The sequence below is a fragment of the Phasianus colchicus genome, chromosome 15, assembly GCF_987193195.1.
Source record: "Phasianus colchicus chromosome 15, bPhaCol1.hap1.1, whole genome shotgun sequence".
NCBI lineage: Eukaryota > Metazoa > Chordata > Aves > Galliformes > Phasianidae > Phasianus > Phasianus colchicus.
The window spans coordinates 12,603,112-12,744,667 of record NC_143450.1 but is presented as its reverse complement, the minus strand read 5'-3'; the positions used below and the strand labels follow the sequence as shown (position 1 = coordinate 12,744,667).

General features: G+C 45.3%; 4 protein-coding genes and 1 long non-coding RNA gene across 14 annotated transcripts in view; 4 read left to right on the top strand and 1 right to left on the bottom strand.

Annotated features, from left to right (window-relative positions):
- The window catches only part of MFAP3 (microfibril associated protein 3), a 10,009-nt gene extending 9,289 nt beyond the window's left edge, over window positions 1–720 (top strand). For all 4 annotated transcript variants that reach the window (XM_031598239.2, XM_031598238.2, XM_090150823.1 and 1 more), the window contains exon 3: window positions 1–720. This exon is cut by the window's left edge and continues 3,327 nt beyond it. The gene's annotated coding sequence lies outside the window, so the exon portion shown is untranslated.
- A 27,009-nt stretch (window positions 721–27,729) lies between these two features.
- Window positions 27,730–109,862, top strand: GALNT10 (polypeptide N-acetylgalactosaminyltransferase 10). Of its 3 annotated transcripts, none has more exons than XM_031598236.2 (12): window positions 27,730–28,049; window positions 68,039–68,141; window positions 68,934–69,072; window positions 72,813–72,979; window positions 88,625–88,810; window positions 90,656–90,839; window positions 91,725–91,842; window positions 98,607–98,714; window positions 100,606–100,827; window positions 101,549–101,665; window positions 103,475–103,624; window positions 104,363–109,862. In XM_031598236.2, exons 1-12 carry the CDS (start codon window positions 27,870–27,872, stop codon window positions 104,528–104,530), a joined length of 1,842 nt encoding a protein of 613 aa, XP_031454096.1. In that variant the 5' UTR covers window positions 27,730–27,869; the 3' UTR covers window positions 104,531–109,862. The 3 variants fall into 3 exon arrangements, with proteins under 3 accessions (XP_031454096.1, XP_090007295.1, XP_090007296.1); XM_090151169.1 differs by having other exon boundaries at window positions 103,472–103,624; XM_090151170.1 differs by lacking the exon at window positions 27,730–28,049 and adding an exon at window positions 28,104–28,313 and having other exon boundaries at window positions 103,472–103,624.
- Window positions 109,863–113,124: 3,262 nt separating this feature from the next.
- Window positions 113,125–123,762, top strand: SAP30L (SAP30 like). Its single transcript, XM_031598235.2, has 4 exons — window positions 113,125–113,339; window positions 114,947–115,069; window positions 116,690–116,788; window positions 118,736–123,762. The coding sequence occupies exons 1-4, from the start codon at window positions 113,154–113,156 to the stop codon at window positions 118,862–118,864; spliced, it is 537 nt and encodes a 178-aa protein (XP_031454095.1). The 5' UTR covers window positions 113,125–113,153; the 3' UTR covers window positions 118,865–123,762.
- A 44-nt stretch (window positions 123,763–123,806) lies between these two features.
- Window positions 123,807–129,662, top strand: LOC149915909 (uncharacterized). 5 transcript variants are annotated; one of them, XR_016471308.1, is made up of 7 exons: window positions 123,807–124,148; window positions 124,342–124,620; window positions 125,642–125,714; window positions 125,867–126,011; window positions 126,099–127,536; window positions 127,721–129,217; window positions 129,339–129,662. It is a non-coding gene; the product is annotated as an uncharacterized LOC149915909 (long non-coding RNA). The 5 variants fall into 5 exon arrangements; XR_016471307.1 differs by lacking the exon at window positions 124,342–124,620 and having other exon boundaries at window positions 123,807–123,886; window positions 124,055–124,148; window positions 125,642–126,011; XR_016471304.1 differs by having other exon boundaries at window positions 123,807–123,886; window positions 124,055–124,148; window positions 124,342–126,011.
- Window positions 129,663–129,743: 81 nt separating this feature from the next.
- On the bottom strand, window positions 129,744–131,285 carry HAND1 (heart and neural crest derivatives expressed 1). Its single transcript, XM_031597924.2, has 2 exons — window positions 130,677–131,285; window positions 129,744–130,192 (listed from the first exon to the last, which is right to left on the bottom strand). The coding sequence occupies exons 1-2, from the start codon at window positions 131,178–131,180 to the stop codon at window positions 130,091–130,093; spliced, it is 606 nt and encodes a 201-aa protein (XP_031453784.1). The 5' UTR covers window positions 131,181–131,285; the 3' UTR covers window positions 129,744–130,090.
- Between the last annotated feature and the right edge of the window lie 10,271 nt (window positions 131,286–141,556).

Genomic DNA, 141,556 nt, shown 5'->3' with positions numbered 1-141,556 from the left:
AAAAGAATCCTACATCCAGGTCCTCAGAAATGCAATTGCCGTGTCAATTGCTGGATAATAAAGCCAAGTATTTTCCTGAATTATTGCAGCATTTTGTTTCCCAAATTAATTCCATCCCTGGGAAGGAAGCTGCATTGCAAGAATTTCAGTAAATCAGTGGCACTTATTAAATGTAGGAACTGATCCTACCTCCACTGAATTCAATTAGAGCAGATTAGGAGCCTTAGTGTATTTTACAAACAATATTATAGGGTTTTTTTTGTGCATCTGAAAGCAAGGAGGATGTTGGTGTTCTGCAGTAAATGTGATTTCCAGAGAAGGAAACCTGACACTGGTTTCAAACAACTTGTGAACTCTTCTTACATTGACTAGCTGTGTGCATGTAGGTCTGTTTGATGTGACTAACTGAAAATTAACATTGAAAGACTGTATAAGTGACAGTGTTTCTAACTTTTCATAGGTCAGGGAGATTCTACAGTGGTTTCCTTGGTTTAAACTGAATTCTTTGACAATCTCAAGGCTATTTTATCTCTTCTTTATAACTGCTTTTTATTTAAAATAACATAAAATCTACTCATTACCCGAGAGTACCTAAAAATAACTTTGTAGTGGTTGTTTGTATTACATGGATTGTAACGTTAAAACGTAATGTTTAATGTAACCGCATAGGATTTCATACTTTCATAAAATGAATTGGTAGGTTTGCAAAATAAATGAAAAACAAAAGCTTCGTTCTCTTTTGGTTTACTTTTCTATCATTGAGGGGAGATGAGCAGCAGGCGATGGGAGGTTGAATGCTGGTGGCCACTCTGATATCAGAGTGCCAGGACACTCAGTCATCTGATAGACAGTTCCTGCTCTGATGCCTTTGGGATTGATGTTTTCTGTGTCTCAGAGTCCCCAGCAGCATCTGTATGGTTGCCAGCTGCACATACAAATGCTTACAGACCCAACATGACTTCAGCAAGACCCGTGCATCCCTCAGTTTCACTTTTTCAGGGTAAAAAGGTGATTGTGAAGAGCAGAGACCCTCAACCACAAACATTTATTTTCTATTCTTACCTCTTCTACATGGTTGTATAGTTCTGTGCTTTTTTAATGTTGTTCAAAAGATGGTATATTTGGAGACAGCTTGTCTCACAAATGGCAACTTGGTGCAAATGTGAAGTATTGGAAGCCTTCAAGTGACTAAATCTGTTTTTGTTTTCCTCCTCATTTGGTGACCAGGCTTGGGTTCCTTTTGCATTGCAACAATTCAGACCATTAAACTGTGCCAGAGGATGATCCCAAGGCCTAAGTGAGGAGCTTTCTACCACTGGTCACACGAGGAAACCCCATTTCCCATGTGAGCACCTGATGTGTGAGAATGAACATCTTCTGTATGGGCTTCTCCTGTAGCTCTGGGTGCCAGCCTGCAGCACAGAGTAAAAGTGCCCTTAATGCAGTTTAAAAACTGCAGTCCAACCTCCTCATCCAAAATACAGCTTCCTCAGAAACCTTCCATAGTAAAACCTTTGGAGCTGTTTGAGTGTGAGAGCAGACTTCGCCCACTTGATTTTTAAAGAGTAGTCTCTAGCTGCCACTCTCTGCACAAGGAAGATAATAGAATTAAAGCTGAATCTTGGAGATTTTCCTATGAGAATCATTTGCTAAAGGAAGAATTATTGTACCCATACTCCTCAGGCTGGGTCAGTGTTGAGTCAGCATCTGCTTTCTATCTCTGTTATGAGATATGCATGAGTGAGAATGGTTCATTTTCTTAAGCTCCCGTAACCTGACTCCTCATGATCCAACCCACAGTGAGAAAGTTCATCTGCCTGAATTTAAAGCACTTTTCCATTTGGATAACAACAGATAATTGAAAAAGGAGCTGCATTAAGAACGATTGTACTTTAATGTTCGCTGTGTCCCCTGAAAAAGATCATTTCTCTTCCCTTGCAGCACTCCTATAAGTGCAGTCTCCTGGAGGAGACGCAGTGGGAGCACCGCCGTGTGGTTCGACTCAGGCAAAGTGATGGCTTTGTTGCCTCCTCTCCGCCAGGTCATTTCACACCAGCTGGGTATCTCTTCTGTTCTCTTTCTAAATTGTATAGCAGCTCATTCAGATGTCTCCAAACACTGCCAGTTTTTCCACATGCGGAAGGGAGAATTGCAGCATCGCTCCAAAACCAGAAAAAAAAAGAATGGTTTTGCTAGACATTGAAATGTGGAAAAAAATCTTGAAAAGGCATGAAGTGGTCTCTCACTAGTAGGACAGGGCCTATTCCTTGGTCACGCTTGGCAGCCGATGATCATAATAATATCAGGCAATTAGGGCTTTCATTTTCATTAGGCTAATTAATTGTTTGCACAGCGCCCTGAATATGGAATCATTTTCCTTTGGAAGGAATAAAAGGATTAGAATGGCTGCATCCCAAGATGCTCAGAACGTATTTTATTTATTTTATGGGAGAAAAATTCTCTCGTGCCCCAAATGCAAACCATCTACTCGAGCAGTAATGCCTGCGCTGGGACATTCACATCAGCGGAGACGCTCACAGATGATACATATGTCCATCCATCTGCCTCCACGCTCCATATGGCATCTGGGCTTCCTGCTGCATGCCGATGAGCCCGCACAGAGGCTGGAGTTGTCTGTGTGCTGCCAGGTTTGTGTGTCGGCTGTGCTGGGAGCGGAGGAGCGATGAGCAATGCCCTGGGATATGGGCTGTCCCAGCGTAGCGATGGGCTCCACATTGGGATCGTGCTGGGAGGCTGTGACACTGTGGTTGTAATCACACCAGAGGCCTTTTCGAGAGGTTTATGCTCTGAGTAAATCAAAGGCAAATGAAACCCAGGCGAGGACGTCATGAAGAAAGGTACCCAGTGGCTGCAGTATTGCAGAGGCAATTGCTAGCTCTGTTTTTCAGTGTTTGTCCTATTCAGTGTCGCTCTGTGCTACCTATTATTAAACATATATTTCATATTAAATTGTTTCAAGTCTAATACAAGCTTGCAGAAAGGCAATTCAGTGGAAAATGAGGGGACATATCCAGCCTTCAGCTTAGGGGAGAGGCTCCCATCCTATCTGTGCTGAGTCTTGCAAATGTCCCTGGTGTCAGTGCTGGCAGGCAAAGTCCCTGCCCATAAATGCAGTATTTTGGGTGCAGCATTGCTTCATACCTGTGTGTGGTGGGGCATGGGGAGCAATCCCCACAACAGACATGAATGTGCAAAGGACGTAACCACGCACTACCATCATTTCAAGAGCTTTTCTGCATTTTACTTACTTTCCCTCATTGGTACCTTCTGTTAAGCTTTCTTCATGGTGAATATTCTGAGGTTTTTGCGTGGTCAATTGGAAAATCCCAAATTTTCATATTGTTTTCCTCCAACTGAAGTCTCCTGAGTACTGACTGAGGAGGAGGACAGCGGCCCAGAACAGACATGAAGGAGTTTGGACAACTGCCCTACATTAGAGGATGGGTTTGCTTTGGAAACCCTACATACATCACACTCTGTTATAGAGAGCTGATTTCAACAGCAAATCTCTTGCAACAGGGTGTCACTTCTCTTCCATACATTACTTGAAATGCTTTATTAATTTGATGACCTCGTGGGCTCAGAGAAAAAGCCATTTATCAGTGTTTTGAGGAAAGAGAGCTCCTTGGAGCTAAAGGGACTGTTTTGTTGCTCAGATTTATTGGTTGGCTGACTTAATTCTCCATTCAAACACGATGATTTTTAGCTGCCGGGCAGTGGCCCTTTCAATGTGGAAGCTAATTAACTGCTAGAACTCTTCGTAGCAAGGCTGTTCTTGTGCTGTGTTTTTTTTTTTTTTAATCCAGAGAAATAAAGCAAACACGATCCTTGAGACGCAGGTTGCATGGATACCGTATCAGCGCAGACACAGAGCCCTGCTGATGACTTTGTCTTACAAAGACAGTAAGGCTGGCACCGTCCGTTGGTGGCATGACAATATACAGAAGTAAGATGAGAAAATAGCATCTGACAATGAAAGGAAGGAGGGAGGGAGGGCAGAGCCACGACGAGATCTGATTAGGGGCAGCATCAAGGGCTGTTCGTTGTGAGCGGTGAGCTCTGCTCCCCAGAATATTTCTGGGAACAGTTTATGAGCCCAGCACTATTGCATGGGGATGGCTGAAGGAGGGACAAGCAGCTCTAGAAGCTCAAGTGTGGACACTTCAGTGCTGGTTGTACTCCATACAGTGTTTGTGAAGCACTGCTGCCCTGCTCTTTGCTCCAAGCCTGTAGGTGAGAATGAAATATAAATCACAGCTGCAAGCAGAAAGCAGGGAATCCCTCGCTGGCTCCATTGAGCTCCCCATCTGTCTTCATTCCTGACAGCTTGATTGCCTTTATCATCATCTTTAAATGCAGAGCCGCAAATACCATCAATGGTCATAAGGAACAGCAGTTCTTCCTGATGTACTTCAACCAGCATCCTCTGCAAGTGGAGCTGGGTGTTTTTCCCCTGAGATTTTGGACTGTAGAGAGCAGAGAGTAAGAGCAGAGGAGCATCCCTGGGTGTGCCGTTGGGGAAATCTGGCATCATCAGGCTTGCTCTGAACCAAGAGGAAGGTGCAGAGAACTGAATATAGGAGAAGGAATCTCTGCATCCTGGGGCTGCTGATGGATCTCACCCAGCCTTGGGCAACCAGGGGGACCTCCAAAAGAGTGGTGAAGTTACCTGGCAGCTTGTTTTCTAGGAGAACAGTGAGGACAGTTCTAGGGGAATTACGGAGAAAGTTTGGCATGGAGCACAATGAATAGGAGGAAATGAAATTTGAGGGTCAGCATTGTCCAAAAGAGCACTTTGGAATATGTGGTACCTATCAGCTGCCTCATCTCTCAGCTTCCAGCCACGGCTCAGCATCTCCTGGTCTCCAAGGAAACCTCAGAGCAGGGCAGGACGTGGTCAAGGTGTGGGGAGACTACAAGGATGCACCACATCAGGAGCCAATGGGACATGCCTATCCCTTTGGTCCCTTTGTGCCCCATTGAAGCCACTCCAGAGTGAAGCACACCCAGAGTGAAGCACACCTCTGGTCCATTAGTTGTGTCACTTTCCTCATCTCTGCTGATCTTCTGGAGTTTAAATAGCTGTGCTCTGCTTCACATCACGCTGTCCTTGCAGGATTGCAGCACACGTCTGTCATTGCTCTCCTCTCTGCAGCCCCAGGCTGGATGAGGACACACGATTTATTCAGCTGAAAGGCAGCCCAGGTCAAGGTCATTACATGCCATGCTGAACCCAAACAGCAGGAGCATGGGGTTGGGAGCAGTGCCTGGAGATTTGGGCTGGAGCAGGAGGATGCTCTGGATGCACTGGGGTGCTGCAGGGACCCACTCATGTGCAGCCCCAGTGAGTTACAATGTGCAGGGGACATCCCAGAGCAGGATGGGGAAGGAGCTTCCAGCATGGAGCTGGCACAAGCCCCGAGGCCATTCCCATAACCACTAGAGGCAGCTCTTGTTTTGAACACGGACAAAGCAGCCTGGCACTCACAGGCATCGAACTGCAGCTGGGCACTGCTCTGCAGGGCCACACCGCTGTCCTCTGAGGCCCTGCAGCCCCTCACCACAGCCTACATGAGGTCCTGCAACCTCCATAGCATCCCACAGCCCATGGAGTTCCATAGCCTATCCAGCTGTGAGTTATCCCGAATACAGCCTGTTAGAGTCTGGGTGGGCAGCAGACCCCCAGCACAGCCCCTGGCAGCCCCAGCCCTGGCAGAAGGGCTGTATGCTGGGCGGGGGACATGGGATGTGTCCCCTGTGGGCACCCCAGCAGCAGGAGGGCAGGAGATAAAAGCCAGCGATGAAGGATTTGGTTTGTCCTTTTTTCTTCATAGATTAACAGATGAAGCTTTGATGGAGGGATTTAGTGATTACAGTGACTTAATTGCATGGGGAAAGCATTTCCTAGTAATTCCTTGTTTGTCCAGCTTGGCTAGCAGGGCACTGCCATCACACTGCAGGCAGCGAGGACATGGGCTGGCACAGGGCATGGTCCCACATGGCACTGCCCTGCGCTTCTGCCAGGACCTCAGGACAAGCACAGACAAACGGCCAGTGCCCATGGCTGTGCCCCTGCCTGCTGCATGCCTTGGGGAGCCTCTGGGGGGCTGGGTCCACTCACCCACCCTACCTTGGCCCCTCAGCACGTGTGGTTTGTAACGGTCGGGATGTCCCCCAGCAGCTGCTTGTCCCAGCAGGGCTCAGCCTGGGTGATTTCCAACACTGCTCTTTTCATTTCAGTGCAGCAGAAGAGGAGGCTTACGCTCGCCTTAAAGGAATAAACGATGCATAAAAATATTTGATCAATTAAGCCGAACGATTTGGCAAGCAAAGCTCCCGCTGTACCCATCCTCCTCACAATTGCCTCATTATCCAGCACTAAATCAAGCTGTCACCGCTTTTTTTTTTTTTTTTTTTTTTTTGGCTTGGGGGTGGGGAGGGAGGGAGCTGCTTTCCAAAGCAGACAGCAGAGCTGGGCACTGAGTCACCCCCAGCATCCCTCCCCACCACCCCCTCACTGCATCCCACTCTGAGCAGGATCTGCCTCTGTGTTGCTCCTCGTTAATTTCATCCCACTGGTGGGAGTCCAGCAACGGGACCGAGCCCAGGAGATGCTCAGGGAGGCCAAGCCATCACTGGAGCTTGCATGTGCAGGGGGTTTGCAGGATTCCTAGGGACACAGCCAGTGCTGGGAATGGTGGAGATTCTCCTGTGTCTTGTAGTGGCTGGTCTCACACTGCTCTCCTTTCTAGGTGAAAGCCTGTGGTAGCTGAGTACTAGGGACACAGCTCTCCTCTGTTCAGTTTGGGTTGCTGCTGGCCCATGGATCCAAAGACACTGAAGGAAGACAGATACCCATGGGCACATCTGTACTATGGTATCAGATCTTCCTTTTTTTTTCATTGGGAAATCATAAGAAGCTGCACCAAGGAGCCTCTCATATGAGCAGACCCCAGAAGAGCTGTGTGCATTTGTGCATGAGACCTGGACACCAGACATGGAGTTTTTTGCCATTCACTGACCAACCAAACCCATCTGCTGTGAACCTCAGTGCTTCACTGACCCGGAGGACCCCCCCCAGGTCCCACTGTTGACACTCTCAGGGCAGCAGAGCACCCCTCGCTCTGCCCACACTGGAAGATTGGGGTCCCTCCAAATGGGTCCCCTCACCACAGCAGTGGCAGGAGCTGCAGGCACTGCATGCAATGTGCACTGGTTGGCTCCAGTGCCCTCTTATTGCTGTCCAAACACAGGGTGCTCCCACTGCTCTTACCGCCTTGCTAATTAGCTGCAAAGAACAGGCTGATGTTCAAATTGCAGCTACTTTTAAACTTCGGATTTGTCCTTTAAATCCAATTTCTACAAGGTTTCCCCTGCCTCAAGGGTGGCTGGGAATGCAGACGAGTGCAGAGCCATGAACCAGAGCAGTAAATCCCCGCTATGCAGCCCCCATTGCTCCAGGGCAGCACCACTCTGGTTGCTGTATAATTCCCCTGATGAAGCTCTCTGATGGAATCTGTGCGGGATAACTCCGTGCACTGCATGTTGAGCGAAGCACCTCAGTGATTCATGGAAATAATTGAGCTCTCTGCCTGTCCTCCACCCACGGCCCATCTCAGTCACCTCTGCAATTTGTTTCTTTGTCTGTTCTCCAGCTCTGCTGAAGCCGGGAGCACTTTGAGCCGCACAGCAGGCTCCGGTTCTCCTTACATCAGGCCTAATAGCAACTCTGGAAAAGCCAGAGCACCTCCAGCTGGGAGGAGTTGGCAAGGTGGGGCTTTTCTGGGCTCTCGCTGTGATGTCCACCAGTGAAGTGGGGAAATCCACCCATGAATGGCTGGGGAGCAGCCCTGGACAGCAGTGATGCAGTGAGGGTGGAGGAGCCGCTTGCAGGAGGGTTTCCTCTCCTGCACAGCCTTTGCTCCACAGCTGTGTGCCAGCGTTATGCTGAGTGCTGAAGGGACCAACCAAGCGTCCTCAGTATGTGCCCATAGGCTCAGCTCCAGTAATTGTCATTACTGGCCCAAATGATTTTTGCTAACACCTGAAATCTGGATCTTGGACTCAGAGATGATCTTTGAGGTCACAAATCCCACTGGAACTCTCTCTTAAAACACCTCCAGGAGCACATGGCCACCAAACCACAGACTCAGGGCTGCTGCTGGGCAAGCCCAGCCTGGTGCCAGCTGCAGAGCAGAAAGGATGATGGCAAAAGCACAGCTCTAGAAGAGAGCTGCAGCTCCGGGTCTCTGCGTTACTCAGTGATTTCAGATCACAGATGGAAATGCCCGTGAAAAGTTCCTTATCAGTAAGCTGTTCTGTGACCCTGGAACTGTCGCTCCCGGGGTTGCCGCAGCCTTGCTGGAGTCACTGTGCTTTGGGTCAGGAGTGGCTCTGTGCCACCAGCTCACAGCATACTGGGGGCTGGGATGGGCTCTTCTCATTGCTCAGGAGCGATGCTAACGACTTTCTGGTTTAATTACATGGAATTATGAGCGTGCAGCAGCATCGGGTCCTTCAGCGCAGCACGGAGCGTGTTGATCACCATGCAGCGTGGTGGCATTTACTGCTTTTGATGATAAAGGCAAAGCCACACTGGGGATATGTGTCTTTTACGGTCCGACATCAGCTGCCTGCAGGTCCAGAGAGCTGTGAGCAGGAGGGGGAGAGGAGGAAGGCAAAATAAACAGATAAATCCCGGGAACATATGGCTCGTGTTCGGGATCTTTACGCATGAGGCACCCCACTTAATAAAAGTTTAGGACAGAAAAGCCAAATAAAATTGATAATCTGCCCAGAGAGGGTGATTCAGATGAAGTAAGCACATTACAAGAGGGTGACTGATTTACAGTTTTCTTCTATTTTCAGTTTTATGACTATTACAGTTATTCTTGTGAATATAATTCATTACCGTGCTATTATTCCCAGAAGTGAAAATCAAAGGTTTATCAGCCGACACCAGAAAGCATGAAATACAGCCCCAGCACGCGGCGCTAAGCCAGAATCAGAGCCTCAGTGCCAGCCCAGGAGGATGCTGAGAGCCCCCAGCCCCACACGTTGCAGTGTGCTGAGCACTATGGGGAGCAGCAATGTCCATGGGAGACATGTGGGCATGAACAGCCAAGTGGAAAAAGGAGGCTGGCTTGGTTATTTGGGAAAAAAAAAAACACAATATTCAGGTGATATTTGCTAGCAGCTTGCTGTGGAAGAAGAGGCACCGAATGGGAGGCAGCCCCATGCATTTTGTGGGCTCCCAGCACATGCATGCCATTGCACAGGGGTTTGGGGTGGGAGCTTGGAACTGTGAACTGAAATGGGGTGAATTCAGGAGAGAGTTTTATTGTGGTGAACAGCTATTGCTGTAAGTCATGGACTAAAACAGGGTTTTATCCAACCTAAAAAGCAATCAGCAGAGGAATGAAGTGTAATTTCAGTTGTTGCTCAGCAGTTATCTGTTCCGACAGCCTGTGTTTAACACAAATGCCATCATTACTGTGGCTGCTGCTGAAGCCAAGGGTGCAGCCGGTGCCCAGCCCTCCCCGCCCTGACCCCGTGGGTTTCAGCCTTAGTCACAGCCCAGGCTGTGAAAAACAACACAAACCCTTCCAGCCTCCTTTTGCTCCTCTTCTCAACAAGTGTCTTCTGAAGTGCCACATTTTGCTGTCCCCCATTCTGCCCTGTGACAGAGCCTCATCCCAAAGCAACGCTCCTGGTACATCCAGCAGCTCAAACATCCACAGATATCTCATAGCTCTTGGCTAAAAAATGTCAAACTGAAGACAACATGAGTCATGCACAGACTGTGCCCTTCACACCAGCATCCTGGTGCTGCTGAAGTGATGGAAAGGGACCGTCAGGACTGCTGATGATTCCCCAGAAAGCTCCCCTTGCTTCCATCCACTCATGGCTCTGAGTTTGCTTTGTTATTTAATGTATTTGGTGGATTATTTTTCTCACTAGAATTTGTCTGATCACTTTCTGAAGCCCTGTAAAATGTCTCCAGTGGTAGCTCTCAGGTTCTGTTTCTCCTCTGGCTCACGTGCTCTCAGAGCACCACTCCATGGCACTGTCGTCTGAACCATGTGTGGGGATGGGAAATATGAACACAGAGCCAAAGAGATTCTCATCACCAGGAAGTGCCACAGTGGGAGTGGAGTTTCTAAAGCCAGAATTGCTTAAAAGGCAACAAAAGGCCCCAGCTGTGTTGTCAGGGTCTGTCCTCAGCCCTCTGCTCCCTCCAAGGCCCAGGAAATGGCACGGGCTGGAGCAGCTGGAGGCACACAGCTGGGATGGGCTCTGATTGCTGTTTAACTGCTGTAGTGCAGCAAAAAAATAGCACTTAAACAAATGTGTCCATCACACTGAGTGAGCTGAGGCTCTGCCCGTGCTCAGAGTGAAGCACACGCCCAATGGACAGCCGCTCTCAGCATTTTGTGCATTAAGATGCTCCAAGTGGACATGTGCAAAATAAATCATATTAGTGCAAACGACACGAGGCAAAGGAGACTCAGCCATTGCAATAATCATGAGCTCCTGCCAGGGGCTGGGGACAGGGTACACTGGGGACCTGGAAGTGCCCAGCAAGGACATGGCTCCAGACTGAGCTAATGGCACATGTGCAGCCAAGAGACTTTAGTAGTGTGGTTAATTGTGATGAGCAATAAAATTCCAGCTGGGGATGCAGGTCCCAGTGCCTGCCAATTAGTCCTGGCATCCTGAAAACAGACCGTAATGGGATTATTGAACCAGTCCTATTATGCTCTAAAAGTGTTCGGGGAACCTCATTGCTGCTGAGCTGCTGAGCACCATGTGGGAGCTGCAGAGGGAGCCAGGGCTGGGAGCCACGCTCAGCACCTCTGCTCACTTCTGGGCAAAGAATTCATCCTGCCAGTAGAGTCCCAGGTTGTACAGCTGGGCAGGAAAATTGATGGAGATTTTGCTGTTTAAAATTAAAACAGGATCGTTTTCTCTCTTAAAAGACAATCCCAAAGAAACCACATCAGCCCCCAGCTGAAAATATTTCAAAGGGAGTGCTGAGGCAGGGAGCTGCTGGCTTGGCCATGGAATGGCAGGTAGCTGTGACTCAGAGCTCTGTCCCTCGCAGCCCTGCTGAGACCCCGTGTTACACCAACACAGCAATTCAGGCTGGGAGCAGCAGCTCAGCCTGATGGCAAAATGACATCAGAAATCACTTGTTAGGAAATAAAAAAAGGCAGTGGAATGTGAGTGAGGTGAGAGCAGATGGGCTCTGGGTTGAGTCTGCAGAAGCATGAGCAGGATGGGGTTTATGGGGATGAGAACTATTTGATTGTTAAAGTAACATTGTGACTGCAAGCCCATAAGGAGCTTTGATTTTCCACCTGAGATCCTGCAAGCCCCAGACTGAGGGAGATGCAGTGGAATGCCCTGACAACACCTGCATCTCGTGCTGTGTCCTGCTGTCCCCATGAGGCCCAGAAGCACTAACAGCCCACAGCCAATCTCTCAACTGGCTCTGAATGCAACATTTCCACTGCATTAATTTCCACTCATTATTGATCACCTTGTAATGCATCGGGAGCGTGCTGTGCTCCAGCAGCCAGCAGCTCTGAGCCCATCAATATTTGGCTGCAGTGCAGGATGTGCCTCGGGACCCCACTGCTCTGTGTGCTGCTGCTGGGACAGTGACAGTGGGATGTGGCCCCAAATGTGGCCACCGAGGCAGCCAGCAGCAGCCCTGGGTGCAGGATTCTGCTATCCCAGATAGAGCCATCCTATTCCCAAAGGCCTCTGACAGCAACCAATTAATTTCCCCCTGCCTCCCAATATTTTTGCCAAGTCACCTGAATAACTCAGAAACAAGCTCAACCTCCTCCTTTTTGGCTCTGTTACTTTAAAGTGCTGTTAACACGAACAAATGGCAACAGCCTTAAAGCTGTGGGCTGCTCTGGGGTGACCATTCCTGAACCCCACTGCTCCTCCAGCACTGTGGGTCTGGAGGCTCTGGGGACAGCCACATCCTCATCCCACAAACCTCGCAGCAGGGATGGAAGTGGGGCTGAAGGCAGGACCTAAAGCATTGGGGGGAATGTAAGCGGCTCACAGGAGGAGCAGCCAAAGCACACTCCCTTTATTGATTTATTTATAGAGCAGGAGATGTTCATGCCAGACCTGTTGTTTGAACTGGTTTCCTCTCGGCATGCAGAGAAACCCCGCTGTGCTGTGTGTGTGTGCACGTGTGTGCAGAGTGCTAATCCCTGCCCAGGTTCCCCCCCCCAGCTCCATCTGCAGTTCCTGATGCTCCCCCCCGACTCCTCAGCATCTTATTCCCTCACCCCGCCTGGAACAGGAAGCGGCTGGCAATTAAAATATTAGCAGGGGGGAAGCATTTCATAATGCACATGAATATTCCTGAGTCCAAGGAATTGTAATGAACTGGAAATGCAGAAGAGAAGTTCTGTGGGTCGGACCCGCAGCCCCATCAGTGAGCCTTGGTGCTCCCCCCGCAGTGCTTGACGCTCTGCTGGCACATGCACAGAGCTGTGCCTTCACATTTTTCTGCACTTTTATTATTATTTTTATGCCCCGAGTTTTGTAATATTCCGCTTTTACAGCGGAGTGTTTTTTGTGATGGGTTTTTCTCTTCTTTTGGGGTTTTGCTCAGCAGCATAATGAGACAATGGGATTTACGGGCAGCTCTGGGTGTTCCGTTACAGCTTTTCTGAGCAAGATCAGCACTTCTGTGCTGCCCTGCTGGCCTCTCCCTCTGCTTTTCGTGGTCCCCAGGAGGCACAGCACACATCAGTCTCCAGCTGTTGTTGGATGGCTCACAAAGAAGCCATTCCAGCTGAATAAAAGCTTCAAGAGCAGCAAGGCTTTAAGAGCCTTCTGAGGTAGTTCTGCTGCCACTCATTAAACCTATCTCAGATGAAGCCCTGCTTACAGGCGACAGTGGTAAAGAGCATCTTCTGTTGGAAAGACAAGGACAAATGCAGAGATCTGGAAAAATTGGATGGGACTGGAAAGCAGCAAAGAGCCGCACAGAGGCTGGAGCCACAGAGCAGCAAAGGGATGATGATGCCAAACTCAGGGGCCTGAGTTTTTATGAGAAGGAAAGAGCAAAGAGGTTCTTCCTTCAGCTGTGGTCATGATGAAACTTCAGAAGAGCTGTAGTGGATTGTCTGGCACACAGCAGGGCTCTGGGAGCACAGCTTTGGCATTTATCATCTGTGGCCTTGGGAGATTCACTGATAACAGCCTGCTCAGCAGGAGTGCGTGATTAAATAGCTGCAAACACCTTCTCCTTGATTGCATGGAGCTGACACTCAGCTCTGGTCAGCTGCAGCCCCACAGCAGGCCCTGTATAGGGCAGCAGGTGCCAGAGCTGCAGATTTCATCCTACAGCACTTTCCAGAAAAGGATGAGGGCTGACAACTCCTTTTTCTCACTCCCTCCTGTCTGACAATTTGTAGATATGGCATTCCAGTGCTTTTGCATGCATTTCATAGGTGATTCCCTGCACGTTGGACCAAACACAACATTTTTTCCTGCAAGAGAGAAAGTTGCAGTGTGGTCCATGCTGGTTCTAAGATGCTGCTTGGTTCTAAGGGCTTTCCAGAGGATTGCATCATCTCAGCACAAAGCCTTTCCCAGTGCAGGAGCACTGCTCTCTGTAGCAGCTGGGTAAGGCAGGGCTGAGCCATTAAGTTTTTCCCTTCGGCAAAATGACACAGAGCTCGTTGGGCAGTGTAAATAATTCAGGGAGGCATCGCACATGCAGGAGTGCCCTGTTCATTCCCACCAGTTCACTGCCATTCCCCAGTTCCTGGGCACAGGCCAAGTTGAGCCCCAAGCTTAAGGGAAGGGAAGGGGAAGGGGAAGATAAGGGAAGGAGAAGGACAAGGGAAAGGGAAGGGAAAAGGGAAGGGAAAGGAGTTGGGTTTGCCTGTGCTTCTATGCCCCTAAAGACTTTCACCAGGCTGCTGTTGTGCTCAGCCTTTGGTCACTGGGGACCCCTGGGATGTTGCAGAGTCCCTGGGAGTGGTCACGCAGTGCCATGTCACAGGATAAGTGATTTCTGTGATCCCTTCCTATGAAAGCTGCCTGTGCTAAAAAATAAAACAACGGTGCTGATCCCAGATTCCCTGGTGACACATAGCCTACATCAACAGGGCATTACTGCTGCATTAGCAAAGCTCCCTCCACAGAACCACCAGGCAGGCCAGCAAGATATTATCCCATTACATTTGGAAACGAGACAAGAAATCTTGTATGGTTTCCCTGCAAGGGACAAGGCAAATGGGCATCATTTCTTTTTCAGCTTTGGCAGAGCCACAGTGAATGTCAGCGGAGTGAGAGCAGAGGGCAGGAGCTGCTGGAGATGGCCAGAATGTGGGCCAGCAAGCACAATGCAATCCAAAAGTTTGTCTCCCAAACGGTGGACTTGGGCTGTCTTGAGCATCACTGCCTTTGATCTCACAGGAGAATGAGAGCAGCTCTGGGTGAGCAGCGCCCGTCCTCAGTGCCTCTGGTCAAAAACAAAAAAAAAAAGGGAGAGAGGAAGAAATCGAAGCTCAGGAGAGTGAGGTGAATTTAAAAGCAGGTAGCAATTTCCCATGAGAACAGTTTGCTGGCTGAAAATGTCACTCTCATAAAAATGAAAATTTTTCCTTTGGGAAAAATTCAAGATGGTTCAAAAATTACAAGTTTCCTCTGGGAGAAGGGATGGGAGAACCAGAGCCGCTCGTCTCATCCCATTTCTGTCTTCAGGGAGAAAACAAAATTAATGGGCACCGGTTGAGCAGTCACGCATTGAGCTGTGACACTCCACTGCAGCTCTCCTAAAGCTGTTTCTCCACCCATTCTCCCATGAAAAAAAAATTCTGGTATTGCATTTTGCCCCAATTCAGGTCAAAAAATTGCTTTGAAATCCCATTCACAAGCATGGGATGGGATTTCATTTTCCAGCTGGCAGCAGGGGACTTGTGTCAGCAACACCATTGCTCTTCCTGGTGTGTCTTGCCCCAGCATCCCCAGTTTAACTCTCTGCCAGCCCTGATGCCTATAGCTCAGCTTGCAAATAGCCCAGTGAGGAGTATGGGGGCAGAAAACCATAGGGGCATTTCTGCTACATGGGGGAGGAAAACAAAAGGGTGAGGTGAGAAAACTGGGCTTTTAGGCTCAGAAAAGGCAGCAGGCTGTAGCAAAGCGACAGCTGGAAAAGTGAGCACAAGGGTGAAAGTGTCTGTTCTTCATCCTCTGCTGGTGAGGACAAGATGCAATGGACTGGAACTGCAGCAAGAAGGTTTGGGCTTGGTACTCTTTTAGGACAGCAGTGGAGCAGGGGTGAACACTGGCACACTGCAGTACAGATGCACAGCTGTGGCACAGCGGAGTCCTGCTCCCTGCCAATGGTTCCCCTCCCAAAATCATCCCATCCACACTGAAAGCACAGAGAGGAGCAGTGGTGTCCCAAGGATGGGGCTTCACCCTGCCCTTGGGATAGAGGAGGGTGGGCACAGAGGGGGGGTGACGCTGCTCCAGAGCTCACCGTGCTTTTATGTTGGCTGATTTTTGTCATCTGCAAAGCTATCAGCTGAAAATGCCAAATTAGTGCTGTTAGTCCACTGCGCGGCTCTTATCGGCGTCTCTCAGGATGGAAGACACTTCAAGATGATTATTGTTCCCCACTGCTCCTGAAATGAAATCGGCCCTCCCGGAGCGCTAAAAGGGAGCCAAGAAATTGTTTGCCTGAATTTGCATGAAAAGCCTTGGAGACGTAATGAGAGCGGGTGACAGGCCCAGTGTCACCTTCTGCCAGTTAAACGGGGGAAGAAAATCTTCTCTCTGCATTTCTGCTTCATTTTAGGGTTCTGTTTCCCATTCCTGCTCCTTTCCCACCTGTCAGCCCCTCAAACTCCCTCTCTAACTTCTGACAGCATGGGCTCAACGTGGTTCCATCAGCCAAAACCTGCAGCCAGGAGCTTAACAACGGGACTTTGCTGATGAAATGCCCCCAGCTTCAGGGCAGAGGGAAGCTGCAGGAGGGCAGGGTCACATCTCACTGGGTTTTGGCTGCAGAAAGGATCCTCACCAGCACTGGCTTTGCAGCTTTTCAACAGCAGTATTCAAAAGGAATGCAAAATCTAAGAGCTGCACACACAAGTGTGTGTGTGTGTGTGTGTGTGTGGTGCAGGCAGCTGCCTCAGGGCTACCCGCATCCTGCCTCCAGCAGTGAGTTTGCTCACAAGTCGCGTTCTGCAAAACTGGCAATTCACACCAGCCTCGTGGGGTTTGCTGAGCTTCTTGAGCGCAGGATATCCCTGCTCTCAGCTTTCCTTGGGAATTGTACAGTCACAGAATGGTTGGGTTGGAAGGGACCTTACAGCCCACCCAGTTCCAACCCCTGCCAGGGGGGAACTCCAGCATTGCAGGGCTTTGTAGTTATGGGGGAATTAAGCAGCCAGAGAATGGATCCAGACTCGCCTCCTGGTGAGCTGGTGCTGGGCACACTGACTGCTCTTTCAGCCCAGCTCTCATCCCTGAGCCGCTCCCTGTGCTTTTCCCAGAGCAGCCCCATCTGCAACCAATTACCTGCAGCTAACAAGCAGAGGCTGCTCCCCTGCTCTGAAGCCTGCCGTAAAGGGCAAGGGGAGGGAGAGTGAGTGGGCTGCTGAGCTGCACAGCCACTGTGTGTTGGAGAGGAAGGCTCACAGCATCCCTAACTCACTGCTTGGAGATTTCCTCCCCTCCTATCAATGGCCCTCAGAGCTAACCAGGCTGAGGCCAGTTAGTCTCACCTGGGGAAAGTGAGCACCCAGTGCTGGAGCTCTGCCTCCCACCCTATGCAGGCACCAGCACATGGAAAAAACATAGCAAGGGTCACACAGGTGACTTAACACTCAGAGAAACCATGCTGTAAATGCTTCTCCTTACCCTGCTTTTCACACCTCCTGCAGCACAGTGGGAGTTTTCTCACCTCCTCCAGCCTGGCAAAGGTGGGATGCTGTGTGCAGTTCTAGTGTGGGTCTGGGGCACTGTTTGGCAGGGCAGAGAGTAAGGGATGGGCGGGCTCCAGGAAGGTGGGGAGCTGTGAGAATCAGATGGGAAAATGTATGGCTGAGGATGAGAGGTGTCTTGCAGACCAAAAAGCCCAATTGTGTGGTCAAAAAGGAAGCAATTAAAGGCTCTGTGATTTGGCAGTGGAAAGAGAGCAGCAATTATAATGGAAAATGTTTATATAGCAAAGGGAAGGTGGGTGGGGATTGGTGCTGCACGGGAGACGTGAAGGGTTAATGCAAAAAGTAAGATAAAAATGCCAGGGAGAATCCATTGCTGGAAGGGCTAAAAGCAGTAAGAAAGGCGTTTTTAAAATTATATTATTACAGACAAATGCTTAACAGAGACAGCAAAATTGCTAATGATGATACATAGCAGGCAGAAACACGCAGCAAATATTTCTGTTTGGTGCTCGGAAATGAGCAGGCGGCTGTATCTGCCTCCCATCTCCCATCAGGCTGCTGGAGTGATTTCTCCTTCGTTAATGATGTGGACACACTAAATAGCATCCACCCACACCCAGCGCTGCCGCGGCACAGGTCGGGTCTCCTGCCCAGGGTGGTGGTGGTGGTGGGTGCTGGGCAGAGCGTGGGCTGGATGTGCTGCTGGGAAGGGATGCCCAGGGAAATCCCCACTGCTCAGCATGGCATTAATCTGCAGCAAAATGAAAGAGAAGCAAATGCGGGATTCAATTAATAAAGAATTAAAGGATAAGAATCTAATTAACATCAATCCACGTGGTTTTATATGGGAAACAATGCTTTGCTCTGCCACGTTTGGCATGCAGACATGGCCTCACGCTGCAGCTGGGCTCCAGCCCCAAACTGGAGGTGTCCTGGTACCAGAAGCATGTGCAGTGCCTGTTAGGATGGTTATCGATGGGAAGGAAAAGGAGAGAAGAGCTGCTCTGTATGAGTGGACAGATGGAAGAGGGCTGTAATGTGGCACTGTCCCTGTCCCTGTGACCTCCATCCACACGGCTGCAGCCCCAGGACTGGGCACATGGAGGCAAATCTGTGCCACACTCTGTGCTTCGAAATTCAGACCCTTCCAGCCTCACTGCGATTCCACAGGCCCACGGTGTCTCTTGGCACTGGATCATTTACAGTGCCCAGGAGGCAAACACAATGACTCATTATTATTAGTTAATGAAGCATCCGAGCACTAAACTTGCAGTCTGCTGAGCAGATGAGGAGCTCGGGCTGAACTTGATTCACCCCACAGCTCCGGTTCATCAGTAGAGCACCTGTCCCATGGCCATTCCCACTGTCACCCCATGCCCCAGTATGGCACCAGTATGGCACCAGTGCCACCACTCCCAAGCCCCAGTGAAGCACCTGGGGAAGGAAGGACCTTGCTCTGCATTGCCACTGCCCCAAGGGGTTGGAGGGGCAGCGGGAGGGAAGGACATGGCACGTCCTTGGCCCCCAGCACTAATAACACAGACTTTCTCAGACTGCATCTCTCTTCCCAGAAGGATAAATATTTGATAACAAATTACTTTGAAGATAATCCACTTAATCCTTTGCCATGTCTCCAGGTTTCACTGTAATTAAAGTGTGATTAATTTTCTAAAGAAAAGCTAAAAACCCATCCCACTCTTCGGCCCATCTGCCTGCGGCTGTGTGAAGCCCAGAGCCATCCTCTGTGCTGTCACGCTTGGATCCAGGGCTCAGGAGCCAGATGTTCCTCCAGCACCGTGAAGGACACACTGCAGAAGGGCACAAAGACCCCAAGAGCTGCATGAGATGCATGCCTGGACTGAGAAGGGGTTTTCAACTCCTACTCACCATACATGAGCTGCCCCTAAAGCCCCCCTCCAGACCCTTTTAACCTGCCCTAACCAGCTGATAGATGCCTGTGCACTCTGAGTGTGGCACAGTCCTGCACCAGACGGTTCAGGCACTCAGCCTCACCACCATCCCACCCTGCAGCTCTCTCAATGCCTTTCCACTCCCCCGGTGCCTAACCCGGGGCTGACTCAATTTATCAAAAATAGAGAGTGAAGGGAGGTGTGAAAGCCAGCTAAAAAAAAAAAAAAAAATTAAAAGAGAAAAAGAAATGAAACCCAAGGAACCCAACTCAGGCAGTCAACAGCCTCCTCTGCCTCCCCCGAAAGCCCCACTCTGAGCTCTGGCATCATCACTCCAATCACAGCACACCAGGAGGGGAGTACAGGAGGGAAGTATTGTTGTGAATTCCAGTGTGACCCAGTGTAGGCTCTGCATCCCATCCTCTGCATGGCAGGGAGCCATGGCATGGCTGAGCATCGTGGCCCCTCGCTCTCACGCAGGGAAATTGCAGCTTCCCACAGCCCCGCCTGCAGCAATATTGGCTGGAGGTGACACTGTGCCCATCCCAACCTGGTCTCTCATTGCAACCCCACCCAGCCCAGCTGTGTCTGCAAGACAGCGCCTTTGATAGATACGAAGCAGCAAATGGAGCACTGGGATGTGCCATGTCCCACCGTGTCATTGGGATTCTGGTCTCAGTTTCATGCCATGAGAAAAGATGAGATGTAAGCTTTTTTTTTTTTTTTTTCAGTTCTTCATTATATTCACCTTATAATTAAGCGTGATGCCAAGTCATGGCTTGAACCCAGATCCATTCTTCCCCAAGGCTTGAGGCTGCTAAGCAAACCTTGCATCTCCCATGCGAAGCGCATAAAAGAAGAGCTGGAAGTGCTGTGGGAATCCCATCTCAGTGATTGCTCCCAGAAGCCATGCTGCATAGTGCTGACAGCTGGAAGCTGGGCACAGGATGAAGCAACCTGACCGTGCCAAAGCCTTTGGGTTTGGTTTAGGTCCATCTGCAGTGAGAAGTCTGCTCCAGCACCTGGATCAGGTGCACAGTGATTGCAGCCCACCACAACCAGCACTCCACCTCCAACAGCTGCCTGGCAGAGCAGAGAGCCCCAAAGCCTTTCCTCTGGAAGGAGCAGCCAGGAGCAGCCCCAGGATGCCCACAAGGCACACGCAGCTCTACCCAACCCAACACCAGCAACTACTTTTTGCATTTATTCCTCTTGAAAACACCTCCTTAATGTGCACTTAACATTACGCTTAAGTGACAATGAATTACACATTTTATTTAAGAGCAGACTCGAGGAACAGTGTAATTCCCTATAGACTAATGGTGCATTTCCCCTCACAGACAGCTAATTAAATATTTAATCAGCACAATAGCCGGTTAAGTATTGTATATGGGCATAAATACAACCCAATACATTTCCACGCTACATTAAGCTGAACCTTGTAGACTCTTGTCTCCCCAGCATCAGACATGACAGCTCAGTCAATGCATCCTTCGAAAGCAGATTCTATTTATTTTCCATCATATTAAGTCGGCATCGTTTCGATTCTGTCCCGATCGAGTGTATTAACTCTTCAGCAGGACCGTATGAATAATCTGCATCAAACTGTGGATTAGGTGGAGATTGCTTCCTTCCTGCTCAGCGGCTCTCTGTGAGCTGACTGCAAATTTCAGTGAATAATTTCGCTTTGGATTGCATCCTGGAGCTCCAGCAGCGACTGGAGGGCCATTGTGCACAACGGTCCTCAGCTGCTTTAGAAGAGACAATCCGTGCCTGGAAGATTTAGCAATTAAAGACACAAGGCAGAGAAAAGGAAAAAGAAGAGAATTCTGACTCTGCTCGTTTAATGGAGAGGGCTGAGGGAAAAAGAGATCAAAAATTAGGTTTTCAGACAGAGTTTGTCCATTCGGTGCAGAGAGACATTTATTGCATTTTTGCACACCTAGGAGATGCATTCATTCTGCGGTTGTCGTATTTCGGGCTCGATTTCTATTCAGCTTTCTTTCCATCTCCACTTCCCAAGCTCTCATCGACTCGGTTATAACTGCAAGAATGAATCCATTTACGGAGCATTGTTGCAAAATGAATCAATAAACCCAGAGCAAACACAAGGCCATATCCCCAGCGGCTGGAAGGGGCAACGTGTGGTGCAGCAGGGGGTACAGGAGCACATCCCATGGTGGGATCAGCGCCGGTCAGGAGCACCGTGGTCACTCCTGGCACCAGGAGCAGAGCAGGATGGGACAACCACCACCTCTATGGGCATCCCGTGCTTTATTGTAATTTTTTTCCCCCTATATCTAATCTAAATTTCCTCTCTTTTAGCTTGAAACCATTGCCCAGATCCTGAGCATCATTTATTTGGGATGGCATGGGGAAAATCCTGCACACTGCTACTGTGAAAATGGAAGTTTTTCCAAGGTTTTGAGCCTTTGGAAAGTCAAACGGAGGAAGTTAGAGAAAGATCAAAACATGGCAGGGATGCAATTAGGGAGGTTTGGGCCACTGATGATGGACTCAGCAAATCTGCATGGGTTCGTGCCTCCCAGTGACCCACAGAGGCTGGGTGAGGCCGTGTGATAGACTCCATGACCTCCAGGTTCTTCCCCCTCCCTGCATTATTTCATCCTTGGCTGGGCTGTGATGTGTCGGTCACATCACCCCAGTGATGTGCAGTGAGGCTTTAAGCTGTGTGAATGCCCTCCGTTACACAGCCACAGCCTTAATGGCAATCTGAATGCCACCAAAGCTAAATCTGATCATAGACAGCAAAGTGAAGTGTCTGGAACCCCACCTCCAGGAACTCCCATCCACCCCATCTGCTTCCCACCCATAAATCTCCCCCGTCACTGAACGACATGCCAGTGCTCAGGGTGATTTCCACATTTCTCTCTCTGCTGTGCTTAGTTCAACCCCTGCAACAGCTGCCAGACATCATAAATCACCCGGCAAAATCCTGGGGCTTGGGATTGCTGTCATGTAAAACAAATGTCTTCCAGATTTCGTAGCGCCTGGTGCTGGTTACAAACATTCAGTTGCTGGTTCTTCCTCCTCTCTTCCATTTATTTCCCAGCCCCGCATCTCTGCTGCTCCTTGTCTGCTATATATCTCCCATTTATTGTTATTTCTTTTCCCCTTTTGTTTTAATAAGTCTTTTACTGTGGATTCTTGTAAAAACAGCTGCTCTAGTTAGTAAAAAAAAAAAAAAAAGAAAGAAAGAAAGAAAAGAAAAGAAAATATCTGGAAACAGATGCCCTGGCATTGCTTCAGCTGTAATCTGCTAGATTTATAATTCCTCTTCAGTTCAATATTGATTCAGAATAAAGCAACTCAAAACACACCGGCAGCTCGCAGCATTTCATAGCCCGTCTTCCCTCCCTGCCATAACATTTCTGTTCTCTTCGACCAGACGAAAAGCACACGGAGGAACAAAACAATGCGAGCTGATGAGAGACCCAAGTGTCCACAGAGCAGAGGGTTTATGTCTGGGAAGGCTCAAAAGAATACTGTCAGCTGCTTTTTTATGGCTTTAATTTCTGTCTTCCTGTCCAGTGATTGCTGACTGCTCTCCACGTCCCAGCTCGGACACTCTCTGACTTGCAGGGGGTTTCCAGCACCAGGGATGGGCTGGGCACTGGAGAGGAGATGCTGTAGTGGCAGTGTCCTCTGTGTGTGTGTGACAAGGGCACGGGCATTGGGCTTCTCAGCCCCCAGACATCCCTGCTGGGGGTACAGTGAGCCACTCGATACAACACTGAAATGATATAATAGCAGTTCTCTTTGGTAAAGCACCTTGAGAGCCCTTAAAAAAAGAGACAGAAGATTAAAAAAAAAAAAAAAAGAGAAAGACGTTAGGAAGTTTCCTTCTGATCTAGAAACAAAACTGCATATGATATCGACGTAACAAACACACAGCTCAGATCCCCACCTGTGAGAGCACAAAATGCAAAGTGTGTGACAGAGAATCACTGGGTCATTGCATGCTCCATTAAACACAGCTCTGAGTGCCCTGACAGCTCCCCAGTGAGATTTGTATTGGGCAGGTTGGGACACAGCAGCTTTTATTTCTTTCAGGGAGGGAAAGGGGGACCTGGGCATGCTGCTAGGGCTGGTGTCATGGTCTACATCCCTGCAGTCCATAGACTGGGAGCAGGAAGGGATGAGCTGCAGATAGCAGGAGGAGGAGAAGGAAGGAAGTTTGGGATCCTGGGGATGAAGGCAGCACCACGCACTGAGCTCAAGTGTGGTGTTTCCTGCCTTTCCCTTTAGAGAGGGAAAATGAAGCACAAAGGACCTGGTTTTCTTATGGCTCTTGAACATGAGAGCCCTCAGAGAGGACCTGCTTGAAGCAGAGAGCAGCCCCTTGCTGGAAAAGTGCTCAGCGGGGCTGGCTCAGCAACATGCTCTTTGGGCAGCAGCCACTTAAGCTGCCACACACTCTGCTGGGGTCCATGGGGGGGGATCTGTGCCCAGGCCACCCACTCAGAGTGGTGACCTGTGCTCAGCCCCAGGCTTGCTCCATGATGTTATCTTCCCATGGAGGACCCCATGTGCCCACCCAGCCTTGCTCCATAGATCAGCTCCTGTGCTGATATTTCGCTACTTGAAAGGCACTTCTTGAATTCTGGACAGAATTCTCCTCTATTTCCATTTCACAGTTCGTGCTCTTTTCCCCGTAGTGGGACTGAGTGCAGTAACTCAAGATGTGATGATCTGTATCATTTAAGTTTTTATGCACTTCACTTAAACTCTCTCATAACCAGCTTTACTTTTTCCATTCTCCTGGCTGTCTTCAGCATTAGAGTTAGTGCTGGGTTAAGCATCTTCATTTCTCTTTCCCTTTGCCATAAGGTTCAGTGCAAGCAGAGTTTCTCCCACTTTGCAAATAAAGAAGAGCCTGAGCATGGAGGTGTTCCATAACTACTGCAGTTCCACCATGAAGAAGACTTGGGATCCACACAGTGCTCCTCTCACCCAGCTTGCACCCAGGGATCTAGTGTGGAGCAAAGCTCTTCACCAGGTCCAGCACAGTTCTGCACAGCTCTTCCTAGGAAACCTCCCAGCTGCAAGGCTCATGGCTGCAAACCTCTCTCAGTGTCAGCTCTGCGTTGCTGTCATGTACACATTTCAGTTCATTCTAGCTAAAGCCACGTTGGCACATTTGGAATGCTGCTACCTGTTCCATGCACGAATAGCTGTGACAGGAAACAAAGTCTAAGAAGCAAAAAGTGAGGCTGAAGGCTGCAATGCTGAGAGCTGCCTTAATTATTAGAGCGTGAGCTTCTACATCCCTTGGGAAGCATGGGAAATATTGGCCTAAAAACACACCGTGTGCTCAGAGCAGCGGAGGCAGGGAGATGTGGGGACATCTCACTGCAGCCAGCCCTGCTGTCTCCACTGGGCTTGGAACGAGTCCGATTCATTGCAGCATACCTGAACTCAGAGCAGAGAGAGCAGACGAGGCTCATTGCCTATGCCAGGCAGAAAACTGCAACAACAATTGCGGTTTTCTTTCTTTTGTAATAAGGTTACGTGAGCAGACAGCAGCAGGAGACCCTCTCCCTCCTCATCCCCATGCCAAGATTTGTTAGCATCCTCCTGTGCTCAGAAAGTGCAGCAAAGCCACACAGCCCCCAGAGCCACACATCTGCCACACATCTGCCACGCACCGTACCTCAGCCTGGGAGTGGGTGAGGGTTTGGGTTGCTCCTGGGAAAAAAACAAACACACACATCCCCTTGCAAAGCTGAATGCTGGTATAATCACACAACTGTTTGCACTGTGTAGGATGAATGAGGCCCACCATCTCTTTGCTTCACGCTCTGCTCTAGCAGCAGGCTGGCCGTGTCCCATGCTGCTGCCTCTGTTCGCCCAAAGCAAATGCAGCAGATTTCTCTGTTGACTGTGGGGATTTGGTTCAACCAGGTGAATCCATGGGGAACACTGGCTAGTTTATTTTATTTCTTTTTCTGCTAGAACCTGTGCATAGGTCCATCCCATGCAGATTAACCTCAAAGTCAGTCTCAACACAGAGAACTCCCATTTTAGTTCCCTAGTTTTTCCCTTACTCCACTGCTTTTGGTGCTCTTTCCCGTTTCCTGCAAGGTCTGGATGCCCACCCACAGGGCTGGGGCTCACAGCTGCTTTTAAAAATCTTGCAGTCACCCTCACCTCCTCAAGCAATTCAAGCACTCCTGTGCTTTTGCAGCATCTCCAGTGCCCATCCCCCAGGTTTGGGGGCACCCCAGCATGTCAGAAGCAGCATCTGCTGGGCTGCAGAGCAGGGCTTGACTCCTGCCCACAGGTGGGTTGGTTGCTGAGCACAGCACATTGCCTTTTCTGGGGGAAAAATACAGGAAAGAGAAACAACAAATCAATTCCATTCACGTGAGATATGAGCTGAACTTCAACCAATAAATGCTGAAGGATAAAGCAATGCCAAAGAAAAAAAAGTCCTGTTGTGACACGGTCATGTTTGAGGTTCATTTATTATTTAGAGATTTTTTTTTTTCCTTTTCTCCTCATGGTTAAAAACTAGATTTGCAGAAAGGAGCATTGCCAGCATACCAACATCCACCCCAGAGCCCAGCCAAAGGGCTTGTGGAGGACCTGCGTCCTGGGTGCCACCTCACAGCAGGCACAGGGGGGACACAGAGCTCATGGACACTTTCCATCACCCACCCCTGCAGGAGCACCAAGGCAGCACCAGCCCTTACCCATTTTTGCTGCATTCTGCCTCTCAGCATCTCAGCACATGAGCTGGAAGCCAGGTGACCCAGCTTGCTAGCAAAGAGAGCTTCCAAATGGGGATTGAGCAGCGATTAATGCGTCCTATATTTGTTTTGAAAAGTGCTTCAGCAAGGTATACCATTTCCCTTTCCAGCTCGAGGCTTAATATCCACAGGCTTTCTTCCGTCTCGGAAACAAATCCACATTTATTTTGCATGCACCCAATTAATCCCCAAAGCATTACATCCAATAGGCCAAAATGAGAGCTGTCTCCACCGAAACACTTCATGAGAAAGAGGAGAGGGAGAAACGTTGGGCTGTTAGTGGAAGAAGTCAGTGAAGCAGTCTTACAGCAATGTGCCAAAGCCGTGTGCTGGTACCACCCATGGCTTTGGCTGAAGCCAGGTTTTCCTGGCTTGCAGGCTCTGCTTGGGGACCTGCTGGGTCCCCCAGTCTCCACTATGACAAATGTTGGAAAGGTCCCAACTGGAGGGCATGGGCATTGCAATGTGCACTCGTAGCTGCAGTGCCCACAACCTGCTCTCTCACCCCATGGAACCCATCCATTTATCAGAGCCCCACTGGTGGATGGAACCCCAATGAGGTTGGAACTGGATGATGCTTAAGGTCCCTTCCAAACCAAGTCATTCTATGATTGTATGTATGGCTGCATGAGCTGTATGTGGTTTTGCAGTCCACAATGACTTGGGAAGGAAAACCTGGGGCATTCATTTCAGGTATGATCACTGCAATCCCTATTTGGCTCTTCACTTGGTTTCATCATTCAGGATGCTTCCAGGCTCAGCACTGATTTACCTGCAGCATCAGACATATTCTGTTCCCTGTTAAATCTTGTGCAACTCTGCTGAAGTCAATCTACGAAGCAAACATTTAATTTAGCAAGCAGGCTCAGAATCCCAAATTTAAACATATGTCAAGCCAGCTAGTAGCTTTGTTTTAATTAACTCTCAAACTTTGTGGCTGTCATTTCTTTATATAAATGAGGATGTTCTGCCAAGGGCAGAATGTAATCCTGTGCACATACCTACAAAACCGTCTGCTGCTTCCCCACCACTCTTCAAAGAGCACGGAGGCAAAGGGATGGGCTGTCGTTATAAGGGTCCAGATGGCAGCACGACATTCTGTGGTCTGCTCTGAGGTCGTGCAGCTCTGCAGCCTGGGTGGGATAGGTTGGGATGGGATGAGGTGGGGTGGGATGGGATGGGATCATTAAGGTTGGGAAAGACCTCTATGGCCATCTAGTCCAACTGTCCAGCTACGATCAGTGTTGCCCACAGGAACGTGGGTAATGTGAGTGCAGCTTTATTCTCGATGCTGTTGGGGGTGCTCAGTGATGAGGAAAGGCGCTCACTTTGCTTTTGGGGCAGGAAAAGGGGAACTTCGGGGCTCTGTTGTCCCTGCTCAAGGAGGAACAATGCAAGCGCTAACAGCTCCAGAAAAGAAATAAGCTGGCAATCAATTCTCTTCTATAGTTAATAGGAAAGAAGGAGTGGGGCTCAGAACTCTTCTCCCAATTCTGTGTTTTCCTCGAAATCGGGGCTCTCAGCGCCTGACTATGCGGGTAGCCGCCACCTAGCGGGCTGAGAACTTCGGTTATACCCCAACGCGCTCTGCCGGGGGGTCGTGACGTTCTCATGCACTTTCTGTTGCTGTTGTTCGAGGAAAAGGAACGTTTCCCTCGGGGCTCTACGTTGGAAGAGGGCCGTGTTTGTGTCCCCGGCAGCCCCGCAGGGTGCTGCGGTCACAGTGCTGCTGTTCGCACGGGGTTCGTTGCTGGTGCTGCTCACCCCCAGGGCTCTTTGCCATTAAGAAATGATCCCTAATTTTGGGAGAGCGGTTTATTTAAGCCGCCGCTTGTTTATTTAAAAGAGAAAAATACATAAATAAATAAACAAGCCATCCCGTGACTATCCATCATCTGGTTTATGGGCCGGAGGAAGGCAGCTTAATTACCACGAAGATCTCCACCAGGGCGCTAATTGCGGGGCCGCTCCGCAGCAATTATCTCGCCGCTCCCCGCACCGCCCCCGCGGGTCGAGGCGGGAGGGGCGGGGCTCGAGGAGGGACCGCCCCTCCTCCTCCAGGCGGGGTGGGCGTGGCCTCGTCGGCTCCGCCCCCCGCGCGGAACGGAGCGGAAGTGCCCGAGTTGCCGCCCGCCGCCGTCGCGCGCGCTGAGCAAGTTGCGCTCCGTCAGGGCGGCTCCGCGCTCCGTCTTCCTCCCCTCCTCGTGGCGGCGGCGGCGGCTCCGATGCGGCGGAAGCAGAAGCGCTTGCTGCAGGCGGTGGGGCTGGCGCTGGCCGCTCTCGTCTTCTTGCCCAACGTGGGGCTCTGGTCCCTGTACCGCGAGCGGCAGCTGGAGGGCGGCGGGGCGAGCGGCGGGGAGGGGGCGGCCGTGGGGCCGCCGGGGGCGGCGGCAGGAGAGGCGGCGGTGAGTGGGGGCGGTGCGCTGAGCGGGTCCGGGCGGCGCGCTGAGCGGCTGCGGGGGGCGAGCGCTGAGCTGCGCTGCGGTCCTGCGTGCGCGGGGCGGGGGGCGGTGGGCTGAGCGCTCCCCTTTTGGCTGTGAGTGCACGGGGGGATCGGCCCACACCAACTGGCGCGGGGAGGGCCGGGGGAGGCTTTGCCCGACCGGGCGGGATGCGCTGGGGAGCGTCGTTGCTCTCCGTGGGGAATGCGAGGTCTGCCTTTATGTAAGGTGAGGGATGAGGGCTTTGCGCGGGGATGGGCTGCAGGTGGGACGCCGGGGGTCTGCTTGCCTTTCGGCTGAGCGCGGCGAGGGAGTAAAGCGAGCTCTTTGCTCTAGGGAAAGAGGAAGGCTTGTCCCATCCTTACAGGATTCTGCCTCCCAGAGGAGAGCCGTCCGCTCCATTTCTCCTTACCTGCTTCAGGTGCAGGCAGCGAGCAGCTCCTTTTACACCTGGTGCCCCCAGGCTCTGTGGTAAGGACTTGCAGAGCCCAGCCGTCCCTGAGGACAGGAGGAGCTCCGGGTTGTCCCTCAGCTCTTCACACTGTGCCCACTGCTCAGTGGCATCGCAGCGAGTGGCTGCGTTCCTTCCTCGTCCCGGTGGTGTAGCTGTACATCTAACAGACAAACCCTTCTGCTCCGTGTGAGAGACAGCAGCGCTAGATCACCCAAATCAGACATTTGTAAGCTCAGCTTAGCTGTTTTACTTCTGGCAATGTAATTGCTTTATCCAATTCTTGGTTTGGCTCCGTACCATTAAGAATGATGGGGACGTGAAAGCTTGAAATGTCAGTGTGTAACTACCATTTCAGCTGCTGTTTCACAAGACTTTCCTTCTTCGGAACCACTTAAAACTCTTGGTTGTCTAAATCTTTCCCTCCTTGGAGACTTGCCATTATGACTGCACCGTAAAGGTAGAGAAACTTCCTGTGGCAATTTCTCTCTTGGAACAAGGCGTAGCCAAGCTGGGATTGGGCTCTTCCTTCCCAAAGAAATGCTTTCCAGATGTGAGCATTGGGGATTAAGCCCAGGTGTGATCATCGTCGTCATCTGCTCGTGCCCCATGCTGATGGGGAAAGAGGTGGTTGTGTGCCATATAGCAGTTGTGCAGCTGACCCTCAAGACTGCACAGAAATCCTTTTAATGCACGCAGTGCTTGTAGCAAGCCTAATGGTACTTGTGCTTGGGCTTGTGTTGTGTGCAGGCAGCCTATTTTGCATGGCTGACAAAACCCAGCCCTGCAGGCCACTGCTGCACAGCTTTGCATAGTTGGCGTTTTGGCAAGGTGAAGACCAATGTAAAATTGCGGCTTCTAGGCATTATGAAGGTGGAAGCTGGTAATTATCCTTGGGAGGCTTCAAAGTTCCTTGCTGTGGAGGTAGCAGATAATTTTGGTTAAGTCTAGACCAGCAGAAAAGATGGTAACAGGCTTGCTTCTTCTTTTTGGTCTTCCAAAATGGTCCCTGAGCTGTGGGCTTTGGGGAAGAAGAGCTGTAAGCCTGGCAGTTTCTACAGTGCAGTGCATCACTGCTGATTTCAGTATATGTTCAGTCATCTCAGAAGGAAGATATGTCATACTGCCTGTGCTATGCAGAGTGTTCGTTCTATTTTTCTTTATCCTATAGCTGTTTGAAGCATGACAGCTGTCCATAAATTTTGAGGTCTGTTTTGTTTTGAGGGTATGTTGAACTGGGCAGGAAATATTTGTGCTGATTGCAGGAGAATTTGAAATGAAAGCTCCAGTGCTTGTGCAAACCAGAGCTGCTGGGTATAGGATGGAGGCTCGACCTTCCTTTCTCATTAGTGTGGAGCTGTGGGTCGCAGTGGGTCTGATAGCAAAGACATCTGTGTATCATATGTGTGTATTTTTCAAGGACTGGGCCCTGAAGTGATAACTGCAGTTACACTGAGCAATGGAAAACGTACCCTGAAGGACAGCTGGCTGCCACAGTGAAAATAATTTCAGATGAAGCAGAATAAAGATAAAACAAATGGTTGTTTGTTGTTTTTTTTTTTTACTGTTGTCATAGAGTTATCTGCCAGCTGACTGCAGAGAGTTTGTCGGGCATCCTCAGTGCTGATGATTCCAATGGTCCTGACAGCCATTCACAGTTTTGTACAGCTCATCACCTTCCAGCTTGTAATGAATGTGCTGTTTGTCTGCTAGCTCGTGAAGCCATACAGAAGGGCTGACTTCTTAACACCAAAACTAGTAAGACCATAGGAGGCTGTATCATAAAAATCAATATTCGTTGCAGTCAGAAAAGATTTGTTTTTTGTCTATTTCTGGCTTTAATTTGCCTTCTTGTGCAGGCTTGTGTCTGTATTGGAGGCATTTTAGACGTGACACAAAATGAGGGTTTCAGTGAGATCTCTGTTCGTGCTCATTCTTTCTTTCAAATACTGCGTGCTGTTCTGTAATGTTATCTCCCGGAGTTACAGCAAAAGGAGAGAGAAGTTTTAAGATGCAGTTGGATTAAAATGGTAAAAGAATTCCTGGAATATACAGTTGCAGTGCTAAGATTTGGATGTTTAAATTATGCATAGAGTTTGTGTAGTGGTGCACCTGTGCTGCATGTTACTTTCACGAGGGCAGTGTACCCATGCAGGCTACCTTTGACTTGTTTAACAAGTCGAACAAGTGAAACAAAGCTATCAGAAAGTTAAGCAACGAGGAGCCGTGTAAATATATTCCTGAGAAGGTTATGGTGGATTGTTTCTGCAGAAGTTCCTGGTCAATTAATTGTTTCTGTATTTACCCTTTCAGTGGAAAGATTATGGTGGTTGAAATTAACAGAGTGCTTCAACACCGTGGTTCAGGTCTGGGTTCTTTCTTTCTGCCCTTGGGTTTCTTCTTCTGGAGCTTTGCTGGTTGGGTCTCACCCTGCAGAGAAGGGATGGCTTCAAGCTGTGGCGGACCTGCCGCAAGGTCATGCTGCAGATGTCAATATTGCATTGACTTGCTTCAACTACAACTGCATGTGCAGAAGCATCCTTTATCATAATGGATTTACGATTGCTCATCAGGCAATATGAACTGGGAAGTCCTTTTTTCATGGTGTGTGCAACAACGTTGGTGGGGTGGTGGCTCTCGATAGGGACGACAGGATGGAGGTACTAAAATGTTCTGCTGATAACAAAAGTATTGGCTTAGCTTCCTATGCTCAATGTATTTTTTCCTCGCCAGTGGAATGTAATAAGGATTGACTTTGGTGTAGTTTCATCTTTCTCTTTTTATATTTTTAAACAGGTATTCAGTAGGTAAAAAACACATGATCTGCAGGTGTGGAGGATTTCAAGAGAAGTCAGCCTGTTCCTTTTGTCTCTTGAATCTCAGCTCTCTGCCTCGGCGGCTGCTGGGCATTGCCAGCCCAAACGTTTAATTGCTGTTTGGTCCTGTGGTTTGTAAAACACAGATGAGTTAGTCTGTGGGCTGGTAGTTTGTGCTTGGGCTGATGTGATAGCTGCATGAGTCCTAATCCTCTGCAGAGATTCCCCTCAGTACCTGTCTGGCCACGCTGGAGATCCGCGCTGCGTGGTGTGTGCTGTTATGGGAACGTGGTGTCTGAACTCCAGGAGAGATTAAGCTTGAACATCTCATTCTCTGAATTGCTGGATAAAAGCACTGTGGCAAATTAGCAGCCTTTCGTTTTATGCATTTCATTTGATATGATGCATGCTTTATAAAGTCACCCTGTAGCTTGTTGTAGTAGTAATTTGTGCTCTATAAAATCACTTGTGAGCATGATGGAAGTATATAAATCACAAAGCTGATTGTGTGGTGCCCTCTGCTGCCAGCTCTACCTGGCTGCTCGGGGCTGTGAATGAGACATGGGCTTCAAATGTGATTGAAGACTTGCGAGAACGCAGCCCTTGAGCAATTTGGGGTTGTAAACTTTGGCTTTGGTGCAATTAAGCTCCAAGTGTCTGGGCTATACTGCTGAAAAAGTAGCCCTGGTTACAGCCTAAGCAAGGAGTAGCACAGTGCTGTTTCCAGAACGCTGCTGCTCACCTCTTCTTCAGCAGAGGAAGAAAATCAGCTTTGCCATACCAACCTCAGGGCAGCTATGAAACTGTCTCTGGCTGTCAGCTTCATGTTGCTGCTGGCACATGCTGCTCAAGAATGGGGTGATTCTGCAGACTTTCCCTGCTTGGAAGGCTTCCCCAAGGCTTGGGAAGAGAAGAGGAAAACCTTTCTGCTCTCTGCCAGCCAGAGGTAAGCAGAAAGCCAGCTTGTCGTGCTGCCTGTGTCTTTGGCAGTGGTACACTGGCCCATGGTGCTGCAGCTGAACTTTGAGCTTGGCTCTCTCTGACACCTTTGAGGCTGTCATTGTTGCTTGTGTTGGCGAGATGCTTCCTAGCTGATGCAAAAGCAAACTTAGAAAAGCTTATTTTGATAAACATAGTGTAAAACAATTGGAATGTAAGGAATGAAATGCAAGTGCTAGAGTTAAAATAGCCATTTCTGTGTGGCCAGTTTCCAGAACGGGCTACTCTGAAGTTCATTATTTCAGTGTAGTTGTGAAACGAGCAGTTTTTCCTGGGCTGACTAAATGTTGCAAAGTGAGCTTATGCAGAAGTTTCTGTCTTAGAAGGAAAGAGGGCTAAGGGGTTGGGGGGGAGGAGTTTTGAAGCACAGAGTACGTGAAGTGGTGAACCCATCTTGCAGCTGTGAGGTCCAAAGTCATCCCGGGAAAAGATGCTGATTAAGAAATTAGAGCTTTCACTGATCTTGTTATTCCTGCTGGTAGTCTGAACCAGGTGGTGTGATGTTAACACATCATTGAATGAACCAACAGGCTGTGTTCTAGCTCCCTTATGTTGTGTGAAAACAGGAGGTCTTGTACTTGTATCCCACAGGGTTGTCTCTGCTATGGGGTAGGTGATCCATGGGCAGGTAGTTCTGTGGCTGGCCATTGAAACATCCTCTGTATGCAGTTCTTAAACACTGCCATGATTAACTCTCCTCCTTTAAAGGAAAATTTCAGCAGGAAAATGTTCTGGCTCCTGACATCCGTAGGTCAGCAGTGAAAGTCGTAATCACACAGCAATCTGCAGAGCTGTATGTTTTCCCAGTATGAGCAGGGATCAGATGGTGAGACAGCAAGATTTATGAGCAACTGTAGTTACAAATTTCCTGCCAGCTAACTGCCATGTGTTTGACCAACTGAGAAGATATTGGAAAGTTCCTTATCACTGATGGTATGTTGAAGTCAGGCAAAAAATGCTTTCTACCAGACTGAGATAGTATCACCTTTCACGTAGCATCACGTTCAGTGCAGGAGATCTGACGTTTGTAGGCTCCTATGGAGTGTACCATAACCAGAATGCAGTGCGTGGAGTTCAGTGGTGCAGTGTACATCAGGGAGGTATGAACACACGTGAACAGAGCTGTTGTGACACTGGCTGTCAAAGGAGGCTGTCTGCCCCTCTGGAGGGTCCATCATGCTTCGTGTCTTCCATGTTGTTCTCTCTGTGGAGTAACTTCAGTAAGTTGTGCTGCTTTAAATTGCTTGATACCATGAATATTGCATGGTACGGTGCAGTCACAGGGACAGGTGGCTGCAATAGCTTTGTGCATATGAAATCTTGGGAAAGTAGCAGGGAAGCACTCATGTTTAGTGGTTGAAATGCACATATAGGTCTTCTGGATCACTTTTTTAAGGAAACTGGAAAGGAATTTTTCCATAACTGAATGGATTAAGATCTGGATAATCTGGTGGGATATACTGGAATAGAAAGATATCAATGACTACTTAAATAATTGTTTTTTAAAATGTCATTTAAGCAATGCTTATGTAGATTCTGTTAAAGCTGAATAGATATTAGCTTTGTATCTAGCACCTCTTACTCTGGAACCAAATCAGGAGTGACTATTCTGCCCTAAATTTGTACTTTGTCTTAATTTGAACCAGTTTTCCAGGACAGAAACACTTCAGGCTGCACTGGTGTGGTTGGGCTGCTCATGTATTCCCTTTAAATGCAGCTTTACCTGGGATTCCTCTGCTTCTAGAGAGGGCTGCTAAAGAAACTCTGACTGCAGATCCCAGATTGTTTGCAGAATGCTGTCAATGGGTTTTTTTCGCAGTGAACGGAAGTGTGAATCTGTTCATCAGATTTCACAGACACCTGTATAAATCCTGATGCTCAAGTCACTTTCAGGAGTATAACAACAACTCTCTATTCCCTAATCCAGAAATAAGAGCACATCCCCCTCAATTTTATAATGCTCTACTCTCTTTTAAGACTGCCTTCTGCATTTTGTTTGCCATGAACAAACTTGCACGCTCTTTATCTCCTGTGGAGTTTACCTTCAGACAGACAGATCTGGCGTGCTGCCCGTGACTTCTTACAACTTGGGGAGCTAGGAAGTGTTACTTGTCCTGCTTCATCCAGCACAAAGCATGACCTCTCAGTGGTAATGGTATCTCCCCTATCAGTGTAACTGGCACTCGTGGTGTTATTTTGTGTTACCTTGACTGGATAATGGGTAGGTAGCAAGGATGAGAGTGTTTATTACACAGCTTTGTGAGGAATACAAGCAGTACTGGGTATCAAGTTATGGCTGGCTTGTCAGACTGTGCCTCTCTTGTCAAATTTAAAGGGTCTGATGAATGATTGGAGAAAGCTACCAGTCAGTAAATCAGTGTGTGGCACAAGAGGTTATCGGGCAGCCCCTCTTCTCTAAAAACTCGGGTGGAACAGGAACTTAACTGCTCCTGTGTCTGAGATCTGCTGGCAGCTCTGCATCCAAGTCCCACGTACCCCTTAAAATATAAGAAATATGTCACTTGACACTTCTTATTGTTCATAAACTTGATAAAGCTTTAAATTGTGGCTTCAAAGAAGGGAGGTCTGCCACATCTTGGTCTTTAAATTTGCTTTTCTTTCTAAATAATTAGCTCTTTTCCTTGCCCTTTTGCAGTTGCTTCATTTTCTCTAATCTTAGCTCCGGGGTTAAAAGAGAAGTCTCTGGAGCATATATCTATAATTAAGGCTTTTCAACCACAGTTACAGTGGAGTACAAGCAGATCTCCAGTGATGCCAATATCCAGGGAAGAAACTTGTTTCAGTGGAGAAGCTGCCGATTTTATTAAAACTGCACTCTTCCAGCTATCCCACTCATGGAGTTCCCTCTGATGCTATTCTGCACCTTCTCACTTCACTGAGTTGCCTTTTTAAGGCTGATGACATTTTCTGTAGCTCACAAGAGAAGTTATTTATTCTTCTTGGCACTTTCTTGGAAGCACCAACTCCTAGCTATGGCGATTAGTGTCCATCATGAGCATATTCAGAAATCTGGGGGAAATGTCAGCCAGTTCATTTTTAAGGTCTGACTTCTTCAGGTCTTAGAACACCTCTCTTCAGGCATCTTAATTAAAACTGAGTTCTGGTTAACAGTAGCAAAGGTGAGTGGCATTCAACTGACTTTCATCTTTTGGAAGTAGTTCTACAAGTGCACAAATGCGTTGCCATCAAAGTGAGCCTGGGATGAAATTTGTCTTGTTGTCTGGGTGCTCTCAGAGGTCTTCCAAGTGCTGTGAGCAAGCACCTGCTTGGTGGCAGCTGCTAAATGGCAGCTTGAGATTTGTACCCTACAAAATGTAGTTTATGTGTCTACAGCCTTTGCTTTCCCATATTGTTGAATCAAACTGCAGTGACAAGCAGGTAAACATAATAAGAGTCTCAAATGGAAAACTCATTGTAAGCAAGGTGTAACTTGTGTGGATGTTGTGATTCTTTCCTTAGCAAGAAATAGAGGAGAATGGAAGGAAAGTGGAAGCAGCAAAGACTTGAATGCACAGCAGCACCGAACCTTGAGTTTTATTCTTAATGTTTATTCAGTGCCTGTGTCTTCCAGGCTCAAACTCTTATTAATCCTTCAACTGTAGTACTTTTTTTGTCCAATTAGCACAAGAAGTAGCAGAAAGTAACTTCTAAAAATTGTTTCTCAAAGCAGTGAATGGTGCCATCCTTCCCTGCCAAGCTGAGTGTTGCCTTTGTGTTGAGGTCACCAATTTGTGTTCAGAGCTTCTTCCCTCAGCACCGATGTGTATTTCTCAGCTGATGCAGCAGTGGCTTGATGGCATAGCTTTCAAATACAGATCTGTCCTGTGTGGCTGAAGGTTCACAACGCGACTGCCAAAGTCAGAATTCCAAAAAGCATTTCAGAGTGTTTGTTTGAAATGTGTAGGAATTCTGGCTGCCTGCTGAAATAATGGCCAACCAGGCATTGAGTTTGAAAGAAATCTGGGAGAGGTTGTTGGTTTTTTTTCCAGGTATGGATTATTGAACTTCCACTTCAAACTTGCATGAACTCTCTTCCTGCTGCAGAACTTGTAGTCAGTAATAAGTATGAAGGAATTGCAGAACAACGGTGAATCTGTCAGTGTCCTGCAATGAATGAAGTCTACACTTGTATGTGACTGCTCAGTCTTTTGAATAGCCTGATTAGAATGGAGATATTTTCTTTGTTGGTCAAATTCTTGTTCTGTTTTAGGGTTTTGGTGGATCTGATCTGAACGTGCTGTTAGCAGTCTCCTGCATGCAGAGCTGCTTTGCTTCTGCCCACTTGAACAGCTGCTTTTACAAAGCTGGGTTGTTACGAAAGGTTCAGCTCTGCTTTCTCTCTAAAGCCTGAAATCCTTTGCTTGCAATTATGTGTGCAAACTAAGATGGCTTTCTATCATCCTCTTCTCCACCTTTGCTTATAATTATGTAAGAAGATCTAACATTTAAAATCCTTAATAGGCAACCTTGATTTTCCTGAGTGGAACATCATGTAGGCTTGCCTTTGTGTAAATTATTTGTTCAGATTCATTTGGGAAGTTGTTGTCTCCTCATTTGCATTGCTATCAACAAAACAATTTTTCTCCATGTTGGAAAAGAGACACCTAATGTTTCTCAGCATCTCTCAGATGAAGTCCGAAGAAGAAATTTTCTCAGGCATTAGTAAACATGAGCTGTTGCTTAATAAATAAAACAAGCGAAACAGTGTTTGAGTGTTCTTAATGCTCAGACCAAAGTTTTCAAAGATGTCTTAGGATGTGATGCTCCTTTGAAAAACCAGAGTCTTAGTGACTTTGATCCAAGGTATGATACACAAATACACATAACCAGGTCTAGCATCCCGTAAGATTATTTGGATTTTCTTTTTTTTTTTTTTAGAAGAAAGAGCAGTTCCTTCTCTTCTTCTCATCTGACTTTAATCTTAACTCCGTGTCCTTGAAAGTGCTGCTCTTCAGATGCTGCACTTTCAGCTCAGATGAGTGAAATCAAAAATCTATTCCCCTCACTAGAGGAAATCAGAACCTCAAAAGGTAGGTAAGTACAGGTCTTACTCTGCAAAGGGCTTTAGTTAGGCAGTAAGTTACTTGTTGTAACATTGCATAGGAGCACTTACATTTAGCTAACATACCTGTCAGTTCATGTTAGCCACTGCTTAAGAGGGTTCAGAATCTCAAAAAGAAGTGAACCCTGTGATTATCTTCTGTGGTCTCGTGTATCTTGCAGATTATCAGTTGTCAGGCTTTCATGTGTGATAGCCAAATAAGAAGTAGTAACCCTTTTTTTCATTCCTGCATGTGTTAGTTTTGCTGATCCACCAATACACTGGGGGCTGCTGCTGCTTCTCTCTGCTTCTCAGGCTGCAGCTTGCTGTGTTGGAAATATCTAAAACTAATGTTTACTTATTTATTACCGTTGCGTGCTGTCCAATTCTTTCTGTGGCTGTTTTGAAATCCTGTTTAAGAAACTGATTTCATCTGCAAAAAAAAAAAAAAAAAATCTCACTTCAAGAAAACAGCATCTGTTCCCAGGTCTCCTTCACAGTGGTGAAGAAGTTATGTTGGCACAATTAAACTGTTCAGAATGAGACTTCCCAATATTGTTTTGCTTCCCTGGGTCTGCAGGCATGGAATTCGCTTCAAAAACATCTGTAAAGTATTGGAAGACTTGGGATTTTGATGCAGAAACTGGCAGAAATGTATCTGGAGGAAGAAAGAGGAGAGAGACCAGAGGGCTAACTAAATGTGTATCATTGTTAGCATTTTCCTATTGTTCCTGTTGACTGTTTAGAAATGTGAAGGGGAGATCAGCCTTAAAGGAGTAAGTTGTCCCAGTAATCACTGTGTCTCTTCCCTCTTTAATCATCCAAACCCATCATGTTTCTTTTTTAAGCTTAGGATGGATTGAGAAATAAACAGAATTTCACAAAGCAGTTGAATTCCAACACAGGCAGCTCCAGCTACAGGAAGAGGTGCTGGTGAAGCTGGGTGCGTGTGATGCTGCACTGGGAGTGCAGGTGCTCAGAGCTCAGTTCTTTAGCAGGGATCTGTTTAGGTAAACTCCGGTGTTCATGGAATTGGCATCGATTACATTTGTCTCTTGCACTTTGCAGAAGGAGCTGTTACATTTTGGCAAACATGGAATTCCTTTGGAGAAAAGCAGGGGTGGGGAATTGTGCTCTGTGCTTCGCTGAGCGTATACATTGTGGTTAAAAATACATCTTTGTATTGAGATTTGGCCAACGCCTCCTTCGCACAGTTGGAATGTGTGAAAGCTGCATCTCCACTCCTCCAATTTGTTAACATTTATCAAAATATCCCTGAGTGAGGTTCATTTAAGCATTAAGGGCGTCTTCACTCAAATGCTGCCAGAGGAACTATTCTGTCGTGCCTTCTATCATTGCTGCTTATAAAACAGATGTTTTAAAATCTTTTGAGGAGGAATGTCAAATATATATATTGAAATATATATATTGTTGTTGTAATTGAGCTTAAAAAAGAGCAAGCAATTCTATTACGAGATCTATCTCCTATTTCAGTTCAGATTTCTCTCATTGTTTTGACAAGGTAGGCATGAGTCACTTGCTGTTCTCCCCCTGTGGTGATAGAACAAGATATTTCTTGCGGGGAGCTCTTCCCATGTTGTCTCTTGACTTCCCTGGGATGCTGCTGTCCTGTTTGAACCTCAGTGTTCTATTGTCCCACGTAAGCCCAAGTTTGTGTCTTTAAGCTCTTCAGTTTATCTGCTTGTAGTTTGTCTCACCACCTATCTCAGCAGGTCAGCGTTGGGGAGAGGGTCTTTGCTGCTGACAACTTCCTCAGCAGAGCTGCCAGATGCACATACATCTGTGCTGCTGCCACGTGCTTTCTCAGCCAAAACAGAATACCATTGCTAAATACAATGTAATGTGATTTAAAAAAATTTTTTTGCACATAGGTGCATGCAAAAACTTGAGTTAAAGCCTCAGTAATCAATCTTAAGGTAAATCAATTCTCCTTTTCCCGTATCCTTCTAAGCAGGATGTCACATGCGCCGTCACCTGAACTAATTCTTTAATTCAAAAGTCCAGATCTAATAGAAATGTGCGATCTGTAGCTGTTCTCTTTCAGCTGCAGTCTCCTAAATGACCCTGAGGAGAGGCTGTCTCCTGCTGCCTCGAGCTGTTTGTGATTGCAGATGTGGGTTGTGAACGGGGATGTGAAAGATTAGAAAAGTCTTATCTGAAATGTGGAGGGTGCTACTTGAGTTGTCCTTGATTTCAGTTGCTGTGGAGTGTCTGCGTGTAGAAGATAATAGATTTTCTTCCTCCATAGTTGCATATTTTCTGCAAATACGAGCTTGGGCCATCTGATTAGAGAACAGGAGTCCTTGGCAAAGCCAATTACATACATACTAACAGCAAAGTGTCTCAAACTTCAATCTACGCCAAGATCCTTTCCCTTGCTTTTCAGCCTAGGCTGTTATGGGCACGAAGTAACACTAGGTACCGAAGGTGAAAGACTTCAGCTCTGGAAACAGGTGAAGTGCTTGTGCCTTTCAGATAATTTTTGTAATAAGAGGCTGCTCCTCATAGAAATGTCTGAGGAGCAGCTGTAAACTGATGCACACGAGGAGGGAGCGCTGGTGTTTGCAGGTAAATTAGCTGAGAATTGTCAGTCGTGCAATAAAGCTTCAAATATTGGCTTAACCTGAAAACGTTATTATTTTCAAACATCCAGAGAGAAAAAGCATAGTCTTGTATTTCATTTAGCAAGCCATCTGAAAACTTGGTTTTAAAAAAAAAAAAAAATTATCTCTAGAGGGTATGAGTTCTCAAGTGAAGTCTATTTTTGTAGTCCTTGAAAACAAAACCTGACAGACCATATTTGCCAGCATGTACATTGCTCTGGTGACAGCGCTGCTTTTTACAGCATGCCAGAGGAAACGCGCTGTGCTGGAGCATATGTCAGTGATTAGTGGGGCCAGCTCTGCAGGATGGAATGGGAGAAGGATCGTTGTGTGGAGAAAGCACTGAATGGGCTGAATGTGAGAAAATTAGTGCTTCGTGTACTACTTTTAAAGGAGGAATGGAGAATAAATATTTTAGGGTTATCTGCATGTAACTGATATGCTTTCTTGCAGATAGTTCACACGGACAGCTCATTCCTTTCTCTGTATATTTCCTTCAGTTTCTTCATTTAGATAACTGTGTTTTATATCTCTTGTGGTTTGTATGGTACAGGCATTCGCACGCTTGGTTTGTGCCAGAGTGAACTGAAAACCCTAGAAAGTGAGACTTTGGTGCTTAACTCCTTTGTGGATGGAGGCCTAAGTGGGTTTAAGGGCTTAGGCTGAGTGATCTTCTGAAACCAGCTGATCCTCCTCAGACCTGAAGCCCACTTTCAGGGCTCTTACTCTTGGGGTGTGTGCTCAAGCTTTGCTCCTATGCAGCTCAGGGCACAGCAGCTCTTGCCTCTTCCTCATTGAAACCTAGCTGTGATCTTCAGCATTGACCCCTTGGAGGACACCAGGTTCAGAGCATGATGTGTTCTGCATGAGGCATGTGGGACTCCAGGTATCTGCATTCAAAGCCCTGGGGTAGAGAGAAGAAGAGGTAATACACCTAAGACATGGAAAAAACAGAGTGAAAGATCTGACCTACTCAGTTGTTTTACACGTGATTCTGAAGGCACTTCCAGATCTCACTCAGTGCCAGAGATCCCACTGCAGGATTCACAGCATCACAATGTAAACCTTTATAGTAGATTTCACTTTCAGTGTCATACATGTGGTCACCAGTCAATTGCTGTAAAAGATGTTCCTTCCTTACTCTGTTCACACATTGTCAGCTATACTGGAGTTTGCCAAATGTGCCAAATGAGCAAAGTGAGCGTGCTCTGCTCCATTTATCACAATGGATGTTAGTGTTTTAATTTTACCAATGTTTATGGAATCTACTTGTTTTTCCCTCTGAAATCTTGTCAGAGAAGCTCAATACCATTTGGATTAGGGAAGGTCAAAAGCAATAAGAGAATCCCTGAAAACTAGAATGTATCAGATGGCTGTATAACACTGTGCTTCCAGAGCTGGGAGCATCATAATCAGACTGGCTTTTTGTAGAGTAGGAATTTGGCTACTAAGATATTAAAAAACAATGCAAGAAGCGAAGTTATTTCCAATTAAATCCAGGCTCTGAGGTTGTTCTGTCTGAAGCACACTATTCCTGTCATTTACCCAGCTTACAAATATTTGGGGTAGATTTTTGTCCCCTCGTATTTAGCAGCTTTTATAAAACTATTTTAGGTCTGTTTTTATTAGTCTATAAAGTTCTTGCTTCTGAGTAACTATTAAGATAATTAGAAAAGCAGAATTAAATTCTCTCAGCCCATTAGGAAAAATGATGGTTCTATGAGAACTGACTTCTATTTCTGTAGTGCACGGGAGGCCTGGTCAGAAGCCTGTAAGGAAGAAGTAAAACACTTGAAGGAAAAATGTTTCTGAAAGTTGCATCAACTGAAAGCACGTTTATTTTCCTTCCTTGAAGTTGTTCTGTAGAAAATTCCTTAAAAGTCAGGTTGTTTGCTGGTACTGGTAGCACAAAAAGCAGCTTCCCAGAAGTGCAGTAATTTGACTTCATGCAGTGTGACAAGTAGTCTGCAGCTTCCTGAAAGGGACAGCTGGATTTTCATTGCTGGCTGAGTCCAGTGTGAAGACCTTTGGCGTTTCCAGTCTTCTGATGCGCGGTGAAATCACTGTAATGCTTTGTCTTCTGTCTCAGATGTGAGATTTGTGGATTTGTTTTTTCCTTCCCTAGCTCGTCAGAGCTGGGAGACGATCTGACTTTTGAAACTTTGTTGTTTTTTAATTCCTTAAAATTAAAGGTCTAAACATTTAAGAGGAGCGCTGGCTTACCTCATCTATGAGTCACAGCTTCACAATAGCAGCATGTCTTCAGCAAAATGTTTTCAAGCTCATTAAAGTTGGATTAATCAGTGATGTGTTCATGTAGCTGTGTCTGCAGTTAGAGTCCTGTTCACGGCCCTGTGTGTACGTGTAGCTATTTCTTTGCTGCTATCCCAGGGCAGCAAAGGAAAGGCAATAGTTCTGATCACAAAGTCAGCAGTGAGGAACTGTATTTGTCTCTCCTTCCAGGATGGTAGAAGGTTGTTGAAACTGATGTGTCTCAGTCTTGAGAAGTCCTGATGCACTGTTAAAGTGAATTTGTGTGTAGACTCTGGCAATGTCTTCCATTCAGAATGAAGAAAGGAACACCGAAGGAGGTTTTCTTCCATCCCAGTAATGAACTTGTAAGCTTAATATGCATGAGTTTGGATTGTTTGTTGCTCCTGGATTAGGCAGTCTGGCTTCTGTTCTCATTTCCGAAACAAGAACATGTAATGCATCATCATTCACTATAGCTGTAAGCTGTTCTTAATTATGTGATGTGTGCAGACAGCAAAAGGGTTAGGACCTGGAGGAGAGACCAGTGTGTGCACCTGGGTCTTGCTGGAAATCATTGGGTACAAAGCTTCAGAAGCTTGTAAAAACTCTGGGCAGCTCCTTGGAGGAGGAACCTGGCTGATGGAAAAGACCCTGAAAGCTTCTTGGTTATGGAGTGCTTTTAAAATTTAATGACATATAATCCAACATTCTATTTGTGTGTCTGGGCTTATAAATTTAATGATGACTTCTAGCAATTCTGTTTACTACCTCCTGCATCAACTCCTTGTGTAAGAAGTAATCTCCCTCCAGAAGATCTTTATCTTAAGATAGGATAATACTTGAAAACACAGGAGGGAAAGGCAGCAGTTGCAAAGATATCCCCAGGTTTCTTGAAGTTCCTCAAACTTTGCATCTTTTGTGGTTCGAAATAATCTTGGCTTTAGCTTATATTATAAAAACTACCTCCTTATTAGTCTGCAGAATGACTTGGACAACTTACAGGGAGCATGCAAGAGATTAATGTGATCTGCAGCCAAAATGGTAGAAGCATTAAACAATGCTCTTTAGCAAAAAAAAAAAAAAAAAAAAGGCTGCAGAAGGCTTTCCAAAGGGTTTTATTGTAGTTCAACCAGTAGCTACAAATGCTGGCTTGTATCCCTGGAACACTCCACACTTGAGAAATGACACGATTATCAGCAGGAGTGGGTCAAGTGTTAGTGTAGGTAAATGCCTGCCACGTAATGCTGTGCCATCGCTTGGGTCAGCCCTTGCTGTTGGCTTCTGCTTACCAGCTCTGTCTCTTCTGAAAGGTGACAGAGAACGTAAGGAATGCTGCTGAGCCTTCTGACTGCTGCATACAAGATTTCCATAACTTGTTTGGGGTTGAAAGGTTAAGGAGGGGAGGTTATTCTATTCCTGTTAGTCAAACTGTTCTTATTTTTCTTATGCTTTTGATGTATAGCTCTGTGCCCGGTCTGAAATGGGATGCTGCTGTAGTGATTCTTGTTCTTCTCACTGCTTTACATTCAACCTGGACTAGTCCAGTAAGAGAACTGTGTCTTGCCAGTCGCTGCTCTCTGACTGCAGGAGAAGCTCTAGCTGCCCCCTGCTTCCAGCTGGGCTGCGCAGGCTGATGTGGGAATGGGACAGCATGCACCTCTCTGGAACACACGGCTTCAGAGCAGAGAGGATGCAGTGTCCCTTTCTTCATGCTGCTCAGTGTCCCTTCTCCATGCTGCAGGGGCTATGCTGGGCAGAATGCTTGGCACTGCCTCACATGGAGCTGGCAAATTTGAAGTACTGGACAGCTGGCATCCCCAGGACCTGACACAGTGCTGGACACAGCGATTAATCAACGTTAATGGAATTGCCTGGGTGGCCTCAATTTTTCATTGTGAAGTCAGCAAGGCGGATGGCTCAAGTGCACGTGACAGAGTATGTGCTTCTGAGGCATCTCCCTGCTCAAAGGGGGACCCTGCTGGAGCATGGCAGTTGAGCACTGCTGCTGGGAAGTGCTTGTGCTAAAGCTTCAGTCTTGGATGTGATGGATTGTGTGTCCTCCCTGGCTTTCACGTAACAGAACAGCTCTTTAGTTCTGTGTGCATTGCAGAAATTGGAAGTGTTTAAAGTGTTTTGTTAGCTTGCCGTGGCACTGGTTGGATGGGCAGCTTTCTCCAGAGGAACAGCTGATGAATTGCTGGTTGTCACTTGAGGACTATCCAGAAAGAAAGAAAGATCCTTCTGCTGCAGCTTTTTCTGCTCTGTCTCTTGCTATTAGGAGGCGTGCAGTGCTTCAGAAGGCAGTAGTTGAACGAAGTTTCAGAACAGGACCCTGGCAGGGTATAATCTCCTCAAAAGTAATCTCCCAGGAACTGCCTGTGCAGATAAACAGACACTTAGAGGAGGCATGAGGCCTAAAGAACGAGGGAAAGTTCGTTTGTATCCAGACTAAGACCCTTTGGCTGTCTGGACTGGGCTTATACATTGTTTGCTTGCTGCTGGGTGAGGAAGTGCTGTCTGAGCTGTGGATATAAGGTGCTATGCGACATACTTTACTAGCACTTAAGCTGCCTTGACCTAATTTGCTTCCTTTTTAAAGCAACAAGGACTATCAGTGGCTTGTCAGTAAAAGTAATCAGCAGTTAATTATTAAGTCCTCTATGAGCATGACTTGAGGTAACGCCTCTGTAGAAAAAGCATGGCAAGTTCATTTAATGAATGATAAAGGGGAGACAGGGTGATCGTGGTGCCAAACACTGATGTGCTGGGCACATGGCACAGGATGATGTGGGTATTGCTGGCTGCTCGTGGCTGCTGCTGTCCTTCCCTAAGTTGTGGCTGAGCTCAGCTCTTAGCAAGAGCAAGCTCCCGTGGGGCTGTAGCACATTCCACAGGATTCCATATTGTTCTGAAAATGCTTTCTAAATGCTGTCTTAATTAAAGATTTCTTTAAGTCAGAATTAAGTTATTAAAATGTTCCAGGCATTTTCTAGAAGTCTTGGAAAATGGACTGTACATTCCTTCCCTGGTTGATCTACTTGTTGTGGGTTACAAAGTAATATTGTACTGCTTGTTGGCTGCAGATAAGTTCAAACAAATGCATTTTTCTCTTGCAGCAGTTTTTCATGAACTGATACTGCCATAGAGTCTCTCTTTTGGGGTTTTGCAATTTTTGTGCCTATGGTCCTTCAGCAACAATGGAAAAAAAAAAAATCTAGTGTTCCTTAGAGGGCATTTCCCTGGATGTGTCAGGTTAAATAGTGCCTCATAAGACCATGCAACACCCAGACTAACATTCACAATGTTTTCCTGCTTTTTTCTTTTTTTGCATAGCTTGCTGCTGCTGCAGCTAGAACACTGGGTGCTCTACATGATGGATTTTGAACTTTGCAGAAAAATGGTATTGTGTAGAGTTGTTGGCAGCCAACACAATTGTGCTGCAAGTATTTAATGCATTGATTAGGTGATAGGAAGGCAATAAGTGCTAGAGAGCCTTGCCTGTAAGGACAGCTCGCTTTGTCCTGGGTCTGTGCTGGAAGCTGAGAAAGGGTGGGTCTGTGCCATTATGAATAGTGGTTTAAAACCTGAATTGGTGTAGTGAGTTCTAGACATGTGTGCTCTCATGTATTGAATGCTTCTATTGGGCTGAATGGTTGATTTGGGGGTTTAATTTGGGTTTTACAGACCAATGCATAGACATGCCAGTGGTGATACTGGTCTTGCTGAAACCAGTTGTACGGTTGGGATGATAAAGCTCCTCAGCAATCCTTCCCAAGACATTTTGGTGGCCATATCCAGAAGCTCCATTACAGAAACAAGATCCACAGTGCTTCACTGTCAGACTGAACGCAGCCCAGCCTGCTGCATGGTGCTGAACTTCGTGCCAGGCTGCAGTGCGAGGAGCAATTTATAGACTGAAAGCAGCTCTTGGTGTTGGAATGGAGGTGCTGACAGATCAGCAGCAGAACTTCAAGCTTTGTGGGCTGTTACTGAAAAGGCTGTGTGTTGAAGGAACTGAATTTCGGTAACAGTAAAGCAGAGTTCTCCATTTATAAGTTGTGTTGTAAGAGCTCTGGGTCTGATGTCTTTCCAAATCCATGTTCTGCATAGATTCTGATGTGGGTTGTTACTTTTTTTTTTTTTTTTTTGCATTTTAAAGGTATCTTAAGAGATCAGTTGGCATCAGTAGAGTTGCTTCATCTTCCTGGTGAGAGCAATTAACTTCTGTAGGAGGTGATATTCAATCTCCCCTTACTCAACCAGTGCTAGGGAAATTTGGCTGCTGCTTCAGAGGCCTCTCTGAGCTCGCAGTTAGCCTTTGACTTCTGGCTGCTCGGTTTTATAAAGTTGCTAAAGGTTTAAAAAATAAAATCTGAACTCTGCCGATTTTTGTTGCCCCTTTTGGAACCTGTGAGCAGCTGGGAAGCTGCTCATCAAGTTGATGTTTGGCTTTTTGACTGGGAAATGCAAGACTGTGTCGTGCCGGGGCTCAGCTCGAAAACAAATGAGTGGTTGTAAAGAGTGCACTGTTATCTTGTACGTCATCCAGATATGTGTGTATGTATATATTTGTTTTACAGTAAGTGAAATGTTAATTTTGTGCTTTTATATTTGCTTTGCAATCTTCTGGTTTGTCAACGGCCACGTCAGTGTCTGTCCCAATGGAAGGTTCTGCAGGAGGAATGGGTGACTCTGCCTCCATCTCTGCGGTGCAGTTGCTCCTTAGGAATAGGGAAGCCCACAGAGCAGTCAGCCACATGCAGTGTTCCTGGGAAACTGGTTATTGAGCACTTAAACTGAAGGCAGGTTTTGAAATGTCTTTTGCGTTCTGAAAGAAGGGTGGGGGCAAATCTTTATGAACTTCACACTGAGATCAGAGTCTGAGCAGTGAAAGTGGTGAGTGAGTGCGTTAATCTGTGGGTCTGAGAAAAACATTCATCTGCTCAGAGAAAAGAGTACAACCAGACTGCTTAATTATATCTCCCTTGATTTCCCAGGAGATGTGAAGCCAAAATGTTGTGTTGGAGCGGGAAAAGAGCTTCACCTTGTTTGAACAGCTTTCAGAGCCATTCATTTCAGACCTGGATGAGTTTCTCACTGGGTTAAAATCCCTGCTATCATTTCTTTTCATTTGAAACTGTAAGCCTGCGTTCATTTGAAACTGTGTAAATTTAAAAACCACAAAGTAAGTTACTTGTTTTCTGCATCCATTGTAGTGATATCCTGGATAAAACAATCCCAGGAGACTTATTTCTGGGTAGAACTGAAGGGAGGTATTCTGGGTATAGCCCTGCTAGGAGAATTTTTGGAGCTTATGCCTCTTACTGGCAAGATTTTGGATGTCTGACCTGTAGGATCAAAGCCAGCTGGATTATGGGAATTTCAAGGTTCTTTAAAAGCATTTTTTTTAAAAAGCCCAAGAAGTCCAATTAGTAGAACTCAATTCGTAGGACTTTAAAAATTAATGGTAAGTTACCTTATGAAATATAGACCACTTGAGAATATACTAAGAGCAGGCATATGGTTCTGATATTTTTTTTCTTTCAAACACTGGCACAGTACTGAAGCCAGACAACTTTATTTTCCTGCTGCATTATAACCAGCTGCAGATGTTTTAGACATTATTGCTTCTAAATGTGCTTTGACAAATGTCTCCTGGAAGCCGGGAGCTCTAAATATTGCATGCAGTGTATTCTGAGGAAATGTTGAAAATAAAGTTTTGGGAATTAAACGTTCTGTGTCTGAATCAAGGAAATTTACTTTCTGCCCTTGTCAGAGAATTTACTGGCTGCAAACACTCTTTTACAAGACATGCACAGATGTTAGTCAGTAGGGGCACACATGGAGACGGGAACAAATGTTGCCACGGATGGTCTTAGTCTGTTATTAGCTGCAGAGGGCCAGTAAATACGAGAAGGTGAGCGTTTGCTTGAGATGGTCCTTCAGCACGTTGCTAAATGCTGCAATGAAATGTGTAATTTCTCTAAATGCATGCGACTTCTCAGTGTTAAGCTGGAGCATGTGTTGGAGCATATGGGAGCGCTGAGTTCTGTGCACCAGTGGCAGTGGATGGCCCTCTGCTACTGACACTTCTGTGATACTTCAGTGGCTCCATTCAGGATTAAGGTAAAGGAGTTAAAATAAAGAGAATTTGGTGCCTTTTTTTTTTTTTTGGTCTTTGCATAGCGTTGAATTGAGTGACCAGGAGGGCATCTTCATTCATTGCATTTTATATATGATGGCTGCTCCGAAAGTAATGCCTCCTCTTTTACTATGTTGGGCCCTGATATCAGAGGCAGATGTTGGTGGGATGGCAGTAGAGGTTGAACCTTCTCAGCAATATTGTATCACGTTTTGTTGCTGTGTGACAGGTGGCAGCAGAGAAGCATTCAGCTTCTGACATGGAAGTGTGACTGAAGCAAATGTGTGTCACTGAATTCCTCCACGTGGAAGAAATGGCAACCACTGATATTCCTCAGTGCTTGTTGAACGTTTATGGAGACCAACCAGTGGATGTGAGCACAGTGAGGTGGTGGTTTCAGTAGTGGTGCGAATGACAAGCCACATTCTAGATGGGCCATGCAGTTTGTGTGGGCACAGCATGCAGGCTCTTGACAATGGTGACAGTTGAGAAATAGTGTTTTGTAGCTGAGAATTTGCTCTATGGAACAGTGTTGATGTGCTCTTTGTATCTGTTGTAGTTTCCATGGAAACAAATAGGAGGCATTAGTTTCAGAGCACTCTATATGTACACACACATCCATATATTTACATACACACATGATACCCTCTGTGTGTGTATATGTACATATAGACACATGACGAAATTCTGCTTTTGTGTTCAAATATATGGGTTTGTGGTCAGAGGAGCTACATGATTTCTGACACTGGGAATTGTGCCAGGTAGCCTTAATTTCCAAAATTCAGGCGGCTTGACTCCCCAATATGTAAACCAGTCATTCATTCCTTCATAGCCTGCGAATGGTTGGGGAAATATCTGTGCTTTGCTGTAGATGCCTCATTAAAAAGTGATCCAGTATTCAGCACCCTGAGTTCTCAGTGGACAGGCTGAATGCTGAAAGATTAATTGCTCAAAGCGAGGCAGTAGAAATGGCACTCCAGGCACTGAGGTGCCAAGGAGGCAGTCCATTTGAAATGGATGTAGTTGTTCATATGCTGGTAGTACTTCAATTAATGGTTGTCCGAATTCTCTGCATTTTGGTTTTCACCAAAATTGTTTCTAGAGAATTACAGTGGGAAACAGGGATTGCTTAAATGTTACTGCTAGCTTTTGTGCAAGTCTGCAAGGGTAAAAAATATTTCACAACAAGTTACATCCATTCCCTTGTAGAGGTTAACTATGTATCTGGTTTATGCCTTGCAGAGTAACCGTAGGACATCTCCATGTGTGCCTGTGTTACCCCAAAGGAGCCTTCCTCCAGCTGTGGACCAGTTTAGGTATAAGCCAGCTTGTGCTCTGTGAAATCCCCAGAGCCTGCCTGGCACTGGGGAACAATTCCAAGAGGAGATTAGTGATGGCAAGCATCAGTGGGTAACTGCTTGAGCAGGGGCCTACCTGCCTGCTGGAAGGAGCATGGCATGCTGCCCTGCAGCAGGAGCCGAATCAAGCAAATGCAAGTCTAATGATTTGGATTTTGCTACTTCACATTAATGTTTAAAACTGCTTAGATATAATCCTCCTAACAAATCTCCCCATGCTTTGGGATGGCAAACATTCACTGCTGCACGCTGATTTTTAAGTATGATCTGGTTATGCTGAATTCTTGTGCAGCTCAACAGAGGCTCTCACTGATGCCTGGCAAAGAGGAGTTTTCTTGTTTGATTCTGTGTGTGTAGGATAAAATGATTCTTTGTACTGGTGGGCTACAGCGAATGAAATGTTCAGGTTTTGATGCTTCCCAGGCATGTAGTGATGGAAAATGATGTATGCCAAATGTGGGGGGCAGCTCTGCTGATGGTAAGTTGCTGTAGGGCTACTGGTTGGATGTGCTTAGTTGGATGTATTTTCTTGTCTTACGATGTGTAATTAGGGAAGTTTAAACTATATGTTTCTGCTCATAATGCATATCTTTTCTTAGTGGTAGCTCATCTGAGCCACAAAGTTTTCCTCTGCCACCCAAGGGTTTTCCACTATCTGCAGAGTTTGCTCTGCTTTCTTAATACCACTTTGTCAGAAAACTTCAAAGATAGATGGTGCCTTCAGCTGCAGTGTTGCCTTAATGTGTGCTCAGAAGTCCCAATTCTACAACACGCATGGAGCCTGAAGTCCTGGCCAAGATTCTTCTACCCGTACATTATTCTGGTTTTCATCACCCTTACCTCACTTGGCTCTCCTTCAGCTGTTCTTCACCTGAGATTTTCTCCATCTCTTGTATAAAGTGGCATCACAGTGTGCTAGGGAGAACTGTCAGCTCTCTACCAAGGTAGTTAAGCTTGCAGAACCTGACAGCAGGAAAACTGTATGTGATTTGCCTCTTCAAGTATCAGTGATTCTTGAATAAGCGATACTGTATTTGGCCTACAGCAAAACTGGCTTTGAAGGCAGGTAGTTTGGTTATCCCACTGACCTGTGGATCCTCATTTGAATGGCCCACAGTTTCTACAGGTCTGCATTTGTGATGAAGAGACAAATCACGGTTCATTTTCAGAAGCATCAATCAAAAACGTACCGTATTTCCAAGCAGCACTCAGAAGGTTGATATGAATACTTTGAAATCTGTAGTAGCTATGAATTTTGGCTCACATCTTTAAGGAAAAGAAAATGATCCTACCTTTAATGGAAAATAGCAAGAAGTTGGCTTCTATTTGATCTTAAGGAATTTGGCATGGTTTCTTGTCCCTGTGGTCTAACTGGAATATCTTGGCTTGTCTGAAACAACTGCTGCTTTTGAAAATGCATTTAAGAGAAGTGTGGGGGTAAAAGTATTCGATTTATTTTTTTTTTTCCCCCATCACCACCATGCATTATGGTTTCTTCATACTTTCCCTTCTTGGATGAAGTGATTGGCTTACTGTAATAAGAGCTGCTATGTAAATTATTCCAGACAGTCTGAATGCTTCTTACTGACTATGGAGGATTAAATGATGGAGGCTTTCAACTACATAAGCATTTTTTTGTTTTGTGGTTCGTTTTTGTTGTGGGTGGTTGTTGTTTTTTCTTCTTTTAGACAATGGTCCTTCTGAAACTTCTCAAGATTGTTTAAATAGAACAGTGTTGCTGTGAAGTTGTTTAATTGGGGTCATCTTCAGCTGTCACTGCATTTTAACACATTAGCATGGGCTTGATGCAGTTCTGAAAACTACAGCAAATGCCCATTTAAAGTTATATATAGGGAAGGTGTTTTAAACTGCAGCAAGTAGTTAAGGATGTCTAGGCACATTAAAACAAAGTGTACTGAGCAGCCAAAAATATCCTGAATTTTGCACCTACCAGGAAGCAGTTATTGACTCCCTCAGGCTGGCACTGGGGTTTCCTTTCTTTTTGACATGAGTGGTTTTCTGCTTTGCCAGGCAAGGAATTAAAACTCCTTGGTTCAATGAGCCTGAAAGTTGGAAGTTGATACATGTTCCCGTTTGAGGGAGCAAGAAAGCGTGAATTGAGTTTGCTAATGGTAGTGATAGCAAGAATGGCAAATGAATTAGCTTGAAATAGTCTGCCTGGCTGGTAATAATCCAGTAATCAAACAGCACGTGTTAAGTAGGGTTTGCAGGCATGTTGTTGTCTCGTTGGCAGGGGTGCTTTGGTCTTGCCTTCACTCTGCAGATCGTGTCTAACTGGGGAGGTTGGTGGCCCTGCATGTAGCAGGTTGGAGATTCATGATCCTTTAGGTCCCTTCCAACCCTGACAATTCTGTGATTCTATGCCCTGCTCAGTTGTGCTGGTACAATTCTGTATAGGGAATTCCTCTAAATTAGATCAATGAGATGAACTGGATTCAAAAGAGGGTGGGAGGGGGGGGAGTAAAGGGGAGAGGGTAATAAATATTTTATATGAGCTTGCTCCCAAAAAAGAGGAGTGTAGAACAATGTTATTCTGCAAGCATGTTTTGCTGTGCTATGTAGAGGAGAGTCCAGTTTCACCTTTTCAAAGAATCTGCAAGGTTTTACCCCAGGCCATGGGAAAAAAGTCTCAGAATTTATCAATCTAAGATTAGTTTTACTTGGAAGTACATAGCAGCCTTGGTCCTGCTTGTTTTGCTTTGTGAATTGGGAAGTAATTTCAACAAATTGTTTGTATTAAGAATCTTTCTTCTTATCTTTGTAAGATTGACATCTCTTCTTTATAGTAAATGTTATGGTCCTTCTTCCTCCTAATGTAATTTGTGAAAATCTAGTCCTGTGCAGCTTGCTTCTGAGCTGTTGTCCTAAATATGATTATGGAAGCACTGACATCTATCTGAGCTTTATACTTTCATAATTCATAATAGCCAACTGCTCTGCTTTGTGCTTTTGGGGATGGTGAATTTGTTTGGCCTCTTCTCTGAGCAGTAAATTTAGGGAAAGATGTAAACATTTCCTAATCTGGAAGTGTCATAAGACTTAAATTTTGAAGTCACTTTATTACTTCAAGTTTCAAGAAATGTTCTTAGAAGTGAGGAGGACTGTTCCATTTAATGTGTGTGGCCCCTGGGGTATTTTAGAACATGAGGAAATAGATTTGGTTGAGGGCATCTACAAAGCGACACAGAAGTGAAAATGTTAAGAGAGGTGGAAGAGCATTTCATTGCTCTTTGCATATGTCAAGATGGATTCAGATGTGTTTGGAAGACCACCCTGACAAGCTTTGCAATACTGAGGCTGACTTCTAATGTGTGTTAGATATGAATTATGAAGTGATCTGAGTCCATATTCAGTGTGCATCTGTTAATAGCATAGAATAATTCCAAGTTGAGTTGTTCCCTAGATTAGATGCCTGGCATATTTATGATTCTCTTGCCTTTCTAGCAAAGGTGGTAACTTTCATATGTAGTGTTTTCAGAAGTCAGCTGCTTTTTTATATTGCCTTAAATATTTTATCTTGTCTCTCTCTCACATGTGCTGACATTGAAAATTAAAATTGTATGTATCTGATGGATTTAGTTTGGGATTCAGACTAGAGCTGGGAGGAAGAAAGCTGCAGTACAGCATAATCTTTCCTGATCTCATGGGCAGTGCCTGTTTCTTGCTCACAAGTGTAGGTACAGCTGGCTTTGGTGCTATGAGCCAAATAATCTGCCTACTTCTTGCTGCTGGTTTTGGTGGTGTGGTATTTTTCCCCTTAAGCTTGACAACCAGCCTTTCTCTTGCAGTTCTACTGCTACTTAAAAAGTCATCCTTCTTACCCCAGCCTTCATCCTCTATGCATCCTTTTCTTAAGAGTAGCAATGCAGAAATAATATTTTCCACAGTAGGTTACTTGATGGAATGTTATGACATGTTACAGCTGCTTGAAAGCAGTTGTTGTTTTTAATTTTATGATGTCAGGTTGCTCTGTTTTAAGTAAGTGCCTAAGCACTCCAGCTCCCCCTTTTTTTTTTTTTTAAAGGTCATTGTATGTGATTCACCTGTAAACCTGTCATCTCGGTCTGTCCTCTGCTGAACAGAGGGGAGAACAGATATTGCTGCCTACTGAAGGATGCTTCAGTCACTTGCTGCAGAAGATGGTCATCAGGCTGTCAAAAGCAATCTTTATAGGCAGGCTGGTCTTTCACAAGGAGATGTGTTTACAGAGCATGAAATTAACATTTTTGCACAGAGGCAAATAATTGCTTACAACAGAGACTCTGGTAGCAGATTTGGAGCTTGAATGATTATTAGTAAGGTCAGATGGAGCATGTAGGGATGTCCACCTCCTAAGCAAAGTCATTCAGAACTTCTTGGCTGATTTGCTTATGCCAAAAGGTTTTAAGAAGTTGCAGTGTTTGCACCTTGTTTGTCCCCTGTAAGGTACCTGGAATAACCTGGAAAGAACTTGTATCAACTTAGTAACCTTGTATGTGTGTATCTGTGGTATGGTTCCTTCAAGAATCATTCTTGAGTGGAAAACTTATTTTTTGACTTTCGGAAGGATGGAGAGAATTTGTATTCTTGTTTTATTAGTCTTGATTTATTATACGGTGATACTCTAGTGCTGGCAGGGTTTTGTTTTTTTGTTTTTTTTTTTTAAGAGGCTGCAGAAGTGTCAGTGAGATAGGTCTTTGTCATGAACAAAAAGGATATCTGAAAGCTTTCTGTGGTCAGCAGATCAGTCTCAAAAGGGCCAGTAGATTTTGCATAGTGTAGGCTGACCTCAACTGCTCTGGTCTGTGCCCTCAGTCATCAGGTCAGGGCTTTTTCTTGAACAGTGATGGAAAAACCATTTCCAAAGAGTGGTTATTGGCGAAATTAATTAGATTGATTCTTCATTTATAACACAGATCAAGTTTTGAACTTTAGTCTTTTATGGTAATAATACCAGTCCGTTATCACTAATTGACTCTCTTCAGTCTCAGTCTGTTCAGCCTGCTTACTCCCCACTCAGCAGATACTCACCTCTTTCAAAATGTTTAAAAAACACTGAGTAGAAATAGATAAACTTTTTCTAAAAGAAATTCTATCCTATTGCATTCAACTGGCACAGAATTTGGGAAGTCTGATCAATTTTCCACGCAGTGTCCAGTCAAACCTCAAAGTGGAGGTGTTGCCTCAGTTGCAAATGGTGTGGGAGACTTGGAGTGCTCTGTTTTCAGAACATCCGTGCTTCTGCAGGCATAGGGAAATAAAAACACGATTAGTATTGCAAAAGCTGATCCGAAATGATCGGAAACCCTTTTCCAATCATGCATTACCCTGCATGTTACACTCATGATTTTCACATTGCTTTTCTGCTGAACACAGAATCATAGAATGGCCTGGGTTGAAAAGGACCACAACAATCATCTAGTTTCAACCCCCCTGCTGTGTGCAGGGTTGCCAGACACCAGACCAGGCTGCCCAGAGCCACATTACTCTTCGGAGGTGGCGAGAATTCTTGCTTGGTCCATGCTGTGCTGAACAACCCTTATCATAACTCCTTTCCTTGTAGCTATCTGCATCTGAAAGCAAGTGGAAGAGCCCTTGAGAAGGAACATCCAGTCACCGGAAGCAGCATTGAAGAAATCATTCTTGTTTATAGCCCAGGGTCTTTGTCCTGGACACATCTTCTGTTGTGGTTTAGGAAGCAGTGCTGTCAGAAGGTGATGTTGCCTGATGTTGCCCAAGAGCTCCAGACCTGTGCCTTTCCTGTCCTCTGCACAATGCTGAACTTGGGGTGTTTTGTTTTCCAGGTGTTGTCTTCCTTGCACTAGAGTAAACAGTGCAAACTTTCTTTCTGAATTCCAACTGATCTTAAGTGTAACAAAAACTGAACAGTAGGTACACAAGAAGGTTACCAAGCCCAAACATCACCTGAATATTCTCTGGAACAACTGCCTTTGTGTTCTGGGAACACTTAAAATCCACGATAAAGGATACACCTTGCTCCCACTGAAGGAAAACAGGAAGACTTTAGAAAAGCTTAAACAGAAGTTTCCCTTGAAAATTCCTCCAAGCTGGTAAAACAGAGCACCGTGTTCTGTTCGTGTAAGCTGTGCTGTAGCATGGTTTCACCAGCGCTGGTTTTGCCTTGAAGTGTTATAGCATAAATTTTCAGAGGACATGAGGGAGGTCATGCATACAATGAATTGCTCAGAGGCACCTTACCAAGACCTGTTAATAGCCCTCCCTCGTTAAAACAGTCCTAGCAGAATGAACTTACTTTTTGCCTGTTTAATAAGCCTTGGTAGAAAAAAAAAAAAAGCACCTAGGCAAATGTGAGATATTTATATTGGCCATTCTCTGGTGCATTTATGTACGACCATGTGTTTTATTTCTTTATTGATTTTTTTGTCAATGCTTAAACAGTATTCTTTCAGTATGAAGTGAGACTCATAAAAATGCTAGGTATAACATGTTCAAGTCAGACTGCTTGATTCTGGTACAGCGAGCTACAAAATCTCTATTACAGAGAATGTCCTCCTATACAGCAATTTTTCTCAGTCCCATGGAGCTTCATTATGGCTAGGTCAGGCTGTGTGCTGCAGAGAAGAGAATTTATATTTTGTTGTAAGGCTAAGTCCTGTGCTGTCGTAACGATGCTGAAGGACAATAAATGCTCCAAATAATTCAGTTTCTTTGGAATATAGTTCTGCTGTGCTGTAGATTTAGGAAAATTGAAAATATTGTGTTGTGTTTCTGTGATTCCTGCTGGATGCTCATGAGGTTATTCTGCAGCTCTTACTTTAAGCTTCCAGAGACCAGTTAGTGAAGACTTCCAGAGCTGGATGTTTTCTGTTTCAACTCAAGGGAGAGATGTCCCTTAAGCCCCCTGTGGTAAGATGAGACTCTTCAAAGTCTAATTAGCTTTTGGCCTGAGATGGCACATACTAATATGTCCTGTAGTAGGAAAGTCACTGCCATAATTCTGACTGTGTTGTGCTTTTAATCTCACGTTTCCCCATTTCTTTGCAACTGTCTGAAAAGAGGACTGTCTCTAATACCTCCTTTTCTAACCAGTCTTCTCTGCCCTGCTCAATGCCCATAATTTCATGTAGCTCTGTGTATAAATGTGTCTGTAAATATCTCAGGAAGAGCTCTGCTTTTCTTCCAAACTGTGGGACAGATTCATACAGTCAGTGATCTGTCATCATCCAGGAATGACAAAACAACTGCTTACATGCTGCATAAGAAATGAATCACATCTTGCATTTATACAGTTAATGCCTTTTTAGTCATCCTCTGAGTGGTATCCCAAATTTTCGATGTGTTCTTCTGTTTAGTCAGGACCTCTTCTGGATTTTAATTCTGTTTTCCACTTAGCTGACAACATCAGATTTAACGAGCCTGCTTGTTATTCCAATATTGCAATCAATAGGTAATCTTACAGAGTCTAAAAAGATTCTGGCAAAGCTAATTTTGATACATGACTGGGATGTTTTCATCAAAACATGTAGATTTTGATTAGATTTGAGTAAATTCCAATTTGGATATTAGCAATAACAGGACTGTTGCCTACTCATGTTTGCATCACTCAGAGAAGTGATGCATCTCCTCCCTCCTGTCTGCACAGTTGTCAGTCATCCCTGAAAGAAGCTGCTTGTTTCTTGATTTTTATCCTGATGCTGCCATAGTTAGTACCTGTTGGTGACTCTCTGAAGTGAGAGATATGTCACCTTTTGTGCACATACATAGTTTTTATATCTGTATCCTCATCCCCTCTTGTCCTTAATTCCCCAGATATGCTTGTATTTTTCCATTTGTTAGATATGTCATCTGTCTTCCACAAGTACTCGGAGATGATAGCCCTCAGACTGTCAGCAACCTTCTTCCTAGGCCCAACCAATTTATCTTATGATTTCAAATTTGTTTCTTGTTGTACCATAACTGGTATACTGTGCCCTCCTTGCTACCTCTCTTGGCATCTTGAGCAGTCAGGTAATTTCTTGCTATATTGCAGCTTGCAGCTGTGTGTGTCAAATGATGATCTCTGCTAGAGGGCATCTCTAGGAGGGACCAACATACCCACCCAGAATTATCTAGCCTCTAGATTCATCATTTCAGTATAGATTACTTGATCCTTTCCTGGCCTTGGGTCAGCCTCTTCTCAGTCTAGGGTAGAAGTATGGAGAATAAAAGCATTGGGACAGCGTCAAGATGTGTGATGGTCACAATTTCACAATGTATTCAAGGAGTAGAAGCAGACCACTGGGGCAGCTTGCTTGGAGAGAAGTAGTAGACTTTAGAAATGTGACCAGGTGGCATGTTTGATGTACAAAGAATGTGGGGAATTCTGCTAATGCGTCCCCTGCGGAAGGAGGAGTGGTGAAAGAGTGACAGATGCTGTCTTGCTGGGTACGTGTACCTGATACCTCAGCACTGAACTGATGAGAAGTTGATCTCTGTTATTCTAAACGCAACTTCTAGGGTGCCTAGGACTTTCCTTGTTATAACCTTCAACAGTCAGGTCACGGTGGTATTTATTCCTCAAGTGTGTGATGTCTTTAGTCTTTGTAACCCATCACTGATGACTTGTGTTTCTAAAAGATGTTTGAAGACTGAAATTGGGGCATTTGTGCTCATGGCTCTACCTTTTCATTCAGGGATAATGCAGCTTGTGCTTGGTCTCAAGGAGTGACTTGTGCTTCCTTACAGGGGACTATTTATAAGAATGCTGTAACTGTACAACAGTTGTCCAGCCACCCCACACTGTGGTATGCAGCAGGACTCCTTGCCATTGAGGGCAGTTATTCAATTTACTGCCTTCTGCTCGAGGAGAACTTGGAGATGCAAACAGAACACAAGTATGTCAAATGGTCTGACAGCAAGAATGGGGAAACTGGAGGCAGGATGGCTCAAACTGTTTCTGAGTAACAGAGGTGATCTCAGGAAGTCTGATTGTGAGAGGAGCGTGATTAATTTTGGCATCGATCTATGCATTTTCTATTGCTAGGTGCAATGTTCTCCTTGTTTGAACAGCAGTTAAATAACTCCTTGGGAAGAAGAGGCGTGTAAAATGTTGCCTTTTAGTGCTGATGTTTTCAGTTTAGCATAACGCTGTCAAGAAGCATCAATTCTGCCAGGAAGTTGATAGAGAATTTACTTCAAAGCTCCTAAAATATCTGAAAGGAAAACAGTGATTTTCCATTGCTGAAAAACAGCAAAATGGGGTTTTGCTCCATTGCTTCTAATTAAAAAGCCAGATTGAGTCTGATGCTAGCAGTATGAACTAGGAGGCGAAACAACAGTTGATCATCACCTGAGGTAACAGTAATAAACGTGTTCAATTACAAGTAATGTTTTTTCTAAACTACAGTTGTCACAGTGAGGGTTACAAGTACTGAAGGGTACTGAGTGATGAGCATGGAAGATAAGACAGAAAAATGTATGTGCTTCTCTTAGCTTTATTGGAGTTAGTTGGAATTATTTTGTTCAAGTGATGTTTAAGTATTAAGTTAGCAAGTTATTTTTCCTGGTAGCAGAAGATAACATGGAAAGTAGTCTCTAAAAAAGTCTGCAAGCCTCTCAATATCTTGGGCTTGTAGTCCTTCTGGTCTTCATACCGATGTCAGTAGCAGGAAAGGTGAAAGAGGTGGATGGGTGACACAGAACCTTTTGAGGAACATTTTATTCTCTGACTGCAGCAGTGATCTGCTAAGAAGGACGAGTTGGTACTGGGAATTATTTCCTGTAGCACAGGTGGGTGCCTCTTGTAGATGTTAGAGCTCCTCCAGTGCTGAGTCTGACTTCTTGGCAGGTTACATCACTCCTGGTCAGATTTTGCCTCTTGCATGTTCCTTGTGGGAAAAATTTCTATAATCTATCCATTCCAACGATGGATATAGACAACTTTCTTCTATTACCTTCCAAGGGCATCAAACTTCTGTAGTGTGCCCTTGAGTTTTACGTCAGTGAGTTTGAGCATAAGCCCCACTTCCATCTGATCTGAGCTGTTCTGAAGCCTGCAGGTCTCTCATGCTTTTGGATACTTTGTAATGCTCTGCCTTTTCTTCCAGGCAAAATCCAGATTCCTTCTTTTTATTGGTTTGAGTTATCACTCAGTAAGTTTTCAAACTGCCAAATCCAGCCTCATGTAAATATTTATAATGCATTCTCCTATCTCAGTGTGGCTCTTGATCACAAAATGCAAGGCACACTTGTAGCATTGCTTATGCTCTAGAAAGCATCAAAGAGAGAGAGATCTGTGCACCATGGTTTCAGCTTGATTTATCTGCCTGATGGAACACTTAGACCTCTTTCCTTGGACATTCAGTGGATAGGTTCTGTCCTATCTTCACCTCACTACTTGTTGGAGCTTTAGCAGCCATCTCCCTTCTTTCAGCCGTTATACTAGAGTTTCCCAAGGCCTATCCAGGGACATTTCAATTGCAAATTTGTAAATTGCAATAGCTCTTTCATCTTCTGCTGTTACAAACGCTATACTTTTTGTAAACTGAGCAAAGTACAATTTGTGGTCATGCATTTACCAGGCCCAACTGCTTGCAGCATGCAGTTTATGTGCAATTTTACATTTGCTGTCCAAATACTGAGAGTTTCTGTAGTATTTGTGATACCACACTACGATGGTTGTGGTATATGTAATGAAATCTGAATTTCTGTTGGTGCAGTGCATGGTGTGAATCTCTGCTAATATTCAGAATGTTTGTGTTCATCTGAGCAATCTTTGAATGGCCTGATGTTCCTGTAATCTGACCAGGAGCTTATGGTCTGGGTGCAGGGAATACATGGAAATGTTGAAATTAACAGCTCTTTCATCCTGCGTTTTTATTAAATCTTAATGCAGATTAGTCAGGTGTGCTGCATATGCAGAAACAACCCGTAAGTCTGTGATAAGTCAGATTTCAGCAGCAGTGCTGCAAAGTATGTCCATACAGGAAATTGCTGTAGCTTGAGTGCCTTCTGTGATTAAATGGAGCGTGGATGTAGGCAGATGTCTGGAGTCAGCTGTCCATTGATCTCCAAACCAGCTTGTTCATTCTTATTTCTGTGAATATAATAAGGTTTGTTGCATTTAAAACAACTTCTGATAGCACTGAATGCTGCAGAAAACAGCATGCATCTCTGCAGAGCTTCTTCCAGGAGTTGCAGTCCAAAGGGCTCTTGGGGACACACTGATGTACAGCACATGTGTTGGCTCCCTGGTGTGGAGTTCCCACAAAGCAGAAAGCAAAAGAGAGGTGTTGGGAAGTCTTTAATCTCATTCTGACTGATGGTTCAGAGATGATTTATCCATCTCAATACCTCACAAACTCGCTGTCAGAGCAGCTCATCGTAGCAGTACCTCAGGCAATGTGACTAACAGTTGTTTCCTATCTCAATGGGAGGATAGCCCAGGGAGTAAACTCTTGTTTTTGGAATTTTACAATGTGTTGCTGTATGTTAAAGCAAGGTCAAAGAGCTGTGCCTGTCGCTTGAGGGGGAAAATGAGGTTTCTGATGCAGCTCAGTGCCTGTGGGAGCTTATCCCACAACTCGGAGCAGATTCCTGAGGCATGCTGCTACGTGGGAAACAGAGCACTTCTGCAGATACCGAGGGCTTTAAAGGCTGTAGTGAACGGAAAGGATGAGAAAGAGGTTGTGGGCAAATTAAAGCAGTGGGAACTGTTTTGAAGTCTAAAAATAGTTCTGCTGGGTTTTTGGCAGCTGAAAGAATGGCCTGAGACTGAAGGTGCACTGCACTTCAGGTGTGCTGGAGCCTGGGGAGGAATTCACTGTTTGCACTGACATTGGGAAGGCACTGTACCTGTGTGTGCCTGGATGGAGTTAGTTAGAGAGCAGGTTTAGAACAGCAAGCACTGCAGAAGCATCACGTTACTTATAAAGCTAAGTGAAGAACAAGGTGTGAAGTGTTTGGCAGAGATGGGTGGCTGAGCTGGATGTCATATTGCTGTCCTTAGCTGATGTCTTCAGACTTTAATCATTTGATGAACCAGGATGCTTCTGCAGATAAAAATTGGTTTGTGCTAAAGGGTTTTCAGCAACTGAGGTCAAATAAAACTTAAATGAAGAAATGTAAAGGGGGGAGGTGTCATTCAGATCAACAAAGTACTGTCCCAGCACTCCATACAAAAAGCTTTTTGCATTAATGAGCGCTGAGTCAGCTGGAATAGGGTAATGCTGAAGCAGTAGGCCATCTTGTCTACCAGAGACACTGCACACCTGGCCTTCTGGGACAGAAGCATTGCTTCAACAGCTCTGCAAGCAGCTGCCAAGCATCCCTGGGCGTTCTGCAGAAAAGGCTCTGCTCTGTGTCCATGTGCCCCACTTTATTCTGCTGCTTCTGCTCCAGCTGTGGTCCTGGTCCCTGACACAGATGAGGACTGAACCAAGAGCACGTGCTGCATTCTTCCTTCCTGCAGGAGCTGAGCAAGTCATCTCCATGCCCTGAGGTGTGAGTGCCTCAAAGAACAGCCCAAGGCTGAACACATGAATTTCCATTTTACTGATGTTCCTGGTGGGAGAGAAGAGCATGATGGCCAAACTGCGGGATCTTGGCATTATGCAGGGAACCTCTAGGTCTGATTCAGACCTGCTGCTTGAATCTGAGTCATGACCCGGCTGTGGAGACATACTTCTCTTTGTCTTTTAAAGCATTTAGTCTTTCCCCATGATGTGCTGCCATTTAGTTCTGCGTTGCCTTTTAACGCTTCCTGAAACGTTGAGTGTATGGATTATATTAATGTCACTCTTAAATTTTTGATGAACTGAAATAGCTTAAGAAATTAACCTTTTGAAAACACTCGAGTGGAATGCAGGACAGGCTTTTAGTAGCTTTCTTTTCCTAGTAGTATGCCGTCTCCTATTCCAGTAAATGAAGAGCTGTGACTAACCAAGGTCGTGCTCAGCTTCCTGACCTAGAAAGCGTACCTCCAGCTGATGACTGAGATATTTTTCTTTTTTATGAGAAAATCTCAGTTATTTTCATGCTAGTACAGAGGATGGAGGCTGCACGGTGCTGAGGCCAGGTGTTCCTTACTCCAGCTTTGCTGGACCACAATCATGGCAGGCTGCACACAAGGTGCATGCTCTTCTCTTGCACAGTGCCCCTGGAAGGATGGGGGCAGTTGGCCTGCTTTGCCCATATTAATTGCAACTTGCTTCTTCTGTAGCTTTTGCCAGCAGATTGCAAACAATCATGTGTTGGCACTGCAAAGTGTTTGGAGTGCTGCAGAGAAAAAGGTTTTTTCAGCTGGAGGAGACAGAACTGAGGAACCTCTTAAACACTATCCCCCTTTTCTATCTCATGTAGTTTAGGGACGACCTTCTGGGAAGTGAGATATTCTCTCTTCTGGCCTTTGGAAGCTAAATTTGTATCAGCAGAAGAGGTGGAAATCCCACCTTTGTATGTGTATCCTGCCAACTGCTGTTTGGAAATAGCCAGGTGTTGTCAGCAGTGCTTATAGGGGTTACAGTCAAAATTGACCTCTTACAGTGAGTTTGTATGCTCAGGATTTTCTGACCCAGCTCTAGATAGCTCACAGGCATGTCACTTACCTCTGCCTTTGACTGCAGCTTCCTTTAATAAAGGATTGGTTTAAATTTGCCCTCCCTTTCCCTGTTGTTTTTCTGTTTTCTCATCTTCAGCAGGTTGTTGTAGGATGTGACAGCGAGATTTACTCACTGAGGTGCTGGGATAAACGAAGAGACCTGAGGTGAAAAAATGTCATCATCTCTGAAGATTGTAGCTCCTTGATTTTAAAAAATAATAAAAAAAAATTCTAAAAATAATAAGCAACAAAATAAATGTTTGAACAGGGTTTGAAATCTGTGCAGCACTGTGATTAGCTGCATGCACTTCAGCAAATCTTTCCTCCTCTAGTATATAAAGCTCTTGGCTTACATCTCCATCTACTCTTCTCTTATTCTGGCTGGAGCCAGGCACACTAAATAGCAATTAAAGAAAAGATTAAAATTCCATTTTTGTTTGGCGTTTGAACACTGATCGATTCCTTTGGTGGCACGTTAAGTAACAGCATGGTAGACGACAGAAGGGGCTTATTTACAGCAATCTGTCTAAATCCATTTTCAATGTATTGCTTAATATGCCTTTCTACTTTAATTCATTTTCACTTTTTGAAAAAACCAAAGAGTGAAAGCAGGCGGGAGATTAGTTTAAGATATTGCTGGAGAAGTAATCACTTGTGTGGTAAACAACTTCCAGTTTTGAAGAAAAAGTGAATGTGTTTGAGCTGAAACAGAAGTTATGGGCTTGCTGTAGGACTTAATGGATGAAATTCAATGGCCTGTGCACTTAGATAGCTTTAATAGATGATTGTAATAAAGCTTTCAGGCTTTGAAATCTCCTTTTTGCTTTGCTGTTAACAACTGACCACTTCAAAAACAAACAGATTTTTGCAAAATGAGAAGTGAAGGCAGAGCAAAATAGAAAATGGCAAAGTCTGTAGCCTGGCACTTCTGCTTGCTGAGCTGCTTTATGGGGACAGAAATGCAGATGCTTAATGTCAATTTACCCCCACCATAAATAACCGCAATGTTCGAACAACGGCCATTGAATTAAATGTGGGTGAGGAGGGGATTGTGCTGATGGGTTTTGGACAAAAGTGTTGTGCCTTCTGTTGTGCAATTCAAATCTATGGGTAATGAGGATAAAAGTGAGAAATGACACAAACTGCAGCGCTACAGGTAAGATAAAGCTTCCCGCAAATGAGCTGCTTGTTAAATAGTGAAGGCAAAAGTCAGTCCTAGAAACCTGGCTGTGTTTTGCACATTGCTTGGATATCTCAGTCTAGAGCTTCTGCTGAAAGGATATCATCAAGTTATTTCATTTGCATAAATGAGTCAAATCCCTGCAGCATCCTTGAAGAAAGCCACTAAAAAAGGAAACATTCTGCTCTGTGTGTGCTGTGTCTGGATGTCTAGAGCTCAGACATGTAAAAAATAAAGCTTCCAAAATAACACCAGTGTCAGCAAAGTGCCCAGTGTGTAACTGCTCGGGGACTTGGAGTTAATGTGCATGCATTCCCTGTGTTGTGGCATGCTGCTTGTGCTCTTACAGCTGCTCTGCTAATAGCAGTGAGGTAGGCACAACAGTTGCAGTCCAGGGGATGGCAAATGTTTGTCATTTGCTCTTTTTTTCAGTAGTCTGTTTAAGTTTATTTAGTTTTGTGTGATTTTAGCAAGAGATGCTACGCTAACCATGCTGCTTCAAGTACGTGTTCCCTTCAAGGCTGCTCTGGTGGGTGCTGGGAGGTCTGTTGGAGGCTTCTCACTGCAGGCTTCTCAGGTCCCAGGTTTTAATAGTGATGTGCCAAACCAACGTGTTAGAAGTTTGCTTACAAGTGATACTGATAAAATAAATATTCTAAACCTGTAACGCTTAGCCAAGTTGTGTTGCATTTAGTGCAGCGCTTCTCAATTGCATTGATTCATGCTACTTTGGCCAAAACGGCTCCAGAGCACAGCCAGTCTGCCTGACCATCTGCACTATGTCTGTCCTTAAAGGTTTAAAAGGTACTCGTAGAAAGGTATGCTGATACAAAGATTAGTGTTGTTTACATGTGTGACTCATCTGTCCGGCTTCACTTGTACAGGGCAGGAAGGCTGTATGCACCAGAGGCAGAGGAGGAGGAGATGAGGCAAGCTGTAGTTCACTTTTTACTTCCCTGGTGCTGATATGTAGAACTGTCAGTCCTGTAAGTGTCAGTAGGGAGAGCCTAGTAATGGGCTCTGTGCAGGACTTAGGGATAAATAACCCATAATCTGCCTCTCGTGCAAAACAGAGGCCAGGCTCTCACGGAATGGCCATGCACTGAGGATTATTTAGTGGGGATGAAGAATTAGAAACAGCTCTGGTGGACCAGACAAATGGATTGCTGAACTGTTGCAGGACAGCTGCTTCATTGAGCTGAAAATTTGATATGCTTTATACCAAAAATAACCAGGCTGCCTCTCCTCCTGTCGTGCTGCTCTGTCACAGTTGTCACCCAGAACTGCTCACAGTCGCTAGCGTTAGCCAGCATTCATCCCTTCTGGGAATATTGGGTTGGAGCTCCTTCTTGAGCTCAGAACAAGAGGCAGTGGCTTTATGTTGCTCTAGGGGAAGTTCAGGTTAGACATTAGGAAAAACCTCTTGTCCAGCAGAGTGGTGGTGCAGTGGCACGGGCTGATCGGGGAGGCGATGGAGTCGCTGTCTCTGGAGGTGTTCAAGAACTGCGGAGACGTGGCACAGAGGGATGTGGCTTTGGGCATGGTGGGGTGGATTGGGGTTGGTGTTGGTGATCTTAGTGATCTTTTCCAATCTTAGTGATTCTGTTATTAGGAGAGGAAGTTTGCTTTGCTCTCCCCTTGCTCATCGTGTGACACAAATAGAAGTTCCTTAATAGTTGTTGACATTGGGAAGTAGCTGAGTGACTCCTTGTTGGTTGAGTGCCCCTCAGCTCTCCTGCAGGGGAAGTAAATCTGAATTGCAGACAGCAGGAAGGGGAATACTCTGAGCATCTGTATTAATTAATTGGTACGTGTAGCTGCGTGTCTGCTTTTGTGAATGAAACTTGACTTCTGCCAGGTCTGCAAAATGTCTTGCCAGATAAGTTGAGCAACTGAGTATAAATCATCATGTGATATTACATTGAAAAAATCTAGATTTTAAGTCTCTTGCACAGAAAATAAAATACCGAGTAAGTTCTCATAGTTCATAGGGCATCTCTCAATCAGATTGAGCTCTAGACCTCTTACTCATAGACCTCTCATTAATTACCCTTAGTCTGATGATACCACCAGCATAGCTCAAGCTGTTGGTGCACTACTTCTGCTAAGAATTACCACCCATAAAGTAGTACCCAGAACAGAGCAGACACCTGTGTTCAGTCTCTGTAGTTTATGCTGATATCTTACCTTAAACCTGTCTTCACTGGTGGTTTTGTAAGCTAATACACAGGGTGCTGAGCTGGAGTGGAAGAAGTGCTAGCAAGTGTAGAAAGGGGTGCTCCTATGGGGGTAATCCATTAATCCTTCACAGCAGGGCTCCTCAGAGCTCAGCAGTCAGATTGCAGTTAGGTGAGCTCTGTGTGTCTGAAGCCTTACACCTTGAAACAGAGAGGAGAAAATGTCCAGACACTCTGCTTTCCCATGAGAAACATAGGCATAGAAGTAGTTTGCAGTTTAACTCTGAAAGCAAATAAAATTTGTGCATTAAATGCCAAAGACATCTGATGGCCCTGCAAGGTTACTGTGCTAACTGCTGCTTGGTCTGGTGGTGGTTTAGTTGGATTGGTCTGTTAGAGGGAGACCTAAAACTTTGTGCCTCTGAGCAGTGCCTGGCTCTAGCTTTCTCTTTCTGGGAGGTTGTAGTGTGTGGAGCTTACTTTGCAGTTCCAGAGTATTTTAAAGATAAAACACAAACAAAAACCCAACAGTTTTATGTAACTACTTCCTCAGAAAAGATGCTACAAATGACTTGTATTTGTACTTAGCAGCATATTGTAATATAATTGAAAACCCATTCTTAGAGATGTTCTTTTCTTAGCCTTAAACTCTATTTAACATGCATATATTTCCCTTGGTTTGGGATGTCTGTCTTATAGAGAGATTGTGATTTTTCTTTCCACACACAGTAGTCTGCTTGGTTCTGAATTCTCCCCATCTTTCATTTGCCAACTCGTTCCCAAAACACCCATTGCTTTTGAATTTCAGGAACAACATCATGAAAAGAGCAGCTCTAATTGCTTTTGGCGCAGGCTTATGCCTTGTGTAAAATTTGCTTTTAAGTTGAGCAGCAAGAGTCCTAATAAATGACCTTTTAAATCTTATTTTGATTTTATTCAGGTATAGTCGTGTGCTCATTAATAATGATCCTGCAATAGGTCACCCATTAAAGCTTTATTGTTAATTAAATAGGAAGTAAGATGTATTAGATGTTTTCGGAATGAAAATGGGAGTTCTTAATAGATTCTCTGATTAAGAATACTGGTCTGCATACATGATAGTGCACCAGAAAAAAAAAAAACAACACCTGCTTAACAGCTATAGATAAAATACTGTTCTGAGGCATGCAAAGCTTGCTTTCTCCATCTTCGCATTTGGGTTAAAAATGATTTGCTTCCAGTCTGACCTCAAGGGAGATCCATAGTTTCCCCTTACAGGAAGGGAGAGGCTGTTAATAGAAAGGTTTCATTGGTTTTTGTGGTTTTGTAATATATCCACTCTCCTCTTTAAAAGGCACTGCACATGAGACAAAAGAAAGACCTTTACTTCAGTGATGGACAAAGGAAAAAGGACTGGCATAATAAGGAAGCTATAAGGAGGGACCTTGAGCGTGTGGGTATGTAAGATCACTATGAATATTTTAATACAAATCATAAATTAATTGGATTTTATTTGCTAGACTGAGTACGGATTGGTATGCTGAACTTCAGAGACAAGATGATGTTGGCATGATGCAGCAGTTATTGTTGGTTAATCTCAGTTAAAGCCTTCTCCACTAACTCCAAAATAATCATTATGAGGTGAAAGGATGTTAGTAACATCTTGGTGTTTTTAGAATAAGTGCAGAATTGATTTTTGAAAGCTTACTAGAAATCTTGTGATTCCAAACCTGGGATATTCAGAAGAGAAAAGGGGTGAGAAAAATGTAGATCATAACATTCAACTTTCATTCTGTAATTCTGGGTTTTTACTTCTATCATATAAAAGGGTCCATTTTGAATGTGACATCCTTACACTGATGTCTGCAAGGGCTCTGCCTCCTCTGTACAAGAACTCAGGTTTGTTAAATATACATATCCATCTGTGCTGAAAAAAAAAAAGCAACACTGATGAGATATTTAAACCATATGTATTCTTCCTGCTGTGGAAAAAAAAATACTCTACAGATCCTTCCTGGCGTTGCTGTAGCCCCTTCATCTGTTTCTGATCCCAGAAGGAAGACTTTAACTTGTACAGTTTTGCACAGCTGAGGTTAACCCAGTGCTAAATATGGCATACAGCACAAAACTAATGGAGGAATTTCAAAGGGCTCTAAGATAACTGCTGTCTTTTTGATACGCGGGTTAGTCTGTAGCCTGTTAAGCACCAATTAATAGTAACAGTGTGTGTTTACTTTGTCTGTCTACAGGAAATGGAGAACAGGGAAAACCTTACCCAATGACTGATGCAGAGCGAGTGGACCAGGCATACAGGGAAAATGGCTTTAATATCTTTGTGAGTGATAAAATTTCTCTGAATCGTTCCCTTCCAGACATCAGACATCCAAAGTGAGTATACAGTTTGCATTTTCAGAGGTGAAAGTTTACAAACCCTAATTTACCACGTGTGCAGTGTGCTGGGCTTCTATGTAGTTTTGTTTGTCCAACACAAGTCTTTCACAGCCAGGGTGCTGTTGGCACTGCTGTCTCATTCATAAAGAACAGTAATTGCAGTGGGAAATGGAGGTGACAAATCAGTTAAAAATAGTAAAAATAAATAAAAATCACAGAATCACAGAGTTGTAGGGGTTGCAAGGGACTTCTAGAGATCATTGAGTCCAGCCACCCTGCAAAGTAGGCTCCTAAAGCAGATGAGATCTCTTACAATTCCAAAATTACCAAAAATTTGCAGCCCTGCACTGAAGGAACCTTGAACTTAAGTAAGAGGCATCTACTTCCATGTTCATCTCTTTTAACATGACAGCTTAGTTCCTGAGTCTACTGACATGGCCAACAATTTTTAGCATCTAATAAGATAGAACTGTTTCTCTCTGCAGCAGAAACTGATGTAAATGTCTGACTTGTTTGACAAATGCCCTAAATGTAGTTGGATGATGGCTTTCTTAGTAAACTCTGTGTGGTTCTTACATTTGCCAGTAGCTGGAAATAACCATGAAATTTTTAGGAGCAGAACAAGACCTGAGCAGCTCCACTCAAGTATCAATGAAGAAAAGATGTTGATTTTTGTACATATCTTACTCATGAAACTTAACCAGAGTTTGTGTAAAAAGCAGTTCCAGTTGAACACTGACCTTTGAGATTGCCTGTTTAATCCTTGTTGATGCAAAGCTGAGATGTATTTTAAACTGTGCACACTTTTAATCAGAAAGCCTCGTTAGATGTGCAGGTGAAAGCTAGTTTTGAATTCAACAACTGGAATTCAACATGTGCTTTACTCACGAAGTACCATTTCCAAAAATAAGGTTTTAAAATTCATTAGGGCATTCAACAGATCACCTCTTCAGCTGTCACGGTGAACCGACCAAATCCTGCAGCTTGACCTTTCTCAATGCATGCCCACAGACCAGAGGAGCAAGCATAACTCCATAAATGCTTTAGGCACGCAGCTGAAATGTTTAAACATACGGACTGATCGGATAAAGGTGCTTGTTGGTCAGCTTATATTCAAATTCTGGGAAATAGTTTGAGATTGCTAACCTAAGCTGTGCCTGGCCACCATTTAAAGGGGCTGCCATGGTTCTGAGGATTTAAGCTGTAGACAATGCTGTATTTCCTCACCTGAAGATTAATAAATTAACTTATATTCCCCAGTGCTTCGCAGAGTTGCTGATTCCTCATTGCTAATTCTGCTATTAAAACTTTTTTAAAATCTGAAACTTCTGACTGTAGTCCCCAGTTAAAATTAATAAGTGAAGTGTCTGAGTCACCAACAACTTAAGCTGTGATTAATGATACTGCTGCAGCTGGTTCTGCTTGATGTTTGACACATCCTTTCCCCCAGTGTGGTGAGTTATAATTGCAGAGGTCTCAAGATGAGGATAAACAGCATGTATGTAATGGATGCTAGGATTAGCTGGGCAGGGAATGGGGTTGCATTTAATGGAGATCTGCAGTAAAGGAATTCACAGCTGAAAAGGTCTGTTTATTCCCTACCCATTAAAAAAAGATACACTTGAAATGTTTTGTTTCATATTATTTGGGAGCTTGATGAGGGCAATTTATAATGAAGTTTAGCTGAGGTAAAGTCCATAAAGAATGCTATAGAAAGACACGAGCTGTGCTGCAGAGCACTTATTTTACCTTCGTTTTTATGTTTGGTAGGAGAAAATGGAAACTTTGAAGTTCAGAAATATGCCTACAGATAGAGGAGAGTGTAAGCACAAGGTGAACTGGGGCAATAGTGTTTCCTTTCAGTGCCTTTGGGGTTTCTAATATTCAGTACTAATTTTGCTGGTCTTGTGAAACAATTGTGGATATGATAGCTTGAGAGAAACTCTTTAATAGTTAAACTTAATAGGTAAAGTTTTCTACTTATTAAAGTTGGAGAATGAGAATTGCAGTTTAGGAAGGGTTAGAAGAGAACTGGGGGACCTTGTTTCATGTTGTCACAAAATTATAGCTAGCAGCTACCTCTGAAGAAGGTTGATTGCATTGCCAGGGGCTGGATGAAAGCAGTCCATGCAGCTTTATTTTGCATACTGAATCTGTGCATTGCAGCCGTAGCCTGCAAGCACTTGGCAGCTCCCCAAGACAATTCATTAGACCCATAATAAGCTACTGTCCTTTCATGCAGGCATCACAGTCGCTTCCTGTAACCATAGATTTATTGAGTTTGTATAACATAGGTGTATCCTTCTCCATTCCCTGGGAAAGGCACCCAGGAGAAAGCTTCCACTGCCAGAGCTGCTTTTGTTCCTATCTGCCCTTCCTGGAATGGGGAGGGGATTGCCTGCATGCAAGTGCTCTGTTGTGCATGTACTAAAAGCCTGGTCTGCAAATCAGCTGTAGTGCATGCTGTGCCATAGGCGGTGCTGTGGCAGGGCAGGGAATAGAGCATGGCCTCCCTTTTCTGCTAGCCACCATGCTAGCATCACCATTGAAGTGCTGAAAATCTCTGTTCGTGCTCCAGACAGTATCTGTTTTGCACTGAACATGTGGGGTTCTGAGAATGGAGTAGACTTGTCCCCTACTGAACAGCTGCTGGGTAATTTTAACTACAGTTGTTCATCAAATGGCCTTATATCTCACCTGCTCAGCAAAGTTCAAAGTCCCCTCCGAGGGCCACACCTGCAGGAAAATAAACTCTGCACTTTATACTGTTTGGATGTTTTTCTTGAGGCTATCTTGAAAACACACCCACAGGATGAGGTAGCATTACTCCTATTTCAGTCTCAAGGGAGACTAAGGTCTGGGGCAATGCCCATAAAGCCAAGGGGTCTGTGGGGACCCTTTAGACCTGAATCTCTGGCCCTATCCAAATTCTGCAGTGCTTTGGATTCAAAGGCCAGCTTTCTTGGCTTTGATCTGCTAACTAATGCTGAGTGTCAAATTAGATCTGCTAAAACATGACGGGCTACTTAAGAAAAATAGCATTTGAATAATTTACCCAGGATGACAAAGGAAGCCTTGTGTAGAAGTTGGAGGTTGATCTATTACTGAGGCAAGTGGGTTTATTTATCGAGCAGTTCTTTTCATGTGATTGTCCTGTCTCTTCCATCTATTGCTCATAATGTTTTCTATTTCTACAGCTCTTTAGGGAAGGCACTGTTAGACAAGATCCTTTCTCTACATTCCATTTGAAATTTTTGGATGATGGCTATATGTGTGATTAGAATTATTTACTTCCCTGAAATCTGGGATTAAGTATGCTAAACCTATGTATTAAGAGAGCTTAAAACAGACGCATTCAACTTCTGGAATAACTTCAGAAAATCCTCTTCCTAATGATCTTTGAGGTGTGAGAACTGGAAAAAGAAGTATTGCAGAATGCTGTACCTTAAGCTATAAAGGGAATTTCCTTTAAAAGCAGTTTCAATACCTAACAGATCCCTTTGACTTTCTGCATTGCTAAATATCACTTACTGGCCATTAAAAGTCACTGTTTCATAAGGAATGGGGTTTTTTTGGCAAGGCAAACTGGAACAGGTCAACTCTGTCTTGAAGAAGTCCTTTTTCAGGCACCTTGCATCGTTCTGGGGAATAGAGGATGAACTGAGTTGCTTGATGGTGATTAATATGGAAGTGCTAGTGTTTTTTGGCATTGCCTTCTGACCTTATTCTGTATCCAGCTGCAAGAATAAGCTGTACCTGGAGAAGCTGCCAAACACCAGCGTGATAATCCCATTCCACAATGAAGGATGGTCCTCCCTGCTCCGGACGGTGCACAGCGTTCTGAACCGCTCCCCTCCTGAGCTGATAGCAGAGATAGTGCTGGTGGATGACTTCAGTGACAGAGGTATGAGAATTTGCATGTAACATCTCCATCTGTTATTAACTACCTATGCTTATCTGCCAAAGGGATCAATGAACTTGCAAATATTTGTGTACTTAAGGTGACTGAGTGATTTCTTCCTTGCCAACAGCGGAGCTCAGGTAAATCTTGCTCCAATATACCTGAAAGTCCAAAAGTTCAACAAAAAAATCTTGTCTCAAGTTCAGTTTGTAGTATTTTAACTCTTGGCATGGGCTGTCCTGCATTTTGAACAATGTGAAGGAACCAGACAATTAAACAAGCAAATCAAAAACAAGGGGTGAAGGGAAACAACTGACTCCTCAGGTCCTGCGTTTTCTTCTAGACTCAGAAAATGAGAGAAGCCTTGGTAAGAGGTCTCTACCTTGGACTATCTAACATTCCTGGCTTTTTTTCCCCGAGTATTTTGCCCCTGGAACGTAAATCTGCAGCGTCCAAAGCCTTGACTGCTTTCCCTCGCTGACATGCAGTGTGAAATAGGGAGAGTACTGTCAAGAAAAGAGCATTTATTTTGGATTGGATTCAGTGTGAATACATATCATCTCTGGTATGAGAAATTACCATAAATGGAAGAACCATTGTTAATTGTCATAGCAATGTATACATGTAGTTGCTGAATGTATTTAATCTGCAGCAGAAAGGCAAGATATCTTTTTTCTCTGAACCATTTGTGTACTGTGTGATTTAAATTAAGTTAATTTATATATTAAAGCAAAACACGTGCAGTGTGCACTCCTGCTAAGGTGGGGGAAAAAAGCAATCAAACAGGAGGAATGAATGTCTCTGTCCTGTAGACATTACTGTGTTGAGAACACATGGAATTTGGAAGCCCTGTGAAGCAGCTGGTCCTCCTGTGTTAAAGAGGATAATGTGATTTTTTAAAGGATTATGATCAGATCCAGCAACTCTTTTCTCCATTAAAATTACTATGACTGTTTAGATTCTTTACAGACTGCAGAGCTTGAGTCCTGCTCCTGAGATTATGCAACTAATCAAAAAGAACTCTCTATAGGGATGCTAAAGGATACAGCTTCAAAATTCGGACACGTAGGAAATTCCTAAAATGAGCTTGGAAACAAGCTAGTGAGTATTTTGTGTTCTGACCTATATTGACTTTGAAATAAGCACCACCCGGTAGCTACAGTATTTGTTCTAAAGTATATCTCTAATTAGTTTGCAAGCAAGGCATGCTGATTTGAACAAATCAATCAGTTATATGAATTAAGTATTTCTTCAGGGGATTTTCAAACTAAGCTGGGGGAAAAATACCCTCCCAACAAGGTCTCTTTATTGCTACTTGGTCTAGAAGCAAATTAGTAAAGCTCATGCTGTAACCACAGCAGAGTTGTACGAACACGTTTCTTATGGGACAGGTGGAAGTAGTGAAATCTGTTTTCCTTTTTCTCTAGAAGTGCCCATCTGACCAGCTGACAGAGCACTTCTCTGGCTCTCTCATTTCTGCTCCCCATCAGACTGCACACGTGCTGTTTGTCCGGCTTGCCTTTATTCTGTTCCACCTGCCTCTGCTCGCTCCTCTCCGTCAGTCATCCATCTTTCATACAAAGAAATGGCTGAGATTAATTTGTGCAGCAGCTATTTACAGATGGGTACAAAAGACTGCTGGTGTTGGACAGTGAGGTGAATTGTAAAGGGAAGAGAACGAGACACAGACAGCATGCTAATAAAAACCTTTCTGAAACCAATGTTTTCCTGCTAGCTCAGTTGATCTAGCCTTGTTGGGACAATTACTGGTTAGGATGAAACATTTTTCCTTCCCTACTGTCAGTCTGTATCTGCACTGTGGCATTTCCTGCTGGCTGCTTCTCCTTTTCCAGCAGGCAGTGTTCTCCCCTAACTGCACCGGTGCTGCTTTCCCACATTCCTCCTGGAGTTTAAATAGTCCCTCAGTCTTCAAGAGGCAAGAGTGCTAAGTCCTAAATGCATTACCTTGATTTGAAAGGCTGCTGGTTATAAATTTGTTTTTAATTTATCCATGGTAAGTGTTTTTTAAAAAAAATAATCACTTTCTTTAACCCAGGGCCTGAGAATAGATAATTTAATTCCTCAAACTGAACTGCTCCAGGAAATCTTTTACTTCACGTGTTGTGTATTTGAGGAAGGCCACATTCCTGGATTTGGACTGTTAGACCACCGTTCTGGTTATTTATCTCCTGATTAAATTGGGCAGAGAATAAAGACCACATCTCTGAGCAGATGATACCATCACTGCTGTGCCACAGAATCAGTGAGCAGTTAATAGTGAGGAGAGATTTCTCAGTTTTCTTTGAAAATCTCAAATGGTTGGTCTGCTGCATTGTCTGCAGAGTGGAATGCTGTGCTTCTCTTTCAATCGCTTTTCCCACAGATTTGTAACAGTCTTTCTTTAAAAATTATAGAACCGTTGTTGAGCACAGTGATAGCTAGGAGCCTGATGGAGATCAGAGAGGCAATAGTAAGAACAGTAAATGTCAGCTTCTTCCCCAAAGAGATCAGTAAACAGTCATAATGAACTCCAGTGAATAGCAAAAAATGAAAAGAAAAAAAAACCTTAATCATTTTTTTATCAAGAGATTACCCCAACAAGATGAAGTATCTGATGCTCTGTGCTGCACCTCCTGGTACCCTTTCACTTGAGGGCTGTCTAAAAAGACATAGCACCTTAATAACTCTTTAAAAGACTAACCCACAAAAACCTGGCTATCTCCAGCTAGGAAACCATATTCTTCTTACCAGCATTTCTCGTGTGCTCACCTGTATTGGGTTAAACACACTGGATTTTGCACTGGATTTTGCCCAGCTGCCCTTGAGGCCCTGCTGATGGTGTTGCTCTCCTGTTCTGCTGTTGCACTGGGCTGTGTAGTACCAGTCCATCAACATCTTTCATCTCTGCATCCGATCAGCTCTTATACATGGAGAATATTTCACCAAAAGAGTAGAGAAGACTTAACTAATAATAGTTGAAGAATAGATATGGAAACCTGGCTGCTGAGCACAGGATTTTGACTGATGTTACTTTCGTAAGTTTTTTATCAGTTTTCAAGCAAGAAATTTTTGGTTTGGTTATGAAGAGAGTCGAGATGTCTGCTAACAAAGTGACAGGAGAGTGAAGATGGATTTCTGGGTTAGTTGGTGGATGCTGTGTTCTGCAGCATACCTGAGAGGCAGCTGTGCAGCTTTCATTACTGGAGTTCTTGGGCAGATGAATCATCTTCTGGAGTGTCAACAGCCATTTATTTCCTGATTTGCTTGAGACACAACTCTGCGACTTTTAACAATAAACATTTTTCAGCCAAAAGACAGTCTTGATGACAGCAAATCTTAACAGCAAGCAACAAAAGCTTAACCAATTGTGTTTTTGAAATATTTCCTTTCCTTCTGTTTGAGAAAGCTGAATGTGCTGGAGCAACTTACTGTATGGCATTATTTTCGGATGTCTATTACACAGTGAAGTGATCAAAATCTAGTCTTATTTCACACTTAGAGCTGAATCCCATATCAGCCACACTGCTCTGGGAGGGTCTGTCTGTCTGTGGGATCAGCCTAATGATGGTTGATGACGTTCTTAGTGGTCTTTTCCAACCTTAACAATGCTGTGGTTCTATGATTCTGGTGCAGTGCTGCAGTAGCACCCAGCCTGCCTTGAGCAGCAAACCATGGTGCTCCCCCAGCAGCTCTTTAACACCTGAATCTTGTTAGGTTAGACAGACCCTTGTCTTCATCATCTGGGCTGGGTTGGTTCAAAAAGAAGCTGCTTTCTGGTGTGTGCCATTGGTCACAACAGAGTAAATGTTCTGGGTATATTTCTACTTTCTCCTATTAGTCTCTGATATGAATTTAGCATTCCCAACAAGACTGCTATAATAGCATGTACTTTTCTTCTACACAAACTTTGCAGGGATATAAGGAGTTCATTCTCCTGACCATAAGCATTTCAAAGCAATGGGAAGGTTTAAATGTGGCAAAGAGTACGGGTTGTATTGAACAGAGGGAAGCACCAATTCAGTAGCTATTTTTGGAGAGGAAGAATGAGCCTGCCTGACATTGTCTGCCTCTTTCTGCATCCTGCTGAGAACTGCTAAAGACCCACGGTCTGACCTCAGCTGGTTCAGGATGCACCCTTCTGGATAAATAGAAATTAGAAATGCAATACATATAAATTATGACTAGAATTCTTGATCATAAAAATGGTTAGCTGTGGCAGTCCTATGTGGATTTGTTGCTTCACGTTTCATTTCTAAAACTATTCTTTAGTGTTGAGCTCAGTTAAATGAAGGCTTTTCATATGCTGGCTTGCAGGGTACTAATTATATCCCTCTGAGCTTGTTGTTACCAGAATTGCCCTAAGTAAACTATAATGCTTTTTGTATGTATATCGGCATTCTCCTGGGGACTGTCAGAAGTGAAACTTGTTTGATTTTGATTATTTAATCATAATGCTGTTGAGTGGTATGTGAGTTCCATTATATCATAGCAATGGCAGTAGGGAAAGAGAAGTTGAAATGCAGGTCAGTTTGTATCGACTCTAGCCTTTTATTATTGCTAGTGGGCAATGAATACCAGGCAGGCAGTTTGTGATGCTTCAGGGGCTGCTTCAGTTCCTAGGTGAACAATCTGAATCTATGGTTGTGAGAAATCAAGCTGTTCATCTCAAGTGTCTGCCTTGTGCAAAATGGGTTGTTGATCTCCCATCTAATCCTTGCAGCTTGCAAATGTAGAGCTGCCCTTGTCTCTCACTACACGAATGAATGGCCTTCAGCAAAAAGAACAAAGGACAGAGGATGGCGAGTTTTCTCTTTGCAGGATGCTTGTCTAAATGTTCTTCTGCTTTGCACCTAATACATATTCAGTAGCTCTCTGCCGCAGAAGAACATCAGGTATTACGCTACCACTGGGTGAAATGCTGAAGTGAAACCATCCTCTCTCATGACTGTTTTGGAGAAGAGATGGCTTTGAGATGGAGGCTAGACTGGGACACTTACAGAATCGCAAAGTAGTTGAGGTTGGAAACAACATCTGGAGATCATCTCACCTGCCTCCCTGGTGCTCACCTGCAGCAGATTGTTCAAGCTCTTACGTTTTGAAAATCTCCAGGGATAGAGACTCTATAATCTCTCTGGGGAGCCTCTTCTACTGTTCAGTCAACCTTACAGTGACTTTGTGGGGGGGGGGGGGGGGGAATTAAAAATAAAAGCCACAAGCATCAGGTTTGAAATCTTATTTAAGCAGTATCTGTATTTCCTGTCTTCCAGTTTGTGCCCAAGGACTCCCAGGTCTTTTTCTACGAAGCTGCTTTCCAGTCCCTGGTCAGCACATGAGGTTACTCCTCCCCAGGTGTGGGAATTGGCATTTCAGTTTGTTGAACTTCATGGGCTTGCTGTTTGCAGTTTCTGTAGCCTGTCAAAATTCCTTTGAGTGGTTCATCGACTCTACCTCCCAATTTTGTATCACCTGCAAAACCTCACAGGCTTCATGCAGTTCTTTTATTGAGGTCCTGGATGAAGATGTTCAATGATGATGATGAATGAACTGATGGTATTTCATCCATTTGCACACTAGAACATTGTGAAAGGCATCACTGAACTAATATGCCTTTTTTATAGGTAAGAAGATCTCCAAAATGAGAGAACCCAAATGTATTGGGAGAGTAGACCTAACAGAATGGGCTGCTCAAACACATTATATCCCCATGTGCCCCAGCTGCCTTCTTGAGTCACCAAAAGGCACAACAGGGGAGCCTAGCATCTCTGAGAACTGATGACGTGGTCTGCATTAGTATGATTATTTGGTACAAACTGACTTTCCTTTAACATTAAAACACTCATGTTTGTACCTTTTCACCCTTTGTAGCAATTGAAAATTTTAAATTATTCGAGTCATCATAAACTCCCTGTGTGCTGGGAGGTGGTGACAACTGCTGAATGTCAGTTACAAGAAGCATCTTGGCATGTACTTGGGGTTAGCTATGTGCAGAAGACAATCTGCACACCACACAGGTGGTTCAGAAGTGCTTTGGATATATCTTATTTTACGGTCTAGCTTGACACAAATCAGCGATTGTGACTAAGTGCTTAAATTTCATATGCATCACATTCTACTATTCGGTTATTTGCATATTGCCTGACAGCTCGTTCTTACTCATTTTTAAGACTGCTTTTGTATAAATGACAGTGTTTTAGAACAAGTGTTGTCCCTTGTTGAAGGATGAGAGCCGCACATCAGTCATCTCTAAGGCACACATTGTATGCAAAGCACTGTGTTGATACAGCAGTGATGTTGAATGTGGCAGCACTGAAAATACTGCAGTCTCCAAACATCAGGATTGCTCTGGAAGTGTTAACTCAGCTCTGGGCTGTCTGCCTCACAGCACTATACGTGTGTACTGTGGCAATGCAGAAAGGCTTAACATCCTCCTTGCAGTAACCAGTCAAAATCTGCTCCTGGGACTAAAAGGCAGTAACAATTTCAGCTGAATTTAATGTGTGTAATGCAGAATGACAATGATGTTTTCAAAATCAACCTTCTGACTTTAGGTTTAAAAAAAAAAACAAAAAACAACAACACTGTATTTGAGGAGGTAGTGTGCACATGTAGACATTTCATTTTGAGAACATTTTCTTTATGAGCAGGATGCATGGGGTGTTATTTTCCCCTGGGAGGTCATTAGGGAGGTTCCAGGTTACAGCTTTGCCTTTCTTCCACCACTGCCCTGTTTCCTTTGGCTTTATTTTTTGAAAGCTGGTTAGAAGTCCTGGATGTCTTTGTTCATCCATTTTTTATTTTTCTGTCCCCATCTTATTTGCTTTTTGCTTAGTTGTAGGTTTTATTTCAGCAGGACTTTATGCAATAAGTATTAGAACTGCAGTTTTACAGTGGGAAGGCACCTCTAGGTGCTGTGAGTCTGGAATGCAGCCTGTGGGCACTGCTTGGCTCTGGAAAACAGCACAAGGCTTCTAGGGCTTCCAGTGATGGAGTCCAAGGAGCGTTTTCTGTTGGCAGTGCCATCTATTTTTACTTCTAGCAAAACCTTTTTCCATTCTGTCCTTTCCACTTGTAGGGTTGCTGTCCCACACTTTTCTTTAGCTTGCTTGAAAGTTTACCATTGGGAGTTTGGGAGCTTATCTGTTCTCCGAGTGCCAGAGGCAGGCACAGCCAAATCTCCTTTTTCCCTTTTACAGATAAATCCCTGTGACTTCTTAAATCTCTCCTCATATTGCAGCACAAGTAATTCTGGGGGAAGCCATATGGGATAATCCGAATGGAAAAACAAATGTGGGTAAGGCTACTTGGCTGAGCCACGTGCTGGTCTGAAGGGCATAAGTCACTAAGCACAGCATATTGAAAGAAACAGGCAAGGGGTGATTAATGTGTCATTTGGTGCAGCATCAGGTATGTAGCAAATACAACTCTTGTTCCATTAACCGTATCTGCCAGGCTTTAATTGAAAGAAATCATGCTCTTAGCATCTGAAATAAAAGAAAGGGTTTTAAAACCTGAATTCTTCTTGATCTTTAAATGGAACAGGAAAGGATTTATGCAGCTAAAGAGATTATCTTTTCATCTTTAGGCACATGCATTGTAAAAGTCATTTTTTTTCCTCTTAAATGCAGGAAAGTGCATCTGGTGAGTACATCTCTGAAATAGTGACTGCGCTTAGGACAAAGTGGTGACAGTTTTTCTTACTGAATTTTGAATATGATTCTTTTTAAAGCTTTTAACCTTCAAGTATTGAGGGGGAGGCGGGGAACAACAAACTTTTCTTAGGCAACTGATTTTCCACAACCTTTTCTTAAATGTTTCTTTGAAGTTCAGTAGAAGTTGTGATTACCTACAGTCTCAAACAACTTATAAAAGGATTATTTTTGTAAATTAAGTTCTCGCCCTTAGCATTCACTGCAGATCATCTCAGATTTGCTTAGATTTTTATAACGGCTTTGAAGATGGCTGTCAGTGAGAATCTCCCCTTGTGTGTGTGGTTGGTCCTTATACGTGAAGGGACTTGGAAGCCTGAGGAAAAATGTACTTCATTCTTTCATTGGAATAAAAGGTTTATCACAAATCTGCACAGCTTCTTGCTGATGCTTGTTGTGTGAGCATGGTCACTTGTCCTGTGGTTGAACAGCAGTGCAGAGCATCACAGTGTAAGCAGCCCTCCGACCACGGCCAGGTTCTAAGGCTGTCACTAGTACCTGTGTGATTTGTCCAGGTTGGACGTGACTTGAGTTTGTGGATAGCACTCATTGAGATAGTAGCACAAATATTAAAAGAGAAAGAGGATTCGGGCTCCTGAGTGGTTGTGACCCACAGTCTGCATGTGATGTTTGTAACCAAAACTGCTGTGTGAATTAGAGCTACCACTGCAAGGCAGTTGTACCATTGCAGTGAGTCTGTGGACTACACAGTGTTCTATTTGATAATGAGCACCAAGGGGAGTGGCATAAAGCCTGGTGCAGATGGCCAATTTTTGTTAATGAAAAAAAAAAAGAGTAATTTTGATCCTCTACTTCTGGCCATGTATTGTGGCTGTGGGATACATCAGATGTGCTAAGTAACAGCTTTCTTTGGATTCACAGTGAGATGTGGATGGCATTCAGTTTTCTAATTTTTTCATCTTTGAATAATCATTTTTAATATTGTTAAGCACCATTTCTGTTCTTGTGTGTAACTTCATAAAGGGCTGTAAAAAAACTGTGGTGTTCATTAAGCAATGGCTGGAGAGCATTAAAAGCATATTCTCTAGAGCTGTAAAGAACTTGAGAGCCCCTTATAGTTGTTTCCTTGAGCTTTTTAAGTGGCAGCCTAAATTAACTAACTAGTTTACTTTTCATCTTCTTGTATTTATTGCTTTGAGATCAGATGCTGCTGCTGAAGGATCCTTCTAGAAAGAAGATGAGGTAGATTGAAAGGGTCCAGTTGACTGTGACCTCTTTGTGAGCTAATTATTGTGTAGTGAAGGATGTCTGGTAAACTGAAGTTTAGAAAAAAATAATTGAGGAGCAGGCTTTCCATTACAGCTCATTAAATAAATCTAACTGCACTGCTCAGTGTTACAAAACCCTTCATGTGTAGTTTACTGTTAGTGGAAGTTTGCAGGAAAACAGATTTAACTTTCTTCTCCTCACCTTGAAGTATGTCTTGAAGTTTGTGTCCTCGTCTGCTAGGAGTCAAAAATATCTAGATATGTCAGCAGCAGTGCAAATCAGCATTTTAATGCTTTAGAGATGCTTCTCTACAGGAGTTGAGTAGAAATGTGATTCGAACACCTTCTGCCAGTGCTCGTATGTGATGTCTGCTATTGGTAATTGTGGTTTCTGCTATTGAAGTGTGCATTTTGGGTGGTATTGACAAAGCAGCTGTTCTGATACAGGGACTTTGGCAAAAGGGGAAACTTCTGCACTTTGAGAAAATTGGAAAATAATCCTAGTTTAGAAATAAAAGTGGATAATCTGAAACATATTCCTCTTCTACATAGCTTCAGTTGCAGTGACGTATTTTCAAAGAAGAAACAGTGCATGCATTCTTCACTCCAGTTTACATCTATTTGTAAAGTGTCAGGAGGGCCTTGTTAACAGTGAGCTAAGCATGTGCAGTGTGGTAGTTCACCAGTTTGGGCAGTGCCAAGCAGCATCCCTCCAGCTATCAGTGCTCCCCCCTCCCATGTGTCATCAGCTAAGATGAATGTGTGAGGTTATTTTCCATCAGATGTTTTAGCTGTGGTATCAGCACAGCTGTGAGAAGCCCTGGATTTGTGCTTCAGGATTTAATAGATATGCTGACCTTCCTGGCAGATGTCAACAACTTACTGTAATAGTTGCATTTGGTGCCAATAAAGTAAACAAGAGCATTGGGAACTGATGGAAAAGGGATCTGTAAGAAAAGAGTGAAGTGTTGAGTTTGTAGAACGTGCTTCTGACATGCTGGGGGTTTGTTACTGCAAGTCAAATATTTGTGTACTTTTCCCACAGCCATATTGCTAACTTCTTTTGTTTGCCAGATATTTCATTTGTTGTTCTCTGGCTTACAGACTGCAGCGCAAACATTTCGCTTTGTCACTGTTTGTTATTAATGAGTGTTATTGTAGGAATGAAGGATTATGTTTTTCAATATTCTGTTTGGCTGCAGCCCTGAAGTACAACATTTGTAGGTCTGTGCTGTTCGTTTTAGCCTTCACTGTTACCCTTCCTCACAGAGAAACCTGAGTGCAAAGCCTTTGGGCTCCAAAGGGGTGCATTCCTACCAAATCAAGACAACTTTCAAGTGGGTTGCATCTCAGAACTAATAGCATCATCTCTAACAGACAGAAGTCCAGGGTAGATTTTTCTGTGAATTCTTGCACTTTCTGGAATCTTTCCTTTTTTTGTTGTTTTGCACACAGCAAATACTTTCAGGCCAAGAACTTTTTTAGATGAATGTTGCTGATAAAGGCAGAGCTGAGTCTCTGAGGTCCAGCTGATTTGTTGTCTTTTGGCTTTGTGGGTTTTTTTTTTTTTTTCCTGGCAAAATTCAGTAACTTCTAAGACTTTAATCTCACAGCTTTGATTTGTTCCAGAATGCTTCAGCATGCAATGCCTTAACGCTTCATCAGCCTGCATGCATCTCTCTGTCTGATGGCAAGTTGGGTGTGTTATTTTGGTATTGGTCATAGCTGTTAGGCCCTAGTTATGATACCTGACTCTGTACATCATTATCCACAGTAAAAGTACACTGATGTGCTGCCCGGGTGCAGAAGCAGCTCTAGCACAGCAGCTTGCTTTCACTCATTCCCTGTGCATCTGTTGTTTGCAGGACTGTAAACCAGTGTGAGGTGCTGGGACTGGTGATGCCAGTGGTGTGACGGCCTGCCTTAGCGATTGTCAGCGTTCTTCTTTGCCCATACAGTGTTTATCAATTTAGCAAAAGTACATTAGCACTGAGCGGGAATGTGGACGTTCCCTTGGGTAAGCAACTAGATAAGGCCAAAGAAGTGGTTTTGATTAAGATTGAGGGCACAGATTCCCCACTTTAAAGGCAGCATTTGGGACAGTGTTGCCCTTCCTGTTCGTCACCATGGCTACGTTTATCTTGAGCTGAATATTAAGTGTGCTGCAAAGAGTTCGCTCCTGTTTCAGCAGCTACAAAAGCTACGTCCCCAAAAATATAGCTATCTAGTGTGTATGTCAGCAGAATATTCTCTGATGTCAAAAGCAAACAACAAGGAAATTAGAGTCACAAAATCACCTCTTTACATCAAATATAGTCAACAGAGGAGGAAAAAAAAACCTGAGTTCTTTAATTTTGATTCATATTTAATTAAATTGGAAAGGAGAAGAGTAAACTAATGAGAGTGGCTGACTGTTTCCCCTGGGAAAGAGTATTAGCAAGTGAGGTGTTACAGCTTCAGCTCTTGTGTTTTGTGCACAGAACGGTTTCCCTCAGTGCTGAGCCCCAGCACTGATGCAGTGGAGCTGCACAACTCTGCACAGCTATCAGGCATTTAAGGCAGCCCACCACAGAACTGTAATCAAGCAAGCAACAGATATTAATTTTCTCTCTTCCCAGGCCTTTTCTTCTTTGCTTGTAAGAAGATTCTGCTCAGAAGGCTGTGATCAGCTTAATCAGTTGCTATTATTGGGACTGATTTTCACAGTGTAATTTATTAAATGTTTATTATCCTCCCAAACTTCACTGATCAGAGGTTGAAAACATTGAAGGAAAATTAAAACCAGTGTAAGTGCTGCCTGTTTGGATAACAGCACATTTTGCTACTTAAAAGGATTACTCATCTGTACCAAAACAGGGAGAAAAGTTAATTTCAATGATGTAGAGCTTTCTATTCTGGGGAGGCCTGGCTTGCACAGTGTGATAGATTTGGGAGGAAGTATAATTCATTCTTAAATTGTTAAACAGCATGTTAGGCCCAAGTAGCTAAGAAAAGATGAATGGGCTCATTTGTAATCTTAAACGCGCACGTCTGCCTGTAGGGGGGTAGGGATGGGATAACCAGTAAACAAATGCTAGGCAAACAGATACACTTCTGGTGTTTGGAAACAAGCCAGAATAACCTCCAGGAAAGAAGAACCAGCCCTGTTTGGCTAAAAGGAAGCTCTGCAGATCCTCCAGTTTGTTCTCCCCTCCTGTGCCATGTGCATCCAGTCTGCCCCGTGAGGGACACGTGCAAAGCTGCATACAGCAGTGGGGTTTGTGGCTGTTGTAGGGAAGGTAAGCATCCCATATGCAACTGCTTCTAAGCAGGTGCTTTGGGTCCTGGAGCGTGATTTGAGAGAGCAGAAAGGACAGAAGATGTGAGACGTCCTCTGTTAGCTGTGGCAGTGCAGTGGGCTGCCTCTCTACAGAGAAATAGTTGTTTAACTTGAGGGCGAAATGATGTTAAAAGGCACAAACTTGAGGACTGTTGAATCATTTCAGTGATGTTCATGGGAATATAAATGTGGTCCAAGACTAAGCAAGTCAACGTAAACTACAAACCTATTGGTGGTTTTGTACAAGCATCTATAAGAATGTGACTGAGCCACTGAGAAGCAAAAGCAGTGGGGAGGATCCAGGCGTGCTGCACAGAGACAGGCTGTATGGTTTGCAGTGAGAGGACATATCAAGACATATATCAACTTTTGCTTTATTTGAACAATTTAATCCTGTGGAGCCTGGGACTTTAGTGCCATTTCAGCTGGTCCTGTGCTGCAGATGCATGTCTTCAGTTGCCCTGTTTGTTGTGTATTTACCCCTCTAAGCTATCAAAAAGAATCCTTGGGCTCCTCTGTCCTTGTCCCCCCTTCTTACTGTTGAAGCTTCTCTTAGCACAGAGTTATATTTACAGTTCAAAATAAAGGCAACAATATTTCTTGGCTGATGGTAGTTGAAGTAGTTCTTGCCTGGTACTGTTAATGTATACGCTGTATATCAAGTTTATTGCAAAGTGTGTTATTAAGCTATCAGCCTAGTTTTTAATCTACAGATAAACTTACTTTCATTTATATGTTTGGGCTGTATCACTTTGCCCAGAATAGGCACAGCCATTGGATTCCATCCAGCTCACCTAACAACTTTCATTAAAGAAAATTGCTCTCGTAATAAAAATTACTCAGTGTGACAAGATGCCATAATACATTTTTTTAAAGGCTCGTAAAATTTTGTAGTAGTTAATGCCACTTGTTTGTTTTGTGAGATTTTCTTTTAAAAGCAAAAATTGACTTAATTGTGATAGTATTTGGAAAAGGATGAAACAAACATCTTCCATCAGGGCTCACAAAGGCCATACTGGGAGAAGAGTAGAGAGGGGGGAGAGAAATGAGGAAACCTTGCCTTTGAAAAGTATGTTTTGTTGTGGGTTTTTTTTGTTTGTTTGTGAAATTGCTTGAAAGTCTGTCACACTTTGCTAAGGGAAAGTAGATATGTTAATAAGCAGATAAATATTTTCCACTGTTTTGGAGCTGTGGATTTCTTTTAAGGCTTTCCTGTGCCTTGTAGGTCTGGTTTAGAAAAGTGTTGTGGGATCTGATCTTGCAAATGTTGCTGTGTCTGTGGTTACAGGGAGGGGAACCAGCTCAAATCCTCTGTGTGACCATCGCCTTCTTTTATTACAATGAACACCAGCAGCCACTCTTTTACTGAACTTGTCTTGGGTGGATTTACTAAGTCATACCTCATAGCTCCAGCTTTGCTGGGTTATGCATGAAGTCAGGGCTATTTTTCTCTTTTGTGATAAGCTAACAATGGCAAAGGATGTTCTGTGATGTTAGAGAACAGTGGTGGTGGCCTTTTCTTCTTCTTTTTCTCCCCCCTTTTTTTTCTTTCTGCCTTTCAAGTCTACCCAGTACCTCATGAGGAGAACAGCTGCAGTAATAATGGATCTCGTCTCTACAGAAACCTCTTATTTGACAAACCTGTAATTGAGTGGACAAAATTTCTGGTTGCTTTCAAAGTCATATTCAGAAAAAACTTGAAAAGGATGAAGGAAAGGTATGCCAGCCAGCAAAAAATACGGCAGGCTTTACTGAGCAGGCAAACCTATGCAGATTTCGTGGGACAATTAGATTTGTCAGGCAAAACACTAAAATGCATTTGTGTGCAAAAAATCCTGAGGAATTTTAAATAAAGCTTTGAAAAAGGTAAAGAGCTTGCGAGGAAAGCTCCAAAGCAAAGCAGTCGATTTGGGTTATCTTTCACTGAAGGCAGGTGATGATTACTTCAAAGGGAATGTGCAGAACATATGGCAGGCATAGGGATTTTGCCTGTTTTCTTTCCCCGGTAGATAAAACCCCAAAGCATAATTACTGGGTCAGCACCATGCAGGAGAGCTTGCGACTTGGTGACGTTTATTTACCCTTTTGCTCTTTCTGAGGAGCTATTCCAGTACTAGGCTTCCCTGGCACCCTGATGAAGAGTGCTTTCACCCCGTCTGCCTTTTCAGCCCCTGCCTTTCCGTGCCTGCTTGGAAGCAGAGGAGCACTCTGTGCACATCACGTGGACAACGTGCTGCACCTCAGCACAGCTAGGAGTCAAAAACACGCTGCTGTGTTCCCTGTGATCAAGGCAAATAAACCTGCGGGGTTATTTGGATGTGAACGATGGCTCCCGTTTAGTGTATGAGATTTAAGGTTAGTTAATTGCTTGGATAGAACAGACTGGCTTTTGCTGAAAGAGGCTCGTCTCCTTGATCAGCACTGGATGGCAGCAGGTAGTGCAACGTGTTAATGAACGGCTCCTGGCACACAGGGAATGGGCTTTGCTGTCAAGTAAGTCAGAACTTCAGCTGCTAAGATCCACCATTAGCAACCAGGCCAGCATCAGCTTTGAGACTATTTTTAGGATTTTCTTTGGTGTTTTGCTCTTTGATGTAAAGACAGCTGTGTGCCCTCAGTCTTTACGTAGACCAAGCTTTCTATTTCAGCATCTAAACGAGCTGCCCATTGTTTTGATCACTCAGTCATCTTTCTCTGCAGTTTTCCTGTTTGAATTATTGTTATTCATGGTGACCGCAAGCGTGTGCACAATTTCAAACATGGCTCCAGTCTCTATTCAGTAACACAAATATTCCCATATTTAAATGCAAATATCTCTGACAAGCATTTTCTGTAGCCATCCAAATACACAGGGAGGCTGTGCCTGCCTTGCAGGATACCTGGCTGGACTTTTGCTGTTTTTTATTTAAGCACGGTAGTTGTGTTTTGTGCTCTGGAGAAACCAATAACAGTTTAAATGCACTGTGTGCAGTTTGCTCCTAAAAGTGAATTGTTGTGCATCTCTTCTAGGCTTCATTATGTTTTTCTGCAGAATGCCCGTGACTCCTTGCAGTCTGTTCTGATAGAGTTCTCCTGGAGGTCTGCTGGCTTCTTATTCCTTTTTCCCTTTCTCTGCTGCTTTCTTTTTTCACCCTGCACTCCTCCATCTTCTTCTGGCTCTTCCTTGTTTTTTTTTAATTACTCCTAAAGTTTGAGAGCATCTTCAGAAGTCTTGATTATGAAGTTATGTTTAAACCTCAGATTTCAACCAAAGTATTCTTATTTCTTCTTTCCTCTTGGTGCATTTGTTAAACATTCAGAACCTATTTCCATAGGCATTCTTTTCTGGTAAAGAAGGAAACTGCATTTTAAAGAATTTATTTGTGAGAGTTTTATTTTCTCATTTTTCATACAGAACACCTGAAGAAACGCCTGGAAGATTATATGGCCCAGTTCCCAAATGTAAGAATCCTCCGAACCAAGAAGAGGGAAGGGCTGATAAGAACTCGGATGCTGGGGGCCTCTGTGGCAATAGGAGATGTTATCACCTTCTTGGATTCCCATTGCGAGGCCAACGTGAACTGGCTGCCACCTCTGTTAGGTATGCATGGCAGTGTCGTGTTGTACATGGCTGAACTGCTGTAGAGGTGGTGACATATATCGGTGCTGAGGGTATTTTATTTCCACCTGCTGCTGGCTGCTTGTGCTGAGAGTAAGTGAACAAAAAGAACATGAAATATCTTTAAAGGAGGGAGAGAAAACCCAACAACACTTAACCGCAAGACTAAAGTGAAGTGTTGGCAACTTGCAACCTTTACCACAAGATTTTTTTCTGTGCTAGGCTGTACAGTGGTACTGTAATAAGCTTTGATTAATTAAAGAGCAAAGATCATATTCTTCTTTTGTTAACTCACTAAATGAAGTATTAAATAACTTACAGCTTGTTAGAAGAGTAAACTATTACGTGGTCACTCAGCAGCTTGCAGAAAGTAATTGCTTTATGCTTCAGAAAAGATCTTTATGTACAGTTTTTAAGTAGCTTCCATTTTTTTCTCCTGTAAAACTGTATTCAACTTCATAGTCTGTAAGCCTATGGAAAATAGTTCTTTTGAGTAATGGCTGCTGGTACGTATTTGTGGAAATGATTAGTCCTTTCCAAGGCAGTGCTTCATCTTTAAGGATGAAGCATCACTTTTACAATGCCAGTTCTTTCCAAGGATGACTAATTGCAGGGACAGTCCGTTCTGTGCCTCTGGCACCTTTAGCCAGGAGCTTCTTGAGGAGGTCTCTTTAAGTGGCAGGCTCCCTTTTTGGTTTGTTTTTGCAGCGCTCAGCTGGGTGGGATGATGCCATCTGGATTTTGTGCTTGTTTTGGATGGGTGTGTTTTCTGTGGTCTGTGCCCTCCTATAGATTCAGCAGGATTCCCAGTTATCTGCTGCTCTACCCACATTATTTAAAGTGGGTGTCTCGCAGTATCCAGTTCACTTTAGCTGTCAGATACAATCTGTATGAAAGAAGAAACTTTGCCCTACGGAGTACCAAACTCTTTACAACCCTTTTGCAAGTGACCTGTCCCAGCTCTTTGAGGTTTAACAAAGAAGTCAGACTTGTCAGCAGGACTGTTGGATGATAATAATGTTACTTTCACAACAGTGTAAAGCATTTGCAGCTTTTTGAGCCCGAGGGAGGGAGGACAGAATTAGTTCAAATGCCATTTAAATGAGAACATGTGTGGTGTGCTATAGTTTTAAAGCATAGTAAGGATTTCTGTTCGACGTGCATTGGAAGCCGAAACACTGTTTGTCGCCTCTGCTCTGAAAGTTAACTTCCAACAGGAGACCTACTTGGTAATAAAGTATTTAAGAAGTTCCAGATGTTTATGCAGGAATTAATCCTGTCGTCTATTATTTGATTGGAAGAAAAGGCAGAGGGGAGGAGGTGCGTTGCATTTCTGGAGCCTGCTGAGAGCACTTATGCCATTAGTCTGGATCACTTCCTGCCAGATTCTGGCACAGCAATTAAAACGAGGTGGTACAACGGGTTATTGCCCTCCGTTGGAATCAGTGCAGAAGAGTTCACCTTGCGGTCGCTCGTTAAAATGAGGACCACTAACTAAGTAATTACAGGATCGTTGTTTTTTTAACCTGGTGGTTGAAGTATCTGTGGTGGTGCAGCTGTGTCTTTCTATTCTGCCTCGGATTGATGTTCGCCATAGGATGAGTGCCTAATGTTTTTATCTGAATAGTTTTACCTTGGATATCTCGATTGTCTCAGAAACACCAGATAAATTGATGTAAATTGAAGTACCTGCTCAAAAGAGAATGAAACGGAGAAAGGGAGAAAAGCCGTATCTGGACAACTGCATATTTTGATGTTTTTCTCTATACTTTCATGGTCAAAGAACCAACTGGTGCAGGTTTTCTAACATGTTTCTCCAATCTTCAGATCGCATTGCCCGAAACCGCAAGACTATCGTTTGTCCCATGATTGATGTTATTGATCATGACCACTTTGGATATGAGACTCAGGCTGGAGATGCTATGCGAGGTGCATTTGACTGGGAGATGTATTACAAGAGGATCCCTATTCCTCCTGAGTTACAGAAACTCGATCCCAGTGATCCATTTGAGTAAGTGACTGAAATGCAGTGTGCTAAGAGCTGGCTAAACAACACAACACCCTGTTACAGGGTTGGTTTACACCTCGGTGTACTGGAAGCCAGAAGCTGATTGTGAGCTACTTGCTTTTTGGCAGCTGTTTGCTTTGCTGATTTAAAAGAAACGCATTGTGTAGTAGCTGTGAACACTCTCCTTTTCATTGCTTTTTTTTGCCACCTTAATTCCAGCAGAAGTTAACATTTCATTTGAAACTGTAATGTATAACATTTAATGCGGTCATTTATTACTGAGATCTTTCAAACATAACTTAGTATCCCTAGTGCTCTGCCAAAAACAACAAACTGGTGGCAGCTTATATGTCATTCCCAGGTGGGGGGAGAAGAAAACCTAGCAGAATAATTACAGCAATTTTGATGATTGCAGTGCATTGCAGAAGTAAATCTGTGATCAAGTTATGTTCTGCTGTTGCTGTGCTTGCCAACATTGAGACAGTTCTGCTGTCCTTTTTACTTCTGCAGCAAAAAAAAACCCCACAAACACCTTTTGAGGCCAATCTCAATGACTTGATCGTATTACTGAGACAGAGAGCACCACAAGTGCAGCATGTGGGTCCCTCTGGGAGAGGTTCTGTCCTGTCACTTAATGGTGAACTCTTTCTGTTTGGAGGAGAGGCATTTACTGGTTCTGAGAGGAGCCTAGTCTGGTCCTCCACTTGCAACTGGGAAATTAATAGCTAATGCAAAAGCAATTGCTTGTTCCTAAAGGACTGCAAATGCACCGTGAACACTGGCTGATGGAAAGAATATTTGTGAAATCTTGCTTTGATTTTTAAATGTTTAGCTGGAGATCTGTGTCTTTGAATGTGTTTGTAATATGGAGTCTGGTTTTTCCTTAAGGTCTCCTGTAATGGCTGGAGGACTGTTTGCAGTCGATAGAAAGTGGTTCTGGGAGCTGGGAGGGTATGATGCAGGTCTGGAGATATGGGGAGGAGAGCAGTATGAAATATCCTTTAAGGTGAGCTATGTTCTCTGGAAATTCCTTTTGTTTTGAAAAGTAAGAACTGTTCTGAGGCTCAGAATGTGAATGTTCTATCTTGTCCTTGCTTTTGTGTGCAACTAAAGGTGAAAGAGCTGGGAGTAAGTAAGATAGCATGCAGAAGAGACAGTGATGATGTCACCAGTCATTTGTGAGGGTCAGTTTTGGAGCATTAGCTGGGGTGCCCCTGCTCTGTGGTCACAGCTTCAGATGCATATGCTCTTGCCAGCAAGGGTAAGTCAGCTTGCGTGGAGCTGTCTGTTACTGGTAGGCTTTTTACACTCGCTCTAGCAAGAAGTGAAATGCTCTCCTAGAGTGAAAGAGATTCAAGCATCTCACTGTCTGCCTGGTTGAGTGCCTCCATCCCGAGGTTGAGTTCCCAGAGCTGAGAGCAACTTACTGTCTGTAGTCAATCCATCTGACTCCTGGCTGCAAGGAACAGAGCCTATTAATTACTCTGGGAGAAATCCTCAGCAATTGCAATAATAACACTTCTGCTGGCAACAGCTTCATATCATTATCTGTCTGCCTTAAGCACAGTTCTGTTACTGATTGTCCAAACTGTTTGGTTTGAGGGCTCTGAAATAAGTTAGCTGACCAAAAGTGCACGCTAACGGCAGTGAATCACTATGACCCACAAAGACCACTGATAGCTATGTTATCTTGGAGTATGACACTCTGAAATTCATGTAGGAAGCCCACTGGGATGCCCCAGATCACCAAAGGCACGTGGCTGTTCTTCTCTTCAGTGATGGGAATCCTTCCCATAGCCTGTAGAGGATTAAGTAAAAATTTTCACATTAAACTCTATTGGGCCACTGTGTGGTTTCTCTTTCAGCAATTGAATATATGAACTTATAAGTGTATGGATGCCACTGAACTAAGGTAGTTGGCCTTGGTGTGGGGCCAGAAGGCAGGAGCAATGATAGCACAGCGTGCAGTTTAGTTTCAGCAGCTGAAGTTCCTCATCTGTCTCCCTGACAAACAGGCATGGGTGATCTCTAACAAAATGAGATTCTTAGATCTCAGTGCCTCTGTGCAATTCAAAGGCATATTAAATTATATTCAGCAAACCGTATTACTATGCGTATGTACCATGTATTACCATACAGCAAAGTTTTTTCTTCCGTTGTTTGCTCACAAAATTCAGCAGTGAAGCCATGGCGGAGGTCCCTTGTCTTATGTAACAGCAGCAGAAAGGGAGGAGGGACTCCCTCTTTGGGGATGTCATTTCAGTTAGAGCTATTTATTCTTTGTGTTGCATGTAATGAAATAGTGTAACGATGTCATTCTCTGCAGGAGGGGTAGTGACAGTATTCAGCCTCTTTTCCTCGGCCCTTTTGGAAAATGCTGGTTTCCAAGAGTGATGACAGCAGCAGGGCAAGCCCTTTGTCTCTGGTGCCACAGCAGACAGCCGTGCTGCTTGATCTGCAGGAAATAAGACTGCTTCATTCATCTGTTTGCTTATCCTCTCTGAAACACGCTGTGTTTTATTTCAGTCCAGAGACGGTAATTTATGGAGGGATAAATTTGCTTTAATTAATCTCTGCAAAGACCCTCTTTTTTTCTTTCATTGTGCAACAGAAAAATGAAGTTTTAGCTGAAAGAGGCTCAGTACATTTTCAGAAATTAAGATAAATTGATACATTCATCTGCGGCTGATAGATTTAATAATTCTGCTAGAATTGCAAGAATAGAAGGTTTGTTCATAGAATTTATGAAGCCATGACATTTCCTGGTGAGCTTAGAACTGCGGTTTTACCTTTAGAAGCAAACTGAGATTTTGTACTTGAGGGACATCATCAAATAACTTAACTCTGGGCTTAGACATGGGCTAACTCTTTTTGCACTACTTATTATTTAATGCAAATTCAGACTTGTGCCAAATGTACAGCTCAGCTTTAACAAAGAACCCATTCCTCTGCCTGGGAGCTGTGGGTGCAGTACTGTGTTGTGCTGTTGGTTTTTGAACTGCTGCATCAGTTCTGGCCTTCTCAAGCCTCACCAGGAGCAGATTTGTTTTTTCCTCAAATATATTCTTTTTTTTTTTTTCCCACACATAGACTATATGGTTTTCTGCATTTATTTTAAAATCCAGGGCTCTGTTGCTGAGAGACTGCAAATAAACAAGTTTATTTAGGAGCTTCTTGCCTTTCTGTTTTGAGATCGTATGTATTTCTGTCATCAGCTGGCTGTGCTTCCTTCAGAGAAGAAATATTCAGGCTGAAGGCAAGCCAACACAGAAACTATGGGCCTTTTGCACCTCAGAAAACATTTAACCAGGGAATGAATCAAATTCCATTAATAAAACACCTGTTCCCTGGATTAAATGTGTGCAAAAACTTCACTAGGAAACATAGCACAGGATGTGAGGATGAAAAAAAAAAAATTAAGTAAAATTTGAATTAGAAACAAATTTTCTAATTGGGATTCCAACCGTAAGTGCTGACTTACAGTCTCAGTCCATCCAAATAGGAATCTCTGGGTTAGAAATGAAGGAGCAGCTCACATTTGCCCACACTGAACCACACCTGGCATTCTGTTTTCTTTTGTTTGTTTGTTGTAAAGACAGCATATTCATTAATTCTAAGGCTCTCTGCTTCAGCAAAGAGTGGCTTCTTTCCTCTTCCTCTGTCCTGCTGGCACAGAGATCAGACTGTCAGTTTTTGGTCTCAGTTCATCCTGTGTGCTCTTGCACCAGCAGGAGAATGAGCACACACACTCCCTGTCCTCCCGTGAAATGTGACCATTGGAAAGTGCTGTCTGCTGCATTACCCTATAATGTTTGAATAGATGAGGAAGGGCTGCACTGGTCTGTATTGTGCAAGAGAAGATGTGCACGTGCACAGATCCCAGCGCCTTTCTAGCCGCCTCAATCTTTTGTAGAGCAGTGAGTCCAGCTACAGTGGCAGCTGATGCTTGCAGTACAGAGAATTAATGTTTTCCTGAGTTACTATTTGCCCTTGCTTTCATCTTCTCACTTACCTTGTCGGGCAGAGAACCCCCTGGACTCATCCACGGTGCCCTTTTCTTCCCACCTTTCAGTGTGTGCTCAGACAACCAGCCAGCTTCTCTCCATTGGTGCACCCCGTGATCTTTATTTTTGCTGTTTCTGGCAGAAGCAGCTTTCTTTTCAAGGCTTGACTCATTCTTTTGTGTGGTTTTGTTTTGTTTTATTCCTGTCTTGGGAAGCATAAGCCTTGTACACCCGGATAATTTGTGTTCTCACACCAACTGTGGTATTGTATCGTGTGTTTTTGAGGAGAGGTTCAGCTCTTTTATGTGACATTGTTTTCTGAAATGGCAGAACGGGAATTGGATCAGCATAACATTCCCATGCAGAGAATAGGTGGTGTTATTATCTCATGCTTTCATAGCACACTAGCTAAGTCAAAGGCTCTTGAGTCATTCTATGAATATGGAGTTATAGCTCTCCAGGCTGCCAGGAAGACAGAAACAATATCACCTGTGCTGTTATTTTACTTCTTCTGTATATGATTTTATGATTAGAGTGAGTCTCTGGCCTCCAAAATCTCTGTGGCAGTGTTCCCATCGACCTCAGCATAGCCAGGCTTTCAGCTAATTCCAGCAGAGCTGTCAGCTGCCGGATTCCAAACTCAGAGCATAGATTGGTAAAATTGTGCCTGAGGAGGAAGAGAAATTTCCTGTTTTCTCCTAATGAGATCTGATCAGGTCATTTTATAGAGCCCTGCCTGCCTGGCCAGCTCTGATACTTGTTCTTACGACCTAGTAAACGGCTGTTGGAAATTAAGTGCATCAAGTCCAGGCTCTGATGTTTACTGTCGAGCCAGCTGGAGAGGTGAGTCACTAGCTCACCCCTCTATAAAACAACACCCCCCAAAAAAAGCTGGCTTCTTGGCCAAGAGAGAAGGCGGCAGTAAGTGACAGTCAGTGTCACTGTGAGGTGCTCCCCACAGAACAGCGCTGCTTCAGCTGTTCAGCAGGGCTGTATTTTTAGCAGTACAAGTTCTGATGTGTCATGCCTGTGAACTGTACCCTTGTTCCAAAACAACCAAATGCTGCCAACTGAGTGGAAGTGTGCTCTCAGCACGCAGCTATTTTGGGTTTGCTTCCCTTGCAGTTATTCCTTGACAGACCCTTGGATGCGATTCCCCTGACCTTTAGCTCCAGCTTCCTGATGCTTTTGTTTGCAGTGTTTTACTGATGCACGTCACACTCTTTCCCTCTCTCCTTTCTGCCAGTTTTATAGATAAGGACTGGTAATTGTCTTTATGGAGGTTGTAATGAGTTCTGTCACCACACAAAGAAGCTCACTAATAAAATAAATCAAAGCAGCAATGAATGAATAGAGACTATGCTTTTAAAATTAGATTTGTACCACAAGTGTGCTGTCACTTGCAGCACGAGACAATAGTAAAGCACTGAGCTGGCAAAGTACATTGGAAGGGTCACTGAGGTCTGTTGGCAGGAATTGGGAAGTTTGCCATTGGCTCCATGCAGCATTGGTGCAGCATCACTGGGGAGTAAATATTTTAAATCATGGTTAGAAAAACAGCTGTAGAACTGATGTTACACTTTCATTGTTCAGTAGCTTTTCTTAACATATCATTGCATGTGTTTACGTAGTGTCTTACGGAGAGTCAGTGAGGAGCTCCTGGCCCAGGGACTCACCATTCTGCCCAGCTTCCCATATGCCCTTATAGATGAGTGCTGTCTGCGTTGCACCACGAGACCTGCAGTGCAAGGATAGAGCTCTTCCCTCTAGCTGCATGCTGACTGCAGAAGTTGCTTTCTGCTGTTACTTAGAGCAGTTGTGTTTTCAGAGATGTGTATTTGCAATTGCCCAACTGAAAGCCTTTCCTTAAGGAATCATTTGGGCTCGCAGCAAGGACAGCAAGCTGGTATTTTCATTCACGCATGCATTTTGCTAAAATGCAGCTACTTTTGAACCAATAGGACTTTCTTGTTGCTGGCTGCAGTGTACGGTATAAAAATACAGGTTGTTGGGGAATGTTTCTGCTTATGCAGCTAAGTTCTAGGCTTTTTCAGCTGTTCCTGCAGATTTAATAGTTCCCAGGTTCTGGACACGTATGCTGCAGTTCTTACAGCTTTGTACAAACCATTTTTGTCGTAGAAGCACAAAACATCTCTAAATTCTTGTTTTCTCAGTCTGTTAATTTCCTAGCAGAAGAAATCATATCATGGCCCTTTGTAATAAAAAGCACAGCAGCTATTGAATGGGAAGCATTTCTATTCCACTATAAACTTCACAGAAGCTGGAAGAAGTTTCTTTTTCATCTTCATCTCTTCTTTACCAGACTCTCAAGACACAGCAGGGACAAAAGGAATGAAATTCTGTAGAAGGAGTGTTTGTCAACTTCTTGTCTCTCTTTCACTGTAATGACATGTAATTAAGTACCTTGAACTTTAGAAGTTGCCTGTGAAAAATATTCCACTAATGGAGAGCAACCAACCCCCATTAAGTTATACACAGTCAGCAAATGACTGTAATTATTAGGGCCAGTAGACAGAGCTGAAACACCAGAGGACTTTAGTGTCAGAGTTAATAATTATGCAGCAGCCTTGGCCAAATATTTCTCTTCCAAGCTAAGTATTTAATATTGTCACCATAGAATATTAATGGAATTGCCTGCTATATGTGAAGCTGTTGACTAAGCTCGTTGTACAGTGAACTGCGGTGGCTCAAATTAGCCACAGTGAATGGAGAGATCAAGAGCTCTGCATCAGCTTGCAGCACCAGCAGGCTGCCTTTAATACTGCTGCCTTGGGGGTATTAACGTAAGATCTAGGGACAAAGCAAAGGGCATGGCAATGTCATGCTTCAGGAATTCAGAAAATCATTTGTCTTGCAGAGTGAAGGATACTTTCACTATTGATTAGGTATCTCTGGGAAGCAGGTAGGAATATATTTCTTAAACCTAACAAAGTAGATTAGGTGTTGCATCCTCTGGTTTCGGTTGCTTGGGCAAAATGACTCCATCCATGCTGTAAATGAGGAATAATAGAAAGTTGTTGCAGACTGTTGGCACATAGTGAGATCTTCCCAGATGGGGAAGGAAACTTTTGGGCATAATGTAGCCACAAGTCAAGCATCAGCGTAATCATCTTTAACTAGCAGTGTGTTTCATCAGCTTTCTGAGAATGTTTTTAAGGCTAATTATGTTTTCACCAGGAAGAGATTTCTGCTTAATTGTAAGGCTGCAAAACCAATGATTGCCTGTCAGCAGTAAAGCTGTGTAAGTGATATCCCAGACTTTGCAGTGATAACCACAGGGTAAAGTAGCAGTTTTTTTCTGCCCTCTGATACCTAAGCAGGCTCATGTATTCCCTGGAGCATTTTGTATATGACAGTACTGGTACTGTAGAGATGCTTCCTTTCTGTGCAGCCTACTCCTAGGGTTGTATATGGCAGTGCAGTTTAACTGTTATGGCTACTGTTGCTGTTATAGCAATTTAAAGTGTGCTGTGTGCTTGGACTTTTCTTTCTGTTCTTCTCTCTAAGGAATGCAAAATTAAACTGTTTATCAGCCATTGGGCTTGATAAAACTTGCACTAAATCGAGGCTTGCATGGCTCTAAGCAGGTAGTTAAAGGATTTGAGACTAAAGCAAAGAGGGAGGGTGTTTCAAAGAATGTACTGTAAGGTAAAAACAATAATAGAGTTCTGCTTCTTCATAACTTGAAGCCTTTTTTTTCCCTCCATATAACCAAGAGTGAATCTGTCTCTCTGCTGTTTCACAGGTATGGATGTGTGGGGGTCGTATGGAGGACATCCCTTGCTCTAGAGTTGGTCATATTTACAGAAAATACGTTCCTTATAAGGTTCCAACAGGAGTCAGCCTGGCAAGAGTAAGTGGCAGTGATGTTCTCCCCATCCTTCACATGATCAGACACCACTTGTGGGGAGGTTTTGTAAAGCAAAGTTCTTCCGTTTTCTTTACCTTTTAGGCTATGAGGGATGTCTGACCACAGTGTGACCATGCTGCATTTGTAGAGGCAAATTTAGGCTTGTTGTACTCAAGCTGTACATTTACAGGCGTTAAACTGGGCAGTTTTTGCAGAAGCAGACATCTAACAAAAAAAAGATGAGAGTCTAGGGGAACTGCAGACTCATGTGCAGACGGCTGCTATGCTTAAAATACCATCCATTGCTAGATGATGAGAGAGTCAAGCACAGGGTATGGAATCACCAATTTAAAAAACAAGATAACATTTTTATTTGTATAATACCTCAGTCATTTTAGTTGTGTTCTCAAAGAGCAGCACGCTTCAGAGTGCTGATTGTGTTTTGGTGATTGAAAAGACCTCTCCATTTCAAGCATCGCAAACCACTAAATGAGTGAACTGTAATTCTCCACAATGCAAAGTTCTGTGGCATCTTATTTCTTAATCTAGTGTAGCCCAAAGAGGAAAAAGCCTTTACTTGTGCACTGGTTTTGTCCAATTAATTTCTCAAATTGAGAAGGAATTGCATTGCCCTCTGGTGGGAGAAAAAAATCATAGGAGCAGGAAGGCTTCAAAGCTACAAACCACAAAAAAGTACCCTGCTGCTCTGCAGTCTTAGGGCTTGCAAAGTGCTGCAATGTTTCTCGGTTTAATAACATCACCCTAGTTAGAGAGTTGGATTTATTGCTTAGCCCAGAAATGACCTATCAGAGGAACAGAGCGCTCTCCTGTCTGTGCCATCCATTCAGGAAGCAGCTGTATTTCTTTTGATTTAACATTTGACTCTTGTATACCCTCACAGTGCTGGAAGGCAGTGGTGGGCAGGTGGAGGGAAGGCTATGTCTTATGACTTATTAAAGTCATCTTGAGATGAATGCCTGTTTTTGTCTTGTGTAGGCTGAACTTGGGGCAGGGGAGCACTGCTCATTCTTAACATCCTTGTTTTTTTTGGCAGCATCTGACCACTGCAGGGCTGACTGCCCTCAGGTAAGTTGAGCGGTGCTGAGGGGTCACTGCAGTCATGGCTGAATGCAACGCGTTGCTGTGTGGCACCAGGAGAGTAGCTGGACTTGCCAGAGAACAGTGCAAGGTCCAACAGTTGATTGAGTGATACGAACAGCTCAAGTCTGTGTTGTGTTCTTTTGTTTCTGTTGGTTTTATTTTTGTGGGGTTGTTGTGCAGAGCAGTGTGAAACATACCACTGCCAGGAATAAACCCTTTGCTTCTGTTCTTAAGGGTCACCTGAAAGAGGTGTACTCCTACTGTATCTTGGAGTTTCTCTTAAATGGTTTTTTAAGCCATGAAACCAGAAAATAGTGGTAAGAAAGAATACTGTAAACTGAAGCTTTCTATCAGGGAGCAGTGCAAATCCAGTTCTTAGGTGAATATAAAATGTAACAGGGAAGATTTAAGAAAGAACAATTTGTCAGGGACCTTTGAATGGCCAGTGGAATTTACCAGCATCATTCTCTGACTTGCTTCTTTTTTGGAAAAAAATAACAAAACAACTTTTGATTAATGTTGTTTCTCTGAGCCACAAGGAGCTAGATATAATGGCTAAGTGCCAGGATTCTTTTTGACCTCAGCTGAAAATATCTTTCTAAAAATCCCTTGGAACCAGAGAATAATAAAAATAATCTTTGTCCTAAAGCCGGAGAGAGAGAGTGGATGTGAATGAAAATCCTTTCTGAGCTAAAACAGGAGAGCTGTGCTGAATGCTAATGTCAGTAGTTTGTGCAGAGAGTTCTCATATGTTTCTCCCATTCGTTTTCAAACATGGCAATTACCTACACAGAATCTGAAGCGAGTTGCTGAGGTGTGGATGGATGAGTATGCAGAGTACATCTACCAACGCAGACCGGAGTACCGGCACCTTTCTGCAGGGGATGTCACAGCTCAGAAGGAACTCCGCAACAACCTCAACTGCAAGAGCTTCAAGTGGTTCATGAGTGAGGTTGCGTGGGATTTGCCCAAGTTTTACCCACCAGTGGAACCTCCTGCAGCTGCCTGGGGAGAGGCAAGTTTGTGCTCTGAAACCTGCCGTGGGCAAGCATGCTCGTTTTAGGACATGAAATTAGCCTTAGCCCTGTGCTCCAGTACTGGTTTGTTGTAAGTGACAAGCAAGTATTTAAGGATCCTGCTTGATACGTTTCAAAGACCAGAATTCCCATACTGTTACGTAGGTTTCATTGATGAAAGCAGTTAAACAGCAACTTCTATAAGTGTGCAAATACAAACAAAACAAAAAAGGGACTTGGTTTGGTCTGCATGCTGCATACCTAAACAAAGGCAGACCATGGCAGTAGGGTGAACTGGAAGGAGGGGGCAGCTGAGCAATAGTAGGAATCTTATATTTCCAAAGGGCTGTACAACTGTTCTGAGCTACTCTGCACCTTCATTTCTACATCTGAAAACCAGGAAAGACATCTTTGTTTTTGAGAGTCACCCCAATGGTGAGGTACGAAATTGTTACACATAACAACACAGTGGGCTCTGCAGTTGTAGAACTGATGGTTTTCGCTGTGACCTGCAGGTTATTTTACAGCTGGCTCCTGATGGGTGCCATCTGGGGTTTGTACTTTCTTCTAGCTGTTACCTGCCAGCTCAGATATGTAGTTAAGTGAGAAATCTTAAAACTGTTTTCATACAAACGCTGCTGTTATTTGAAGGTTTAAGCCTTCTTTCCTGTTGGCTGTCACTTGATGTGAGGAGATTTGAGCACTAATTTAATATTTCAGATACGCAACGTTGGAACTGGGCTGTGTGTGGACACTAAACATGGATCTCTGGGATCCCCGCTGAGGCTGGAAAGCTGCGTGAAGGACAGAGGAGAGGCAGCATGGAACAACGTGCAGGTAACAGTCCCTCTGATCACTCATCTGCTCCTAAATAAATATGGGGAGCAGGAGTTGCAACAACAGGTAAATGCAAAGCAATGCTGTTGCAGAACTGTCAGGTGAAGGGAGAGTGCTGTGCACCCCGAGGCTCACGTGCACACTGCATCTGATGAGCTTGGCAGCAGGATGTGACGTGGTTGCGGCAGGGTCTGCAGTCTGGCAGCCTTCATGCAGAGCTTTTACCTCTGCTTTGAAGTTCTCAGGGTGAACAAAAGAAAGCACAAGAAAACAATGTGCCAAAATAATAAAAGAAACCAGTAACAAGGCAGCTGTAATATGTAACAAAGTGAATATTAACTTCAAAGGTTGTGCTGAAAGAAGTGATAGAGGAGCATCATGCATATTAATGAGCCTGCAGAAGCATTCAATAACCACTTACTATCATCCTTCTGACAGGAGGCAAATGCATTATAAACACCCAACCACTGCTGGAGAGAGATGAAACCGTCCAGGCTATAGATTCACCCTCTCAACATATAAAGTGCCAGAAATGACAGCTTTATTGTAAGAGAAAGGAGGAAAACATTAGTTTGTCTAAACTGTAGCAACTGGGCTGAGAAAAGATCAAGAAAACAATTCCTTTATTACTGAACCATACGTAACTCTTCAGGGCAATGGCTTCAGTGGGAGATAAAGGGCTGCTGCCTATCAATTTTGATGCATGAGAACTGGAAACCAATTTACTCAGACACAGTCCAAAACTAAGCCTCTGTTGTGTCAGGAGGATCTTCAACAATTAGTGTTGGCTTATGTTTAGGAAGAGAATGTGTTTTGGACTTTTGTGTAGCCTTGAACCTCAATGATTATGGTAATTTCTCTCACAAAAGAGGTCTAAAGGGAGATGGGAACAAAGCTGCTTTGTGCAGAAGTTTTTTGGCCACACTGCATCAAATAGTAGCACTCCACTCATTACTGGTTTATCTTAGTGCTCCATGAGATCTCTCTGAGGAAAAGACTGTTCCCCTATCTGGCTCTAAAAGGACTCCCAAAACAGCCCCTTCCCAATGAGGGCCATGAGGGATTGCGTGCTGGCCCATATTCCTGCAGCACCGCATAGAAGGGATATGCTGGCATCCAGCAGCTTCTATTAAAGCTATGATTTGGCCAGGCATTGATAAGTTATGTCTAGTTACTAGAGATAAAAGTCTTTTTCTTTCCTGTAGTATTTCCCTTCTTTTACTTCACCCCAACAGAGAGGTCTAGGAAGGCTGACAGATCATTGCAAGGTCAATAAGGAGCACCAGGAAGCATTGCTCTGGTGTTAACCCTTCTGACAGTTCAATAGAGTGGGGTGGGGAGGTGTAAACCTCCTGTTTTCTTGTGTCATAAGGCATGGGACAAACTATTCTCAAGGTGACTGCAGATTGTGTATGTAGACTTGAATATTTACTGCCTGTGTTAACTCAGAGCTCCTGTAGCTCTTCCCTGCTTTTGCTAGCTGCGAAGTGCTGTAATTGGTCAGCTGCTCACTTAATCCTTGATGTATGTCTGCAATGCAGAGACATTCAAGTCTGCCATTAGTACCCAAGCTAACTAGCATGGCAGTTTGCAGCAGCACAGACTCATTTAGCATGCTGTGTGGCAGTCCACGTGGTAGCTGTTATAGACTCCCCTCATTAGCAGTCCCTGTCCCCAGAGGTGGAAGCAGTTTTTTTCTAGAATGGTTCTTGAATCAACCCCCACCCTGTGGGCAAAGAAGGGAATGTCATTCTGCTGGTGAAAGGACTGTGTCTGGTGCCATCCTGAGGGTCCTGTTTGTCCTAGCAGGTATTCACATTTAGCTGGAGAGAAGACATCCGTCCTGGGGATCCTCAGCACACCAAGAAGTTTTGTTTTGATGCCATTTCCCACAGCAGCCCTGTGACCCTCTATGACTGTCATGGAATGAAGGGGAACCAGCTCTGGAGATACCGAAAAGTGAGTGTGTGTGTGTGTGTGTGTGCGTGCATGCATGTATAAGGTGTCAAGTTGCCTATAGTCACCTAAGTCTCTTTAAAATGACACCACCCAAGTCTTAGTTGACTCTTCATCTGTTGTCATGTGCCACTAATTACCTTTGATTAGAAAGAGGTTGCTGCCCTTCTTCACTGGTTAGAAATGGTAAGCAGTTCTTCTCAGGGCTTGCTAAGCAGAAGGATGTTCTCCTTGCAGTCCTGTCTGCTGCTGGAAGTGAGATAATGTAATGCCCTTGCAAAACCCGTTTGCAGAGAGGCATGCTGTGCTTATTGGTTTGTTCTAAACACTAGAAGGTCATGCCAAAAGTAGATAAGGATTTATTCATCTTCCTACTAAGCAGTGCTTTTATTTCAGACAGGTAAGTAAGTTCTTGATTAAATGCCATGTCCGAGTCCTTGCAGTCCATATGCACAGTGCTGCGGAGTGACTGAAACAGGATGTGAGCCTGGAGACTGCAGAACCTGCCTTCAGAAATAGGTTCTGAGCTTTCCAGTGCAATTATTAGGATTGGGCTCTCAATACCATTGCATGGGAGTGGAAATTGAAGTAATACTTGCCAAATAGTAAAGCGCAGAACAACTTATTTGGATACATTCAAGTGATGAAGTGTCTTGCCTTGGTTTTTAAGTCTCGTTTTGGTTGGTTTTAAATTAGCTGTGCTTCTCTGCTTAGCAACCTCACAAAGTGTATCTTCTCCAGGACAAGACCCTCTACCATCCGGTAAGCAGCAGCTGTATGGACTGCAGTGAGAGTGACCGAAAGATCTTTATGAACAGCTGCAATCCTTCATCTCCAACACAGCAGTGGATATTTGAACATACAAACTCAACCATCTTGGAAAAATTTAACAGAAATCTTGATCTTTAAAAGACTGAGAATATATATATATTATATATATATTTTACAATTATAGTTTTTACTGGGGAGGGTTACAAAAATTTTTTTAAGAATACTTTTTTTTTTAACAGTTAATGAAGGTAAAAGGGAGAATCTCAGGAGAAGGTAAACTAGCAGGCCAGTCTTTATTGTGAAGATGCTGCATCCTTCTCTTCTGGTAATGGTGGAGTTCTAAAGGCTTTGCCAAAGCCAATTCTGTGCTGAGATGAGAACAAAAACTCTGTTTTCAGAGGAGTCTGAATGTGATTCAAACTATTTTATTTTTATTTTTTAACTGCTCTATTTCCCTTGTGGGTCTGGTGTTAAATGATTTTATTCTCTAGGACCCTCAAATACAGTAATTCATGTAGCTGCTATAACCACCTGCTGAAGCATTCCCAAATATGTGCTTTATCTTTCAAATTCCATCTAAGTAAAATCTTGAACGCAAAATTTAATTCTCTGATGTCACAGACATAAAAAAGAAATAGGCCATCAAAATGTAAAATGAAATGAATTTTTTTTTTCCTGAAACCAAAATATATTTCAAACAGATTGACTGTTATTACTTTCCAAATGATAGCTTTGATAAAGGAAAGAGCTCTAGAGGAAGTGCAGCCGAGTGTTGGGGTTATTGCTGCAGTTATTGGTGATGAGGAATCTGGGTTTCTGGTCCATTTGTTTTGCAGTCAGTTTGTCACTCGCTGTTGAATCCTCAAGGTGAAAGATCAGCAGAGTTTTTAAGTGGGCACAGTTCTTACAAGGTAAGATTTTTGGATACAAAACTCACTTTCTGTTCAGCACCATTTTATCATGGACACCTCTAGGGTTTCTTAGAGTTAAATGTGAAGGCAATTTTTGTTTTTCCTTTAGAGATTAACTCACTACTGACGTGAGCAGATTAATTCAGAATAATTAAGTCAGGGCTGGGATTAGCCATTGGTTTTTATCCATTTGTAGTTTATTCTAATCATGAGTCCTGTGGTCAGTGGTGTTCTAGGCCTGTGGGAATGCACTCTCCCTTTCTTTCCCAACATCCACGGAACTGTACAGTTTCCAGTGACTGGAAATCTGCTGCTTAAGTAGAGATGTGGAATCAAGGGGCCAGTTTAGCTGATAGCCTGTTCCTTGTGTAGTCAGTTAGCAGTGCAAGGTAATACCCTTCTAGTCTGGCTACAGGATCTACTAGACACAGAACCAGAACTGTCTCATCCCTGAAGCTGGAAAAAAGTGCTGACACTGAAGAATGCATGGAGAACTATTAGTGTGAAGTCTGAGTTGAGTGTTTAAAAAAAAGAAACAACAAACATGCTGGTTTAAAATTGTTGCAAAAACAATAAATCAGCTATCTTATTCTGAAGACAGCAGTTGCATTTCATGGTAAAAAAATGTGAATGAAGATGCTGCCTAAATGAATAAAATCAGCTCTTTTCCAATAGTCATCCAGTTCCACAATTTGTCCAGCTGTGCATTTAGTAATGTTGAAGGGGGAAGTAGCAACCAGCTGTGGGAGAGTGAAAGTCAGCAGGTATTCAGGATAGGTGCAGTACAGCACTCTGGGTCTCTTGAGAAACATGGTTAATGGACGTGACCTCCTTGTTGGGCAAGGAAAGCTCTGCTCTGGTATATCTTTCTCTTCTGTTAAGTGAGGGGGTTGGCTCTCACCTTTGCAGAGCTCCAGAAGAAGCCTTTTCTCCTGTTGCCAACTGTGGGATCATTACCTATGTTTTAGGTCGTATAGAGCTGTATCTATAAGCTGGGAGCAGATTAGGACAGTACTAGCTGCCTCTGTAGCTCTAACATCTGTTATGATAACTATGAGGTTCAAAATCATTTCTAACTCTTGTATCCTCACAATTGAGGCTATATCTGACCTGCTCTACTAATTCATCTGGTACAGGCAGTCTCAGAGCAGGGGAAAAATGGGCACTGCACTCCAGCTGGGTTTGGGGTTGCCAAATGTATTATTGTCAAACATTTTGGGAGTGAAGAAAGGAAAGAAGATCTAGACTTCCTTGAGACAGTTTTGCAGCACTATTGCTATGGAAGTGAGATCAGTGTCAATCAGACTTGACATCATATGTTCTCAGTAACTGCAATATGTCTCTTTTTATTTCTATGGGAGGAAGCACCGCTTTCCAGTGCTTTGTGTCTGACTTGCCTTCCTTAAGTTATTAATGCTCTCATTAGTCTAGTAGTGCTGACTGTGGATCGCTAGACGGCCTGAATAAATGTCTTTATGAATGTTTTAATACCTGTGGAACAAGAAGCTGTTTGTCCATGATCAGTGCAATTTTCATTTTTTTAATAATTGCGACACAATCAGCAAGTGATGTACGTGGACTGTAGGGCGTTCTGCTTGCAGCTTTGTATGTTTTTGTTTTCTAACAAGAGGGTTTGTTTCTGTTTCTAAAATGCATGGCTTGCTTTGTACTTGGACTCACCTTGTGAAGAGAGTTTTTGAGTCCTAGCTGCTTGCCTTACTGGACGCTTGCTTCAGAAAGAACTACAGTAATGAGCAGGTCTTTTACCACAGAGTGATCTTAATTGGGTGAGAAAGGACAGATAGTAGCAGTGTGCATCAAAAGACATGGGGATGTTGAGGCATTTTGTCTTCAATAACCAATTACAATGCGTGGAAACCGGAGCTTTAGGGTGACTGGTCCTACTGGGTGCTTTTCAATATTGTTGATCTCATTTGTATTCTAAAGATTTGGGGTTCTGAACTTGTAAGTGCCCCACAGATTCTGTGCATTTCTCACTGGCTCGCTGGGCTTTAAGCCATTAATTTATTTATATCAGTTATAAGTTTCAGTACCCTAGAGGCTTTGCTGACTAATGTGAAGACTTAATATAGCTAACCATCCACTGATTGAGAAATAGAAGCCGTATTTCACCATCTACATCTTTAATTGGGCCTTTGCTGGGCAAACTGGTTGATTATTCCAATTACTTCTGGTTATTTGTAAGCAAAATTGCTGAAGCATGAATACATAAGCAAATCTTCATATCCGCATGCAAGCCAAGACTGGAGATTAAATACCAGTGATTATCCAATGCAAAATGTTCTTCATTTTTTTCTCCTTAAAATATTCAATCAAATCCTCACTCCATGGCTGCATAAATTCTGCTGCTTTAAAATATCAGAATCCCAGACAAGAGTGAGATCCTTGGATGTGTGTTATGATGCATAATTATACTTTGATTTGCTCTTGAAGCTCTTGCTGTTACATACAGGTGCTAATCTCCAAGGCCTACAGAGTAATGTTTGAGGACTTTATGTATGCAAGGTGTCCTTTTTCATGCCTCGGCGTATAACTTTGTTTTTCACATTGTAGTAGAAGAAAGAGTGAGCCTTACTGAAAGGGGAATACAGCATCCTTAAAATAAAGATGTGCCTTTTAAAATGTAAATGTACAGCAAATGCTTAAACTTGAACCATTTCCTAGTGCCTTGCTGGACAAGAGAGAAGAGGGGAAGGGGCTGGGGGGATGAGGGTGTATGAGAAAGCTTGACTCATGCAGAATTTGTGTGTGCATTTTTTTTAATGTGTAAGTGCAAAATTTGTGTGGATGACAGTAATTCAGAAGCTCCTGGGTTTCCTCTGTTAAATTGACGTAATTCATGACTTGGGGGTGGGTAGGGTGGACATTATCACTAATGAATAAAGCTAGACCAGAGGTTTTCTTGGTTAGCTGTTGGTATTCATGGTGAAGGCTAATGAGTTTCACTGGCATGTGAGGTCCTGCCTTTCATGTTCTGAGTATCCAAATAAGAAATCACAAATAGTCCCAAGGGCTTATTAGATCTGTAGCAGAAGTGTCTTACAGAAAGTTGATACCTACAATGGCTGAGAAACTTTGCAACTTTGTTCAAATCTAATACAGAAGTAGCAAGAAAGCAATTTCTCCCCTTAACTTTCTTCCTGGTTTGTTTTACTGTAACGTCTATGCACAGGACTTTGCTTTCCTTTGCTGAAAATTTCCAGGCAGCAAACTTTCCTCCTTTCTGCTGTACTGAAGTCAAACAAGCACCACCAGCAACCAGTATTGCAAGAACATATTATTCTTATAGTAGGATCGTTATAGTAGCTCCACTGACTTGCATCGTTGAGTGGAGATGAGGGAGATCTCTTAAAAGTTGTACTGGGCAATTGCATAACTGCTGGGTGTAAAAAGGGAGAAGCCTTTATTTTAAATTCTTTCAAGATACGAACAGACACTTGAATAGTTTTGACTGGAGAGAACTGACAGCCTCTAGCAGTCAGCCTGTAATGTTTTCTTTCAGTCAAAAGAGTGCTGTTAAAATTGTGTGAAACAGTCTGGCTTTGCTAGCAGGGGATCCAAGTGTGCTATCCGTTCCCAACTGCTGTGGTTCAAGTTCATACTCACCTACTGTGTTTCTAAGCACATGCGACAAAGGAGCCTGATAGTGCCTAAGGGGTCCTTAACTGAGAAGCAGCAAGGTAGATTTGTTTTAGCAGTTAGTTAGCATGACAAGCTTCTTAAATAGTTAGCAAACTATTGCCAAAACGATGAAGAACTTTAGGTTACTTCAGGACCTGTGAAGACCAGTCTAAAGGCCTTTCACAGGATATACACGGTAACAGGGGAGCCAGGCTGGGAGTCAGGAGCACTAGGAGGTCCTGCTCCATTTCTCAGTGCATCAAGCAATGGGTTTGATTCAGGTTAATTCAAGCAGTAGGCTTGACTCACCTAAGCAAGGTGAGTCTGTGTGCTGGAATTTCCTAACCAGTGTAAGATTTAGCTTTAAGTGCTTTATTTTTTACCTTAGTAGGTGTTCAGTTAGCTCCTTTGTAGTGTCACACTTTAACTTGGAGATCTGTGTATGAAACTAGGCAATGATATATTACAGAAATCCTCATTAAAACCCTATGGCTATTTTTTTTTTTTTTAACTCTGCTTCTGCTAGCTGATTATGCTCACTGCATTTGAGCTTTCTTGATACCTCTGTATTACCCAAAGGACTGTAGTGATTCCAGCAGTCTTATTTAAAGACACTGGATCTGTGTGGTCTCAAAGCTACTAGTTCAACTCTTGGAAAAAAAGTTTTAACCCTAATTAGAGAGCAAGCAAATGAGACCTTCAACCACAAGAGAAGTTCAAGCTTAAAAAAAAAAGACCGCCTGATCAAGCTAAAAGATGAAAGTATTTACCCTTGTGATAAAAGCACACAATAGCTTTAGTCTGTAGGGTGGTGAAGAGAATTGGTTTTAAAAGACGTTCTTCAGAATCGTGGTGATAAGATCTAAGTTTGTCTATACCTTGTACTGCATGCATTTTATCTGTAAAACTGGATGGTGCCTCTTGAATCAGTGTATATTTATTTCTGTGCATATTAGGACCAACAGCCTAATATCTGGGGGTGGTAAAGGACTTGTAGCACTTTAATGTAGTAGCTTTCATAAACTGGGAATCATTGATAGAATGCCTAGTGTTTTTAAAGTTGAATGGACTTCCTTTTATAATATATTTAAAATAAATTTTTAATGTGTTTTCTGAATCTGTGTATGCAGAAATGACTGTCCCTGACTGTTTTGCTCTGGTGATTGATTTTCCTTCTCTCAACTCCTCAGAAGTAGCTTCATTAACTGGTCTGGTGTTTCTATACCATAGGATTCCTGACACAAGATACAGTGCTCTCCTCCAGCCCCACTGGAAAACATCCAGAGATGTCACCACTTCATTTCTTTCGTGCCTTCCCAAAGCTCATTTTTATATGCCTCTATGGGGAAAAACTGAAAAGCAGTGCAATAAAATGAAGGGGGGCAGCAATATTGTGTGAAAATGCAGGTGTGAAGGTGTGGAAAGGCTCTTCCTTTGGGAACAGCAGACGACTGCATGGCAGATTCCTAGGGGAAAGCTGCACTGTGATTCTTGGCCGTGGAAGCATTTCAGTGGGCAGTACATGCCTATAGCTGTGGGAGTTTAAGCACCATAGCAGTGTCACCTTCAACTCAGTATATGCCATCACAGAAATGGTGATGAGGGAGAGAATCTGAAGCACCACTAGCGCTGTGTTTCCATGGGCCTCCAACACAGAGTGAATGGGAATAATCTGATTTCTGACTGGAGGTGAAAAAAAGGCCATCTCAGGACATCTTTTGCAGCACATACTCTCTGGAGAATAGTATTTCTGCCTCAAGAACCGTGAATGATGCCATTAAAACAGCAACTTCCAGATGACAGCTATACTGCAGACCTATCTTTAGAAGGTAGTGCTGTTCCAGGTAAGATTTAAGGGCCTGTGCAGGTTTCCTTAATTTCATTAGAGGCTGACTCGGATGAGCAGGCTATCGCTGCTTCAAAGGCACTAAAGCTGCCTCGGTGCTGATGGGTGTATGAAACATTGTTTCTCACTTCATTGCAGTTCCCACAAAGAATTATTAGATCAGGTTAGTGATAGATACCTAATAAAGAATGGCTCTGTGAAGCAGTTTATTTTACAGCAAGCTAGTTCTGGTCTAGCAGACTGTGAAATCTTCAGGTTCCCATGAAGATAAATATGCTGAAATAGACTGCAATTATATGAAGACCTCCACATACTTTTTTTCTGAAAGACTGAAAAGATGTGTCACTGCATTACCCTGATCTGGCAGTAGCTAGCATTGAAATAGCAACAAAAGAAACGTGTTGGTTTTTTTTTTTTCCGTTAATAGATATTGCAAGACAACTTGAAAAAAAATAATTTGTTTCATTTGCATGGGATTGGGGTTTACAGTCAGAAATGAAATGCAGTGGGATGGTAAATACCAACCCGTGCCTCTTTCTCCAGCCAACTTCACATGGAGACAATCAAGGAGCACCTGCAGCATCTCCTTGCTGCCGGGACAGGAGGAAGCCCTGGCTGCTACCATTAAGTTCTCTTTTATCCAATTGCTTGCTGCTCTCATCTTGTGTCCCTGCAGTCTGTGTTGTGAGTTTCTTGAATGCTGAGGCAGTCTTGTCTGACATTTGAGTTTTATTTGCATCATTAAGATAAAAGTAGCAAGCTAGCAGGAAATCTAAGACCACAGATGTAGCGTCACTCCTATGTGCTTCCCATTTCCTTGGCTCTATGTACCAACATACTGCTTCAGGCAGGCAGCTCCCAAGCAATCAGGATGGGAGCTTTTATCAGCGGGGGCTTTTTGCTCCTCTAAGTTTCTTTCCTCTTCCCTGTCCACTTGTTGGGCTGCAAGGTGAAGCTGTTTCCACCCCTCCCCCTTGGAGTGGATGCTGTCTGGGCCTGCTGTCCCCAGGAGAGTGCACTGTGGTTCTCCAGTAGCTGTAGGGACAAATAAATTACTCATTGACTGTACCAGCAATAAAAACCAAGATAAGAGACAGAACTATTGAGGGGGTGTACTGAGACTGAGCCCTGCCCTCAAGATTTATTCTGAGACACACTTGGTGATGCAAGGGCTGCCTGGAACGTGTGTTTTTAGTACTTTTTGGCTGTCTTGAAGGAAGGAGAGGCCACAAGTATTAGTGTTGCTGTGTGGGCCTTTGAGGTATTTCACATGGGCAACTGTAGCACAACTCATCCTGCACTGAAGTGCATTTTTCCATCTGTATGAGTTCAGACTTTGCAGAAATACGTTATCCTATAGCACGTTGTTTCTTTGTACAAGAAGTCTCCTCAGGAAGGTTTGCTGTGTTTGCTGCCTGCTGGCCCGCAGGTGACAGCGCTTCCAAAGTGACACCTTTACCAACATTCATTTCTTTGTGCATTTTCCAGTCAGCCTGCCTGGGGAACACGCTTCCATGCTCACTCTTCTCCCTCTCTCTGTTGTGTAATTCGAAATTATACATATTTAATACTTTCTCTTCAGGAGCCTCAGTGTCGGGTGGTGCCCAGAGTGTGTCTGAGGGAGTTATTTACGAGGGCAGCCCCAAATTCTCTTTTTCTTAATGTTTTTTGGTGTTTTGTTTGTTTTTGGGGGGTTTTTTTGCGTTGTTTAATTAGCCCAGCGCCCAGGCAAGGGCCGACCTGGGGAGCCGCCGGGTTCCTCCAGGCCTTCCTCCGTGCGCGGCCGTGAGGGGACGCGGGCCCGGCGCTGAGGGGAGGCCGCTGCAGTGGGGGGGCACCGCGGTGCCCTGGCAACGGCGCGCGCCCCCCTCTCCCCGGCCTTCCGGCTGCCGTGCGAGAGCGGGAGAGGGGCGGAGCCTCGCCGTAGCGGCAGACGGACGGCGCTATCCCCCAATAGGATCACAGAGCGGCGGAGCTATGCCCCGCCCCCCCGCCTGACCCGTCCAACCAGCGCCGTGCCTGCAGGCGGGTGGGGCGGGACTTCCGCCGCCAGGGAGGCGGTTTTGTGTGTGTGTGTGAGAGCGGTGCGAGCGGGGTCCCGGCTTTCCCGGGGGGCAGCGGCGCTTCTGAGCCCGGCGCGGCCCGGCCTCCGCGGGCGCCGCTGGGAGCGAGCGGCGGCGGGCGGTCCTTCCCGGGCCGCTTCGGGGGATCCCCCCCGTGAGGGGGCCCCTGCAGGCGTGGGGGGCCCCGGCGGGCGGCGGGGTCCCCCCGAGGGCCGCTCGCTGAGAGGCGGCGGCGGGGCGGCGGCTCCCTCCGCGGCGGTCGGCTCCGCGCTCGGGGCCGAGGGGCGGGCGGGTGGGCGATGAATGGGTTCAGCACCGAGGAGGACAGCCGGGACGGGCCGCCCGCCGCCCCCTTTTACGGCCAGAGCTGCTGCCTCATCGACGACGGCGATCGCTGCGTGCGGCCCGCGGGCAACGCGTCCTTCAGCAAGAGGATCCAGAAGAGCATCTCGCAGAAGAAGCTGAAGCTGGACATCGACAAAAGCGTGAGTCGCGGCCTCCGGAGGTTGCGCCTTCCTGGAGTTCCCCGGGCGCTGCGGGGCGCGGAGCCGGGCTCGGTGCTTGGCGGCAGGCGCGGAATGCGGGTGGCATCGAGCCGTGGTGCGGAGCGGAGGGCGGCGGGGTTCTTTGGGTTGGGCAGGCGGGCGGCTCTGTGCTTTGGAGGCTGCCCTGCTGTTTTAAGCCCGGTTTCGTGCTGGAACACGCTCGTGCTGCTAGGTGAAATAAACGGTGCGGATTGTTATCTCGAGTTAAGCGTAACTGACTTGGTTAATTAAGGAAAATGAATGGGCAGCCTGGCCTCGTGGGTGGCAGCCCTGCCAGCGGGTGGGAACGAGGCGATCGTTAAGGTCTCTTCCAGCCCATGCCGCTCTGTGATTCAACGAGTGCGATAGTGGAGCGGGTTACTTAAAAATAAACCATTGCATCAAACTCAGAATGTGAGGTGCCTTTTAAATAGGGCGCTTGCACATGTGCTGGCTGGTTGGCACCGAGCGGCTTGGTTTGCTGCTGGTTTCTTTGTGCCACGAAGTGACAGCTGTCAGCTCAAGATAGAAACGGGCTTGCTGGGCAGAGAATGCATAGAGCAAAGCAGTGGTGGGGACTGCAGAGGGCATTTCTCAGCAGTGAGGCTGTTGCCGGAAGTCTGCTCTGCTTGCTTTTATTATCTGATCTCAGATTGAAAGCATTGAAAAATAAAGAAGGTGAAGTTTCGAGTCCTTCAGTTTGGCAGCTTCTTCTGTTGCTTACGTCTCTTTTACACATCCAAGACACAGAATGTGATGGGAAGAAGGGGAGTAAATTTGAAATCTCTGGGGTTTCAGGAATAAAATGTTATTTCTGCTGATCACAACATGCAGTGGGTTTGTTTGGTGGTGCAGTCACCTCATTCTAGAAAACAAGTCTTCATTGCTAGATTAAGGGTTTCAGAGATAGAAAGAGGAAATCAGATGAATGAAATGGGAAATATAAAGTGTGCTGCTTGAAGGAGTTTGGCATGCAGGGTGTGTGCATCACTTGAAGATATTCTTATCTTATTGGTATCAAATAATTTTGGTCATTTATGGTCCTTTTTTGTACGTATGCCAGTTTTAGTGAGATAACTTCAGTTAAAATCTGGAGTCTGTGACAAGATAAGCTATGGCAAAGGGATACATTTGCTGTTAATGTGCCTCTTTTAACTGAGGTAATTAGCCAACTTCTGTTTTGTCTAAATTAATAATCTCATGTACTGTTCAAACCAGAAAGTTCACGAGGCTGGAACAGAGCAACATTTTTCTTGGTAGCACCCTGGCAGTAATTCCTAAAGCAGATGCATTTCCTCCAGACAGTCCACTGTTTTTTTTTCTGGCATGTGATTACAACCATAAAAAAGAAATATGTTATCTGCAGAGGTTCAGCTGGAGCTCTTGAGTCCTTCATTTTCCTTGTTTTTAGTGTTTGTAGTGTAAGTAATCTTTCATGCCTGTGCTTTAAGATTAGAAATTTCTTAATGTTAGTCACGAGGAAGTAAGCAGGTACTCTGTAATACTGCTGGATGCCATTTTTACACTGCCTCTTTTGATTGCTTTTTTTTACCACTTCTGCTTTTTAGGTGAGACATCTGTATATATGTGATTTTCACAAGAATTTTATTCAAAGTGTCCGAAACAAACGGAAAAGGAAGACAAGTGATGATGGAGGTGACTCTCCTGAGCACGAGACGGACGTCCCGGAGGTCAGTAGCTGCCAGGTGATTGTAGAGTCTACCAGTGTTGAGCCTGGTGAAATTTCACTTGGATATTTTCAGCACCACAAAAACTACTGTGAAGTTGCTCTGATTTTTTTATTTGCAAGACTTAGCTGATGTGTGATATCCTGCTTTTCTTCGTCATCCCCATAGGAATTCTCTGACCTTGTAAAGCTTTCTATAAAAAAAGATACGATAATCTAACTGCACAGCTTTGTGTATGTACCATTTCCAAACAGGGAGCTGCTAGGTTACTTTACCTTTTTTAGGTAAGAAAACCTTGCTTCCTTCTTTTGAAGCTAAGCAAACTGTATTTACAGAGGGGACTGAGGTCCTGATGTGGTTCTTTGTTAGCTAGCAAGCATCATTTCACAAAGAATCTAGAATATTGAATCAATCTCTGTATGACTGCTGAGAACCAGAGATATTAGGCTTCTGCAGACTTTGTATGTCTTACTTCTAGCACTGCTCAAAATTACATTTAAGTTATAGACTGTATTAGTAACATTTATTTATTTCAAGGAGATAGACAGATTTATTTCTGCATTACAAAATGATAGAATCACCTCTTTGTCCCGCTGTATGCAGTGTTTGCTTTTTGATGATTCTGGCACTGTTAGCACTGCATGAAGTTGTGCAAAGGTAATAGTGATGGAAGCACCGAGTTCTGGCTATGTCAGCAGAGCCCTCTGCTGGATGTGCCACCCATGCTGCCAAAAAGTATTTATCCTCAGAAGAAAAGTAAGCTATTATGCCAGCAATTCACACACCTGCTTGGAGGTTTGGAAGAAGCACTGAGATTTTTTTTTGCTTTTGAGGATACGTGAGCCTTTGTTGTAGCTGTTTGTGCTTCTGTTCCATCTGGTTTTCTGCTGAAACTTCACAATACTGACATCACATCAGTTACCATAACAGCTGGTGAAAGCCCAGCTAACATCCAGGGATGTTGGTGCTGCAGTGTGTGTAGGCTGTGTGGTGTTTTAAAACTGAGGGATGTTCATCACGTTACCAAACGTGGAACTATGCAGCATGTCAGTCTTTGTCATTTTTTTTCTTTTTTTTGGGGGGGGGGAGGGAGAGGGAAAAATACACAACACTTCTCTCTGTCTCTGAAACATGGCATTTCCCACATGATCTTTATCTTCCTGTAGCCTCCCCCTGCAACTGCTTGTAAGCAGCGCTCTCCCCGTTGATATGTTTGAATTACATTTTATCTCTGAGCTCTGTCTTATGTCACAAGGCATTTGTTCAGTGCCTGCTAAACTGATATTTTGTATGTGAGCTTTTTAAACCTTATGGGAACAAAAGGTTTCCTTTTGCTCAGAGCTTGCAGAGGTGTAATTGATAGTAGAAATTGGCCAGCAACTCTGTTGACAGCATGTGAACCAGAACGAAATTCCGTATTTCCCTGAGGCTATTTTAGTCTTTTAGCATTAACAAGTATAAAATAGATTTAGATTTGTCCGTAAGGCAAGCTGACGTGGTTCTGAATGTGAGCAAGGAGCAGCTCTGTTGATGAGGAAGTAGGGTTTTTTTAGATCATTCTGCATCTATGCTTAATAGATGCTAAAGTGAGTAGTCATCCCCTGTTCTCTGTTTCACCTCCAGGTTGACTTGTTCCAGCTCCAGGTGAATACTCTGCGACGTTACAAGAGACATTATAAGCTGCAGACTAGGCCTGGACTCAACAAGGCTCAGCTGGCAGAAGTAAGTGATAATGAAGTGTTAGTATTCTCTCTTGTTATTAAAATTCTTTTTTGCTTCTATCCTGGAGTGCCCATTTCTTGGACACTAATACGTGTAGTGACTAACAGCAGCATGTGCTCCATGGCAGATCTCGGGAGACGGTGTGAACAGAAAGCTGTGTGCTTTCTTTCACCAGGGGTGGTCATGGGAATCATGGAAGGCTGTTCTTGAAAGCATGTTTTAGTAACTTGCTTTTTCCTGCTTCCCTTACTTCCATACTTATAGACACAATCTGTTACCTTTAGGAAAACAAACTTAGTTTTGCCTGGCCTGAGTATTAGCTGAAGATGGCTGTTTTAACTGAAATTAAAACTTCCCCATTCATAGTCACCTTAAGTGCCCCTATTTTTTATTTCCTTGCAGCCACCTGAACTGGTTGAAATTGCTTATTTTTTAAGGCAAAATCACTGACTGTGACTTCAGATTCCTTATTTCTCTCCCTTGTCCCAATGTCTTATGATTCTCTAGAAAGTCAAAAAAAGGGTTGTTTTTTTTTCCTTAAGGAAAAAGCTCTACTGTTTCTTTCACACCATATTTATTGAGAAATAACTCTCTGCAACTCAGTTAGTCAGGGTAGTTGTGCTTGACATGCATCTGCTCTTCTTTCTCTCCTAACATGATCTGAAGGCATTCTCCAGGAAATGTCTTCTCTACACTTAGAGGAAGTGTAGCAGTTACTGAGTGGTAATGAGGTTATTTTTGTAAGCTGGAGTTTTCACAGCTGTCTTCCCAAAGACTGAACAGTTTTGCTATTACTTTAAAGAACAACCTAAAAAGGCAGCAAAACACTTTCTTCTTCTTGCAATGTCAGCTAGGGAATGAATATAGAGAATATATAGTGTAGTGCACGTAGGAGTAAGGTGATTGTATGTCCTCATTAGTATATCAGATTTATATGTTATAAGTAACCAGTCTGTTGGTTGCCTCCTGCCATGAAGGACTGCATACTTAAGCAATTTACCATGCATATGCCCAGGAGGGGAAAGAAAAAAAAAAAAAAAAAAAAAGAAAAACCTACTGCGCAAGCGGAAAATAACCTTAAAGGGAGCCTAACTTAAAGTTGTCACACACTTCCCAGATTTCCTGTGAAGTCTGAGCAGCTTTGACACTACGCTGGATCCTCGTCCAGCTCCCATGCTTGAATCACTGCTGCCTGAGGCTCTTAGACTCCTGCTGCTACCCCACCGTAAGGAAAACTCAAACTTCCATAAATCTTCTTGGAGTGACTTATTGCTCAGCCTGCATCAATATCCAGCTCTGGAGTTGTATTGAGTACCAAAAGAGCTTCTTCGATATAAGAAGCAGGTCTCAGCCAGCTCAAGTGTTTTCTACATTCATTTTCTGAGGGGAAAAAAAAAAAAAAAGCAGCTGTGGTTCAGGGCTTACACTCAAGTCTGAGACGGGTAGCCTTAACTGAACCCTGACATTCCCATTGCAAATCCCCAGGGATTCCTTTTGGTGAAAGCTTACCCAGTGTATTTTCCTTTGGAATCTAAGACTTTACTACATCTGGTTCACATAGCAGAATGTTTCAGTATTTCTGACACCCGCCTTAAAATACTGAGATGCAGGAAGACTTTACTCTTCCAAATAATCTCAGCATGAAATGAGAATATGCTGCTTTGGCAGGAGGACTTTCTGGCTTTCAAATTCCGCTTGTAGGTTGGCTGCAAATACTGCTGACATAGCAAGACTGTGTTCTGCTCATATGAACGTTCCAGCTGTAAAGAGAGAGACAGAGAGAGGTAAACGAGGACTGACAGTTTGAACTGGTGCATGTTTGCCTAAAAGTATATTGTACTCAGCGACCATAAAATCAATTTTTGGAAAACGCAGGGAACCTGGAGTTCTGATTATTTCTACTTTTAAATTTCCAAATTTCTGTCTTTTTGTATGTCGTTGTTCTAGACTGTCAGTCGACACTTCAGGAATATTCCTGTGAATGAGAAAGAGACTCTTGCTTATTTCATCTATATGGTGAAGAACAACAAGAGCAGGCTGGACCAGAAATCAGAAAGTAGCAAGCAACTAGAATGAAGACTAACAAGACTTGGAATAGGAGAAATCTTGAAGGAACACATGGTATTGTGCTTTTTAGATATATATAAAAACTTTTGAAGTATATTGTAATTTTTTTTTTTTAATGCAGTAAATCTGGATGACAGAAAAGTATAAACAGTTCTTATCAGGAATATTTCAGAACACGTGCACACCTTTTTTCCTGAAGACTTCTCATCCTCATTTAAAACTCACGTTGGAATAAAGCAATGAGAATAACAAGGAAACAGAGTAAACTTAGGACTGCGGAATCTGTTAACGTAGTGTTTTAAAATGTTTCTGGAAATCTACATCTCAATGCAATTTAGATCACAGATGGATTTGTTTTTTTTCCCCTGAATTCAGCTGTCTCACCAAACGCCACGCAGTTTGTTTTCATGCAGGACTGGAATAGCAGCAGAGATAAAATGCAGTGTCGAGGTGCGTGGCTCAGCAGTTTGTCTGAAGCTTGCTCCTCACGTACATGTGCTCTGTCTTGCCTTGAGGCAGTGCTTCAAGTCTCAAATTTCTATGAATGCTCCAGCTCACCAACTCTACTCCAGTGAATACTCAACTAGACTGAAAATTGATTTTTTTTTTTTTCATCTTCCCTTCCCCCTTCTCCCCCCAAAATGGAAGCCAAACAACTTTCTAGAATCTCTTTTTTCCAATTTAAGAATTCACTTCTGAATTATCTATAAGCATTTAAGGACTTTTGCAGCTCCTCAGAATGTGGTATCAAGGCAGATTTGCTGGGCTTGATCATGTTGGTAGAAATGCTCTTTCACTTCACTTCTGTGTGTTTCCTTTGTGTTCAAGACTTAATGATAGTAGGTGAAACAGTGGGTTAAGACATCTGTCTCTTAATCTCTGTGCCAGATCAGGTATCAGTCAGAAGCAATGTGACTTTTATACTGACATTGGTCTTTAACAGGTGTCACAAAGCTGCAGTGTGGGTTAGTGTGCTCTGCTTAGTGTAAATCAGACTTAAGCTAATGATGTAGCACAGTAACCAAGGTGATGAACTGGCTGGAGAGTGGTTCATCTGTCTCTGTGAACGAGCAGAAGTATGGAAGCACTTTTGTCCTATGAGCATTACTTGTGCTTTCCTAAGAGTTCTGTGACCTGGAGGGTGGATTGCTGGTGCTCACAAACAGTGCTGTAGACAGAAGTATCTCTGGTTTTGTTATTTAAAGCCAATGTGTCCTTATAAACAACGCAGTAGTTATTTTGGCTAAAGGAGCTAATGAAATTGTTGGTCACGTCTGTCTGCTCTCCAGTGACCTCAAATTCTATACAAGGGGATCTCCTGTTTTAAAGCACCACTCTGTTTTCATGCTGTCCTAACCATTGTCTCCATTCTGTCGCAAGATGCCAAGACTCCACACACAGAGTATATTCTCAACAAGCCTTAAGCACTGAACTCGACAGTTGAAAACATTGGCTAGCATTTTAATAATCTGAATCTAGACGATGCTTTGTTGAAGAACAGAACACAGCCACAATCCCAGCTTGACACTGCATCAGATGTTTTGTAAGGCACGAGTGAAGCTCTCCCAGGGTCTCTAAAAAATCAAGTCACAATTTAAAGCAAGGTGTTCACATCAGCTTTGAATGGTGTGCTAAAAGTTTAAGGAAATGTTAAATGAACTTCAGCATGTTTAAGTTCTGTGTCATAGCCAGAAATAACCTGTTATGGTACATGCCCCAGTTGTGAAGTTTTGGGAGTGTGGTGGTTTCAGCATTTCCTTGTTCAGTTCGGTGTGGAATCAAAGAACATCGGACAGGAGAAGTGCTCAGAGAATGAGGAGAGAATGTCAAGTACTGGTATTTTGTGAATGTCTAAAAATTTCTGACTTATGGTGATCCTTACTGGAAGGATGGAGCAGTTCCCACATCAGTCAATGAGATCTGGCTTCTCTCATTCAGGACGGATAGCTAAAAGGGTATTTTCACTGACTGCATATTAATACTCAAAGTGCTCACGTAGTCAGAGGATATTATTAAGGGAAGATGAGTTTCTGAGTTGAGAGTTTTGCCTCAGCGTAACCTGTAGACCAAAACTGAAAAAAAAAAAAAAAAAAAAAAAAGTAGTTTGGGCTTTTTTGTTATTTGTTTTATTTCTAGGACTAAATACATCTGTTGGGGTGTTTTAGCAGCCAGCAGCAAAATGATTCTTTTTGAGGAAATATGGTGGCAGGTTCCATCTGTTCAGGTGTATTCACTGGAATGCTTTGTGCAGAGGTGGTATCCAGGAATTTGTTTTATTTTATTTTTTTCTGAAAATAGTCAATTGATGTAAAATGTGATCCTTGGTTTCACTCTTAAAGCAATTATACTTTTTTGGAAAAATAATAATAATAATGATGATGATGATGATGTGTGATGATGAAGTGATGTTTACCAGCCATTAGCAGTTGTTTATAAGGTGGAAAACTTAGGGGCAAGATACCAAAAAAAAAAAACAAAAACCCCAAAAGAATCCTTGGCTGTCAGACCCCATAGCCTTATAAATCCTTGCGAATGCCTTATTGCCTTGTTCTCAACTTAGCTAGAGCAAAACGCCTTGAGCAAATGAAAGCTGATGTCTTGTTGAAAGGGTTAGCCACTTTATGGCTGCCATGCTATAAACTGAAATCACATGTCAATTCAGTAGCAATATCCATGTTCAGGGTGCCTGTGATTCTTGAAAAGCATTTAGTGTCTAATAACCAGAAAACGCAACAATGCAATTGTCATTCTGTACAATACCATTCTGTGTATCTGATTCCTTATGCTGCATGCCAATTAAAAAAGACTTTCCAACTCTTTTTTTTTTTTTTTTTTTTTTTTTTAATTTCGAAGTAAACGTGTTTGAACCTCACACTTGTGAAGCCATGAGGTCTTTGTAGCACTTTTAGATGAGACTCGTTGGAAAGGCAGAAGACCCAGATGGCTTTGGCTGGTATGATATTTGGTGGGTTGTTGTTGGTTTTTTGCCTCTTTTACATTTTGCTTTTCACAGTTGGGCCTTAAATTCTGTCTAGCTTTGAACCATGGAGCACAAGCCTTGGGGCATGGGGGATGACTATATGTCATTTTCCATTTATGATATAGTGGAAGCTTATTTCTTACAAGCCTGCATAGGAGATGTTCACCCAGGGGTAGAGGAATTGTCTTTGAAGCCCTCCAGCCATTACATAGCCTAACTCAATTCCATAGCCTAATTCAATCCTCGTTGAAGAGTTGCATCAACTTCATTAGACCTCTGATCAGATCCAAAGCCATTAGTATGAAATCCAAATAACGCAGAAACATCTCTACCAGAGTTAATTTTATCCTGTGTGCTGACCCTCTGCTCTCTTTAAGGGAAGAAGAAGAAATAATTACTGATAGTTATTGGCTTGAGCTCAACTCAGGGGAGTTTGAAATGTGAAGAGTGAAGACAGCAACAATCTGGTGGCTGAGAAGTGCGTGCATTTCCAAGGAGACTGGGTCAGAATGCAGTTTTTGTAAAACTTTGCCTCACAAAGAATATTGCATATCAACCAGAAGTAAGCAATTGCGTTAAAAGCTAATGTTTCTTTTGACAGGCACTTTAGATGTTCAGACTGAGAAAAGCAGAGAGGACAGGGTTGTACTGCTTGGCCCCAACACTCTGGTGTCCCAGTTTTCCTCAGAAATGTGGCTGTAAACCACCAGATACCGTGGTGTACAAAGTTTGATCTAAACATGCTGTCTGACATTTTAAAGTTGATCTTACGTACAAGAAGAGAGGGTTTAAAATCATGAGCCAAAATAATCCATAGTAAATGCATGCTTTCAAGCACATCGTGATGGCAAGTAGAAAAAGAAACAGGACACAGCCCATGGAAAGGCTGAGCAAAACACGCTTCCACAGTTAGCAAGGTGGGGGAAGACTCTTTCTGTGTTAACTGTAGTAATGGATGTTTTATGAGAGGGGAAGGAGGGGGAGCTGTGCACTTTACGTCTTTTGGTTGAGCCAAATGTAAATACCAATGGGAGATCTTCAGCAGTAACTGCAGTTGGAGGGAAGAGAAATGGTCTGCTGGAGGACTGTTTATTTAAATTGGCAGATCATTATACTTCCCTAGAGCACTAGCGTCACTTTGCTTCTACAGTTTAACAGAGTGGGTAATAGGAGGTGGTCTCCCTACCAGAAGGAGTCCTTGCACTGCCCACAGCGTCAACCGAAGAGTCCTAAAGGTGAAGGAATGTTATTGATGCCTCACTCCTCTTGTCACTGATGTCCTTTAGCCATCTCTAGCTTACCAAGTTAGGGGAGATCTCATTTTCCACTTTCAAAGTGCAAACAGTTACGATGTAAGATGCTCCTTGCACTTTTCACAGCTGTCCCTGATCTCGTGTTTTTGACTTGGCTGTGAACACGTCTGTTAGAAATGCATGAAATGGTTGAAGAAAATGTGGGGAGTAGTGGGGGGCTTCTGCCTTAAACCCAAACTTCCCTCGCAAGCATCTCTGCAGGCCATGCTGTACACCTCCAGCATCTCCCAGCTGCACCCTGGCAGGGTTGGGTTGGTTCCTGTCCTGCCCAGCACTGGGGTGCAGGGGAGGTGAACAGCAGGTAACTCACAGAATGGCTTGGAGTCTTTCAGTGGCTTACTGGGAGAGGAAAACTGTGTTCTCTCTTCTGTTTCTGGCCTCCATGTGTTGTGCTGATATTATGCCAAATGTTTTGGACACCTTGTATTTTTAACTGTGTAATATAGCTGTGTATTGTTAAAGCTACTTAGTAACTTATAGCAAAATTGTAGAACTCATTTCTCTGAGGTGTAGGAAATGTCCTGCTTCCACTGTGTATAAGACTATAAATCTATACTGTCTGACAAAGATAAAATGCTGAATTTCACTTTAATAAATGATCTATCTAGCAACAAGGCCTACATTCCCTTTTGTGTTTGCTTTTCTTCTCTTAGCATTTTCAGCTCCAGAACCACTGGCACTTTGCTTTGCATGGACGTTTTGTGGCAGGTGTTTCTGATTCACAGCCCAGCTGCTAAGGTGGGTGCTGCTCCAGAGCAATGCTAACGTGTGACGTCACAGTGTTAAATCAGTTAAGCAGAGAGATTGTCTTCCATGCAGAGCTCTGTTTCATTTCATTTTCCTGTATTGTTCTTTATCCTGATCATCATCCTTGTAAGCAAAGACAACTCCTGTGTTTTGCTACAGTAAGAAGTGAGTTATGGCAGAAGTTGTGGCTGGAATACTTTTTCTCCTGAAGCGTGTCATGGCATTTCCTAAGTCTCTGCTGGTACTGTCTCAGGTATGTTTATGCCTTGATTTTTAGCCAGGAAAGACGTTGTAGCATAGCTTTTCAGACTCCTGGACTATCACAGAGAAGAATTATAGAATGCTGAGAGCTTTACACTCAAAATATATTACCTGAATTTTTCATTGTCGAGTTATCATGTGCAGCAAAATCAGCGATCAGTAATTGTTTGAATCTAATCTCTTAGCTAAAAGCAGTCTGTAACGCAATGGAGAGCTGGGAGGAACTGAGCTGGCACTCCAGAAAAGTCCTTGTGTCCTCACTGCCTGTGTTTGGGGACATCTGGAAGGCTGAAGAAAGATTCAGGATCTTTTTGCATGCATGGCAGCGTGCTGCAGGAGAGCTGGGGAACCTTCAGCTGAAGAAGACAAGACCAGAGGTCACAAGGAGCAGGAGTAGAAACTTTGCAGGACGTCACCTGCATGTTGCCAAGCATTTTTAGGAGGTGTCAGGGAAAGATCTTCAGGTGAGGACAAGGGCAGCAAACCCCAATGGAAAGGGAAAAGCTGCATAATTTGCATTCCCAAAGCCGTGAGCGTGGGTTCTGCCAGCACAACGAGGAGCTGATGGGGGAAAGGCAGCAGGGTTGAAGGGAGAACAACTTCAAACAGCAGTTTTGCAGATGCCAACTTTAGCACACAGGGTGCACTGGAAAATCCAGTGCTGGAAACAAACTGCTGATGAATCTGCAGCTTGCACAGATAATGCTGCTTAATCTCATGCTGGCTCCTCGCCGAGCAACCCACAGTTTTCATGCTCCAAAACCAGGGAGGAATCCACTCAGTCTCTTTTTCGTGTATTTACACTCAGAAACAGCAGCGAGCAGACTGAGAGCCCTGGCCGAGACCGTCTTATCTCCTGTGCTCCCAGCTGCCGTGCGAGGGCAGTGTTAGCACACTGTGCTGGGTGCCCATGGACTGGGGATAGCTCGCTGTCCCCAGGGTGGCTGCTGGGCAAGGGTTGGCTGGGCTCGTCAGATAGTGGAAGTGCAGTGGGATGAGAAGACCATAAAAATGGTTGGTTTGTTAGTTTTTTGTTTTGTTTTGTTTTGTTCTGTTTTTTTCCCTGCTGGAGATTGAAATTGAACATGTCTGATTGTCTGTGTGAGCCCTCCTGCAGCCTCCTTGCTGTGCTGATGGAAACCAGGCTCCGGTTCTCCGCTCCTCAGCAGAAAGGGCAGCACAGAGGACTGGGGAAAAATGCAAATATACGTTTAATGGTTTTATGCTTTAGAGATGTGATTGAGCAGAGCAGGCTGAGGGTGGAGGAAGAGCCTCAGGGCTTGGGTTTGCTCTTTTTTTTCTTATTTTTATTTTTTAATTTATTTCCTTGTATCCAATAAGAGGTGACTGTGCAACTCTGCCAACACTCAATCTCACTTTGCCAAGTGAGATCTCTTATCCTTGCAAGCAGCATTGGCTTCTTTCCTAAGTACCTCAAAGCCCCCTAATATGCTTTTACTTAATTGTTTTTTGAATGTTTTCCAGGATCTGCTTCCTCAGCAGAGAGCACCAAGGTGAAAGCACAGCTGCCCATGCAGGGGAAAGCAGTGACCGCAAGGCAGGTGCCCACCAGTTTGATGTCCTCATTGATCCAAACCTACCTTTTTAATGGAAGGAATTCCCACAACCCTCCTTCCCCCCCTCCAAGAATTTCACCATTTACTGGATGTAAGCTCTGACCCTCACATAAAAAGCTGGGCTGGTCTGCAGGAGCACTTGGAAAGGGAAGGAGAACAGCTGAGAGAGCTTTTGGTTTGACACATGTTGTGCAGCAGCTCATCACATAGAGCTGCCCAGCCCCTCACCTTGGGATGCTGCTCCCAGCTGAGGCACTCCAACCAGTCTGCTCCTGCAGGTCAGTTATGGGCCATGAGAACTTTTGTCAAGGTAGCTGCAGACTGAGAAAAAAAATCCTTTTTCCTCTTGATTCCTCTCCTTTCAGCTGCTGGTGACACCATAAATTCCCCTGGTTCTGTGGTTACTGTGAAGTCTTTCAGGGTGGTCAGGACCTGAATTCCTCATGCAAAAGAACAAACAGGGAGGAAAAAAAGGGAACTTGACAAGTAAGGATGCTTGCTGTGGAGAATACTTACTGACCCCACCCCGAGCATGTGAGTGTTGTGAGAGCAGTAAATGTGCACTTCTCCCAGCTGGAGATGGATCCTTCATGGGGTGAAGCAATGCAGGCTGGTGGTGTTGGAGAGGTTTAGGGTACGGAACTGCAGTTTGTCCATTGTGCCAGGGATGCTCTTGGGAAGGCTGTGTTGTTCTTGGTTTTCTTCCAGCACTGTTGGCTGTATGGGGAATTGCAGCCTGGGCGGATCACAGTGCTGGTGGATCCAAGTGGGGACTGTCAGAGGGGTGCAAAGCCAGAGAGTGTGGATTTATTTAAAAATAAACAAAAGCAAGAGTGTTTATCTGCCTTCTACCTGCAGTGTCAGCCTGTGCTTGGAGGTTGTGCCTACAGCTATGATTTGGGAACAAGTCTTCCCTTTAGGTGGGTCTCCAGTCACGTGGCTCCACAAGCGTGGAGATTCAAGGAAAAGCACTGGGAACATTGCAGCTGAGGGGCCCTGTGCTGGACAGAATCCTTCCACCTGAGCAGTCCTTGCAGGAGACAGTCTGACCCGGGAGCCGGCAACTGGGCTCAGCGGCTCCGAGTGTTGGGAGAGGATCAAAAAGCTGCCCCAGTTGTAAATCTCTCACCTGCCATCTTCCTTACCGGAGCTTGTGGCCATTCCTCTGAGGTCGGCCTCGGGTCAGGATTTCTCCTGTCTCTTTAGCCCCCAAACCTGGAGATTTTTGTCTTATCTTTGACGCCATCTTGACACCGAAAACAAATTATGACCCAATTACCCCTCCCGAGAGGGGCTGGGGCTACCTTAAATGGCCACAACTGTCAGGCGCTTCCTTAAGAGCAGGTCATTACTGGGGTGCGGGCTGGGGAGGGGGCAGTGATGGGGGGGATTGGGAGGGGTGAGTGGGACACCCTCCCTTTGGCATAGGGTCCCCTCCTGCACGGAGACATCCCATCCTGTGCTGGCTGAGCTGCATCTGACCTGCAGGCCAGGGCTGACTGCTGGTGGGTATGGGCTGCATGGCACAGGGTTTGCCCCCAGCCCTGCCTTGCATCACCGACCCCATCCCCCTGCATCTGCCCTGGCCCTGGCCGTGACCGTCAGGGGGAGCTGCCGCTGGGGCTGGGGTTGGCTCTGCTGCAGTGCAGGTCACCAAAGCCCTGAGTTTTTAAAAAAGTCCTTTTGCTTTTGCTTTTTCAGTGCTCTTAGAGGACAGCTCCGCTGCCCCGTGCGCCTGTGTGGCTCTTGCTGGAGGCTGCAGCAGCACTGAGCTTAGTTCCAGCCTGCTGATGGTACCCACAGGTACCCCATACATCTCCCTATGCTGCACCAGTGCATCGGTGCCGCTCCCCTTCCCACACTGTGCACAGCACCCCCTGACCTCACTGTTTTGCTCCAGGTCCCCTTTTGTTTCTGGCTGAGCTGGGGTTGGGGCTGAAGTTGGGTGTTTCTTTTTTTTCTTTCTTTTTTTTTTTTTTTTTGTCAGATTGGTATTTTATTTGGCTCCATACTGTCTACTGAGCTGTCCAGCGTAACCCTTCCGTCGCTGCTTCTGAGATAAGAGCGGGCTCCCTGGAGATCAGATAAACAGGCCCATAAATACCTACAACAACAAGGAGCGGGGTCTCAGCTTGGCAGAAGTATGCAAAAGGACGAGAGGACTCTTCCAAGCCCCAGATGTGCAGGGATGGAGTGAGAAGGACCCGACAGAGCTGCTGCCCAACTCCTATACCTGTGTCTGGTCAGGGTCCACTCCACCATTCCCGGTGGTTGCATCCCAGTGGAGGCACTGCAGCACACAGGGTGCTGCCCTGGGGCGTTTTCTTCTCCCCAAGCTGCCACAGCCCCGTGCTGGGAGCTGTCGTGTCCCAGCAGCACCAAGTTCACGGCAGGGTCGAGTGTGAGGTGTGCCATCAGGTGGCCGAAAGTGCAAAGCTGACGGCCCAGCTGCCACTCGGTACGTGTTGCTGGGTGGGAAAGGGGATGCGTGAGGTAGGAGCTGCACGCAGCTGCCTGCCCGCTGTCAGGATGTCCCGCAGCTGCTGTTCCCCAGCTCAGCAATCCCTGCACGCCAGGCTGCTCACACACACACAGCCCATCTGCACCACAAGGGCACAGGAAACATATAGCATTCATTTTTGTGATCTAATCTCACTGAAAAATCTCCTTGCTGTGAATGTGGAAACAGCATTTTTACTCAGAAATCCACAAAGGCATGAGGGAGGTGTGTGTGGCAGTGATGTCCCACATGCTGTCTGCCAGTAGGCACTGTGCTCCCAACAGCAGTGCTTGAGGAGCTGCACCAACAGTGCTGGGCATCCCACTGCCAGAACTGAAAACCCACAGGAGAAACAGCAGCAGAGGTTTTCGGTAAGGCTGCAGGCACAGTGTGCCCAGGCTGCAGGTGATGAGAGTGCAGTGCTGGGACCGGGGACACTGCTGCACAACTCCTCTGCAACACAACTGTCCACACATCCATCACCCTTCCTCCCAGCCCACGCTATGGGGCAGCCCCGTGCGATGCCATACGGGTGAGGGAGAGTGGCTGGAACGTGTGAAGAGGAGCTCAGACTGCACCATCATGGCACAGCACTGCGTGGTGTCCAGAGACAGCTTGGGAACGTTATAAAGCAGCCCCATAAGGGATGGTGAAACTCAACCTTAAATAGGACACTGCCAGCCACTTTTCTATACGTTTTCTTCTTTTTTTTTCTTCTTCTTTTTGTTTTTACGAGGGCCCCCTCCTGATTTAACTCTCAGATCCGATGCCATGTGGAACTTTGTATAATGTGAATACAAAGCAGTGCAGCGGGAGGATGGCTCTACTCGGGCACAAAGCTGCGGTGGGGCTGGAGGGGCCGGGGCTGCATCTCACACCTTTCCTTACACCATCCGTACCCACAGCACGGCCATACAGATCCAGGCACACACACATTGTGATCCTTAAACCAGCGATCCTCATAGGAACGTCTGCGATTTATAGGTGTTGCATCCTTGTTGATATATTTTTAGTGAAAATAGAAGCTAGAATGCTCCCAGCTAAGCCCTCGTATTAACCCTACAATGAATTAATGGCGTTCTCATCCTGGTTTTGCCCCGAGCAGCCCAAGGAGCCGTGACTGAGAGGCTGCAATGAGGAGGTTTGGGGTTTTGCGGAGGGCTCAGCCCTGCCATAGCGCTGCGAGAAGCCGTGCGAGGAGCTGCCAAGTGGGGAGAGGAACGGGAACCGCAGGGAGCGCCGTCCCGTGCAGCGCTGCGATGGAACGGAGCCCGCGGTGCCGCCCCGCACACAGCGCTGCGGTGCATCCCAGAACCACGCACCGGGCGGGGGCTGCAGGACGGGGAACTGCAAAAAAGTGCCCCGCTGCCCCATCCAACAACCAACAGCGCGGTTCTGCAGCCGGCGGGGAAGGAGGAGCGGGTGGACCCGGGATCGTTTGCATAAAGATTAAATTTTATTGTTATTAATTTTTTTTAATTATTCCGGGTTTGGGGTTTTTTTGTTTGTTTGTTTGTTTGTTTTCTTTTAAATACGTGGTGTGGCGCGCCCGGTCCCTCGGGAAGTGGTCATGCAGAGCTGAGGTAGAACGCCCGGCCCAGGCGCGGTACCGGAGGCACCTTAGGTAGTTTCAACGCAGTCTCTCGGCCGCGGTCGGGGTTTCTCCGCTATTCCAACAGCGAACGAACAACACCGATCCCACCCGGCCCGGCTCGGGCGGGGGCTGCGGGCGGCGGGGGGAGCGGGGACGGCTTCAAAACGGGGACGGAGCCCGGGGAGAGGGGGGGGGAACGGCGGCACCCGGCCCCGCTTTGCTCCCCCCGCTCCTCCCCGACGGCATTGCACATGGAGCGGGGCTCAGGGGTTCAGTTCCAGAGCCCAGACCTGCTGGGGCCAACCGGTGCGGCCCTTCAGCTTCTTCTCTCCGTGAGCCAAAGGCTGCGAGTACACCTCGGGCTGCTGCGGAGAAAAGAGCGGTGAGGAGAGGAGAGCCGGGCCGAGCAAAGCGGCTCTTAGCAGCCCCGGGATAGGGAGTCTGCTTTTCTCCTTTTTTTCTTCTATGATTATTACTAATGATATTATGATCACGGTTGCTGTTAATGTTATTACTGCCGTTACAGTTATTATTGCTATTACGATAGGATGCGATCTGTTCCTCCCGTTACGGACGGGAGAGCCGTGGCCGCCCCGCTCCGATCCGGCCCGGCTGATGGGGAACGAAGGACCCGCCGCGATTTCAGCCCTCGGGCCGCTGCCCCGTGCCGTCCGCGCGAATCCCGACCTTTCCTCCACCGAAATCCCCAACGTTATTCTGTTCCTTTTTTTTGTTTTGTTTTGTTTTTTAAAGGGAAAAGCAATTCCCCAGCAGTGCCGGGAGGGTTTTTCCCTCAGCCCCGCCGCTCCCGTCGGGCAGCGCAGGGGAAGGGCCGCGGCCGCCGCTTACCGTCTCCCGTTTCCTCTTGTTCTCTCGGCCGTCGGCCTTCTTGAGCTCGGCCTTGAAGCCCTCGGGCTCTCCGGGCTGGCTGTCCCTGGCCAGCACCTCCATCAGGTAGGCGATGTAGCTGGTGGCCAGGCGCAGCGTCTTGATCTTGGACAGCTTGGTATCGGCGGGCACGTTGGGGATGCACTCGCGGAGCTCAGCGAAAGCGCTGTTGATGCTCTCCGTTCTCCTCCTCTCCTTTTTGGGACCCCCGACTCCTTTCCTTCTCCCCAAACGACCGCTGAGCGCTTCCAGCCTGCCCGCTCCTCCGGAGCCGAACTCGGCGGGGCCGTACGCGGTGCTCTGCCCGTGGAGCTCCGGGGTCACCTCGGCCGGGTTCAGCACCCAGCCGGGGAAATAAGCGCGTTCCTGGTGGCAGCGAGCCGCCGGCCCGAAGAGGAAGGGCTCGTGCAGCATGTGATGGTGGTGGTGGTGGTGGTGGTGCTGGTAGCCCCCCACCAGGTTCATGGTCCGTCGGGGCCCCGCGGGGCTCAGCACCGCGCCATGGCCGGGCTGCGTTGCGCTCCTCCGGGCGGGCGGCGGGGCCGGGGCTGCGGCGTTGGAGGCGGTGGTGCCTTTGGGCTTTGGGTTGTTTCGTTGTTGGCTGGGTTGTTTTTTTTTTCCTTTTCTTTCTTTTTTTTTTTTTTTTTTTTCCTTCTTCTTCTTCTTCTTTTTTTTTTTTTTTAACCCTTTCTGGAGCCTCCCGGCTCTGCCTTTATATAGGGCCGGGGCTCCCCCCACCGAGGAACCAATGGGCAGGGGAGGATGCTCGGGGGCCCCGGGGGGAGTGGAGGGGCGTTTTATTCGGGCTCACACCTCCGCCGCTCGCTCTCCTCCCTCCCTACGTGGAAAAAGGGGCGAGCGGTGACCAAAGGGGGACCGCAGCCTTCGTGATCCCCTCTTCTTCCCTCTCCTGGGCCGGGATATCCGCGCCCCCTCCCAAGAAGCACCCATCGGGGGAATGGAGGCAGCTGCGGGGTGCGGCAGGCGGGTGGGCACTGAGGAGCACAGGGGGCTCTGCTTCCCCAGAGCTGAAGTCGTGGGGAGGACGGGGGAGGCAGGACCCGACCCAGTGAGAGCGGTGCGGCCAAGGGTGCTGCAATGCAGGGAGGAGGGTGAGGGCACAGCAGGGAGCACCCCTGGGCTGTGTGTGTTGGGATGGTGGTGCTGGACCCTCAGGTTGTTGCATGCGAGCCCTGCATGCAGGGAGCATGTTGCACATCCACAATCAGCACACGGATGTGTTGCGTAGATGTGTGCAAGTGCACTCGGGGAAAGCACACGTACAGCACTTGCACACGAACAGGCACACGTGCATGCACTGCTCACACAACTGGGTCACACTTAGCTGCAGCCACGCACACACATGCATTTAATGCACTGCACACACACATCATGCCACCACATATGTGTTACGTGGCCTGCACACACCCACAATGTATCCTGTGCATAGATATCTGCACTCTCCATGTGCATTTACACATATTTATTCACACGCATACACACGTATGCACACCCATGCACAGAAAACACACACCTACAGATACAAATACATAGAAATTGCCCTGTGCATGCACACTAACACATTTCTGACAGAGCAGTGGGTGCGTGGGGACGTGCCCTGCATTTCCCCATCCTAAGATGGGGGGTCCCAGTGCTGCTCTTGCACTTCCCCCATCCCCAGGCTGAGCCCTGTTGTAGCCGTGCTGCTTCAGCCCTGGCTGATGACTCCCCAGCTGACAGCTCCGGGTGGCACCGGGGCCGGCCCCAGTTTGTCCCAGCGTGGACAGCAGGGCACTGCGGTGGTGACGGCGGCAGTGGGGCAGGAAGGGGCTCGGGCCCGAGGTATGTTAGCGATTAACGGAGTTTTGCAGCGATTCATCTTGCAGCGGAGGGTGGAAACGTTGGAAGGGTTGTTTGCAGGCGCTTGTATTAATCATCCGGGCTAACACACCATTAACGTCCTCCTGCATTTTAAAGATGACAAATTTTATTTGACTTCTCTCAATCACGGTTCCCGGGCGGATTCGGGAGCCACTTAAATGCCTTGGATTTTCCATCGTTAGCTGTTACAAGACGCGCTGCAGAGGCGGGAGGCAGGGCTCTGGGCCCCCCCCATTCAGTGGGGCAGGGTGCAAGGGGGTTCCCACTGCTGCCGGGCCCCAGAGGTTGGGGGGGGCCCATCTCACCCCCTGCTTTGTTCTCTGATGATGCAACCCCCCCCCCTTCCCCACCCGCTTTAAACAAGCACCCTGCACACATTTGCTAGTGATTACCCCGCCGTTAAGTCGGGCCTTGGGTAGGTCATGCGTCCCCTCCACCCCCCGATTTCCTCCCAAGTGCCGGTATCTGGGTGGGATCCCTGAGCCCTGCATGAGGCTGGGGGGTGCCAATGCCATCGGGTCTCACTTTGTGCCAGCACAGCATCAGCTACAGCTACAGCGCTCTGCTCCCTCTGGTGATTCCCAGCCCTAAAACAGCTCTGATCCAGCAAATCACCAGACTGGGGTCACGCAGAAGAGCGTCCCCCCAAATCCCCCAAAGCACTGCTGTGTGCAGCCTTCTTACAGCTGCATCCCATGGGATATGGGTGCTGCAGCACTGAGTAACACTGGACCCCCTGAGCTCAGCCCCAGCCCATGCACTATCTTCCTGTACTCCCCTTCTGACAGCAGTCCCTGTGCACGCTGGAAGGATTCAGCTGAGCAAATAATGGGATCGCTGCGTTGATTTTCCTTTGGAAAATCATTCTAATCTTTCGTATTTTAATAAAATAATAAAACTGGAGCCCTTTTCACTCCAACACCTTCTAAATCAAACCAGGCTGCCTTTGTCACGGCATCCAAATTTAGCACTTCTCCAACTTTGGGTGAGTTTCTTTAAGTTTTGCATCTCCCGTTTGTGTTGGGGGGAAATGGCAAGCGGTTCAGATTAGGGGATTTATGGCTCATACTGCGGGAGGAACTCTGCTTCTCCCCACCTGTTTTCCTTCAAATCCTGCCTGGAGAAAGGCATCCTGCACATCGCGGTGGGGTGAGGCTATCGCTGGCCCCCGACACCCCAGATCCATCACCTGCCCTGCACAGGGGCTGTGGTTTCAGCCCCAACCCTGGGGCAGCCCCTTATCAGCTCCCGGCGCGCGGCGGCCCAGGCTGTGCTGTGACTTTGACGCCAGCTCCGCTCCCCCTCCCCTGCTCCCTTATCTAAATAGGAGTGTAAATCAGGGCCTTGGCAGATGCCCTGGCAGGACAGGGACTCCATAAAAAGGGGCTCTGCTCCAACTCTGTTTACATTGCAGCCCCGTAAAATATTCCCCTTGTCTTCCCCGCAGCATCCCGGCACCCGGCTGCATCCCCACCCTGGGGTGCAGCTGGGCAGGATCCATCCCCAATGCCTCCCCACCCCCAGCAAGTTGTGCCCCTCCTCAAGCAGGTCATACCCCAGCTACCCCAAACCCAGCATCCAAAAGAGCAGGGCTGTGCCAGCCCCCCCCGGGGCAGCAGGGCTGTGTCTGAAGGTGCCCCCGGATATTTATAGCACTCTCCTGAACCACTGCAATAATCATCACTCAGCACCTTCCCAGCACCGCTGCTGCTCCAGGCTTTGGGAAGAGCACAGGGAAACTGAGGCACGAGCTGTGCTGTGCTTACAGAAGTGGGGTGCAGTGCCCAGTTTTGCTGCCCCGCTGTCACCCCACTCCCAGGCATTGTCACCCCACCGATGTCCCACAGCCCTGGTGCTGCCCACCCCCTCTGTACAACACTCCCACTTCAGCCATTCCCCCTCCAGCAACACAATCTATTTATGGCCAACCCGGCACTGCCTTGTCTGGATAAATCAAACCGAAAACAAAGCTTTATGGAAAAAAGATTATTAAATTTTCCATGTGTTCCTGCAGGGATGCGCCAGGCACTCGCTGTTTATTTTTTTCCCCTCTCCTCCGCGCGCGCTGTAAATGACAACTGTGTTTACAGAAGTTTTTATGTCATCAGAGCGGAGTCACAGCTCAGCTTCCTCTCCTGTGTATTTTATGTAGATGGATGTGTCTGCGCGGAACACTCAACCTAAACACAGCGCTGGTTTATAGGAAAATGTATTTATTTGAAAAATCGTAACTCACGATTTCGGCAAAACCGGGCTCCACATTTATTGCCGCTAATGGGGTGTGGCGGCCATAAATTAACCTGGAAAATTGCTGCGGCCAAATCAACAACGGCTCATTGTGCCGGCGGAGCGGGGCAGAACGGCCGAGCCCCAAAGACGTCCCATGTCAGTTTGCAGTGATGTTGGGATGCGAACAATAGGAGAAAGGGATGAAGTGACAGCACTGAGCCCAAAGCCGTTCCCTCTGAGCCTCACTCACCCTGAAATGAGGGAGCTCGGTGGAGGGGGATGTGCCACAAAGGGATTTTCTCTTTGCATTTCGTTACCTGCCGTGGATACACAATTCGTGATGATGGAAAAATGGGTCCGTGAGCTTCGAGTCGCAGCCCAGGTGCACAGAGAGCCTCTCTGCCCCACTCCATTCTTCCTCCAGGAGAAACTGGAGCACTGAAGCAGGAGGCGCTTTTCTACCCAAAATCCAGGTCTTTCCACCCAAATTCCATGCAGAGACTGTGCAGAGCCCCAGAACCTCAGGGTCAGGGCAGGGGTGGCACTGCTGTCCCCCAGCCCTGATGTAGGACCCGCGGTGCCATCCGCCCATCGGCAGGGAGCAGTGGCCAAAGCCACCCCCTGGTGTCGGCACTGACACAAACCAGCGCCAGCCCCTCCTCCGGACGCTTTCCACTCCTGAAGCAAATTTACAAGGGCTCTAAAATGTCATGCTCCAGGGCATAAGCCAACTGCTAATGGCTGGGGATTGGGAAAGACATTTCCTCCGTGCGAGAAGGATTGCATAATCGCTTATTAAGGCAGCTCCTGGCGTCTTCGGCCGAAGCATCTGGTTTGGGGCACGGCTGGAGCTGCACTGCTGGGGTTGGAGCTGCTCCCAGCGTTCACCCTGATGTTAGAGCAGGATTGGGTCGGCTCACACTCACACACGTGGGAAAAGAAGAGGGGCTACAGGCTGGAATCCCACTCAGGGAGAGGCTGAGCTGCAGCAGCTGCTGGGCACAGGGTGCTCCTCTGCTCCAGGTAGGTTTTGGAGTGAGGAAGGATGGAAGCAGCACAGGCCTCCAACACCATCCAGGAGCATCTGATAGCACTGAGCTGCACTGTAGGCACTGGGAGTCATAGAGTCATTGGGGTTGAAGAAGATCTCCAAGATCACCAAGCGCAGCAGCTGACCCATCCCCACCATGCCCACTAAACCCCATGAGCCACATCTCACAGTTCTCAAAAACCTTCAGGGATGGTGACCCCACCTCCCTGGGCAGCAGTGCCACTGCATCACTGTTCTTTGGGAGAGGAAAAGTTTCTTACATCCAATCAGAGCAGTGCCCTGGGTGAAGCCCTCACAGTGTTGCAGGGGAGCAGTGGGGTTGGTTTTCCCATGGGGTAGCCCAACACCTCCAAGGTGCCCCAAATCCTGCTCCATACCAAAATCTGGAGGTCAACCTCAGCTGTGTGGCTCAGCTAGATTCTCCTGCCCTAAGTTATCAGATTGCTGAAGATGGTGATATTCTGGGACCCCGTGTCCCACAAGCTCTGGTTTTATCTCTGCTCAGAACCTGGTGCATTTTCCCAGTTGTCAGAGCAAGAAGTGGCTTTTCCAGCCCAAACTGGTAGGTTTCCCCATGGGCATCCTATGTGCAAGAGCAGCTCATGCAGCTCTTCAAACACAGAGAGGGAAAAAATTCAGATGAAGCCTCGTGCATAAAGCAGAGAAAAGGCAGATGCCACACATGTACTAAAGCAGCCAGTGGGCTCCAGAGCCGGAGGCAGGAAGCTAATCCAAGCAGAGGAAAAAAAACCAAAGAAACTCAGTTTTTGGAGAGTTAAAAATTAACAGGCGTCTGTTAGGACTTTTTCACAACTGAGAATTATTTGGGATCCGAGGGTTTTAAATAATTTTAGTGCTTTTTTCCACCCTCTTTTCTCATTTTATAAATGGGAGGTGGCAGAAGCAGGAGCGCAGCCTGAGCAGGACTGCAAATATTTTCCTTTTTAGGATGAAAGCTTTTGGGGGAGGAGGTGGTGATGGAGCTGGGGGTCAGTTATTTTTGTTGTTTCCTTGAGCTTTGGTCTATGGCCAAACAAATGGGGAGAAGAAATGGAAATCTGGAGGTTTGCAGAGCGGCTGTTCCTTTGGTTAAAAGAAAAAAAGCAAGTTTTTGTGCAGAAAATCATTGCTGTTCACAGCTTGTACCCAAACCTCGGCCACGCCACCGCTGCTTTTATAAGCACAAACCTGTGCTATGTGGAGGGGAGCACTGCTTGGGGCTGTCCCAGCTGCTTGCTCCAGCCTTATCCCATTCTACAGCGCTGGAATGCGCTCCTGAGATACACAGTGGGAAAAGCACTGTGAGTCCATGTCGTGATGTGACCCCACTGTGGGCTCTGTGTGTGGCTCCGGGTGCTGAGCAGCACTGCAGATATGGGGAGTCCCACCCGGGGATGGGCTGGAGATGGAAAAGTGAAAAGATCTGTATGGAGCAATGATTTTATTGCATGCCCTCACTGCAGCAAAACGGTTTGAAATCCAGCTCCTCCTGTAAAAATGCTGATTTTCCCCACCCACAATTCTCAAAAAAGAAATGGAATACTTTGCTCTGAGCTGTAGACATTTCTGCTTTTGGATCCTTGCTTCCGAGAAAGTGATAATGAAGGGAGAGCAAGCCATCCCTAGTAAAGTGTGCTTAATCGAAACTCCAGTTTGCTGTTAAACTTTGCTGGGAAGCATTAGGGGTGGCTCCGTGCAAACCAACTTTTCCACTTGAGAAGACCTTAAAATTCAAACCAAACCAACCAACACGGCCATTTCTGCAGGAAGCATCTTGCTGGGGTAAAAGAAAGAGGTTTGTTTGTTCGGCACTGTAAATGCCCATAATTGCACCGGGGATGTACAGAAGTCAGATGAGGAGAGGGGCACCGACGGTGCTTTGCCTGCTGCCCATGGCAGGCAGTGCTGGCAGAGGACACAGGGAGCCCTGTGGTGGTGCAGCTGCACTGTGGGTCAGATTAGGGCACCCCACAGTGAACAGACAGACTTTCCCAAGGAGATGCCACCAAGATCCTTCCATTAAATGTCAGTTTTCCACTATTACCCCTAAAGTAATCCCAGTGATTGCTAAGGCAGCAGTACCTTATAGATACCATATAGATATGTAAACACAGAGCACCCTGAGTGTAAGGGGCAGCATGCCAATCACTGCCAATGGGTCTGAGCAAGCCCAATGGTTTGCAAGGGGCTGCAAGGCAGCAAAATCGCCCTTTTGGAGGCTTGTTGATGTTGTTTTCTCGAGCCGAAACCGAAAGAAAAATCCTTTCTGAAGATGACAGCCTTAATTTACAGTGTCATTAACCAGAGCCGAAACCCAAGCTGGGCCGGGTCTCTTGTGTGCAGCGGCCCCCCCGCGCCTCGCAGCTGATCCGTCTCTGATTGTGCCAGATCTGCTGGTCCCGTCCCTGCTTCGCTCTTGTTTTTCTTCATATGGATGTTATTATTTAGCATATGGGACAAGGAGACTGATTCTACCCCCTCTCTCACACACATCCATACCAAACAAATGGAACTTCCCCAGCATATTTGCGGGGGCTCAGACAGTGGAGATGGGACGCGGGGTCCAGCCGGGGAGAGCCATGCCTGCACCAGTAGGAAAAAACTCTGCAATAGGCAAAGCATCTCCTATTTGCCCCTAAGCTGCAGCTCTTCCTGTGCTGATAAGAAACCCGGGAAGGCTCCCTGCAGTAGCATGACACATTTTCCCCCCTCCTGGCCCGGAGGATGGGACTGGCTGCACGCCTCACTGGGGAAGAGCCCCAGGTGCAGACAGGGCTGGCTCCTCGCTGATCAGCCCTGCAGCCCTGCAGCTGAGAGCTTGCTGCTATCTGGGGCCATCGTGGCTCGAGATGCAGACAGAGATGCTGCAGGAGCCACGAGGCTGTAGGGCAGGGAAGGGTGTAGGGGAATCCTTGATCTGTGTGTCTGACTGGAGAGGCTGGGTGCTGGCCAGTTTCTCACACTACAGTGCTGTGGATGGTCAAAACCTGAGTCACCCACATGGCTGAGGCTTTTGGTGGCTGGGTGCTCTGCATGGAGCTGGGAGGGGGAGCTCAGGCCCGGAGGGATGCTGTCACTGAATCATACAGTCATTAAGGTTGGAAAGGTCCTACCCATCTCAGCACACACTCAGCTTCACAGCAGGGTTTTCCCTGTTGGAGATCATAGACTCATAGGTTTGGTTGAGTTGGAAGAGACCTCAAAGCCCATCAGGTTCCAAGCCACCAGATCAGGCTGCGCAGGGACCCATCCAGCCCAGCCTTGAACATCCCAAGGATGGGACTCTGATCACTCCCAAAGGCAGTGCAGGACTCAGACATCTTCTGATTGCTCTCTCCAGGTGGCAAAGCACCAGAACCCCTTTGCTGCCCACTGTCCTACTGTCCTCCCACCATGGGCAGGGACATGGACAGAAACAGGAGTCTGCTGCCAACCCACACCACCCAGGCCAACACATCACATCACTGAGCTGGCTGCAGGCCCATCCTGCACTCCTTGCACCACAGCCATTGGTGTTTTTCCTCTTCCTCTGTCAAATCCCCCATAAATTTCCCGTTGCTGGCTCCACCAGCGCCATGTTCCCATTAAACCTTCCAGCCTGATTACATCCGTCAGTGTCACCATCTGGAGCTGGAATGTGTCACCCTTCTCCAGAGGAGCCATTTATTTATATGGAGCAGAGCATTTCAGGACAAAGCACTGTGTTGGATCACATTGGGTCGTTTTTCCTGCGGTCGCGAGTGCCGATCCATCTCACAAGGCACGAGGGAAGCGCCGCCGCTGGATTCTTTCCTATTTATTTTTCCTAAACAGAGGGCAGAGGAGGGGGAGAGAAGCCTACCGGCAGCATCCTGTGCTTCATGAAGTGCCCTGAGCTGAGGTTTTCTTTGCAAAATCCATGAATCTGGAGCAGAGATTTCTTAACATTCAGGTATTAGACACCATAATCAGACAGTAAGGGTTGAAGATTAAAAAGAACTCATGAATAACCGTGCATGGAGAAACTCTGGGCACTGGGACATCCCTGTCCTGGCTGTGGCATTTCCACTTCTGCCCCTATGTGTGTCTGTGGGTATTGGGTGCAATGGGACCAAACCCTCCCACGGCAGCAGTGGAGGACTCTGCTGTCTTATCCTGTGCTACCATGCCCTTGGGTGGAGACGTGTCCCTGGGAATAGATTTCCTGTTGTTTTCTCCCAAGGTACCTGTGCTGGCTGCTGCCAGAGGTGGACTCAGATGCACTGGAAAAAGCCTTTCCTCGGGGTGCTGCCCGCTGACCTGCATATGGTAGGGGTGGGAGAGACAGTCAGTCTGTATTGCTTTTGTTTATAAGAACATATTTGCAGTGATTGATGTCCGAGCTGTGGAAGTATGCTTGCAAGTGGGACTTTAAAACATGAATCAAACAATGTTTGGAATACGTATGCTGCTCTGTCAAACATTTGGAGTCTGCATAGCCTGCGCGTCCAGAGAGAGGTATCAGTGCCTGCATAGAGGTGTCTGGTGGGAGAACGTGAGTCCTGCATGCAGACATGGGCATCCTCCTGTGCATCCCACGTGCAAGCACGGGCAGCCCCATACATTGCATCCTCCCACCCAGCATCCCCTCTCCACACCAGCACAGGGATGCTGCTGCTGGGGACGGGTTGGGGATGGCTGTGCCGGGCGGTGCGTGCCGAGGTGTCCCGTTAAGCCCCGTCCATCACGGGACATTCCTTTTGGCGACGCTCCTTACTGCCAAATCATCCCCTGGGAGATCGGAGGAATGAAGCAGCCCCGGAGGACAGAGCTGGCTTGCAGACTTCCTTCCCCTTCAGATAACCCGTGTGCCCGTGGAGAGAAGAAAGGTCTGGAAGGGGCGGGCGGTAGCCAGATGTGCACGGTGCATGGAGAGCCTCGGCCGGAGCAGCACATGCTTCGGGTTAAGCCCCTGAGCTATCCCAGCTGCACCGGTATTAATGAAGCCCTCAGTAAATCGTGCACTGAACGCTCTCTTGATAAGGGCAGTGATGGTTCAGAGGAGATGAGGGGTCTTCACAGGGATTGTCTGTTTGTCCCAAAATCAGAGGACGCCCTCAGTGGTGCGTGGTGCTGGGTGTTGCTCCTGTCAATAAGTGACATTTCTAGCCCCAGGCTCAGGGAGGGCAGCTGGGACTGAGAGGGACACAAGAATGTGCGTCTCCCCAGGATGAGCAGAATCTCCCTCCTCCTGGCTTTCTCAGAAGTGCTGCACTCACCCCTCCTCCCACTCATGCCTTTTATTCTCTTTTTTGTTCCCCCCCAAAAAAGCCATTGCAAATCTATTTCCAATGGGTGGAAACCAGAAAGAACTCAGTTCCCCGCCTGAGCGCGGAGTCCCTTTCCCAGTGAGCAGAGTCCCCTCTGCAGCACTCGGCTCTCGGTGCCTTTTAGTCCAGCAGAGATTTATTCACTTCACGGGTATTTTTAAAAGGTATTTTCTTTATAGCCGGGCTTCTCCTGCTTAAGAGAGATTAGGAGATCGTATTTCATGACTTCTCGTGGATTCCCGTTCCGAAGCCCTAATGAACTATGGGTGAGTGCACGCCGTAATCCAGTCTGTGCAGCAGCTTGTTAACCGCGCCGGTTCCATTCTAACAGCTGCTGCGTCCCATCGCACCGCTCCGACCCGCGGCGGCACCGCACATCACAGCGCCGTGGT

Coding starts and splice junctions, on each gene's coding strand:
- GALNT10 (XM_090151169.1), top strand. CDS start 27,870: ATGCGGCGGAAGCAGAAGCGCTTGCTGCAGGCGGTGGGGCTGGCGCTG. Junction 72,980..88,624: donor GGATGACTTCAGTGACAGAG/GTATGAGAATTT, acceptor TTTTTCATACAG/AACACCTGAAGAAACGCCTG. Junction 91,843..98,606: donor AGTATGAAATATCCTTTAAG/GTGAGCTATGTT, acceptor GCTGTTTCACAG/GTATGGATGTGTGGGGGTCG.
- SAP30L (XM_031598235.2), top strand. CDS start 113,154: ATGAATGGGTTCAGCACCGAGGAGGACAGCCGGGACGGGCCGCCCGCC. Junction 115,070..116,689: donor ACGAGACGGACGTCCCGGAG/GTCAGTAGCTGC, acceptor TTTCACCTCCAG/GTTGACTTGTTCCAGCTCCA. Junction 116,789..118,735: donor ACAAGGCTCAGCTGGCAGAA/GTAAGTGATAAT, acceptor TCGTTGTTCTAG/ACTGTCAGTCGACACTTCAG.
- HAND1 (XM_031597924.2), bottom strand. CDS start 131,180: ATGAACCTGGTGGGGGGCTACCAGCACCACCACCACCACCACCACCAT. Junction 130,193..130,676: donor ACAAGAGGAAACGGGAGACG/GTAAGCGGCGGC, acceptor TTTTCTCCGCAG/CAGCCCGAGGTGTACTCGCA.